General features: G+C 40.7%; 1 protein-coding gene across 1 annotated transcript; it reads left to right on the top strand.

Moving 5' to 3' along the window:
* The first annotated feature begins 7,683 nt into the window (after window positions 1-7,683).
* LOC129704063 (rab11 family-interacting protein 2) lies at window positions 7,684-82,907 on the top strand. The gene is made up of 5 exons (XM_055646933.1): window positions 7,684-8,236; window positions 38,736-39,175; window positions 49,354-49,804; window positions 64,099-64,228; window positions 77,070-82,907. Exons 1-5 carry the CDS (start codon window positions 7,884-7,886, stop codon window positions 77,292-77,294), a joined length of 1,599 nt encoding a protein of 532 aa, XP_055502908.1. The 5' UTR covers window positions 7,684-7,883; the 3' UTR covers window positions 77,295-82,907.
* The last annotated feature ends 43,719 nt before the right edge of the window (window positions 82,908-126,626 follow it).

Genomic DNA, 126,626 nt, shown 5'->3' with positions numbered 1-126,626 from the left:
TGCCATGCTATCAACAATTAAGTCAACCTGGAATATAATAATTTTGTAAATATTTTCAGCCATCTATTTCACAACATTTTTTTCCTGGCATAGGACTCCCCTAAATGATACCAGTAGGACAGTTACTCATGGAGAATTCAGTGCTCTGATAAATGACAGTTCTTATTTACTCACAGAACAACTATGCTTCACTAACCCATTTTCCCCTGAAACAGTGGCAACAGAAAAACTGCATTTCTTCTCATTGAGATTTCTACAAGCTCACATGTATGCCTTGACTGCTTTGTCCGTGGAGGTCAGAGCCACAGTCATTCACAGTTTCCTAGCTCGAGACCATTCCAGGTTGCTGTTTCTGATATCAGCTACATTTCACTGCTCGTGGCTCTGTTTATTTAGAAGGCCCCCCAAATTCCATTAATCTCATATCCTTTTCATTCACCACACAGAAGCAGGCAAAGTGGATATGGACATTTGCCAACATTACAATCTTTCCTAAAAAGGCATTCGGAAATTGTACTCAGTCTTGCAGATCTCCCTGACAACATTCTGCCAGTACTTGACTGCAATATCCTGAAGGGTCTCTAAGATCCCACATTATGCCTTCTGTAGAAGCTGATCCTCAATGGCAAGGTCTCTCTGAGCTTGCAGGAGTCCCCTCCCATCACTACAGCAACCACTCATTCAGCAACAACATTCTGGATGGGGCAGAAGTCAGCTGCTTTTCCACCATTCTGACCCAACATAAACCGCAATTCTTCTTCCCCCAAGTTTCTTGTGACATAGGAAGAAACCGTTCGACCCATCAAGTGCTGGACAGAATAATCCAATCAATCCCATTCTCCAACTTATTTCCCTGTAACTTTTAGGGGGGGGGGGGCAAAGCCTGGCAGGTGATACAGAGGGGGGGGGTTGTGTGAGAAGGAACTACAGACCTCTCCCTGGACAAGTCCGTGGTCCCTGCCTGCTTCAAAAAATCCATCATTGTACCGGTACCAAAAAATGCCTCCCCAGCCTGCCTGAATGACTACCGTCCAGTGGCCCTTACCTCGGTAGTCATGAAATGCTTTGAGAGGCTGGTGAAGAATCACATCTGCGCCTTCCTCCCTCGGAACATGGACCCGTTGCAGTTCGCATACCGTCCGAACAGGTCCACGGACGATGCGGTCTCCCAGGTCTTGCACACCGCTCTCTCCCATCTGGACAGCCAGAAGGGGGGCTACGTGAGGATGCTGTTCATAGACTACAGTTCAGCCTTCAACACGATAGTCCCCACCAGACTGGCCGGGAAGCTACTGAAATTGGGGCTCAACACCTCCCTGTGTGCCTGGGTCCTGGACTTTCTCACCGCCAGGCCCCAGGTAGTCAAGATGGGAGGGCATACATCGAAGTCCCTCACCCTGAGCACAGGGTTGCGTCCTCAGCCCCCTATTGTACTCCCTGTACACACATGACTGTGTGGCTAGGTTCAGCTCCAATTCAATAATTAAGTTTGCTGATGACACTGTGGTGGTGGGCCTGATCTCAGACAATGATGAGAAGGCCTACCGGGAGGAGGTGGCTGATCTAGCACTCTGGTGCCAGGAGAACAGCCTCCTCTTGAACATCAAAAAAACGAAGGAGCTGATCATGGACTTTAGGAGGGCACATCATCCGAGGACGTACACTCCATTGAGTATAAATGGGGATCCTGTGGATAGGGTGAACAGTTTTAAATATCTGGGAGTCCACATCTCTGAGGATATGACATGGTCATCACACGCCTCAGCACTGGTGAGTAAGGCAAGGCAGCGCCTTTACCACCTCAGGCAATTGAGGAAATTCAGAGTGTCTCCGAGGATCCTACAGTGCTTCTACGCAGCGGCGGTGGAAAGCATCTTGTCCGGGAACATTACCATCTGGTTTGGGAATTGCTCTGCCAAGGACAAGAAGGCTCTGCAGAGAGTAGTGCGTTCGGCCGAACGCACTATGGGAACTTCACTCACCCCCCTGCAGGAACTATACAACAGGAGGTGCAACTCCAGAGCAAACAAAATCATGAGAGACCTCTTCCACCCCTGCAACGGACTGTTCCAGCCGCTACGGTCAGGCAAACGTCTCCGTTGCCATGCAGTGAGAACGGAGAGGTTGAGAAGGAGTTTCTTCCCAGAGGCAATTCGGACTGTAAACGCCTATCTCACCAGGGACTAACTCTACAGAACGTTTTTCCTTCTATTATTTATTATGTAAAAGAATATGTGTGTTATGATTGTGTTTATAATTTGTTTGGTTGTTTTGTTGTCTTTTGCACAAAAGTCCGCGAGCATTGCCACTTTCATTTCACTGCACATCTCGTATGTGTATGTGACAAATAAACTTGACTTGACTTGACTTGACTTGAGATGCTGGTTTAAACCAAAGATGTACACAAAAAGCTGGAGTAACTCAGCCGGACAGGCAGCATCTCTGGAGAGAAGGAATGGGTGACATTTCAGGTCGAGACTTTTCAGTCTGAAGAAGGGTCTCGACCCGCTGAGTTACTCCAGCTTTTTGTGTCTATCTTCAGGTGAGGAGGTTAATTGCCACATGGGTGTAGAAGAGTCTTGACCCAAAATGTTGCCTGTCCATCTCCTCTATAGATGCTGCCTGACCCATTGAGTTCACCTCAGCACACTTTTATTCATGAAAATTAACAAAGGTGGTTAGCAGTGAGAGGCCCACATGCCACATGGTTGTTAGTTAAATGCGCCCCAGGGTGCACCAGGGTTCTAAGCATCATCTAAAGTAACGTCAGGTTAAAAACATCGAGGTGCACATTTTTTGCGGCACTAGCTTGCCAAAGGTTTATGTTTGCCAAAGCAAAATATTGCACTTCAAACTAATGTTTTGCCAATGAGGTTGCTTGGGTCCTTTGGTAAATTTCTAAGAAATGTCATTACGCACTGTGTGAGGCAGATTACATTATCTTCAACGATCATATCATATTGCACATTACACTCCACAAGTTTATGTGAACAAAATAACTCCTTGCTTACTCAATGCACAACGCACAATAACATAATGCAAATGCATCCAAAGTGTTGTGGGGCTGTGGAAGACCCATTAGATCCCCAATTTTAATACAACTGAGAAGGTACCATGTAAGATGAGGTATCTTGAAGGGTTGTGGCAGAGGAGGAGACTGCAACAATAATATAGGAACACAAGGGGGAGGATTTTGAAATCGTGATTTTGCTTAACTGATTGTCAATATGGGCCAGCAAGTACAGTATTGATGGGTGAAAGAATTTAATAAAAGATGCAGATTTTGGTTGACCACATTTGTACTCAAATAATCAAGACTGTAATCAAGATTGAGGCAATTTATCCAAGAATGCTTGGGGGAGGATCAAGACAATCAAGACAAAAAGGAATAAAAATTGTGGTTGATGGTTTCAGCTGTAATTGACTTCAGACAGAGAAGATTACAAGCAGAAGTGGGTGTAGGCGGCCCAAAACTCCATTCTGAGTCACAAATATGTCCCAGAGTTTCCAATGAAATAATGATGTTTAATTTCTGGAGGTTCCATTACGTTCATTTGGCCAGGATACTAGATTCTGCAATCGTGGAATTGCAGGTCTCCATAAACAGCCTCTCCCAGAGGGAGTAATCTTCCTATTGCGCTGGCCTGCACATTCACCCGCGCCTGTGTGGCGATAACTTCAAGGAGCCCAGCGGTGCGCGCAGCACGCACGACCTGAGCAGCAGTTTAAAAACGTTAAGTGACAAATTTAAAGAAGTGAAAGTTAAGAAGCCAAGAAGTACAGAAGACATAACAGTGGTGACGTCACTCGCAGCGCAAGCAGAGGCAGGCAGTCAGATCCATTGTGAAGTAATCAGCGAGACCATCTTGTTTATTTTCTAAGTTATTTGATATTTGTGAACATTTTCATAAGCACCTCGAGAAATAATGTATGAAATTTTCAGATAAGGCGATTTTTGACATCATGCCATAAACATCTGTCGGAATATGTAAAAATTTCACCGTTAGCGCGTCGTGTTTTCAAGGAGATGTGAAACTCATATGAACATCACACAAATAAATACACATCCAAGATCAGAGTTTTATAAGTATAGAGATATTGCGCCACTGCAAAATCTCTTCAAAGTATGCCTACTTTGAAGAAGTTGTCCTCCAGCCCTATCCATGGTCTCCCAAATTGATGCCTGATCTGTTGAGTTACTTCAGCACTATCTTAAAATATGAAAAGTTTACAGTGAAAAGGACATGGGTACTAAAGTGTAAGTCAATGCAGCACCAGAAAAAAATTCAATATTACACTGAAAATAAGTACTAATAGCTTTAACAGTAGTAGTGAAGTTGGAGATGGTATCAAACAGGAAATTAGAAATGCGTGCGACAAAGGCAAAACGGTTATAATGGGTGACTTCAATCTACATATAGATTGGGTGAATCAAATTGGCAGGGGTGCTGAGGAAGAGGATTTCTTGGAATGTATGCGGGATAGTTATCTAAATCAACATGTAGAGGAACCAACGAGAGAGCAGGCTATTTTAGACTGGGTATTGAGTAATGAGGAAGGGTTAGTTAGCAATCTTGTTGCACGTGCCCCCTTGGGCAAGAGTGACCATAATATGGTTGAGTTCTTCATTAGGATGGAGAGTGACATTGTTAATTCAGAAACAATGGTTCTGAACTTAAAGAAAGGTAACTTTGAGGGTATGAGACGTGAATTGGCCAAGATTGACTGGCAATTAATTCTAAAAGGGTTGACGGTGGATATGCAATGGAAGACATTTAAAGACTGCATGGATGAACTACAAAAATTGTTCATCCCAGTTTGGCAAAAGAATAAATCAGGGAAGGTAGTACATCCATGGATAACAAGGGAAAACAGGGATAGTATCAAAGCGAAGGATGATGCGTACAAATTAGCCAGAAAAAGCAGCATACCGGAGGACTGGGAGAAATTCAAAGACCAGCAGAGGAGGACAAAGGGCTTAATTAGGAAAGGAAAAATAGATTATGAAAGAAAACTGGCAGGGAACATAAAAACTGACTGCAAATGTTTTTATAGATATGTGAAAAGAAAGAGATTAGTTAAAACAAATGTAGGTCCCTTGCAGTCAGAAACAGGTGAGTTGATCATGGGGAACAAGGATATGGCGGACCAATTGAATAACTACTTTGGTTCCGTCTTCACTAAGGAAGACATACATAATTTGCCGGAAATAGCAGGGGACCGCGGGTCAAAGGAGTTGGAGGGATTGAGTGAAATCCAGGTTAGCCGGGAAGTGGTGTTGGGTAAACTGAATGGATTAAAGGCCGATAAATCCCCAGGGCCAGATAGGCTGCATCCCAGAGTACTTAAGGAAGTAGCTCCTGAAATAGTGGATGCATTAGTAATAATCTTTCAAAACTCTTTAGATTCTGGAGTAGTTCCTGAAGATTGGCGGGTAGCAAACGTAACCCCGCTTTTTAAGAAGGGAGGGAGAGAGAAAAAATGGGGAATTACAGACCAGTTAGTCTAACATCGGTAGTGGGGAAACTGCTAGAGTCAGTTATTAAAGATGGGATAGCAGCACATTTGGAAAGTGGTGAAATCATTGGACAAAGTCAGCATGGATTTACAAAAGGTAAATCATGTCTGACGAATCTTATAGAATTTTTCGAGGATGTAACTAGTAGCGTTGATAGGGGAGAACCAGTGGATGTGGTGTATCTGGACTTCCAGAAGGCTTTCGACAAGGTCCCACATAAGAGAGTAGTATACAAACTTAAAGCACAAGGCATTGGGGTTTCAGTATTGATGTGGATAGAGAACTGGCTGGCAAACAGGAAGCAAAGAGTAGGAGTAAACGGGTCCTTTTCACAATGGCAGGCAGTGACTAGTGGGGTACCCCAAGGCTCAGTACTGGGACCCCAGCTATTTACAATATATATTAATGATCTGGATGAGGGAATTGAAGGCAATATCTCCAAGTTTGCGGATGACACTAAGCTGGGGGGCAGTGTTAGCTGTGAGGAGGATGCTAGGAGACTGCAGGGTGACTTGGATAGGCTGGGTGAGTGGGCAAATGTTTGGCAGATGCAGTATAATGTGGATAAATGTGAGGTTATCCATTTTGGTGGCAAAAACAGGAAAGCAGACTATTATCTAAATGGTGGCCGATTGGGAAAGGGGGAGATGCAGCGAGACCTGGGTGTCATGGTACACCAGTCCTTGAAGGTAGGCATGCAGGTGCAGCAGGCAGTAAAGAAAGCGAATGGTATGTTAGCTTTCATTGCAAAAGGATTTGAGTATAGGAGCAGAGAGGTTCTACTGCAGTTGTACAGGGTCTTGGTGAGACCACACCTGGAGTATTGCGTACAGTTTTGGTCTCCAAATCTGAGGAAGGACATTATTGCCATAGAGGGAGTGCAGAGATGGTTCACCAGACTGATTCCTGGGATGTCAGGACTGTCTTATGAAGAAAGACTGGATAGACTTGGTTTATACTCTCTAGAATTTAGAAGATTGAGAGGGGATCTTATAGAAACTTACAAAATTCGTAAGGGGTTGGACAGGCTAGATGCAGGAAGATTGTTCCCGATGTTAGGGAAGTCCAGGACAAGGGGTCACAGCTTAAGGATAAGGGGGAAATCCTTTAAAACCGAGATGAGAAGAACTTTTTTCACACAGAGAGTGGTGAATCTCTGGAACTCTCTGCCACAGAGGTAGTAGTTGAGGCCAGTTCATTGGCTATATTTAAGAGGGAGTTAGATGTGGCCTTGTGGCTAAGGGGATCAGGGGGTATGGAGAGAAGGCAGGTACGGGATACTGAGTTGGATGATCAGCCATGATCATATTGAATGGCGGTGCAGGCTCGAAGGGCCGAATGGCCTACTCCTGCACCTAATTTCTATGTTTCTATGTTTCTATGTTAAGCAGGCAGAAAGCAGTACAAATTGAATTAAGAAAATCTGTAAATCTCTTAAGGTCTTTAAGGTAAATCTTCGAAGGAAAGAACAATCAGGAAATTATAGCAACAGGAAACCTGAATGAAATACGGCAATTAAACAAAACATGTAAAGAGGGTAGTTAATGACCGATTTCCATCCGCGGGATCAGAAATTTGTAATAAATAAGAATTGGAAAAGCACGAAGAGAATAACATCATGTTAATTTGGTTTCCCTTATATATGAATACGTTTGACAGGAAAGAGCAGCTGGCCTATCTGATTCAGCTGCGATGCATGAAGAGATTTATTTTCATCTATCTGAGTCTGAAGAAGGGTCTGACTCTGTACCCGAAACGTCACCCATTCCTTCTCTCCAGAGATGCTGCCTGTCCCGCTGAGTTAACTACAGCATTTTGAGTCTATCTTCGGCGTGAACCATCAGCATCTGCAGTTCCTTCCTACCCAAATTTTCTTTTCACCTAAATGATTTTAAAGTAAAACTCTGTGGCAGCCCCGATGTTTTCTGACTACTGAGGTATAAATCTTCCTAACACTCAGTATTTTCTGCACACATTTTCTGCCGATAATCAGTCGGTGGTGGAAGAATATCTTGCTCACCTCCTCGGCGAACGGTGATGGAAACGCGGGCCTTGGACTGAGGCAGCGACACACGGAGCGGGTCCAGCGCGTTGCCAACGCCGAGCGCGTTGCTAAAACCAAGCGCGTTGCCATTGGAAACGGGACGTTTCAACTCTGACCTTTGGCCCTTCCGCCCGGCAGGACGCGGAGAAGATGGGAGATTGGGAAGGGCCCTGGGCTTTCGGCCTGCTGTGTCCGGTAGCAGTCAGAGATTATGATGCCGGTTCAGTCAGGACGTGGTAGAGGCTGAGCATTTGCCCGGCGTATGCATTTTTCTTCCCCCCCCGTAAGAAAAGAGAGGTTGCGTTGAGCGAAGCGAAAGAGATGATGCTGGCGGAGCAGTCGCAGACGTGGTTTCCCACCCACGTCCAAGTTACTGTCCTACAAGCCCGGGATTTGAACTCCAAAGGTAAAAACGGCACCAATGATAGCTTCACTATTATCCAGCTGGGTAAAGAGAAATATTCGACTTCGGTGGCGGAGAAAACCTTGTCCCCGGTATGGAAGGAGGAAGTGTCCTTTGAGTTCCCTGGTCTATTGCTACAAGGAACGCCGGAGAAATACACCCTACACCTGTTTGTCATGCACCGTTCACTGGTCGGGCTGGATAAATTCCTCGGACAAGTGGCCATTTGCCTCAACGAACTTTTTGAAAATAAATCGAGGAGGCAAAAAGAGTAAGTGTTCTTTTTTTTGTATGGGGTATGGTGGCAGGACGCATGTCTTTTGTAAATAGTTATCTATTTAAGACGAACTGTACACCAGCCATAAATTTAAACTAATCAAACGTTATTTACTACCTATACATGGTTTATGGTGTGTATTTTGAATAACGTATATAGTGCATATAATTAAAACATTCCACTCTTAATAAAATATTGGATTAGCTTAATAAGGTGGCAATCTAAAACTTGGATTTCATTTGTCAATTGCTTCACAGTACGTTTTGTAAATTGACTTTTTTGTACAATACAGAAAATATTATAATAAAAGGGCACTGAACATAGATATAGGATGATATCCTGTAGGAAGTAATCGTTTTTTGTCTGCATCACTAGAATATACAAAGTTTCATTGTATTATTTAGGTTAATATCTTTTTATGTTGAACTAATTATGCAAAATGTGAGTATCTTTGACAGTGATAAATGTGACTTTCATGTTATCCCCACTAATTAATTACTTATATTCCATGGTATTTGTGGAAAGATAGTGACTGGTTTGGCCTAAATCAGTTTGACAAGATGTTGGGATGGAAGAAACTGACATACTATTGGGCAGGAATGAAAAGAAAAACAAACTAGTCCTGAAATCACGGTCTGGCACAGCACTCGAGTATTTTATAACATATATAATCGAACAGAGATTCTCATTCCTATTGGACTGAGAATTTGAACGTTTATTTTTCATTGTCGTTTACGAAAAGATGGTAAACGAAGAGTGAATTTAACATTACTTTTATATTGGTGTTGCCTTTGATTCTGAATGAACCAGATAAAAAAATATAATTGGAATAGAATCTGTTTCATTGTCAGCCGAAAAAAGGATGGAACCTAATTCCCACAGTTATGTTCACTTGTCCCACAATTTTTGCTTAAAAACAAAAGCATTCAGATCCCTTCTATGCCATTTCTGAGATTTGAAGCTGAACCTTTCTGAAGTGGTTGTTCCTTACAGAAGTTTCATAAGCCTAAGTCCTATGCTTTAATGATCTGACAAAATTTATCCAAGAATATAAAAGTGATTGTAGTTAGGAAGAAGGCTGATGGACTGGATGAGAATGTTTGAGGGATGGGTAACGGAGATCTGCATGAAAAGGAGCCAACCTATTTTATATCCAATCCCTTGGGATTGTTTCAGCACCATCTTCATTCCATTCCCTCCTCCATCCCATTTTCCTTAGCTCATATATTTTGGGAAACCCTCTCTCCAAATATTAAAAGAATATGGGACACAGTTCAGTGTTGGCTGATCCTAGAGTTTAACAAAATCTCAATAAATTAGTGTCACTACTACTAATAGTAAAAAAACATGTGTTTATATATATAAAGAATATTAACCATAAGTAAAGACTGAGAAATCAGATTAACTGTAAAAAGAATATTTATGAAAATTGCAGGTAGACAAAAATGCTGGAGAAACTCAATGGGTGAGGCAGCATCTATGGAGCAAAGGAAATAGGCAACATTTCGGGTCGAGACCTTTCTTCAGGCTGAAGAAGTTTCGACCCGAAACGTTGCCTATTTCCTTCGCTCCATAGATGCTGCCTCACCCGCTGAGTTTCTCCAGCATTTTTGTCTACCTTTGATTTTCCAGCACCTGCAGTTCCTTCTTAAAAACGTAATGAAAATTGCATGTACTTGTCTGCACAATACGTAATTTTTATCTTTATGGAAAGAAAAAATATTTTCAGTTTGGTTTTACCTACTAGTAATTTCTTCGTTACTTGAATAAAACTGTGATTGCTTGTGATAGAATATCCGAATCTATGAATGCAATGCCGATCATAATTTGTGGGAGGAAACAACTTTAGAAGATATGCATGGCCTTTGTCAAGTTTCACATAATTGAAAAGTCTGAATTAACTTCCATGGAACTACTGCAAAAATGATGCTAAGAGTTTGTAATTATTTTGGTTGGCTGGAGCAGTTTTCTTAAAAAAGCCAGAAAATACTGAAATTACTCAAATCACCCCTTTAGCCACAAGGGCCACATCTAACTCCCTCTTTAAATATGGCCAATGAACTGGCCTCAACTACCTTCTGTGGCAGAGAATTCCACAGATTCACCACTCTCTGTGTAAAAAATGATTTTCTCATCTCGGTCCTAAAAGACTTCCCCCTTATCCTTAAACTGTGACCCCTTGTTCTGGACTTCCCCAACATCGGGAATAATCTTCCTGTATCTAACCTGTCCAACCCCTAAAGAATTTTGTAAGTTTCTATAAGGTCCCCCTCAATCTTCTAAATTCTAGCGAGTACAAGCCGAGTCTATCCAGTCTTTCTTCATATGAAAATCCCGCCATCCCAGGAATCAGTCTGGTGAACCTTCTCTGTCCTCCCTCTATGGCAAGAATGTCTTTCCTCAGATTAGGAGACCAAAACTGTATGCAATACTCCAGGTGTGGTCTCACCAAGACCCTGTACAACTGCAGTAGAACCTCCCTGCTCTTATACTCAAATCCTTTTGCTATGAATGCTAACATACCATTCACTTTCTTCACTGCCTGCTGCACCTGCATGCCTACTTTCAATGACTGGTGTACCATGACGCCCATGTCTCGTTGCATCTCCCTTTTTCCTAATCGGCCACCATTCAGATAATAGTCGACTTTCCTGTTTTTGCCACCAAAGTGGATAACCTCACATTTATCCACATTATATTGCATCTGCCATGCATTTGCCCACTCACCCAACCTATCTAAGTCACCTTGCATCCTCCTCACAGCTAACACTGCCCCCCCAGCTTTGTGTCATCTGCAAACTTGGAGATGTTGCATTCAATTCCCTCATCCAGAGCATTAATATATATTGTAAATAGCTGGGGTCCCAGCACTGAGCCTTGCGGTACCCCACTAGTCACTGCCTGCCATGCGGAAAAGGACCCGTTTACTCCTACTCTTTGCTTCCTGTCTGCCAGCCAGTTCTCTATTCACATCCATACTGAACCCCCAATACCGTGTGCTTTAAGTTTGCATACTAATCTCTTATGTGGGACCTTGTCGAAAGCCTTCTGAAAGTCCAGATATACCACATCCACTGGTTCTCCCTTATCCACTCTACTAGTTACATCCTCGAAAAATTCTATAAAATTTGTCAGACATGATTTACCTTTCATAAATCCATGCTGACTTTTTCCAATGATTTCACCACTTTCCAAATGTGCTGCTATCCCATCTTTAATAACTGACTAGCATTTTTCCCATTGCAAACGAGACAGTTAACATCCCTTTCCATGGCTGCTACATGATCTGCCAAATATTTTCAGCATGTTATTTATACTTGTTTCTTGGCATCTGAATTTACGATTTTCATTTGTTGTAGCTTTTTTTTAAATGGACTTAAATGCGAGAGGGGTAGCATTTATGACTGTTCTCAACATTTTTTTTGTGGAATCATGGCTTGAATACTATCACCAAGGACTCATTTGTGACTTCCTGACATACTCAATGCCCCAACCTATGAATGCAAGCAAACCACATGCCTTCTCTACCACTTCATCTAGATTTGTTGCCACTTTCAGGGAGATATGGATATTGACCCCAAGATCCATTTGTACATCAATGCTGTTAGGGGTCAACCATTAATTGTATATTTTATCATTGGATTTGATTTTCCAACACCTCACTTGCTCGGATTAAACTCCATCTGCCATTTTTCACACAGAGAGTGGTGAATCTCTGGAACTCTCTGCCACAGAGGGTAGTTGAGGCCAGTTCATTGGCTATATCTAAGAGGGAGTTAGATGTGGCCCTTGTGGCTAAGGGGATCAGGGGGTATGGAGAGAAGGCAGGTACGGGATACTGAGTTGGATGATCAGCCATGATCATATTGAATGGCGGTGCAGGCTCAAAGGGCCGAATGGCCTACTCCTGCACCTAATTTCTATGTTTCTATTTCTCTGCCCATTTGTAAATTTTTCCACCACGGTTGTAAATTTGGTCAAAAAGAAAAAGGAAGCACATACAGGTACAAGATTTAAGAGGATGGAGTCGGACAGGGCCAGAGGAATACAAAAAAGGAGGAAAGGACTTAAGCGGGCATTTAGATGGGCCAAAAAGGTTTATAAAATCCCAAATCTTTTTATACCTACATTAAAAAAAAAACAAGAGGATACGAGGGAGAAGGTAGGACCGCTCACGAATAAAGGAGGGAATTGATGCTTGGGGTCTGGGGATGTGGGGGTGAGGTACTAAATGGGTGCTTTACATCTGGTTTCATCAAGAAGGAGGGCAAGGAGAACAGTGAGATCGGGAGTAATGGCGAGTAACCATTATTACTTCTTTATTTAAGAAGGAAGGGAAGACAATCCAGGGAATTATAGGCCGGTAAACCTCATCAGTGTAAGGAAAGTATGGGAGAGAATTCTTTGGTATAGGGTTTACTTCCATTTGGAAGAGAATGAGTAAATTGCACTGACTCAGTATGGTTTTGTACACAACAGGTCATGTCTTACTAACTTGATTATGTTTTTTGAGGAGGTGACGAAGATGATCGATGAGGATAGGATGGTGGACATTGTCTACATGAATTTTAATATGGCATTTGCTCACCCCCCATGTTGAGCTAATCCAGAATATTAAAAAAAACAAAAAACACAGTCCTTGAAATTCATGGTCCAGGATCACCTAAAGTGGAGGAATGTTATTTGGAATGGTATTTCAATATATACAGTCCTTGGCGACACCTGTAGTGGAAAATTACTTCTGCAAACAACTGTTTACATTTGAAACGCCATCTTCATTATTTTGGAAGAGTGCTTCTCCCTGGTTTGCCTCAGGATTAATAAAGCAAAGTAGAAGCAAGCCATTTTGGATCCTATGGGATTGAAAAGGCAGATGGCTGTATAGGAGGTACAGGATTTTTGAGGGAGGGTGAGTGGCAGAAGGCATTTAAAGTTGTAGGAAGGAATGAGACTACAAAAACTTTCAGTAGCGATGAGTGATTTGATGTTCGAGAGGAGTGACTAAGTTATGGGTGACATAGATCATGGTGCAAGGGGAAAATGAGCAACAGGATTTTGAATAGGCTGAAGTTCACAGACCATGGACCAGAGAACATTGGAATGACTGGGTCTGGAGGTGGAGATCACATCTTTGTGCAAGTTCAAATAAAATGCTGAGTTTGAGAACAGTCTTGTTCAATTTTAGACTATATGAAGGGCATTTTATTATTGGCAGGAGCTGAAAATGATCTCTTTAGGTTTCTCAGTGTTTTACTATGGGGAGATTGACGCTCATCCATCACAGGATGTCAAACAAGCAGTCTGTCAGCATTGAACCATTAAGAGAGCTTCTGATCTTTGTGAAAGATTATCAAAAGGCATTGTGACGGTGATGTACACGAAGTAGCTAAGTATGGATATTTGAAGGTTTCAAGATAATATTAAGAGAATCAAAGTGACCATTTTGGTAAAAATATTTTAGCTGTGGACAATTCAATTTGTGCAGTCACATTGGCAGACTAGCAGTGAATTGCTGGAAGAAGATGGTGCTAAACAGAATTATAGTGCCCTCTATAATATTTGGGACAGACCAATCATTCATTTATTTGCCTTTGTACTCCACAATTTGAGATTTGTAATAGAAAAAAATCATATGTGGTTAAAGTGCACATTGTCTGATTTTAATAAAGGCCATTTTTATTCATTTTGGTTTCACGGTGTTAAAATTACAGCAGTGTTTATACATAGTTCCCCCCCATTTCAGGGCACCATAATGATTGGGACACAGCAATGTCATGTAAATCAAAGTAATCATGTTTAGTATTTTGTTGCATATCCTTTGCATGCAATGACTGCTTGAAGTCTGGTCATGAACATCACCAGTTGCTGGGTGTCTTCTCTGGTGATGCTCTGCCAGGCCTGTATTGCAGCCATCTTTAGCTTATGCTTGTTTCGGGGGCTAGTCCCCTTCAGTTTTCTCTTCAGCATATAAAAGGCATGCTCAATTGGGTTCAGATCGGGTGATTGACTTGGCCACTCAAAAAAATTTATAATTTTTTAGCTTTGAAATACTCCTTTGTTACTTTAGCAGTATGTTTGGGATCATTGTCTTGCTGTAAAGGTGTGCTGCAACTCAAATTTCACTACACCAATTGGTGCATGTGACAATAAATGTCCTTTGTCCTTTGTCTTTTGCTACTACCATCAGCAGTTGTATCAATGAAGATAAGTGAGTCAGTACCTTCAGCAGCCATACATGCCCACGCCATAACCCCACCACCGTGTATCACAGATGATACGGTATGCTTTGGATCTTGGGCAGTTCCGTCTCTGCTCCATACTTGTATAAACACAGCTGTAATTTCTACATCATGAAACCAAAATGTATAAAAATGGCCTTTAATGAAATCTGACAGTATGCACTTTAAGCACATGTGGTTTTTTTTATTACAGAACACAAATTGTGGAGTACAGAGGCAAATAAATAAATGATGGGTCTTTGTCTCAATCATTATGGAGGGCACTGTAGGGAGGTGTAAAGGGAAAAAATGTACCATTTTCATCGTCTTTTATTTAGCATGTCTCAGTGTTTTAAAGTTTAATCTCTGATGTAAGGCAGAAAAAACAATGGTTCATTTCTGCACAGCAAGGTGATAACTTGGTACCACAGCATTAAATGTAAGTCTGGCTAGAAGCAGGGAGAACTCTTATTCAATAAAATAATTATATTTTACATGAGAGACTAAATGATTAATACATCAACAACACGATTATATCTCCCAACATCACTGGCTCTGCATAACATGGAGCTGAAGCCTTAGTAGTGGAAATTGAATCCATTATCTACAGACTTTGGGGGGGAAGTGGTTGTTTAGTGCTACCCATTGGACACATTTGGTACAGATAAGAAGTTGGGTGTGAATTATAATTAAACTCTGATAACCTGCTGTCGAACAATTCGAAAATCCTGATGATGAAGCATTTGGCTCACGAGATAATGTTGCCACGCTCCCTCTGTGACCAAAACTTGGGTTCCCAGGCACTTTTTACTTGCTGCAGTTCCTCGGCTCTGTTGTCACTGGCTGTGGGCTCCATTTACCACACCCTTACCCCTTCAATTGGTTCACTGCAAAATTTAGTATCAATCTTTTTAAAAACATTTTTTTTTAAGATTGTGGATGTATAAATCAAAATATCTCAAAAAACAGCAAATTCTCCTCCAATCTGGATTATACATTTTATTGTACTTTGTTGGTAATAGGATTATCATTTCAAGAATGATGTGGTAATAAACTGGAAGAGGTTGGAATTTTGTTTAGTTTAGAGATACAGCGCGGAAACAGGCCCTTCGGCCCACCGAGTCCGCACCAACCAGCGATCCCCGCACATTACCACTATCCTACACACACTGGGACAGTTTACAATTATACTAAACCAATTAACCTACAAACCTGTATGTCTTTGGAATGTGGGAGGAAGCCGACGATCTCGGAGAAAACCCACGCACATGCTGTAAGGCAGCAACTCTACCGCTGCGCCACCGTGCCGCCCCCGAATTGTGACTGTATCCAAGGCCGTTGGAGCAGAGGGGTATTTATAGATTGTAAGGATTCTAATCTTCTGCAGAGGTGGAATTTTCCAATTGAAAGCTATTGGGCTAACCAGCTTTGAGTGGTAGATTTATTATGGTGGTTGTACAGCAAACCCTCAATATAACAGATCAAAGTGAGGAGGGGGGGAAAGGTGTTCGCTAGAACTGAGAAAGGGATTCTCGATGTATAGGTAGTAGAAACAAACAAAGGTACAAAACGCTGGAGTAACTCAGCAGGTCAGGCAGCATCTTTGGGGAACATGGATAGGTGACGTTTCGGGTTGAGACTCTTCTTCAGACTTTCGGTCTGGGACTGGAAACTAAGTGAGTTGATGGCCCGACCTACTGGGGTAGGGGGAGAGGTAAGGATGGTTGGAGTCATTGGTGCTAGCCCGCGGGCGACCAGAATGCAGGTATGGGTCATCAGTGGCAAGCGCGGCCAGGGAAGCTGTGTGGACCAGCGGTGGTGGCAGCAGGACGTGCCTGAAAGCAGCCGGGGAAGCAACGAGGGCAGGGAGTGAGTGGTGTCAGCAGCCTGGCATGTTAGGAGCCGGGGGGACGGTGCAGACCAGAGGTAGCGTCGCAGTCTGGCCCAGCAGTGAAGTTCTGTAGGATCATCCACTATAACTAAAATCCATTATAAAGAGGTCCGTAACAATGAAGGTTCACTGTAGTTGCTATCTTTTGGAAAGATCATTGAATTTTATTTACCTAATGTAATTTTCCACCACTTACTCTTCAGATGTAAATGTTGGTTATTCATTTTAAGAGTGTCCCCTTGTTCCAGAAACATGGCATCTGCTCTCTCAATCTTTCTTAGAATCTTGCAGTTCAGTGAGATCCCCTCATTATTTTAAGGTCCTGTGAATTTAGGCATATCTCAAGAGATGTTTAATTGCTTTTGTACTGAAAATGGAACAATTAATTTTTTCCTTGCAGCCACCCAACAGGACTGTAAACACAGTACTCAGATAACATAAACAAAAAAAATCAGTAAATTAAAAAACCCCAATAGTAGTGCAAAAAAGCCTGAAGTTCTTGGTACAACCAAGACAGTTTGTAAGACATCTATTCCATATGTGCTCCTAGGACAAATCTGTCATCCCAAGATAAACCTGCACTGTCTCCTTTCTTTGATATAAACACTTAACCCATTCCACCAAAAGCAGCTTGATGCTTTTTTTTGTGTTTTTCACCAAAAACACTTAATCCATTCCAACAAAACCCGATACACGTGCAACTATACTTGGTTAATTTGCAATTACAGTATCTTTGGAATAAAGGAGTGTTTTAGGCCAGGATAAAGGAAGTATGGCTCCTTGAATTAATTTGGGAATGGTGGTACAGAGTGGGAAAAAAACAGAAAAAGTTCCGTTCCTTGTTACGTTTGGCTGCCATATTGTCAACCCAAGTTATTAATACTTTCGTTGGACACAAAATGCTGGAGTAACTCAGCATCTCTGGAGGGAAGGAATGGGTGACGTTTCGGGTCAAGACCCTTCTTCAGACTGATGTCAGGGGAGAGGGAGATACTTAATAAGGAAGTGTAAGGTGTGAAACCAGGACAAAGGGGATGAGGATCAAGTAAAATGTAGAATAGATCATTGTTAGCTGGGAGAAGTTAACCACAAAGCAAACAGATAAAATGTACTTGGAGACAATCAGACTGGTCGGAGAACTGGGAAGTGGGAGTGATGGATAGAGGGGGGGAAAGCTAGGGTTACTTGAAGTTAGAAGTCAATGTTCATACCACTGGGGTGTAAGCTGCCCAAGCAAAATATGAGGTGTTGTTCCTCCAATTTGTGCTGGGCCTCACTCTGACAACGTAGGAGGCCCAGGACAGAAAGGTCGGTGTGGGAATGGGAGGGGGAGTTAGTGTTTAGCAACCGGGAGATCAGGCAAGTTTAGGTAGACTGAGAGGAGTTGTTCAGCAAAACGATCTCTGAGCCTGCGCTTGGCCTCGCAGATATATAGGAGTCCACACCTAGAATAGCGGATACAGTAGATGAGGTTGGAGGAGGTTCAAGTGCACCCCTGCCTCACCTGAAAAGACTGTCAGGTTCCTTGGAGTCAGGGGGAGGTATAGGGACGAGGCTTGCTTCTCCTGCAGTTGCAGTGGAAAGCACCTGGGGAGGGACTGATTTGGGTGGGAAGAGAAGAGTTGACAAGGGAGTTACGGAGGGAATGGTCTCAGCGGAAAGGGATGGAGATGGGAAGATGTGGCTAGTGGTGGGACCCCGTTGGAGCTGGCGAATATGTCGGAGGATTAGGTGCTGTATGCGACTGTTGATGGGCTGGAAGGTGATGATTAGGGGGACTGTCTGTGTTGCGACTGGCGGGACCAAGAGCAGAGTTGTGGGATATCAAGGAGACCCAATAAGGGCCTCATCTATGATGGAAGAGGGGAATCCCCGTTCTCTAAAGAATGAGGACATCTCCAATGTCCTCGTATGGAACACCTCATCTTGGGCGCAGATGCGGCGTAGACAGAGGAATTGGGAGTAGGGGATAAAATCTTTATAAGAAGCAGGGTGGGAAGAAGTGTAGTCGAGATAGCTGTGGGTGTCGGTGGGTTTATGATAGGTGTCAGTCGATAGTTTGTCACCTGAAATGGAGACGGTGAGATCAGGAAACGGTAGGGAGATGTTGGAGATAGTCCAAGTGAATTTGAATGCAGGCTAGAAATTAGTAGTGAAGTTAATGAAGTCAGTGAGTTCTGCATGGGTGCAGAAGTTAGCAACGATGCAGTCATCATTGTAGCGGAGGTAGAGTTCGGGGATAGGGTCAGTGTACGCCTAGAACAGGGATTGTTCGACATCCCTTACAAAGAGGGAAGCACAGCTGGGGCTTATACGAGTGCCCAAGTGGGAGGGGTTGAAGGAGAAGCTGTTAAGAGTAAGGACCAGCTCAGCTAGGCGGAGGAGAGTGTTGGTAGAGGGAAATTGGCTGGTTTAAGGGCCTGTCCCACTGTACGAGGTAATTCAAGAGTTCTCCCGAGTTTCCCCTGATTCGAACTCGGAGAATTATGGTAATAGCCGCTGGTAGGTACTCGGGGCTCTCGTGGACATTTTTCAACATGTTGAAAAAACTTAACGAGCTTACTGCGTTTCCCGAGCACCTGCCGTTAGTATTACGAGCTGCTAAGAGACGTCCCGAGCTCCAACGTACCCGCTACGTACATTCTACGTACTTACCACGAGTTTGTTTTTTTTTTAAACTCGGGAGAGCTCTTGGGTAAACTCGTATAGTGGGACAGGCCCTTAAATATACTGACAATACTTTAAGTCGGCGTATAAAATTTTGATTTGGCTGTGTCATACGTAGATCTAAAAATTGGAAATAAAGCATGAGGTCTTCACTTATTCCAGGAAAGTTTGGCAGAATGAGATCCCATTTTCATTGTCACATCATTTGAATCTGAGAAATTCTGCAACTCGGGCAGCATTTGCAGAAGAAAATGAGCAGATGACTTATTGGGTCAGAGCCTTTCAGTCTCCATTTTAAAATCTGTCTGAAGAAGGATGCTCATTGAAATGGTGGCTGTCCATTTTCCTCCACAGATACTGCCTGACCTGTTGAGTTCTTCGAGCACTTTGTTTCTCTCCCAAGATTCCAGCATCTGCAGTTCCTTGTGCCTTCATGATCTACCCATGTTGTGGAAAGAAACTAATCAAAAATATTGATTAGATTAATATTCTGTCTTGTATAGTTATTGTGCAAGGATTAAAATTAGCTATTTATATCAACTGCTTGTCTTGCCTAATCATGGATAAGATTAAATGGATGGTCATTTGCACTAGTGCAAGTTAACTTAAAAATTGAGAGTATAGCACGTGCCTTTTTTTATACTGGGGATGGAACATGATGGTTGCCCAAATTATGAAATAAAACTAAATGAACAACTAAAAAGGTATGGTCGATCTATGGTTGATTGATACTTGCATGTTGCGTTCCCATTTGAGTACTTATTTGGGTGTTCTTCCTTTTCTCCTACATTCCTCCAGCCAGACATTCATGATGGTTTTAAAATAAAATCTATTTTAACCAGATTGATGTTTCTCTTCTGATCATTAATAATTTTCACTTTGCTGCAATTCTGCCTGTTGTTCCAGCTGCAGGTAGCATATGCTTTACTTAAAATAAGGATACTGAAAGCAGATAAGACATAGGACATAGAAAAATTACAGCACAGGAACAGGCCACAGACAATGTCTGTGCTGAATATGATGCCAAAAATACAAAAGAGTGATTTTAAAAACACAATTATGCAAGTGATCGAGTTGGCAGAGCTGTTCGGTTTTGAAATTTATAGCAGAAACAATGTGCTTTCTTCTTCTAATAGTCATTTACACAAATGCAAGAAGAATTAGTATTTGTGTAGCAACTTTAATATGGTTTATTACAAAAAATCCTGAATTATGCATTCAAATTATTGTCAAACCGAACTTGACATAGCCGCATAAGCAAATATTGGGGGAAATAACCAAACTGATGGTCAAAATAATGTTTTGAATGGAGGAAAGCCAAAATAAAATGTGGAGGGTGGGAATTTCTAGCCAGAAAAAACTTGGAAAAATACATTTATTTTAAAAGTTCGCATTTTTTTCAAAGCAACAGATGTGTCGGGGTAAAGGCTTAGTTATTTGAAAATCAGCCTGGGGTTTTTTTTTAATGGAACCCATTGCTTAATTGGAAGCCAATATAGGTCAGTGAATACAGAGGCGTTGAATGAATAGATCTTGGTTCAAGTTTGGAAAAGACAACAGAATCTTGGGTGAATGTTGTTAAAAGGGGAGCCTAAATTAAAGTGAGTTGAAATGAAACAAACTGGTAGTGTCAAAAGCATGGATTAGGCAGTTGAATTATGTTATTATGCAATTGGTTGATATTATGGATTGGAAATAAGCAGTCATTGCGCGTGTGTTTTTTAACATTAAGGTTGTGAATAACCTGGATTAGATTTGTATAAATTACATGGCAGTCAAGAGTGTTTTATTGTCATATGTCCCAGATAGAACAAAGAAATTCTTACTTGCAGCAGCACAACAGAATATGTAAACATAGTACACTGTAAACAATATGCTGCTGCTCCTCGACCTACGATGGGGTTACGCTCCGATACACCCATCGTAAATGGAAAACGCATTTAATACAATGTGATCACGTGACTGGAAATGAAGTGTGGCTTGTTGCCGAGCGTTTGCACCATCGTAAAGTCAAATTATCGTAAATCGAAGCATTGTAAATATTGGAGCATCTGTAATAAATGAGAAAAAAAACTGGTGACTGGATTGTGTCTTTTTAAGGGGGTTAAAGATCTTCCCAATATTTGGAGGAAACTGCACTAGTTGTGGATCATACACGTGGCCTAATAGTTTAATGATGATGGAGACTGCTAGTTCAGTGCTAGTAGAGAAATTCAGAATTGGTGGTCAGAAAGAATGTTATTGTCATTGTACAGTTGGAAACTGATGCTGTGTTTCACTAATGTTTAAGAAGCAACTGCAGATGCTGGAAAATTGAAGGTAGACAAGAATGCTGGAGAAACTCAGCGGGTGAGGCAGCATCTATGGAGCGAAGGAAATAGGCAATGTTTCGGGCCGAAACCGTTCTTCAGACTGATGTGAGGATGGGGAGGTAGGCGGGAAGAAGAAAGGAAGTGGTGGAGCCAGTGGCCAGAGTGAGGACCACCGTAAATTGGAGGAGCTGCACCTCATATTTAGCTTGGGCAGTTTGTACCCCAGCGGTATGAACATTGACTTCTCCAATTTTAGGTAGTCCTTCCTTTCTCCTCCCCTTCTCAGCTCTCCCTCAGCCTACTGCAGAATTTTTCATTACTTCCTCTAACATTGTATTTGGCCTCAACCTTTTTTAACTTGGCACCTCTTCTGTGCTTTATGTGAACTTGGATGGTTCTCGGTTTAAAAATGTTCACCCCAAAGTAAAATCCTAATTGAATCTGTTGCACATTTCTTAAAGTTGCTAATTGTACTATTGTACCTTAATTCTGTTTGATTATAAGTACCGGCCATTTTTCTGAGGGAGAAATTAATAAAAGCATCTTAATGTGATTTTAAAAGTGGTGTTATATGCAGGCAGAGATTTTGGCTAATACTTGGCAAATTTTACGCACGGATGCTGCACTAATTTAAGTAAATGCAACGATTTTAAACATTGAATATTTCTTTTAAATCTGTTATATTCTTTAGCAACTGAAGTTTGGAACACCAGGCTAAAAATGGAAATCATTTATACAAGTTCTCTTGAACCTCAAACAGTGCATCAAAATATAGTTTTAAATTATCTACTGTTACACTTTTGGATTGAAGTTCGGAGGTTTCCAAGGTATTGACTGTCGGTAACTATACCCTTTTAATTGTATTTCTCCCAAAACATCTTGAACTACACCATTAATGAAAAACAGGGGAATACGGTAGGCTAAGATTATGGGGCCTCTTTCTATTTGGCTATTTGCCAGGTAACCTCATCGTAAAATTAACATGTTGAACCTGAAGTAACCCTTGAGTATGTGATTGCATTTACTTCAGGCAGGTTCAAAATCACTCTAAACAAATTGGAATGCTGAAATGGTCAGTAATTGTAAAAACTTAAATTTAGAAATATGACTCTTGCACAATGATGAAGCTTGTTCTAAATGAAAATTTTCAGGGCATTATTATTTTTAGAGATAGTTGAATATTTTCCAAAGACGTAGACGATCACAATATACTTGATAGTTTATAGTAATTTAATATTGTAGTTTAGTTGGCCTGCTATATACTGCAACGTCACTGATATATTGAAAAGACAATTGAATGCTAATCGATTGTTTGGCAAGTTTGGGCCAGAGCTGTTAATTGACCTGCTTGGAATAATGCAATCAGATCCAATTGGATTGTCTTGTCTTTTTGCCTTGTTTTAAACACCCTTACTCTGTTTTTAAAGGAAAATAATATGTTCATTAAAAGTATAATTCACTATTTATTTTGGATGTTATGCTGATCTTGTGAATTTCCAAAAAGTAACAGTCACATTGTTAATGTTAGATCATTATCTAGGCAGTCTTGTTGGGAAGTTTTATGCTTTGTTTCTTAACTGCTTTCTGCAAGCGGTTGATTTGTGTTTACTTCTTCCTCCCCCCCCCCCTGTGTGATCTAGCGGAGATTTTGTTACACTACAACTAAAATATCCCGATGGAAATGTGCCCAGTACATCTCTGTAAGCCTACCCTATCCTGTGTGCCTGGAATTTATCAGAGTTCCCACCACAGAGTTCCTGGAGCATTGTACATTTAGCTGGGCTTCTCTGTTGGTGTTGCTCGTGGTGGGAGGGAGTAATGTACTTTCATGATCTCAATGTAGATTTGACATCACTGTTAGCTTTTAAATTTGATAATGTTTTATTTTATTGCTAAAATGAAACAAAATTATGCAATTAAGACTTTTAAACTGCATCCCTCATTTAATCTTATTTGCTGAAATGTTACTTTTTTGCATTAGATAGTTTACTGTTACATGTATAGAGGTAGAGTGAAAAGCTTTTTAATGCATACTAACCAATCAGCAGAAAGACTATGCATGATTACAACTGGGCTATCCACAGTGTACAGATGCAGGATGAATGGTATAACGTTTAGAGTTTGAAGAAGGGTCTCGACCCAAAACATCACCTATTCCTTCTCTCCAGAGATGCTGCCTGGCCCGCTGAGTTACTCCAGCTTTTTGTGTCTAACGTTTAGTACGATAAATTCCAGTAAAGTCCTGTTATAGATCATCCAAGGGTCTTCAATGAGGTGGACAGTAGCTCAGCAGTGCGCTCTAGTTATTGGTAGGATGATTCAGTTGCCTGATAACAGCTGGGAAGAAACTGTCTCTGAATCTGGAGGTATGCATTTTCACACTTCTGTGCCTCTTGCCTGATGGGGGAAAGGAGAAGAGGGAGAAGACTCGTCCTTGATTATGCTGATGGCCTTGCTGAGGAAGTGTGGAGAATAGATGGAGGCAATGGAAAGGAGATTGGTTTGTGTAATGGTCCAGGCTGCGTCCACAATTCTCTGCAACTTCTTGCAGTCTTGGATGCAGCTGTTCCCAAACCATGCAGTGATGCATTCTAATAAAATGCTTTCTATGGCACTCCTGTAGAAATTGTTGAGAGTGGTTGAGGACATTCCTAAGCCTTCTAAGGAAGTAGAGACGTGAGTGTGCTTTCTTGGCCATTGCTTGGATATGGATCGCTCAGGACAAGTTGTTGTTATTTACTCCTAGAAACTTGAACCTTTCAACCATCTCTACTTTGGCACCATCAATATATACTGGGATAGGTGATGCTTCCTGAAGTCAATCACTATCTCCTTTGGCTTGCTGGCATTGAGAGAAAGGTTGTTATGTAATGTAGACCACAATAGACGTAAAATTGTATTAATTCCAAATTTAATTGCCCAGAAATGTAATTTAAGCTTGCAACCCATGCTGTATACATATTAGCAAAGAATGCTTGATATTTCACAATGAACTGTTTACCAATATGATGAGGTAGATTAGAACAGCAAACCCAAATGATTAATAGCAAATGATAAATATGTATGTGAGTTTTAAAATTAATACTGCCTAATGGCAACACTCCTGATATTTGATATTGTTTTTATTTCCTTGCAATGCTTGCTTGCCGCATAAATTTTCATGAACAATCTCTTGCACATTTAAAAGTTTAAAAAGCTACCTAATCCTTCAGTAGGTATGGATTATTGCAAGCAAAATAAAAATTTAAACTGCAGGTGCTTGAAATTTGGAATATAAACAGAAAATGCTGGAAAAGCTCAGTAGGTTACAAAGCATCTGTAAGAGAAGAAATTGTTCACTTTCAGGTTGAAGAGCCTTCATCCAAACTCGGCGATTTGCAAAAAAAAAAAAGGTCATATTTAAATAGCAATGCAGATGGTGGGAGATGAATAGGGCAAAGAGAATATCAGTGGCAGGATGTGACCAGGTCTGAAGAAGAGTCAGATGACCAGAAACATCATCTATCCATGGTCTCTAGAGATCCTGCATGACCCACTGAGTTATACCAGTGCTTTAGAGACCAGGTCAATTGAGTTAATTAGGACGGTAGAGGGTGATTATGCAGCTGTGGGTGTTGCATGTGTGATTAATAGCAGAATTACGATAGCTGGTTTGTACTAATGGGGTGGGTGAAAGCGAGGGAGACCGTGCAAAAATCAGTGGATGACATGCCAGAATTGGCCTGTTCTGATACAGGTAAAACAAGTAACCTAATATGGGAGAATTCGACATGAAGTCCAAAAGCCTGCAACATTCTAAAACAGAGGATATGTATATCTAACTTGCCTTGGACTTCATTGTAACAGTGAAGGAGTTAACAGGCATAGTGATAAAAATTAAAGTAGCAGGAAACAGAAAGTTCAGTTACTATTCAGTTTTATATAAGATGTTCTCTACAATTCTTCTCAACTCTTTTCATGCAGCCAGGAAAACCCAACTTTATTTCAAATCGTGAACATTCTCTTTCAGACTGGTCAATAACTTGCAAATTAATTTATTACCCTTGCTTGTGTTCTCTCTTTGTCCCTTGCCCCAAAGAAAACACTTAATTTCTCCTGCACATTCCCTGCAGCTTCATGATTTAAAATGAAAAGCTTGTGGAATCTAATGTACTTATCTTTACTCTGTCACTTCATATGTCATACTAAACTCTGTGAGGTAATTATGAGATAATAGCCTAATAGTTAACTCACCAGGTGAAACACCACAAGGTCATACAAGTCAGGAGTTCCAGGTTTGACATCTAATTTACGATTTAACAGATCTCAACTAAAGCAAGAGAGAGAGGTTCCTTGCTCCTGTCTAGAAAAGTGCAGAACCAATCATGGTTGCTGCTCCTAATTACTCTCAAGAGTATGGATAAAAGTTACCAAAATTATTCTTTCTCTCCCTCCTCTTCCTTGCCCCCCCCCCCCCCCCCCACTTGACATTTTCTTTGCTTCATTGAAAATTAAGAATTTTTAAATCAAGAGAAAGTACTGTACAAACGAAAGTTAGTGGGGGTTTTTTTTTTACTGAACCTCCCATAATCAACACTTTAAAAGCTTCAATGAGAGGAACAGTTGTAAACTCTTGTGTTTTTAATCACATTTGCACCTTGTATTGCAGTGGAATTTTGTGTATTTTATAAATGTGGTCAAAGTACAAGCTTATGATTACATCTCTATAATATGGGGCCAACTTTTCATATTTTAAAAAAATGCTGAGCGATTCATCATCCTACTGTATTGAATTAATTATTGTCCTGTTTTTCTTGGATTCCTTATTATCCATATTAACTGAGCAATTAGTGTATATGTAGTTTTAAAATGAGTGGTGCATATGGTTTAACTTTGAGAGCATGGTTCATACGATAAAACCATAAGAATAATGGATGTTTAGTTGGCAGTGAGTGGTCTGATGATACACAAATATGTATGCCTAAAGGCGTTGCTGCATGATTGTATGTTGCAATTTTTGCAACAAGTTAAATGGCGTTTTGAACTGCAAAATAGATATTTTGTATTGTCTTGAAAATCCCGATTGTAATTTCACTTAATCTCAGCATGATTGTCATTGCCATTAATTCCTGTGTATCTCTATAAATTTGACAACAAGCCACAAAAATCTCCTTTTGTATTGCTTAGAAATATACAAAATTTGAGTGTCTTTAAATGTGTTACTGATTAATTTCTAAAATAAACCTACTGTAATTAAAATCTTTATCCTTTTCAACAGTATTTAGGATATTGAACTTTTATTTATTACTTCCAGCCTTTGACCCATGTAGTCCATGCCAACCATCAAGCATTCCCACCTATCCCAATTTATTCTTGACATATTCGAACCAATCCTCCAGATTCTACCACTTATCTACAAACAAGACAGTGGGCCAAAGGCTTGTCTCCATTTTATACAATTGAGATGTGGATGCCCAGGATGCATTTCTGCCTTTTCCAATCCATCGCTATTCAGATAATTTGTATTTCTGCTTAAAATTGATCCACTGCTTCTCTGCTTCAATCTATATTGAGTTATCAATATTATGAGCTACTATAATTCCACGGATGAGGCGTTCCACACCAGGACATCTGAAATGTCCTCACTATTCAGGGAACGGGGGTTCCCCTCCTCCACCATAAATGAGGCTCGCACCAGGGTCTCTTCCATACCCCGCAACACTGCTCTCTCTCCCCATCCCCGCACTCGCAACAAGGGCCGAGTCCCCCTAGTCCTCACCTTTCACCCCACCAGCCGTCACATACAAAAAGTAATCCTCCGTCAGTTTCGCCACCTCCAACGTGACCCCACTACTCGCCACATCTTCCCATCCCCCCCATATCTGCCTTCCGCAAAGACCGCTCCCTCCATAACTCCCTTGTCAATTCTTCCCTTCCCTCTAGGTCCACCCCCTCCCCGGGCACTTTCCCTTGCAACCGCAAGAGATGCAACACTTGTCCCTTTACCCCCCCTCGACTCCGTTCAAGGACCCAAGCAATCGTCAGGTGCGACAGAGGTTTACCTGCATCTCTTCCAACCTCATCTATTGCGTCCGCTGCTCTAGATGTCAGCAGATCTATATCGGTGAGACCAAGCGGAGGTTGGGCGATCGTTTCGCCGAACACCTCCGCTCGGTCCGCAATAACCAAGCTGACCTCCCAGTGGCTCAGCACTTCAACTCCCCCTCCCACTCCGCCTCCGACCTCTCTGTCCTGGGTCTCCTCCATGGCCACAGCGAGCAGCACCGGAAATTGGAGGAACAGCACCTCATATTCCGTTTGGGGAGTCTGCACCCCGGGGGCATGAACATCGAATTCTCCCAATTTTGTTAGTCCTTGCTGTCTCCTCCCCTTCCTCAGCCCCCCTGCTGTTTCCTCCCATCCCCCAGCCTTCTGGCTACTCCTCCTTTTCCCTTTCTTGTCCCCACCCACCCCCCCCCCCGATCAGTCTGAAGAAGGGTTTTGGCCCGAAACGTTGCCTATTTCCTTCGCTCCATGGATGCTGCTGCACCCGCTGAGTTTCTCCAGCTTTTTTGTGTAACCTTATCAGCTACTATAGTTTGGGTAGAATGGTTGAAATTCAGAAAGCTGCAGATGCTGGATAGAAACATAGAAATTAGGTGAAAACGTTTTTCCTCATCTCAGTTTTAAATGGCCTACCCATTATTCTTAAATTGTGACTTCTGGTTCTGGACTCCCCTAACATCAGGACCAATTTTCCTGCACCTAACCTGTCCAATCCCTTAATAATTTTATGTTTCTATAAAAGCCCTCTCATCCTTCTAAATTCCAGTGAATATAAGCCCAGCAGATCCATTCTTTCTTCATATGTCAGTCCAGCCATCCTGTGAATTAACCTGGTGAATCTTTGCTGCACTCCCTCAATAGCAAGAATGTCCTTCCTCAAACTAGGAGACCAAAACTGCACACAATACTCCAGGTGCAGCCTCACCATGGCCCTGTACAACTGCAGTAGGACCTCCTTGCTCCTGTACTCAAATCCTCTTGCTATAAAGGCCAACATGCAATTTGTTTTCTTCACTGCCTGCTGTACCTGCATGCTTACTTTCAGTGACTGATGTACAAGGGCACCCAGGTCTCATTGCACCTTCCCTTTTCCTAATCTGACACAATTCTGATAATAATCTGTCTTCATGTTCTTGCCTTCAAATTTATACTGCATCTGCCATGCATCTGCCCACTCACTCAAACTATCCCAGTCACCCTGCCTGAAATAAAAATGGGAAATGCCTGGTGAGTCAGGCAGCATGTGTGGAAAGAGAAAGGTATTCAATGTGAAATGTTGACTCTGTTTATCTTTCCACCATTCCTCCTGACTTGTTGAGTGTTTCCAGCATGCTTTGTTTAGTTAAGGTGGAATGACTTCCTGCGCACGGGTTTTAAATAATGAGGAAATTGTTGGATATATAGCAAATTTTGAGCATGTGTTGTTTTAAACCTGCTTGTACTATACAATTCAAAAGGTACAATGTGAATACATTATTCTGCACAATCTGGTAGTTGTTAACTGTAACAAAGTCAAGTCCGCATTTGTTACTTGATATGCACAAGATGTCTATCCAAATTTTAAGCAGCGTAAGATTCTGTAAGTCATTTGGCACACGACTTTGGTTCATTTATGGATTGTAATCTGCATAGTATTTTTTAAATTTGCTTGAATAAAATGGTATGAATTGCTTTACAATTTCTATGATAAAAGCCTTTTAATATATATTTTTATTATTTTCAAGCATGATTTTCAAAAGAGCAATCTATCCATATTGCCACTAGTAACAATGTGACTAATGATGCCTTTTCTAAATGCTTCTCACCTACTGCATACCATTATTCTCTTTTTGGTGGATCTAGAACTTTGTTCTCTATCGTTCCCATTGTTTTGTAAGGAGATGATTCCTGTTTGAACGTTTTTGAACTGGAGGCTTGAATTTCAGTAAATCTGTAATGTGGTCAATGAACAAATGAAACAAAAGTTTATGGATGGACTGCTGTATGAAGTTCCCTGTAGTGCACATGTTTGCTCTACTTGTAACATAAGATAGTGGCCCTTCATTAGGAGAAGTAGATCAGCAATATTGAAACTAATTTAAAAAATTGAATTCCGAATAGATTCAGCGGTGTAACTTTTAATGCCTTATCCTAGCTCATCAGTTTTCCAGGTTGAATGTCAAAATCTTGCTGAGAGTCATGCCAAATGTGCACTGCTTCCAAAACATCACTTATCCATGTTCTCCAGAGATGCTGACTGACCTGCTGAGTTACTCCAGCACTAGCTTTTTTTGTGAACCAGCATCAGCAGTTCCTTGTATTTCTTTTGACAAAATGTTGATTTTAGTTAATTTAAGGATATTGGTTAATATAAGACCTCTCGTTGTGGTGATTTGAGATGTATTGGTAAAAATTGTAGTATTTAGGAAGTGTGATCTCTTTTCATAACAGCGTTATTGCAAGTCTCTAGGTTTGCATGCAATCTTGGCTCCATCTACTCAATTCCATAATGTGAATATCTAGTACATGAATTGTCTTGTTGATATATTGAAATGCCAATACCATTTTTGGATCATAGAAATGAATGGGACGAATGTAGTGTTTCTTGTCGCATTCACTGCTTGCTTATTTGGATTTCTTACTTGGCAGCAAAGTTTGGCTTTTTAAAAATAAGAGTATTACTGAATGGTTCATTGGAATGTGCCAAAACATTTTGCATGGTTTTGCACTAATCACAGTTGTATTTAATTCAGTGTAAAGTCATATTGGTGATCTTGTAAAGCCATAAATGCTGATATGTACACTTATTCAAGGTCTGCATCATATCAGCCCTTCTGGGACCATACTTAGTCTTGCAGATTATCCAATAATAGTTTCTCAGCCATTTGGGATGTAGAACATCACTATTCCTGTTCTTAACATGCAGTGGCAATAAACTTCATCATACAATTGTGCCAATTAGTGGTGTTTATTCTCTGTAATGGCAACAGTCTGAAGAAAGTACCTGACATGTGAGGTTAATAGCCCTGTCCCACTGTACGAGTTCATTCAAGAGTTCTCCAGAGTTTGCCCTGATTCGAACTCGGAGATTTACGGTAATGGCTTCTCGTAGGTACTCGGGGCACTCGTGGATATTTTTCAACATGTTGAAAAATCTTCGAGTCTTCCTGAGCTTACTGCGTTTCCCAAGTACCTGCCGTTAGCGTTACGAGCCGCTAAGAGACGTCCCCGAGCTCCGATGTACCAGCTACGTTCATTCTACATGCGTACCAGGAGTTTGATTTTTTTTTTTTAACTATAACAATTTCTTCATCTATCATTTCTAATACCATTTCCCTCAGGAGAACAACTGACCCTCTGAAATGCATGCTGAAAAGCCTAAATCCTTGCTGATGCGAGAGTTGCCTCCAATTCCAGTTCAGTTTGGAGTCAATGAGCTGAGAAATTGAATCTCCGTAATAAATACTTCCCACAAAACTGTAAATGAAAGTTAATTCTGCCCAAGAGCTTGTGTGTTCTTTAAAATCTGCCCCAATTTATCATTTGACCCTATCTGTGTTGGCATTTTAACATGACTGATAAATCTGCTTAATTTGCAATTAAACTATCCTTTCTCTGCTCTACATTCTACTTTGCAAAACAAAATTAATTTACTTTCCTCCATAATATTTTATTTCATGTTGATTGATCTTTGTGGACTAAAAAATCCAATCAACGTGAATATATCTTAATTTTGTTGTTAGATATTTGTGGTTAGAGCAACAATGTTCTTCCAGACAAATTTAACGGCAAATTAAGTCTCAACGTGTCGTTTATGTGCTGCTAAATATTTGCTTGTCCAAACTTTGTCCCTCCATGCAGTATAGTTTATAGGTAGGAGGCGGAAGCGTTAACCTGGTGCTATTATAGTTATTATTATTATTATTATACAAATGACTATGCCATCACCAACACAAACTATGGGGAAAGGCTCATTGCTCATCGTAGTATGAGACTGGGAGTAGCTGTGCAGGTTATAAAATAAACTTCAAATTAGTTAAGTTTAATATCATGATTATTACATGCAACTATGAATTAAATGATCATAAATCACCCATAAAAGTTTCTCCATGACTATGCTCCATGTTTTGTAAACATAATGAAAATTACATAGGTTCAAGGTGAAGGAGAAAAGATTTAATAGGAATTTGAGGGGTAACTTTTTCATAGTTTCATAGGTGGTGGGTGTGTGGAACAACCTGCCAGATGAGGTAGTTGAGGCTTATCCCAACGTTTAAGAAACTGTTAGACAAGTACACGGATAGGAGAGGTTTGGAGGGATATTGGCCAAACGTAGGCAGGTAGGACTAATGTAGCTGGGACATGTTGGCCGGTGAAGGCAAGTTGGGCCGAAGGGCCTGTTTCCACACTGTATCACTCTATGACTGACAGCTTTTAAGATTTGTATTGAGTTTTGCAATTTATTTATTCAAATGGTTTATCCTATTGAGCTGCTAATGCTCCATCAGTTATTTGAAAACTAACTAATTGAAGACTATACCTTCACCTGAAAATTACATCATTGATGACTATGTAACTTTCTTCACAGATTGATAGTAGTATAGCAAGATTTTTTGGGGGTCAGGTTTAAAAGGAATAGAACTTTTCAATACTATATCTTAAATGTACAAGTCAAATGGTCATTTGAATTTAAGATGTCTCATTTTGAAATTTTACAATTGTATTCTAAATATTCAGGAATGTCACTTATTCAGAATAGAATAGAATTACCTTTATTGTCATTCAGACCTTACGGTCTGAACGAAATTTCGTGCCTGCAGTCATACATACAATAATACAATAATAAACAACAATAAACACAAATTAACATCCACCACAGTGAGTCCCCCAAGCACCTCCTCACTGTGGTGAAGGCAAAAATCTTAGGGCTGCAGTCTCTGCCCTCCTCTTCTCCCTCTGCGCTGAGGCGATACCCCACCGGGCGATGGTACAAACAGTCCCTCGGCTCATGAACACCGCAAACGGGCCGGCTCAAACACCGCGGCCCGGGGTGGTTGAAGCTGCTGCCCTCCAGTCCAGCGGACGCAGCCACTAGCCCGCGGCTGAACCCCGGACTCAGGTCACCGCCGCCAGAACGCCGTCCCAGCCACCGGAGCACTGTTCCAGCCCCGAGCAGGATCGCCCTCACGTGAGTGTCGTTCCTCCCTCGAGCTGGGCCGCTCCGACGGGAGCACCGTACCTCCCTCGAGCTGGGTCGCTCCGACGGGAGCGCCGTACCTCCCTCGAGCTGGGCCGCTCTGACGGGAGCGCCACAGCCCCTCACGGGAGAGTCTCAGCCCGCCCTCGCGGGAGCGTCACAGCCCCTCACGAGAGTGCCGTTCCAGCCCCGAGCTTGGGCCGCCCTCACGGGAGCGAGCCCAGGGCAAGTCCTGACTGGCTCTGCCCCCGGAGTCTCGAGGTCTCCAGCTCCGCCATTAGGCCTCAGCGTAGACGGAGGCAGAGAAGGGGGATACGACAAAAAAGTCGCATTCCCCCGAAAGGAGAGACAGCAAGCCCCGTTTCAACCCCCCCCCCCCCCCCCATAAACACAACCTAAAAAACAAAAACTTAACTAGACAAAACGAAAAAAAAACAACACAAAAAAAGTAAAAACAAACGGACTGCAGGCGAGCCACTGCTGCCAGGGCAGCGCCGCCACTTCCGACAACTTTGTTTGCAAAATATTTTAGCATTTTGAATTTTTAATGTTTAATAATAGCCCGATTGCCAGCATCTCAGTTGGTCGATACATTAGCAAATGTTTAGCCACTCAGCTAGAAGTTTTGATAAAACTTTATCAATAATCAATAGATCAGAATGTTCATTAATATGACATTTAGCATAATGGAAAACTCGTATTTTTGTTCATACTTTATTGTAATGCAGAATTTAATATATTGTTTTTAATTGGGTAATCTAATCATTGCTTGACGGTTTGATTTGCTTATTAGCCAATCATTTGAGCATTGAAGCACATGGCTGGAAGAATGCACTTGAGGGAACTCAGTGGGTTAGGCAACATCTGTGGGAGAAAATGTAATCTGTCCATTTCGTTCTATTGTGTGACTCACTCTGTTCCTCTAGTTTTTTTGTTTGTGTTGCTAAAGATTTTAGCATCTGCAATCTTGAAATTCTTCACATGTTAAGCAGCATCTGTGAAGGAAAGGGATGGTTGATACTTTGGGTCCAGACCCCCGTATCAGGACTGGTTATCCGAAATATCAACCATTCCTTCATCTCCACAGATGCTGCTGACCTACTGTGTTTAGTTTATTGTCACATGTACCGAGGTACAGTGAAAAACGTTTTTGTTGTGTGCTATCCAGTCAGCGGAAAGACTATACATGATTACAATCCAGCCATCCACAATGTACAGACACAGGATAAATGGAATAATGTTCGGTGCAACACTGTTTTGGTGTTTTTGTCAATAAATGCTGAAGGGAAAAGATCACATTTGTACAAATGGTACTTAATAAGTTTGCTAAATCTGTTAAGAATATTTTAACAAATTCATTTATCAGCTTGTGAATAGTTATTTATTGGAAAATGTAGTGCTTACAAGCAATATATTTGTCCTTTGTACAGGTGTGGCATTTTCATAGTCTTTAAGTTGCATAACATGAAATTTCCATCATCTTAAGTGAAATTATATGCCAAAATAAATTATCCATTTTAAATATTGAAAAGTAACTTTGGAAAAGTTGTTTTGCGTCCTTATGCAGCTGACCCTAATGTTTCCTGTTCAAGAGAACCAGGCATATTCCTGTGCAGCACGAAATGGGCTGTTTGCCCCAGCAAGTCCATGAATCTGTGAATTTGTGGAATTCATTATCACTGACGGCTGTGGAGGCCAAGTCTTTGGGTATTTTTAAAATAAAGATAGACAGTTACTTGAGTAGTAAGGGTGTCAAAGGTTACAGGGAGAAGGCAGGAGAAGGAGAGATTGATCAGTCATGATTGAATGGCGAAGTGGAATTGATGAGCCAAATGCCATAATTCTGCTCCTATGACTTCTGAATTTATGTTGATCATTGTGCACCTATTTACAGGAAATCTCTATTAGTCTCCCTCTCCCTTCTCCTCGCCCCCCCCCCCCCCACCCCCATTCCCAATAACACTCTACACATTCTGCCATTCATCTTTACCTCAAGTGCAATTGCCAATTTGCATGTCTTTGGGGTTTGGAGGATGCCAGAGAAACTAATGGAGCTTCAGGAAGATCATGTAAACTTCACACAAACAGCACACCTTTATTGTTTACTGAAGAAGGGTCTTGACCCGTGACGTCCACATTCCTTTGCTCCAGAGATACTGCCTGTCCCGCTGAGTTACTCCAGCATTTTGTGTCTATCTTTCATTTTTTTAGTTATGCTTCAAATAGTTACGCTTGTTTGGTTTCTAGTACATAGTATTTCTAAACCAAATAAATTGCAATAGGTAATACCCAAATGTCAAGCATATTGCATTGATTGTAAATATGTGGGTGTTATACAAAAATGCATGTTCTTTCAATATAATCCTAACTTTTAAACTTGTTTTATACTATTACAGGATTGTAATTTCCATCGGTAGTTAGTCATTCTTAATTTCCCTGGTAACTACCAATTAAATACTGCATCACCTAACTTGCATAGTTTTGTTTTTCTCACATTCCCGAGCATTAATATCATTGCTGATTTTCAGAAGACTGGTGTTGCATCAAATGATCCTGTCAAGTTTGCTGAGGAATCTTGTCTACAAAATCGATAGATTGTAGGCTTAGGAACCACTACAGAAATTGAAACGCATTAAGGAGTGTGTTCAAACTTGCAATTAATTAAGTGCCTCACTTGGAGCTGATGCCTTCAGAATGAAAATATTAAATCAAGCTCAAAAAATGGTCTTAATCTGATTGCATTGTTTGTGGGAACAAATTTGCGCAAATTAGCTGCACCTTTTTTGTATATCGCAACGATGACTAAGCTTAAATATCATTAATTGCAAAACAGTTTGGAATGGTTTAAGATTGTGAAATGTGCTACTTTGTATATTCTGCATTGCTCACTCTTATTAGTCACTGGCATGCAGTGACTAACACGAGGTTAAACATCAGCTCGAAAGATGACTGCATTGAACACCGGATATGTTCAGCTGGCCGCAGGTTTATTGCCTTAAGTTGGCTTAACCAGAATACAGCTGAAAGTATGTTAACCATTTCCCCATGATGCACTATTGTATTTGGTTTGAAATAGTCTTTTTTAACTATAAATGTGTCAAATGGTATGGTGGCCAGGCGGTCTGCAGCTGGTAGGAGGTATAATCTGTGTCCAGCCGGGTTTTGTGGATTCATACCCAAGGGGATAACTTTGATTATTTCTTCTGGATGTCATTAAATTGGATACCACTATCATAATGACTCCATAAAACGCGGAACAGTGTAATAGTTATAAACTGTAATGGATGTGAATGCACCAAATGAGAAAACTAAAATGTTTCTTGAAAATAAGGAAGTGAGATTTTGCCTTCAGTTGCTTGTTCCAGACAAATAATAATTTGAATCTGGAGAATTCATTGCCAAAGATGGGCTGTGGAGGCAGTCTTTGTGTATTTTTAAAACTAAGATTGAATGGTTCATGATTAGTAACTGTGTCAAAGGTTACGGGGATAATGCAGGAGAATGGGCTTGAAAGGGGAAGATGGATCAGTCACAATGAAATGGCAGAGTGGACTTGATGGGCTGAATGTCCTAATTCTACTCTTATGACCTGTGAACATATGAACTCCCATTTTAGCATTGTTTAAGAAATGCCTGTAGTTGACAATACCATCCTTCCAATACTCAATATTCTGCCTGCCATAGGACTTCATGCAAGTATAAGAACACCATCTGGGGAACCATCTTTTCTTGAAAAAGGAAACCAAAGTCTCGCCCCTCTCTCAGGAAGACCTAAAGGTTCTCTGGCACCATTTCAAAAGGCAGAGGTTTTATCTCCAGGCTAATGTTAATTCCCAAATTGGTGTTTCTGGAAAGGATTATCGAACAATTGGTATCTACATTTCAACTTTCTGTGCAAAAATTAGTTGCTGTTTTCTACTCTGTCAATGATAACTTTTTTAAATGTTCCCTCTTGATATTCTGAAAGAGCTCTAAAAGGTGCTGGTCATTTTAGACTCCTTGTGACCTTCAGGGTAGCACATCTAGTTTCCCTATTTTAGATCATAACCACATTTTTGAACAAATACTTTTGTTGCAATTTGAAGCTCTTTTAGACTTTGTTTATTGCTCTGCATCAGAATCCCCTCTATCATTTAATTTCTTCTTCCAAACTTTGCACTCCTTTTCTTGATTGTCTATACATGAGCAAAAACCTACTGCATGTAATATTTTCTGAATATGACAAGTTTAATGCTTATTTTATGACTGGATGCTTTCTGACTGAGCACTTCAAGCATTTTTTAATTTCAAATTTAATAACGCTCACCCCTCTGGGTTATATAAAATATAATCGGAATTGTGCTCAAAACTACCAAACTAATTTGCTACTGGTGTCATAATTCTTGATGTTTGCAAGGCAATTTTTTCCAGGCATATAAACCTGATTTCTGCTCTGATGTATAGCTAAATAGTACCTAACTTCTAAATTAACTTCAAAAAGAAAGCGGTTGGGGAATATGGGGAGAAGGCAGGAACGAGGTACTGATTGGGGATGATCAGCCATGATCATATTGAATGGCGTTGCTGGCTCAAAGGGCCAAATGGCCTACTCCTGCAACTATTGTCTATTGTCTGCTGCTGGGTGTCTTCTCTGGTGATGCTCTGCCAGACCTGTATTGCAGCCATCTTTAGCTTATGCTTGTTTTGGGGGCTAGTCCCCTTCAGTTTTCCATTCAACATATAAAAGGCATGCTCAATTGGGTTCAGATCGGGTGATTGACTTGGCCATTCAAGAATTGAACATTTTTTTAGCTTTGAAAAACTCCTTTGTTGCTTTAGCAGTATGTTTGGTATCATTGTCTTGCTGTAGAGTGAACCGCCGGCCAATGTTTTGAAGCATTTGTTTGAACTTGAGCAGCTAGGATGTGTCTATACACCCCAGAAGTCATTATGCTACTACCATCAGCAGTTGTACCATTAATGAAGAGAAGTGAGTCAGTACAGTACGTTCAGCAGCCATACATGCCTACGCCATAACACCCCACCACCATGTATGACAGATGATGTGGTATGCTTTGGATCTTGGGCAGTTCCGTCTCGCCTCCATTCTTTGTTCATGCCATCAATCTGCTATAAGTTAATCTTTGTATCATCTGTCCACAAGACTTTTTCCCAGAACTGTGGTTGCTCTTTTAAGTACTTCATGGCAAACTGTAACCTGGCCACCCTATTTTTGTGGCTAACCAGTGGTTTGCATCTTGCAGTGTAGCCTCTGTATTTCTGTTCATGAAGTCTTCTGCGGACAGTGGTCATTGACAAATCCACACCTGACTCCTGAAGAGTGTTCCTGATTTGTCGGGTAGGAGTTTGGGGATTTTTCTTTATTATAGAGAGAATCCGTCTGTCATCAACTGTGGAGGTCTTCCTTGGCCTGCCAGTCCCTTTGTGATTAGTAAGCTCACCAGTGCTCTCTTTCTTCTTAATGATGTTCCAAACAGTTGATTTTGGTAAGCCTAAGGTTTAGCTGATGTCTCTAACAGTTTTAGTCTTGTTTCACAGTCTCATAATGGCTTCTTTGATTTTCATCAGCACAACTTTGGTCCTCGTGTTGATAATAAACAGCAATAAACGTTTCCAAAGACTGGAGGAAAGACTAGGTGCTGAGAGCTCTCTTATACCTGCATTAGGGAGGCAATTAGACACACCTAAACAATTACAAAAGTCTGCAAAGCCATGTGTCCCAAACATTATGGTGTCCTGACATGGGGGGACGATGTATAAACACAGCTGTAATTTCTACATGGTGAAACAAAAATGTATAAAAATGCCCTTTAACAAAATTTGGCAATGTGCACTTTAACCACATGTGATTTTTTGTTTTCTATTACAAATAACAAATTGTGGAGTACAGAGGCAAATAAATAAATGATCGGTCTTTGTCCCAAACATTATGGAGGGCACTGTATATGAACGGAAAGTGCATGTTATATTGCAAACTAGAGGAATTTTAATTAAATGCTTTGTTGAATATATGCTACATAATCCATCATGTTGATCTGCCCACTGTCATTGAATTTACAGAGATTGTTTGCACCTTTAAAATTACAACAATAAAATAATTTTACATTGCTTTGCAAGGTTGAATTGATATTTTCCATATGTAACATATCTTATCCATGGTAACAGACTTGTGTTCTGTATTTAGATGGTTCAAGTTAGAATCCAAACCAGGAAAGAAAAAAAAAGAAAGAGGAGCAATCCAAGTTTGCATCCAGTTTATACGAAACAACATGACTGCGAGTATGTTTGATCTTTCCATGAAAGACAAAACAAGATCCCCTTTTGCCAAACTAAAGGACAAAATGAAAGGAAGGAAAAATGATGGCATGTTCTCTGATCATTCATCTGCAATCATTCCAAGTACAACTTCTGCCAATCCTGATCAAGAAGCCATGGAAAGTGATAAACAGCGAAAGTCAAAGCCAAAAAAAAATTTCCTATTGGGATCTCAGAAACTATCCTCTGCCCAGTCAATGTCAGATTTACCTGATCCCCATCCGCCACTGGAAAAACATAAATCCAATACCATAGGCCATATGGTTTATAAGCCTCCTTCGGATTCCACTCATTCAAGAGAAAAAATGGGTAAGTTTGGTCACAAAATGCTAAGATTTTGTTAAAGTATAAACTTAAATCTTTTTACAAAAAGGTTTTAAATATTGCTTCCTGAAATAGCCAGATTTTGTTCCATTCTTAACCTTTATTAACATATACTGTGCAACAATAAGTAAAATGCATTTTACTTTTAGGACCCATTTACAAAGTAAATGGGTCTTAAAAATATTCTGAAGATTATTTTGAATTGGATGTTATGAATTGGTCAGATGCTCAGTTGGTAATGGTCCAAAGGTCTGAAATGGGTTCAATTCAGCCACCAGAACCACCTTTCTTTATCTGGAAGTAAATTGTCTAAATAAGGCATGGGCAAGAAACTGCCATTTGATACCCTACCTGATACCCTACCAATATCCCTCCCAACATCTGAGTGCTAATTAATCTGTATTGCATTTTTGTTTGAGAGCAGGCCAGACCTGGATAGTTTTCCATCTTGTAGCTTATTTACCAGTGTTTCTACACTATTGGAACAGCTTGGCTGGAGGTGTGGCGATTTGTGATGCAAGGATCTTCAGTGCATCTGAGGTGTTTTCTGGTCTCATGGCCTTTGATAAATCTGGTGCTCTGGATTTTCTTGATTTAACATTAATTGAATTGGTAGAAGACTGGCTTCTATTATGTTGGAGATCTCTGGATGAAGTCAGCATGGGTCACCCATTCATCAGTTTGACTGGTATTTGTGAATGTAGCAGGGAAGGCTCATTGGATTTTGTATTCACAATTCATGTTGGGTAGTGGTAGCTTTCCGTTCTTACTCTTTCCAGTGGTTGAAGTAGATAATAAGTAGGTGCAGATAGAGGTGATTGGTAATGAAATGGAACCGAGATTAGAGATTTGTTCAATGCTATCTTGGACTAATTGTATTCTTTTTTTTTTTTTTGAAAGCCCCAGCACAGACTTGAGTGTCAAAATGGAAGCTATTTTTTTACACAATGATATTGTGGACATGAATGCAGTTTGAATAAGGAAGGGACTGAAATTTGGCCAAAATTGTTTCAATGAGGATCTTGCGGAAAGGGGACTGGCTGTTTTTGAAGGGTAGGATGCAGTTTGGCATTCCAAAACTAACTGGTACTGTTGTTAATCCTGATATAATGATACAATTTATTTGTTGTCATTTGAACCTCATTGAGGTTCAAACGAAATTTGGTTTCTGCAGTCATACAAACCAGTAGAAGAACCAAGACAGGGAAACGATTCTAAAAGATAATACCCAGTTTAAAAAAAACACTATAAACTACACTCAAACGAGACAAGAAAATAAAAAAAGACAGACGGACTGTAGAGGCCGCTGCGACGCGGGTCGCGCCGCCCACCCAAATCCTGGCCAAATTGGAGCAGCTAGGACCTAAAATTGAGTAAAGGCTTCTGGATTGCTAGGCCATTTGGTAAATTTAAAAGTACTTTCTGTAGAAATGGGATGAGCTGCAGAATGGTGCCAGTTTGTCTAGAGCCTAGGTCAGAGCAGCAGGAAGAAAATGGGGACATCTGCAGACCCTGACAATTAGATGCAAAATGCATAGAATGGATCGGATGAATGTAAATCAGACATACACATTGTAAATAATCTTGCAAAGCTTTACTTTGCTGGATGTTGATTGGATTAAGTATTAAGTCTTGCCTGGTTTTCTTGAATATCAGGGCAGATGTTGCGATGTTTGTTTCCTCTGAGAAACATTGTTTGAATACAATGTATTACCCACTGTATTATTGGGTTAGGGAAATGTCTGTCATGTATGAGGTTAATTGATATCTGTAATTGGATTGTAAAGAGACCACCCCCATGTGGTTCGGCCTCTCGAGGTCCGGGGACCTACAAAAGTCCGCTGCCACAAGGTCCTGTGTCGGTCATCTGGGAGAGCGCTTAGGACTGCGTGATCTTCTGGAATGTCTCTGTTTGAGCAGGCAGATACGAGGATCTAACCTGCGGTGGTTAGGTACAATAGTTGGAACTGAAATTGTGTTTTGTTAAAATAAAGTTTAGATGCGCAAGTGCTTGATTCAGTGATTTTTGACTATAACTAGACTGGGGGGAAGCTTAGAATGAGCTATTTGCATTGGGGGCTCATCCGGGATCTCAATGGATCCCCAAACACAAGTTTGCGATCAAGGGTGTTAAGCTGTTTCGATCGCGAGTGCCGAAATTGGGCTCACTGTGCAGTTTTCGCATTGAATTTCGGCACTTCGCTAGTCGGGGTGGATCGATCATTCACGGGCTTGGGAAAGGTCCAATCAAGATCATTAGAATAGCATCTAGTAAGATCGGGGGGGGGAGGGGTGGGTGTTTAGCACTCCTTTGGGTTGGGGGGCCCATAAAACAGGGCGTGGAGTGGCCCAAAACTTGGTCGTAGTTGGCAGACTGCAGCTGCTTTAACGAGAGCCTGACGCGCTTCATTGGGCGAAGGGTGGCCCACTGTCCAGATTTGGTATCCAATTGGAGGGGTATTGAAACACAGGTCTGGTCTACGTATTGATCTATCTTTGCCGGGAGCGCTGATTGGAAAGTGCTTTCTGAAAATCGGCATTGACTGCCAGTGCGAAGAGGCTAGGCGCTGAACCCTCAGTGCCCAGCAGAGGGGTGTCTGCGTGAAGGCATCTGGGTCCCTCCCTGGAGTGACGGACGAGGAACCTCATAAAAGTACTGGGCTCGATGGATAGAGTATAGATTGGCCGAGAGTACTCTAGTCCATTCGAGATTTTTTCATTGGGCAATTTAGTTTGATTAGCGAGCCCGCGTATGTGGAGTGGTACGCACCACAACTAGGAGTTCGAGAACGTGTCTAGATTTGCAGAATCAAATTTCCAAATACAGAATTTCACATTGAAGTTCTGCCCGTACGGTAGAATTCAAATTCTGCGTAGATAGAACTTCGGAGTTTGTGCATGTCCATGATCGATTCCGAATAGCGGCTGATCAATAGTGAATAGTAACCCTCTGGTCGATTAGTATCTGATAGCGAAAAGTACCTGAGAGATGGGAACCTGATTTACTTGGTGAAAAGTAACCCGAATGCGAAGGGTACCCCTAATTCTGTAAAACTTAGGAGGTCCCCCTATAGAGGTCCAGTCTTAGCGTGAGTATAGTAACATTTGGGACAAAAAGTAGTCATTTAAGGAGTAGTACCCCTCAGCAAAGAGTAACCTAGGAAGGGAATAATCTTCGGTATCGGAGGGAGAGGTTCACTGATTGATAACAGCGTGACGCGGCATTGAGATCAAGTGTTTGTAAACTGTGCGCTAGTGCTTTAAATCATTTTTGTAAATTGTAAAAATCTAGCTTTTTGTATTGTTATCAGATCCGAATTGTGTAAATATTTTGTGCATGTAAATAAATTTAGATTGTATTAACATTTAGAAAGTTAAGATTTAGAGTGTGCTCAGTTCGCGGACCGCCATTTGTATTGCTGCTTGTGTGAGTGTTCAAGGATTTAAGGATTAGATAATTGAAGTAAAAGTGTGTTTGAATTATTTGAAATTGTTTAGATTGTAGTATTGTGAGAATCTGAGTCGTGGTGGTTCGATCAGGGTTTGTACTCTGTCGATTGCTGTGTCGGGGGAGGAGTCATTCCGCTGACCTTATACTTTAAATACTTTAATTTCTGATTATAGGTTTATTAGCGTGGTTCGGATTTGTCTGTCTGTGCGCGAACTTAAAGTGGATTGAGTGGGAGAGATTGCTGCTTGGAAGAGACTGTGATTGAGAGTTGGAGTCTTGGGTTGTGATCCTTTGTTTGAAAGTTTAGAGTTGAATGAAGTGTTTGTGATCTAACTGATAAGAGAGTTGGGAGAGCGATTGAATACGAGCGAGTGGTTTGAATAATTGAATAGGAGTGATTGAGTAACGGTTGGAAGTATTGAGGAACGATTGAGTAACGAATTGTGCGAATAGGTGTGAATCTGAGAGACGATTAGCCATAGTGTGGGAGAGATTCCATTGACCTTGGAGTCTGAAAGGAAGGAGTGAGTTTGAATAGGTGTTAGAGTCTGGAATTTTATTATGTATTATAACTATAATGGGGAATATAAAACTATATATACAGAAAAATGGGGAATGTCTCAGAGAAGGACTTCTCGATTGACCCGGAAGACCAATAAGAATATTTTGCGAGATCTTCCACATGAAGCAGATAGATTAAGAGGATTATCAGGAGAATTAAACGGAGTTTTGAGAAGTGAACTTTGGCCGCTGGGTGGACTCAAATCTGTAATAGGAATAAACTACGTAGAAACAATTGTTAAACAATATGGAAACAGTGAAGAAAGGAATGAGCTAATTGGAATATGGAGAATGTTCTTCACTAGAAGGAAAATAAATAAAGAGATCGTTTTGCTGTCCACTCTAAGAATGGCCGCTTGTAAATTAGGGATTAGAGGGGAACACGCGAGAACTGGTCCTTCTCGAGACATTCCAGAACAGGGAAAGGAAGATAGTGGAAGCCAACAGCAGGAGCAGGAGTGAATACCATCTTCTACAAGGGAAACTACTGAGATGGCTCTTAAAGGGGAGGTGCCGACTAAAATGAAAATTATTAAATTTGGTAAAAGTGCAGCAGTATCTGTTGACCTCGAAGGGAGAGAGGCTCAAATATATACAGGGTGGGTAAAATTTTTCGGAATGGAGCCACAGCATTCCTCACAGCACTCTCATGTTTTCAGTTCAGAGACACCATGTGCAGCTCGCGAGCAGGGCATTCGGGAGGTGTCAACGGTATCTTCGGCTCCTCTCACTAAATTCAAATCTGAAGTGGAAAAATCGGGGAAGGATCCTGTAGATGCTATGATTGGTCCACCAGTGGGGGATAGTATAGGAGATCAAGGGGCTAGAAGGAAGGTTCTGTCGAATTGGGCCCCAAAGTTAATTAGAAAATCCAGCAGTGGGAAAATGAAGGAATCCTTCCTGAAGTACATATACAGGCCCCTTGAGCTTTGCTGAGGGTGAGACAGCAGGAGGATACGGAGGAATTGATCCTGACATTGATAATATTATATCTAAGCAATTCCCTGACGATGGGGGTATAGAATGGATTTCCCGTAGGCAGTTCGTTTGTAGAAAGCTGCCTACTCCACCTTTGGTATTAAGTTCCGCAGTAGGTGTAAATGACTCCCGGGCCGCAGACGTTCGCACTTTAATGCAGCCTGATCCAGCGGCAGCTCAGAGACCTATACTAAAATTTTTTTTAAAGAGAAATAACTACGGAGGAAGACGAGGAGGAAGATCTCAAAGCTTGGATAGATCTGCCATTCCGATAGCCAACGTTTCCTCGGTTTGGCTGGAGGGGATATAGGGTTGTCCGACCAGACCAGTGCTGCAACTGTGGGAAATTGGGACTTTGGACTGTGAGGGAGTACAACCGAGAAAGAAGGGGGCAAAGAAGAGGGCCACGGGGTTTCAGAAACCAGTTGATTCCAAGAGGGCACCAGGACACTTGAGACCCCGAGCGTAGAGGACGAGGACACTGGCAAGGAGATCAGGGGGCAGGAACATTTGACAATCAAACCCATTTCTTAAGCCTTAACCTGCCAGTTAAATACCATCTATTAAATCTGAAGGCGTCCTCACATGGCCCAAAAATGGCAATAAAAACCAGAAAGAACATCACCCCCTTCCAAATCCTGGGAGAAGACACAAAGAATCCAATTATCAAGAACCCACAGTGAAGAAGGACTATAGGTAAGGGAAACATTGTAGCTGGTGTGAGAAAGAAATGGCACTAGGGAGAGAAGAAACAAACTTGTACAGGAGTAGGGAAAGGAACTGTTATACTAACGTGTTACTGAGTTTGTGCCTACAGGACAGTATAATCGATAACATACTATCTGGGGAGTGAGGTAAAGAATATACAGGCCCCTTGAGAATGGGCGGAAGACAGCAAAGGTAATGTAGCTCCCCAGAAACAGGAATCAAAAAACAGGAGGAAAAGATACTGTCCTGTCCCTTTAAGACAAATCTGGGAAGGCCAGCCGATAGAGAAAGCTGCTCCTCAGAATCCCCACTCCCTCGAAACGGACATCAGGAAAAGAAGAAGAAGAAAACCTACCCTAGTACCCAACTTTAACATCATCAAGTTTTGACACCAGTGAAAGAAGGAAAGTAACAATATCTAATCTTCCCTAAAGAAACAACACCGACAACCTACGACGACTATTGTAGCAAGCTCCACTTTGAAGAACTGAATCTGAATAAGACATTCATTCCTCTGTGGTTTGGGGTAGAACACTTACTTTGTGTCTAAATTATGATTATTAGAAATAAGTTTATAACATTTTGAATTCGGTCTCTAAATTATATGGAAATGAATTGGAGGGACTTAAAAGTTTCGGATTTGGAACAGACTTGTGAGATTTGGCTTAGGAATATTTGGAGTTTGATTATTAATTGATATTGTTATTGTCTCATCCCCAGACAGGCAGCCAAAGATGGGAAGGATTATTCAGAGAACATCAGGAAGGATGGAACTTGGGAAGATCTGGTAACATGGAAATTATTCAGGGAACATGAGAGGTGGAATTGGAAATGGTCAAAAGAGGAACTGGGAACAACAGAACTTCCCTTTAAGAGACCACCTAGAAATTACTCAGTGGTTAAGAAACTGGTATAAGCAAGAACCCCTAGACTGAGACCTGAGCCAACATACTAAGCAAGAAGTACTGGAGGAGAAGTCTGTTGAATTAGAAGGAGAAATTAGAATGGGTGTGGAGATATCAGTCGATGTATTTAACCGATGGATCTAAATTGTCTAACCCTTGATGGTAAAGTGGCTTCTATTATCAAGGTGGAAAGAAATTGTCCCTAGATTTAAAATTGGCTTTCTTAATTGGATTTATGATGAAATTGACCACATATGGAAATTGATTGTTTAAATTTGAACAGCTGGGAATTCCACAGGAATTGGAATGGAATTGTGTTATCATCCACAATGCTGTGGAATGAGATGGACACTGAAATTTAAAAGAGTAAATTTGAAGGCTGAGGCTGAATTTGGTTAAATTGGAACATTTATCATGGTCTGCTTTAAATAAGAGTCACGTCTGTAGGGAAATCTGGATTGAACCCAGCTGAAATTTATATGAGAAACCATCATCAGATAGACATATTATAACATCGTGTGACTATAGAGAGAGCTGAATAGTGTTGATCCTAGGATAGTAAAGAGTATATTATAGAACTGAATAGAAATAGTAATACAGTGATAGAGCAGAATATAGGCTAGGGATAGTGAAATGGAAAAGGGATAGTATAGCAGAATTACAATGAATGTATGGGGACGTATTTGGACATGAGTGGTAACTTGCTTTATCCCAAGTTTTTCAGGAATTATAGGTTATAGGTTCAACTATGGAAAGGGATAGAAGAATGGGCAACAACACAGATGGAGGGAATTTGCGCCCACGAAAACTCGGGAGGTGAAGAGTCATCAGATGGAAATTGTGAAAAATCGGGAAGCTTGATAAGATTCTGGGAATAGGCATCATCTTGTGTTGTTGATAGATGGAAAATGTAATGGACATACATATGTATATCTGATTATCTGACTACTTAGTTATCATAAATGATGGTTTATCATATATGATAAAAGAAAGGAATGTTAATCCTGGCCAAATTGGAGAGGCTAGGACCCTAAAATTGAGTAAAGGCTTCTGGGCTGCCAGGTCATTTGGTCAATTTAAAAGTGCTTTCTGTAGAAATGGGCAAGCTGCAGAATGGTGCCAGTTTGTCTAGAGCCTAGATCAGAGCTGCAGGAAGAAAATGGGAACATCTGCGGACCCTGACAATGAGGTGCAAAATGCATAGAATGGATTGGATGAATGCAAACCAGACATATACGTTGTAAACAATGTTGCGAAACTTTACTTTGCTGGACGTTGATTGGATTAAGTATTGAGCCCTGTCTGGTTTTCTTGCATATCAGGGCACATGTTGCAATGTTCGCTTCCTCTGAGAAACACTGTTTGAATATAATGCATCAGCCACTGTATTATTGGGTTAGGGAAATGTCTGTCATGTATGGAGTTAATCGATATCTGTAATTGGATTGTAAAGAGACTACCCACCTGTGATTCGGCCCCTCGAGGTCCGGGTTCCTGTAAATATCCGCTGCCACGAGGTCCTGTGTCGGTCATCTGGGAGAGCGCTTAGGACTGCTTGACCTTCTGGAATGTTTCTGTTTGAGCGAGGCCAAGAGGGCTTGACCAGGCAGATACAAGGATTGAACCCGCGGTGGTTAGGTACAGTAGTTGGAACTGTAATTGTGTTTTGTCAAAATAAAGTTTAGATGCGCAAGTGCATGATTCAGTGATTTTTGACTGAAACTAGACTGAGGGGAAGCTTAGAACAAGCTATTTACACTGTTACAAATAATGTATGGAAACGTGCTGATCTTCCATTTCAAGGAGCTGTCCATAATTGACTATTTCAGGCTGGCACTTTCCAATGTACAAATTTACTTAAGAAATACACTGGCGATATGAGCAGCTGCTGCAAAGCCAAAGTATTGAACAACCACACTTTTAAGACCATCTTGCCATTGGGCAGAGGGCCTGAAACCTTTGCAAATGTCTCTCAGTCTTGAAGTTCATGAATTGTTGGTGAAAAAAAAAATGTCATGCTAGTCATTCCATTTGCTTATAGGATTTACATATATACTGTAATTAGCAACATGACTGTTGCAGTATATTGGATAATTTTCATGTTTTGAGGGACAATTTCTTGAAATTAAAAAAAATAAATAAACATTCATTCTTCCCAACTTTTAATCTTATGAGCTTTCCAAATGTCATGAATGGTCTTGTAGATATTGGCTACCAAACCTACATAGTGCTCTGTCCACCAAGGCTTGTTGGACCTCATAGTTGGTAACCGTTTTAGCTAACCTTTTTAACTCCCCTTCCCATATTGACTTTTCTGTACTAGGTGACCTCCCTTGCCAGAGTGAGGTCACATGCAAACTGAAACAACAGCACCTATATATTCTGCCTGAGTAACCTACAACCCAACTGTATTAACATTGAATTCTCCAATTTTAAACAATACCCTCCGTAGTATCCACTGCATTGGCATGCACAAATTTCTCTCACCACCTCAGTCATTCTGCTCTTATTCCTGCCATGCACTCATCTGCCACTCCTCTCTTCCCAAAGTTCCCCATTTTCCTTTTATTTCCCCTGGCCTGTATCTTCCACCCATATCCCTCCCTCCAGCTTACATTTTACTCCACCTCTTTCCTTATCTGATATCCTGTAGTTTCCTTTTCATCTCTCGTCTGTTCCTTAACTCATCTAATAATTGCCCCAACCCTCTCACTCTTGCTTGTATTCACTTATCACTTGACAGGTAGCAACGAGGAACTGCAGATGCTGGTTTACTAAAAAAGAGATACAAAGTGCTGTCATTACTCAGCAGATCAGACAGCATCTCTGGAGCCAATGGATAAAGGCTTTGCCCCACCCCATGTCTCTTTTCCAGTTTTCTCCACCCCTTTCCATCAGTCTGATAAAAGGTTCCAACCATAAATGTTGTCTGTCCATTCCCTCCACAGGTGCTACCTGACCCGCTGAATTCCTCCAGCACTTTGTTTGTTGTGCAAGATTCCAGCATCTGCAGTTTCTTGTGTCTACATAGCATCAACGAGGGAGTACAGAGATGATCATCCATCTATGCTCAAATATGCATGCTGCCTCCATTATGCAGAGGAACCAGTAATCTTTATTTCACAGTCAACTGCATGTTTTTAACAACATCTGCATCAACTCGGTGAGCAGAGCAACTGCAGCATTGCACCGTGTCATGCAGGTATTAAACCTCCAATACATTTGTGCGCAAGGTTTTGCTTTGAGTTTGCCTTGTGTTCTTTGTTGCTCATAGGAGCTGGTTCATAAATACCTCCCAGAAATAAAAACAACTTCTATACTTAAAAGTGTTGAAACGAACCTTGTTCTCATTTGATGGAATGAGAATAAATAAAATCTTAAGATTTTTGTTTTAATGTTTAAAGTCAGGCACTGTATTAAAAAACCTGCTCAGTTAAATGTCTTTGTGTTAAGTTTTTTGGGTTTTCTCATTTTTCAAGCTACTCTTGTTTTACTTGGTATGCATTTTTAATCAAATATAAAGTTAATATATATATATTTTTTAATTCAAATCATTGCAGGGAGTGACTGCCTTCCAAAATCACCCCATAGACGATCACAAAGCATGGACACCTCCAAGATTGATCAATTTGACCTAATTTCTGCCTCAAAGGATGGGGATGATCCAACAAAGTCCTCACAAAAGGCTGCAACATTGCCAAGAAGTAGAAATCCTTTTGATAATACCAGTGACTCGTGGGAGATCAGAGACACAAGTTTAGATATCAAACATGCAGCAAATCACAAGCCATTGGATGTTAAGAAAGAGGCCAAGAAAGAGAAAATTAGTCTTTTTGCTCGTGTAACTGGCAAGAAAGATGTCAAAAAGTCTGAAAAGATTAGCAACATGAAGTCGGAAAGTTTTAGTGATGCAAAACTGCTAAATCCCTTTTCTGGAAATTTTCTCAGCGGTTTTGAAATTGATTCCAGAAACCCATTTTTCACAGACTTAAAAGCAGACGGTATGTCCAGGTAAGTAAAACCAAAAACCAAATCTGTAGCCTCCCTTTGCTCTGGTATTTTATTTAATTTGCATGTTTAATGCATAATGTTTTATTATTAATGTTTTATGTGTCATTCCTAACTATCACTGTATGTCATGTTGTCACTTACGGACGGAGCACCAAGGTAAATTCCTTGTGTGTGAATACTTGGCCAATTAACATTAATTCATTCTATCTTTAAAAAAAAATCTTTCCAGAGTTATACATTTATTTATATACATAATTATAACTATTTTGCTATAATACTTCAATTTGTGGCAGTTCTAATACTATGAAATTCAGTAATCAAGACCCATTTAGCTTCCTGCTAGATTGGAGTTAAGTAACAGGACACATTAAATTTAATGACTTGTATTTTTATTGGCCAGTAATGTCAGAGATCTGTGATTGCATGTCTCTAATTGTGAACTGGATGGAATAGGAAAAAAAATAAGTTTAAAGTTGTTTGTGTTTTTGATCAATATAGACACTCTGATATCATGGCTGGAAAAAATTTGTCTTAATAATGATTTGTCATTTTTGAAGAAGAATATTATGCTATCTATATTACTAAAAGTAAGATCTTGACCGCTTTTGACTCGCTGCAATGTGATTTCCGAGAGAACGCCGCTACTTACGGGCGTCATTTTTGGCCACCTCGCTCAGAGCCCCCCTCCGCCGGACTGGACCGGACTAAAAAGGCACTGCAAATGGTTGCTTGGGGGGTTTGGGTTGAAGTGAAAAGGCACTGCAAATGGTTGCTTGGGGGGTTTTGGGTTGAAGTGAAAAGGCACTGCAAATCGTTGCTTGGGGGTTTTGGCTGGAAGTGAAAAGGCAATGCAAATGGTTGTTTGGAGGTTTTGGGTTGAAGTAAAAGGCACTGCAAATGGTTGTTTGTCTAAACTTAACAACTTCCTGTTTGCACTATATTCATTTTAGATAGAACGCTACCACTTACGGCTGTGATTTTTGGCCATCTTACTCGGTCCCCCTCCGCTCATCAGGTGCAGAGGATTCTTCCCATCAATGAAAAATAAAAGTGTTATTAGTGTTTAAAAAATGTTGAGAATCCCTCTCCTGTCAATCACGCCATGAAGGCCACATCTTTTCTGGTAGGAGGGGGAGGGATTATAAAATCCGGAAGTGTGGGTGTGGCTCAGTCTCTGCATGATGGGGGAGGGAGAGGTCACGACTCTGAGCTGTGAATCAACTGAACACACTGAATGTCTACTGAACTGTGAGTGTGGTGTTTTGTGTGGTTTTATGGTGGTTTCATGGTGGTTTCACCCTGCTTGAAATGGTATGAAACTGCATTTGAATGTGGTGGCCTTGCACCCTGCATGAAATGGTATGAAACTGCATTTGAATTTGGTGGCCTTGCACCCTCCTTGAAATGGTATGAAACTGCACTTGAATTTGGTGGCCTTGCACCCTGCTTGAAGTGGTATGAAACTGCACTTGAATTTAGTGGCCTTGCATCCTGCTTGAAGTGGTAGGAAACTGAACCTGAATTTGGTGGCCTTGCACCCAGCTTGAAGTGGTATGAAACTGCACTTGAATTTAGTGGCCTTGCACCCTGCTTGAAGTGGTAGGAAACTGAACTTGAATTTGGTGGCCTTGCACCCTGCTTGAAGTGGTATGAAACTGCACTTGCATTTTATGGCCTTGCACCCCGCTCGAAGAGGTAAAAAACTGCACTTGAATTTGGTGGCCTTGCATCCTGCTTGAAATGGTACAAAAATGGATTTGAATTTGGTGGCCTTGCACTCTGCTTGAAATGGAGTTTCAAGGAATAGCCGTAAGTCAACTGCCAGCCCACTAGCCGTGAGTGAGCTGCCAGCACATCAGGCTTGGGGGACTGAGCTGCCACCACTAGAATCCATTTGGCCCACAATGTCCATACTAGACCTCTGAAGATCAGCAGTCCCTGCAGCCAACACACCTATACCAGCGCTCCAGAAAGCCGCCCCCCCCCCCCCCCCCCCCCCCAACTGGCCACCAATATTGGAATTGGTGGAGAGGTGGAATATTGCATCGGGGGACCAGCCCTCCCGTGTGAACATGGGACCCAATGGGTCCCACTTAGTCTAGTCTTCTCTACCAATGATGACATCAACCTTGCCCACTAGCTAACTAGGCTAGGAAATGCTAATTTTATATTTTGCAAAACTGCTCATTTAAAATCTAATTTACTGTGTTAATTTCTCAAACTAACCATTTTACAGATAGCCTTGTGCTGTAGGCTGTAGAATAAATACTAAAATATTTGATTCAAATTGCAGCTGCTACGTGAACAAAGAGGTGATCTTATAGAGGTATATAAAATAATGCGAGGAATAGATTGGGTAATCTCACAGTCGCTTGCCCAGAGTAGGTGAATTGAGGACCAGACAAAGGTTTAAGGTGAAGGGGAAAAGATTTAATAGGAATTTGTGAAATAACTTTTTCACACAATGGGCGGTCGGTGTATGGATCAAGCTGCCAGTGGAGGTAATTGAGGCAAGGTACATGCCAACATTTAAGGAAATAGTTAGACAGGTACAGGGATAGGACGGGTTTGGAGGAATATTTGGAAGAATGGGCTGAAAGATGGCAGATGGAGTTTAATGCTGATAAATATGAGGTGCTACACCTTGGCAGGACAAATCAAAATAGGACGTACATGGTAAATGGTAGGGAATTGAAGAATACAGTTGAACAGAGGGATCTGGGTATAACCATGCATAGTTCCTTGAAGGTGGAATCTCATATAGATAGGGTGGTAAAGAAAGCTTTTGGTATGCTAGCCTTTATAAATCAGAGCATTGAGTATAGAAGCTGGGATGTAATGTTAAAATTGTACAAGGCATTGGTGAGACCAAATCTGGAGTATGGTGTACAATTTTGGTCGCCCAATTATAGGAAGGATGTCAACAAAATAGAGAGAGTACAGAGGAGATTTACTAGAATGTTGCCTGGGTTTCAACAATTAAGCTACAGAGAAAGGTTGAATAAGTTAGGTCTTTATTCTCTGGAGCGCAGAAGGTTAAGGGGGGACTTGATAGAGGCCGTTAAAATGATGAGAGGGATAGACAGAGTTGATGTGGATCAGCTTTTCCCTTTGAGAATAGGGAAGATTCAAACAAGAGGACATGACTTCAGAATTAAGGGACATAAGTTTAGGGGTAACTTGAGGGGGAACTTCTTTACTCGGAGAGTGGTAGCGGTGTGGAATGAGCTTCCAGTGGAAGTGGTGGAGGCAGGTTCGTTGGTATCATTTAAAAATAAATTGGATAGGCATATGGATGAGAAGGGAATGGAGGGTTATGGTATGAGTGCAGGCAGGTGGGACTAGGGGGAAATAATTGTTTGGCACGGACTTGTAGGGCCGAGATGGCCTGTTTCCATGCTGTAATTGTTATATGGTTATATGGATGAAACACAGGCAGGTAGGACTGGTGTAGCTGGGAAATGTTGGCTGGTGTGGGCAAGATGGGCCGAAGGACCTGTTTCCACACTATCACTCTGTGACTCGAAGTTCAAATCCCAGTTCAGTCAATTTTCAAAGTGTAAAAAAATATATAACTTTTAGTGGGGAGAAATGGGGGCAAGTCCAGGTAGGCCATGGGTAGGTTAGGGAAAGAGGGAGAGGGTTATGTAGTTAAATTACAATTAAAACACAAAGAGCTTGTGCTATAACTCCAGGATAAGTGCTCAACTAAGAAAACAAAGCACAAAATCAAATTATTATCTAATTATCTAACTAAATATACCAACTTAAAAATGAGAATTCAGTGTTCATACTGTGTTCAGTTGGGATGAACTTTGTTGGGATGTAACATTGGGACAAATATAAAACCTATAAAAATAACATGTTTTCATCTATTGCATGTAATCAATCTGGTTGGAATTCAAAAATAGAATGAACAAAAATTAGGATGGACTCCTCTATTTTGTACTTTCACATGCATTTTTTTTTCTTTGTTTGTCAAAAGGTGGTATGTATTTCCAGTCTCAGCATCCCTAATGGCAGAACCGCACAGTGTGTGAATTCACCCAGTCTATTCTAATCGACTTGAGCAATGAGCAGTCAGGATTTAGTTTGTTCTGCTTTCAATATCTTCTTCTTCTGGTGAACCAGAAAGATTTATTTTTATGTAGGAATCCTTGAGAGTTTACTATCTACTTAGTTTACTCTGAGGTGTGTTGGCCAGAATTTTGATTGGGTAACAAGAAGAGTCATGTTAGCACTCTCAACATTACCTTTTTTCTTTTCATTTGTGCAGAAGGCTCAGTTGTCTTTGATCATTTTTTTTTCTTCAAATGGTCTGTTATTAAATGTTCAAGCATTTATATTTTAAATCTATGTTATTGAACTTTTTTTATTCATAGAAAATCACTGTCTGATATCAAAAACATTGGGTGGTAAATTGAAAGTAATGTTGAGATGATTTTGTTCATTCAAAGGTCCAGATAACCAACATACTATTACCCCTCAACATGAGATTAAGTGGCACTAGACATTGATACTTGACGTATAGCAAATTCTCCAGCAAAGTTCAAGAACCATTGCAAGGAGGCCACATCTTGACCTAATTTTAAGAAATATCGTAACAAACAGCATTTTCTTTCTCTTGCACAACCCTTTCAATTTTCAACCAAGATGGTTTGTAATTTTCAATTTTGTTTTGACTACAAGCGCGTTCCTTCCAGTTTAGATGAAACAGTTTTTCGCTTAATCGGTGCTAGGTTAGAACTCTGGTATGTGAAGACCCCCGAATGCAGAGGAAGTAAGATTTCTTATCACATGGGGGTCTTCCTTATTTTCCTAACAAAATAATTCTTTGCATACCAAAGTTAGTGCCATTGGAATTTCTTTTTTATCGTTAATGTTTTGTTTAGATATTATATTTCCATTTAACATTTTGTACAATCCATCTCTGAGCTGACCAGTCACTCTGCAGGAGAGGTACATTTTGTGGGAAGAATTTCTGCAGGCTACAGTTTGATACTTTTAATGGAAAATTCTAGAATTCCTGACCTAACAAAGCAAGTAACTTTGCCAAAAGCATTTTGCGGAATTGATTCCTCCACTTTCTAATCTAAGGCAATTGGAGATTGGCTACAAATTCTAGCCTTTCCAGTGATTCGTACATCCAACAAATGAATAGTTTGAAAGAAAATCAATAGATGATGCAAATTAATTGAAGATGGACCATGTAAGATGGCTAGCAAAGCATCCAAATCCAAAAGCAACAAATGAGAAGACACATGGACAATGCTGTGGATGTAGAACTCTAATGCCTAGGTATGAAGAAGAGTGGTGAACACTGCCCAGTCCATCACAGGTACTGACCTTCCCATCATCTAAGAGATCTACAAGAATCACTGCCTCAAAAAAAAACAGCCAACGTCATCAGAGACCCACGCCACACTCTGCACTCCCTCTATTGGGACGAAGCCTGAAAACTGTAATGTCCATCATGAGCAGCTTCTTCCTTACAACTACCAGGCTATTATACTCTGCAATCTCCAAATGTTCCCAACTACATAGATTTAGGGGCATTATTTTTGGCATTGTGTGTGTGTATTTATGTAACTTACCTATGGTTCTAGTCGAGAGAGAGAGAGTCAAGAGTGTTTTATTGTTATTGTCAGATAAACACTCTTGACTAAAATCATAGGTACAGAGCATTTTGGCCCAACTCATCCAAGCCGACTGTAATGCCAATTAAAGCTAATTTTTCTCTCTCAACCCCATTCATCCTGTAACATTTGACGCCCTAACTATTCAAGAAGGGCATTCCTACACTGTAAATAATTCTCTGACTATCTATCCTATCCATGCCCCTTCCTAATTTTATACAGTCATCCTTCATTTTTCTACCTTCCAGTGAGAAGAAATCCAGCCCATCCACTCTCCGTATAAACCACAGCCCTCAATTCCACACAACATCCTGGTCAATCTCTTCTGCGCTCTTTCAAATGCTACCATACATACCATAGTGTGGGAGCCAGAACTATGCACAATAGTCTGTCTAACCTATGTTTCGTACAGCTGCAACATAATTTACCAACTCTTATACTCAATCGGAATCTTGATTACCTTGGGTAGAACACTAAAATTGGGAATGCTTTGATTCTGTCTCGGATCATTCTATCTAATACAGACATAACCGTAATAAAGACATTTAAACATAAAAACATCCCCCCACAATGGTTCCCATTATGAGGGAAGGCACAATGTCCAGTCCCCATCCCATGTCCACCCATAGTCGGGCCTATTGAGGCCTCCACAGTTGCCTTTACAGAGGCCCGATGTTCCAAGCCGTTCTCGCCGGGTGATGGTGCTCCAGGGTCGGGAGAATCCTCTCAGCGGCATGGGAACCCTGGAACGGCCGCTTCCCTTACCGGAGACTGCGGCTTCCGAAGCCAACAGTGGGCCTGTCCCACTGGTAGGCGACTTTTTAGGTGACTGCAGGAGACTATGCAGTTGCTACATGTTGCCCGGTGGTTGCCGGGGAGTCACCATCATGATCGTGAGGAGTTCCCACATTCTGGGAACATTATGGTCGCCGCAACTAGAATGAAGCCGCCGTGGAGAATTCTCGTGCCGTAGGTGGGTCGCCAGGAGGTCATAGTGGGTTGCCAAGAGGCCACGGTTCTCGTAGGCTGTAGCCAGTGCTGACCGGTGAATATCATTGGCTCATTGGAGGAAAAAAACATAAGCAGTAGTTTTCAGAACCAAGGATAACCGACCGGTAATGTTAATGTCTGCCGAGCTTCACAGCCGTGTATCTCTGGCTTCTTAAAAGTGCCCCCCTCCCCTCTCCCCCCCCCCGTCCCTCTCCCCCCCCCCCCGTCCCTCTCCCCCCCCCCTCCCTCTCCCCCCCCTCCTCGTCCCTCTCCCCCCCCCCCCCCGTCCCTCTCCCCCCCCCGTCCCTCTCTCCCCCCCCCCCCCCTCCCTCTCCCCCCCTCCCGCTCCCTACCCCTCCCTCTCCCCCCCCCCCCCCCCCTCTCTCCCTCTCCCCCCCCCCCCCTCCCTCTCCCCCTCCCCCCCCTCTCCCCCTCCCCTCCCTCTCTCCCCCCCCTCCCTCTCCCCCCTCCCTCTCCCCCTCCCTCTCCCCCCCCCCTCTCCCTCTCCCCCTCCCCCCCCCCCCCCCCCCCCCCCCCCCCCCTCCCCCCCTCCCCCCCCCCCTCTCCCCCCCCTCCCTCCCTCTCCCTCCCCCCCCCCCCCTCCCCCCCCCCTCTCTCCCCCCCCCCCCTCTCCCCCCCCCCCCCCCTCTCCCCCCCTCCCTCTCCCCCCCCCCCCCCCCCCCCCCCCCCCCCCTCCCCCCCCCTCCCTCCCCCCCCCCCCCCTCTCCCCCTCCTCCCCCCCCCCCCCTCCCCCCCCTCCCCCCCCCACCCCTCCCCCCCCCCCCCCCTCCCCCCCCTCCCTCTCCCCCCCCCTCCCCTCCCCCCCCCCCCTCCCCCCCCTCCCCCTCCCCCCCCCCCCCCCCCCCCCCCCCCCCCCCCCCCCCCCCCCCCCCCCCCCCCCCCCCCCCCCCCACCCCCCCCTCCCCCCCCCCCCCCCCCCCCCCCCCCCCTCCCCTCCCCCCCCTCCCTCCCCCCCCCCCCCCCCTCCCCTCCCCTCCCCCCCCTCCCCCCCCCCCTCCCTCTCCCCCCCCTTTCGCACTGTGTGAATTTCACTCAGACAGTGCTTCACCCGCTTGCCCTGTCCTCCGCCTGCATAACGGGCTGATGAAAGAAGCGGTGTGTGTGTGTGTGTGTTCCACTCTGACAATCGCCATTCCAGTTGCCGGTTTTTCAGGCCACTGCCGGCAACTTGACAGTCACTGGCAATCCCCATGAAAAATCGCATAAGTGGGACAGGCTCATAAGTATAAAATTGATACCATAAAATGCACTAATTGCTGATCAAATTTATGGAAGGCTACTTTAACTTGTATTGTGAAATAAAGATTCAAATGGTTTCATTTAAGTTAAAGCACCTTTTAAGTTCCGTTTCAGTAACTTGATTGTTGTACACTTTTTCAATAATTTTGATGAATTTTGTTAACCTTTCTTCTTCACGACTAAGACCAAGAAGTATGTGTCATTGAAACTGCAAACTAGAATTCAATTCCACTCTTACTATATTTACAATCGATGATTGTTTTGTGATTGCTAATTGCTAAATTGTGAAGAGATATATTGCAGGAGAAAATGTTTTGGCTGTACAATTTGGCTGCATAATGATTGTGTAAGTTCTTCTGACAATCTATTAGACTTTACTAATGTGAAAAAACTTTGAGATAGAATTACCTAAAAGATAATACAAATAGTGAAAAAATCTCAATTTGCAGTTCTGGATGGTAAAAGTAAGCTTGATATAAGCTTATAATGTGTTATAAAAGACTCTGAAGAGATACTGGACAGGTTATTAACAAGCATCGTTGCGATATGACAGTTAATTAACTTGCTCTATAGAGAAACATCATAGGTAATTAACAAGCTCTAGGGAGTAACTGGACAGTCTGACAGTAAGCCCAACAGTTTAACTGGACAGGTTATTACCAATTATTTTCAACAGATCCTTGGAGATAACCTGAAGATGATTTCTGTACTACTTAAAAACCTTTTATGAGTGTTTGTTGAAAACACAAATTAAAGGCATAAAGATTACTGAACAATGGGTTATTGGGTAGACAAAAAAGCTGGAGAAACTCAGCGGGTGAGGCAGCATCTATGGAGCGAAGGAATAGGCGTTGTTTCGGGTCGCGACCCTTCTTCAGACTGATGTCGGGGGCGGAAAAAAGAAAAGAAGAGGTGGAGACAGTAGACTGTGGGAGAGCTGGGAAGGGGAGGGGAAGGAAGGAGAAAGCAAGGATGACCTGAAATTGGAGGTCAATGTTCATACCGCTGGGTTATTGGGTGTGTTTTGGGCTAACTGAACTCTACTGTGACAGCAGTGGTGATGAAGAAAACATCTGTATCAACGCAAGCCAGTGAAAATAAAAGGATTTCACTCCTGACCTAGCACCTACCAGTGGCTTTGAATATTACTCTGTAATATGCTGTATTATTGACTTCCCTATCTGTATGTAACTCCAGCTAGAATTAAAACAAATTGATTGTAGAATTGTGTATATTTTGGAGTTGTAAAAAGTGTCCACCCGAAAGATGAGACCACCACCTTCGGTAGTCATTGACTCATTGAGCAATTCTTCCTGTCCTTCAGGCCAGCAATGTAATTTTCAGTCATTTAGCCGATACCCATGTTACTAAGTCACTGAATAAAATTGAATAGTACCCATTCCTGTCACAGGTTTGGAGTATTATTGTCATGGCACATAAACTCTGCAAAATACAGTGTTTTATTTTTGCTATCCAAACAAGTTCTTGTGTGAGATAAACTTATGATTGGCCAAATTGTTGGACCGAGTTAGTATAACATACAAACATTGGAGCAAAAGTACAAATCTTTAGCTCTGGGAAACTGATAGACCTGCTGCCTCATAGCGCCAGAGCCATGTGGTTCGATCCTGACCCCGGGTACTATCTATGTAGAGTTGCATGTTCTCCCTGTGACTCCATGGGCTCCCTCCGAGTGCTCCGATTTCCTCCCATTGCCTCTGAAAATTGCCTTGAACATGTATGGAGTGGATGTGAAAGTGAAAACTAGTGTGAACGGGTGATCGGTGGTTGACGTGGACTCGGTTGGCCAAAGGGTCTGTTTCAAAGCTGTATCTATATTACTAAAAGTCTCATCATGACCAATTCCTGTTGCACTGTGTATTGATTTTAGAAAAATTTTGGCCATCTTACTCAGAGTCCCCCTCTGCTGCACAGCTGCAAAAGTGTGCTTTGGTTTGAAAGTACTAAAACTATGTTGCCTTTGGTTAGAAAGTGCTAAAGGTGTGTTGCCTTTGGTTTGAAAGTGCTAAAGCTACCTTGCCTTTGTTTTGAAAGTGCTAAAGCTGCCTTGCCTTTGGTGTGGAAAAAACACTGCCACTTACGGCTGTGATTTTTGGCCATCTTACAGAGTCCTCCCCCTCTGCGCAGGACAAGAGAATTTTTCCAATTGATGAAAAATAAGAGTTATTAGTGTTTAAAAAAATGTTGAGATTCTCTCTCCTGAAGGCCACGCCACTTCCGGAGGGAGTATAGAACCCAGAGGTTTGAAGTGCTTCAGTCAGTCTCTGCAAGATGGAGGACCGAGAGGGTCCCGTCTCAGTCTGAGCTGTGAATAACACTGAACACATGTCTACTAAACTGTGAGTGGTTTTACTGACCCGTCAGTGCCCTTAATGTGGTTTGAAAATATAGTTTGGAAATGCTAAAGCTGTGTTGCCTTTGGTTTGGAAATACTAAAGCTGTGTTGCCTTTGGTTTGGAAATGCTAATGTGTTGCCTTTGGTTTGGAAATACTAAAGCTGTGTTGCCTAATTTAATTAAAGTCGCCTTGCCTAATTAAAGTCGCCTTGCCTAATTAAAGTTGCCTTGCCTTCTATATATAATTAAAAGTCTAATCTTGACCACTTCCTGTTTGTGCTTTATATGGATTTTAGAAAAAAACACTACAACATACGGCTGTGATTTTTGGCCATCTTACTTCAAGAGTCCCCTCTGCTCATCAGGTGCCGAGGATTTTACCCATCGATGAAAAATAAAAGAGTTATTAGTGTTTAAATAATGTTGAGATTCTCTCTCCTGTCAATCACACCATGAAGGCCATGCCCCTTCTGGTGGGAGTGGGGGAGGGACTATAAAACCCAGAAGTGTGGGCGTGGCTCAGTCTCTGCAACATGGAGGAGGAAGAGGTGACGACTCGCTGTCTTTACTGGCCTTGCACCGTGCTTGAAGTGGTATGAAGCTGCACTTGAATTTGGTGGCCTTGCACCCTGCTTGAAGTGGTATGAACCTGCACTTGAATTTGGTGGCCTTGCACCCTGCTTGAAATGGAATATCAAGGAATAGCCTTGAGTCAACTGCGAGCCCACCAGCCGTGAGTGAGCTGCCAGCACAACAGGCTTGAGTGACAGAGCCACCAGCCCAAGAATCCATTCGGCCCACGGTCCATATTAGCCCTCTAGAAACCAGTCCCTCCAGCACACAACACCCATACTAGCGCTCCAGAAACCCCCCCAATATTGGAATTGGTGGAGAAGTAGAATATTGCATTGGGGGACCAGCCCTCCCGTGTGATATGCCACAACGGTCCCACTTAGTCTAGTCATTTATATATAGAAATGACCACTGTAACAAAAAATGTTCTTTCCTCGATGCACATGGAGGAAATTTCCATCATCACCGTTCAGCGTGTAACTCCTCCAACTTTGTTTACAGTAAAGTGAGTGATTGGGAATTTGTTTCTTCTATGTCAGTGTACAATAATTTAGTTTTGGTCTCTTGCAGTTTACGAACATCAACAAAACCAGAGACGGAATTGATTAAAAGTGTTCATGCTATTTATTCTTCTTGCAAGATATTTAGTCTTTTGAATACCATTCTAATTGTAATCACAGTACACCGACACAGTGGAAGCACAGCTTATTGCTCAGAGTTTATTTTACTAAATAACATGTTTTAAATTGTTGTATTTATCTCACTGAACTATTACCACTAACTTTAACTTTCATTCTTAACAAATGCTCATCTACTTGGAAATTTGCAGATATATATTTTGGTATTATTGCCTTGAAGTGGTTTACAATCAGTTCCCTCTACAAATAAATCAGCTTCAGTTTGTCATGTGTGGTAATTAGGACCTGCCTCTTTAACCTTTGGCCACCGATCATCTGAGCAATTGACCACGATATCCTCCAGCTTGTTTGACGTGAGAATAACATTACATGAATAAAAGGCACTACAAATTACAGCCACACTTCTATAAATGGAGCTGTTCCTAGGTTTCACCACAGCTAATTCGATCCAGTTCACTTCATTCATTTTTCTGGGTAAGATCAAAAACAGAGCGATGAATGAACAAGTCCATCATGTCCTTGACACATCAATATGAGAATGAAAAGCAGGCCATGAAGGAAGCTTCATGTCTTTAGAGTTCAGACAATACCTGATGAAGAAGTGCCTCATTTAGATCAATCCTATAGTGAGCAGGGCAGAATGCCTCGGATCACTATTACAAACCACTATAATAGGAATTAGCAAAGACTTATTCACCAGTCACTTTTTTCCTTACAGCTGTGACCTTTTTTTTGTAATGTCACCTTTCTTGCTCTTCCGTACCCAAATCCTCACTGTAGCTGAAGGCTATTTATGTTCCGATGGTCTTAATTTTGGTCAGGGATTCCAAGAGTGGTGGCAAGGTAGTGTCTTGAAATTGATCTAAGCAATCTGGTTATCATTTTCAAAACTGTATCTATATATCAGGAAGAAAACAGGGCTTCAAGTAATGTTTGACATTTCATGCCGAGATAAAACTCTGCTTCCCAGGAAATATCTTGTTCACAGCAAGATGCTATTTTAATAAAAACACAATTTAGGTCAGAGCAAATTGTTGTATTTAATTTATAGTTAAAGCAGATTTTTTTTAACTGAACTGTAACAATTAAAGCATGTAACAATTGAATCCAGATTTAAACTTAATGTATTAACACAGTTGCAATGGGAGATTGGAATTTTATATTGGTAAAGCAAATCCCAAAATCTTTCTTTTCTCCTGCAAAACATTAGCATATAATACATATAATATATTTTTGGTGGCCAAATGAATTTAAGAAATACAATACCTAGAAATGAATAAGAAGAAAGATAGAAACATGTGGAAAGCAAAGTAGCTGAAAGGCAAAGAAAATGGTATTGAGAATCATAGCAATCCTCTTTAGGGGTAATGGTATGTTGATTGAAGCTGTGGGTTAATTTGCTATATTCTGCAAACCATTTAATTAGTGATGTTCAAAAATAATTTTTGTAATTAAATTGAATAGAATGCACTGTGAGGTGATTAGTATGAAATAACTGAATTTTTTGAAAGCATACATTATTGATATAGTACATGGCTTCATTGCAATTAAAGTATGACAATGTTGAATAGGGAGATTGAAGCCAGCTGAGTTTGAATATTCCATTTGGGGATATAAATCTGAGCTTTACTAAGACAGTGTGCAGTGCCAGCTGAGTGCAGTGTATGCACTATAGACTTTAAGGGACTTCAGAAAAATGAGAGCAATGGTGTAGTACTAGATTTAAAACAAAATCTGCATGACGGGGCAGATGATCTATTGCAGGAATAGTATGGGGGCTGATGGAAACAATGTGCTACATCAGCAACAAATTCATATGAACATATGTGCCTCTTTTTGTTGTGATTCATATTTCCTTGACCCTGCTCCATCATTCAATAAGATCAATAAGCTGATCTGACTAACCCTTGCTCTGCATACCCACTTGTAACCTTTCACGAATTTGCTCATTGAGAATATAATCTACCTCTGCCTTAAAAGAAGTCAAAGACTAGTCCTGTCACCACCCTTGTGCAGTGGTTAGTGCTGCTGCTTTGTCTCCAAAAACCTGTGTTGCTCTCTGGTGCTTAGATTATCTCCCAAAGACATGCTGATTGATATTAAGAGCAAAGAAATACTGCTGGAGGAACTTAGCGGGTCAGACAACATCTGTGGAGGAAAATAGACAGACAACATTTTGCGAATGTGGGGTAGAGGGGAGATAGCTACTGGAAAGAAATGAGGGGAAGTGGTCGGTTACTAGGCTACAGTAACTTATCTCCATTGTAAGAAAACTGGAGCTGGCCTTATTTTGCTTAATGCATTGCAAGGGAAATGTAATTATAGAAAATAGATTGGTACATTGTTCAAAATTACACTTGACAAATTTTAAACCAGTTTCCATGTTGGAATCCATAACTTGCCTACCCTTTTGGTAAGGACGCTTATACTGTGATGTGATCAGTGGGGCAGGGAAGAGTTTTGTAATGACTACCACTTGACACTTATCAACATTTGTTTCCATTAGCTTTGATTTGTATATAGTACTATAATCTTCTTTGAACACTAAAAAAATGCCACAGGTGCTAAAAAATCTGATATAAAAACACAAAATTCCGAGAATACTTAGCAGATCAGTCAACATCTGTGGACAGGAAAAAAATCTGCTTTAATTGGAACAGATTCCTTCTTATTCAAGTTGATTTGTAATACACCAAAGGGGCTGAATATTGAAAATTTCAAATATGACAAGATTGTCATACAAAGAATGGATTTGACTACATGAGGTGTCAGTGAAATTTGCAATAAACAACATTGTGCTTACTAATGCATTGACATTGGAAATTTCTGTACTTATCTAGTGCAAGAAAGCCTTCAAATTATGAAAATGTGAAGAGCAAAGCATCCACTGACCAAAATAATTGTAACAGTCAACATGCTAGAAAAGCCTTCAAGCAGCAGCATTCTGAATACTATGGGGACAAAATCACAGTGAGTATAAGGACATGTGACTTTATGCCTTATATGTAAAATGTGCAGTGCATCCCATGTCAAAAAAGTTCTCTGTAGTGAAGCTTCACTATTTTTAGTGCATTTTTTAAGACATTGCTTAGACTGACTACCCCTGTTGTAGTAGTACTTCAATTCATATTAAACAACCATAATTGTATTTAAGTTTCACATTGCGTGATGACATATAATATTTTTGAAAAGCTCCAATGCACTTCACTGTCTAGCTATCATAAAAAAATTAAACTACAGAAGGAGATTTAAAGAACAGATAATGAAAGTCTCTTCAAAAAGAAAGGTCTGAGGAAGCACCTCAGGAAAGAAAATTATGGAAGTTCAGGGGGTGAATTCCAGAGCTTTTTTTCCTCAAGGCTACAAGTAAATACATAGTTCTGTAGTAATCAATTCCACACTGCACAATCATACGATGATTGTTTTGAATTTAATTGTATGATTTTAAATCATCATCCATTTTATATTTTATCTTATTAGGCGTATACCAAATGCATTCAAGATAGAATTTTTAGATGCTGGTACCACCATTTGACTCGCCTTTATTTTTTATCTATTAGATTATATCTGACTCTCACCTTCGTTCCTTGCTTAATTTTGTTTTGAGATAGTAGTTGAATTATATTTAATAAACTTGCATCATGTCATCCCAAATAAATAGAAAATGTCTAGGTAATAAACTGGTGTATCACAAACACCAGCTATTACAAATTGAATGAGTTCCTTCGAAAGTTAACTGATGCTCCAAAATTAAACTTCTCATGCAAATTGATCATGGCTCCTATCCATACCCAACAAAATGAGAGCATGAGAATAAGTCTGAAACTAAAATAATTGCATTATTTTCTTTTTTTCCCCAAAAAATTGCTATTTCTCAAATTCCTCTTCCTTCAATAATTTGTACTAATCTTGTATTTTGTAGGACGCTTTAAAAAAAATGATGATAATAATTGTTCTAGAATTCACTGAATACTGATTCTTAATTTACAATTAGGATCTATTTAAATCCCAGGAGTCCCTTGTTTGTTACTTGGATTATTTCTGAAGAATACACTCTGCCACAAATTAATATTATTTCTCATTTTGGTTCATCATCTGTCCTACTGGAGTAATTATGCACAAAACCAACAATTGAAACTGCCCAACATTACTTTATTTGTTAGCTGTCCAAATAAGTATGTAATACTTATGATACATTAACTATCTTGAATACATTCAAATGTAGGTATTTGGGTGAATTTTTACCCAGTGGGCATGTCAGTTTTTTATTATTGAAAGTTTTTCACTTTGAATTATTCAGCAAAATTACAATGATTCCCTTTGGTATTTCATTAAAGTAGTCAATTTGTTTAAAATTAATGCCCGGCTCCTTTTAAATCTGCCGACGTTTGAGAATTTGGGTCATTGTCACTCAATTGATTATAGAAGCATAAGATTTATGCAGTAGTTGGATAAGGCTATAATCAAGCCGAACCTGTATTTGCACATATTTCAAACAATAATGATGGAAAACCGTCATCCACCACTTCATATTTCTTCCACAAAAGGGGGAGTAAAATGCATTTATTATGTAGTGAGCACAAGTTCTTCTCTGCATCAATATATTAAAAAAAAAACAAATTGCAAGCAAATTTTGTATCCGATTGGAAAGGAAAGATGTCTCTGGCATCCCTTCTCTTCTTCCATTTCCCTAAATTCTCCTCGCCCCCTGCAATCAAACAGTGCATAGAGTTATTAGACTTATCGCATGAATTTGGACCACCCATTCTACTGTATTAGTGGCTTGTTCCAATTTTATGTTGCTGATCAGTTCAAGATAGTCCCCCGTCTTGCCTTTTCCCTGCTCTTGAATACGTGTCTTTCTCCATCTCCTGTCTTTTTCCCTCATTCCCTCATCTTGTCAAGACTCTTCATATGTTGCAAATGCCACTTCACAAAATCTAGCCCATCGTTTGTTTGCCTCCTGAATTTGCAAACTACAGCCCAATATCCCATTAATCTCATCATGAAAAGCTCATTGTCAATGTATTGTTGCATTATTCATCCATTCCCATCTTTAAATTTTTTTTTTTTCAAATAACACTCACTGTTTATTATATAAGTTACAAGGAAATATGGAAATAAAACTATTTTTCCATCAACTCTCCATGATTCTCCTGCCAACCATCTACATTGGAACCAATCTACTGCACCCATTTGACTTGCCAATACTACTTTGGAATATAGAATAATGCAGTCTAGAGGAGGAAGCTTACGGTCATGGGAAATGCGCAATCTCCAGAGACAGCAAGCGAGGTCTGGTGTGAACCCAGGTGACCAGACCTGTGTGGTAGCAGTGCTAACTGCTGTGTCAGTATGCCGCACCCCTGCATTATTCTTCATTCTTTACTATCTTTGACTCAACCAACCATGCTATTCCCACCCTGCTTCCATCATCCAGCTTGCTGGGATTGTATTCATTTTATTCTACTTGTACTTGTCCTTAAGACAACCAAGAGTCCACAATCTAGAATTCCCTGCTGTCCTCTGTCTTTCTATACGTTTTGAGGCCCCACACTCTTGAATCGCATCTCTGACTAACATAGCCAGTAAACTTACATTAATTTTATTTTTCTTGGTTTATACTTTTCTCTGGCATTGAGAGAATATCCCCGCACACAATTTGAAAACACAATGTAGTTGTTACCATAGATGGGTAGTCAGCTGAATGGCCTCCTTCCAATTCGTTAAAAGAGTTTAACTAGGCAGTTCCTTAGACACCAAGTCAGTTGCAGATTCTACCATCAATAGTGCAGTTGAAAGGAGGGGAGATAAATCAGTTTTAGAGCTTGAATATATAATCTTGACTTGTGTACATCAGAGCCTTCCAATATCTACAATGCAACGCTAAAGCTTTGACTTGGCTCATCATGCCCAATGTATGGTTTGTTAAGTGGTCAGTGATTTATACACTTGCACACCACAATGTGTGATAATGGTGCACTCTGATATCTGGCTTCACTACTGAAACCCATGCACTTTATATCTGCCGCTTCAACTTCCTATCAGCTTTGTTGATGCAATCGAGTACTGCTCTACTCATTTGAATGAAGTTACTGATCTTGATAGAAAACCTGATTTTGTATTTTTTCTCTTGTTTTAGTTGGTTCTAATTTGCATTAGTTTCAGTCGAGTTTATTGCCATATGCACACGTACAGCAGCAGCAAGATAGACATGTAGACTCAAACACAAACATACATTGGACATAAATGATACATCATTTCTGAGTCTACGATAGTGTTCTGTGATCAAGGTAGGATTTGGTGCATGCTGGTCTGATTCAAGAACTTGATAGCTGTAGGTAAGTAGCTGTTCAACTTTGGACTCCTGTACCTCCTGCCAGATGGTAACCATGACAAGTGGGCATGGCCCGGATGGTAGGGATCCTTGATAATGGGTGCTGTCTTGAAGCAGTGCCTCATGTAGACACTGTGATGGCAGGGAGGGCTGTGGCCATGATGGACTGGGCTGAGTCCACCACTCTCTGCAACCGCTTGCATACCTCTGCATTCAAATTGTCATACCAGGCCATGATGCAATCAGTCAGCATACTTTCTAGACTACAATTAAATGTGTGCTTGTCATTTTTTTTAAAACATTGAATTACTCTGAGTAATTACTACTTTTATCTATTCCAACTACTTTTAAATATCCAGTGATAAGAAACTAAGGCTGACAGGTTTTAATAATGTGTTGTTATTAATAATAATAATAATAATAGGTAGCAGTACCATCACTAACAGGCTTCATCATCTAGTTATCTCTTATATAGCACTCCACATTGCAGGATGGCCATGGTTCTTAGGCCTCTGGATTGATTAGGCTTGCAAGACCATAGTAGTTGGTGAGGATTGTACAGGTGATGGGGTGACAGACAGCATGCGGCATGGGCTGGGTCAAACATGATCTGCTCCAAGTGAAGTATGTATGGGTATGTCAACAAGCAATAGAGGGCACAGATGTTAGTCCACAATCATATCATAGTAATTGGAAATTTTGTTTATGCAATTAATTTGCAACTGATTAAAATGATGCAAACTGGACTTCTTGTAAGATCGCAATTTTGCTGTGATTTTTGAAATATTTGGGAATTTGGCCTGTAATTGTCCCATTCATTGAAGATTCCTTTATGTATATAATTGTTGAAAGGCTCTAATTTATCCTGTTTTCTCCTATTTTCTCATTACAAATCTTGGATTAATCCATCAATGATTTATCATGAACTGGTTACGAATTTTCGACTTCCATTCCAATCTACTCTTTTATATAGAATTCATGATCCAAGCATAATTTCTTTATTAATAAAAAAAAAAAAGCTGTTGGTGCAACTCATCGGGTCAGGCAGCAACTTTGGATCAAGGAGCATCTTTGGAGGGTGTAAAAGGGTGACATTTTGGATCAGAACCATTCTTCAGATTGTGTCTTAAAGATCCCAATCTGAAACCTCTCCATGTCCTCCAGAGATGCTTCCTGCCTTTCAAAGTTATTCCAGCACTTTGTCTTTTTTGTGATCTTTGCACTCTAATTACACTTGAATCAAAATTCTGTTGTAACATCTTGCATTAATGATTGCCCTGCAGCCAGTATGTTTATACCACAGACAGCATTCACAAAGTAGTTCCTTGATTGACATTTAGATTGTACTCTCTATTTTTGTATCTTGATTTTATTATAATAATACTGTATTTTAGTCACATTAGTAGAAAAATTAAGCTGGGAAAAAGTGCAGAAAAGATTTACGAGGATGTTGCCAGGACTTGAGGGTATGAGCTATAGGGAGAGGTTGGTCAGGCCAGGACTACATACCATGGAGCGCAGGAGGATGAGGGATGGTCTTATAGAGGTGTCTAAGATCATGAGATATGGTGAATGCCAAAAAATGCCCAAGGAAAGGTTTAGAGGGGTTTAGAGAGTGTAATAGGTCATCTTGGTCGGCAAGGGCCATATATATTCTTTGAACTTTTGGGGAAGAAACCATTGACAATTCAAGAGTAATTTTGAATGAGTGCTGCCAACTATAAAGAAATGGCAATGGGTGTTAATTTCTTTTTGGAAGAATCAAGTTATTGCCTGGAAAAGGGCTGGTGGAAATGAAAGTCAATTTTAAATTGTATTTGGTAATGAGATTCAAATGAATGAACTGCCTATCAAAGGATCTGTAAACATAGCTATTTTGAGGATCTCAAACAAGCTGCTCACCAAAAGAGTAGGCATTAATTAATTAGAAATGTTGTTCTAAACTATAATCTAGTCACATTAAATGTAATTTCCTCATAAGATAATGACAAAATGTTCTGACTATGGAAATCCAGATTTGAACTGTTTCAAGTTTATTTTAATGACTTTTAAGTTCTATTTTTGTTATTAAATATAAAATGATTTGACTGATTAGTTCAAATATAGTGTATTTAATTAATTTTTAATGAAGATGTTATTTTAAAGGCAAGAGGATACTAGAAAATTGTCTGCACGGAAGTGTGCCAAGTTGGCTCCACACCATTCTTTCATTTAAGAATCTTCATTGATTCAATCTATACATAATTTATGTGGTGTCCATACAGGTTTCAGGATAGATTTGTCTTCTGTTCCCCATCATTAGGTACTGAAGAGGCTTTGTGCTAGGTGTGTGAATAATAATTGGATCAGCTGCCATCTCTGTACAAGCTTCAGTATCTGTCTCCAAAATGCAGTCTTTAAACAGGAGGGACAGCCAGTTGAGAGCAGTGAGAACTCCTTAATACCTAATTAAATATGAAAAGTCAGGCGAGGGAGTAAAAAGAAAGATGTGAAAGTAACTATACGAATATTCCCAGAGCAAAGTTGCTCATTAGAACGATAATGAGAAGATCACTGGATGCCATATCTTCCTTATCTGACTGGTTCAAACCCCTTCAGATACCATGTTCTGTTGTTTGACATACCTTACAAATGAAATAATTTAATTTTTTCCAAAGAGGTTTTCTCATAATTGAGAAATTTATGTTGGGTTTTTCGATATAAATTAGCTTGTAACAGTTGCAAGCAGAGCCGTATTTTCTAATTTTATTTTTAATAATCACAATACATTTGTAATTATTAAATGGTATTCATTATGTTGAGATGTATTGAAAGAATAACATTTTGGTTGCAAATAGCATTCTTTTGCATCAATTTATCTCAATCTGCAGTTTCTAGAAACTTCTAGCTGTGTATGCTGAGCCCTCTAGTATTTGATTTTTTTGCAACCTGGGAAAAGGATTCTGACTGTCCAGCCTATATATGCCTCTCATAATTTTTTATATTTCTATTGCGTTTCCCCGCAACCTCTGGCGATCCAGAGAAAGCAATCCAAGTCTGTCCAGCCTCTCCCTGAGGCTAAACCCCCCTAATCCAGGCATCATTCTGGTAAGCCTCCACCATACCCTTTCCAAAACTTCCACATCCTTCCTATAATGGGTTACCAGAACTGCACACAATACTCCCATTGCGGCCTAACCAAGGTCCTATAAAGCTGCATCATGACTTCCTAACTCACTGCCCCAACCCATGAAAGCAAGCATACCGTATACCTTAATTACCACACAATCTACTTATGTTATGACTTCCAGAGTCATGGTCGTAGACCCCAAGATCTCTCTGTACATCATCAATGTTGTTAAAAGTCATGCCGTTATTTGACATTAACTCAGCAATCTTCCTCACTGTCCATGATCCCAGCAGTCTTGGTGTTATCTGCAAACTTACTAACAGGCGATGTCATCCATATCCACATTTTCTATCCGTAAACAAGTTCTGAATCCAATGACCAGGTCATTGTTAATCCCATGCATCTTAATCTTCTGGATCGGCCTACCATGGGAGACTTTATCAAATGCTTTAATAAAATTTATATAGATAACATTCACTGCTCTAGCCTCATCATTCACCTTCATCACCTCCTGTAAAACCTCAATCAACTTAGTAAGACATGACTTGGCGTTTACAAAGTTGTCCTTTATTTAACCCATTGGCTTCCAAATGGGAGTAAATCCTATCCTGAAGAATCCTCACCCGTAGCTTTCCTACCACTGGTATGAAGCTTGCCGCCTATAATTCCGTGGAAGCAAAGATCTGCATCAAGCCTCCCACAATCTACTCTTTTGCTTCTCTCAATAAAGTGGGATAATTCCCTTCAGGTCCTGGGGGTTTTTCAACCTTAATGTTCTTCAAAAGCCCTAACATCACTCCTTAATCTCAAACTGCCCTAGTATTCTCCACACTGATCTCGCTGTCCTCCATGTCCTTGGTGAAGACAGATGCCTGTACTTGTTTAGTACCTTGCCTATATCCGCAGACTCCAGGCACAAATTTGCTCCTTTATCCTTGAGTGGTCCTACCTTCTCCCTGGTTATCCTCTTGTTTTTAATATAGGTATAAAAAACTTCTAATCGCCCGCTTGAGTTCTTTCCTCCTTTATATTCCTCAGACACTATTAGCACCATCCATACCGCCTCAGCAAATAAACCCTCCAGTTTGTCCTCCAAGGGCCGTAGCAGTGTCCCTGATCAGCAGTGCAACACCTCCACCTCTTTTTGCCTCGCTCTAGATCGACTCTGAAACATTGCAATCCCAGAACTGCTAGTCATGTCTCTTCCACAACCACGTTTACACGATGGCCATAACATCATAGTCCCAATCACTGAACCAGGTTTTAAGTTCATCTGCGTTCTCCACAATACTCCTTGCATTGAAATAAACGCACTTCAGCCCATCAGTGTCACAATATTCCTTCACCTCTCCATGCCTGGCTTTTGTTTGAGATTTACTGGTCATAACCTCTGCTTTCCCATCATCCCTTCCAATTGCTGGCCTACTACTTTGGTTCCCACCCCTCTGCCTCTCTAGTTTAAACCCTCCAGAGTAGCACTGGCGTGCCTCCCTGTAGGAATACAGGTCCTCCTCCAGTTCAGATACAACCTGTTCCTCTTGTACATGACCACAAGAGATAAGATGAGATCCCAATGGCTGAATCCCTGTACCAAATCCTGAGCCTCTCATTTATCTGTCCTATCTTCCTGTTTCCAGGCTCACTAGCACATGGCACCAGGAGTAATCAGAGATTGCTACCCTCAGGGTCCAGTTTTTTAATCTTATGTGTAACTCCCTATATTTACTTTGCAGGACCTTATCCATTTTCCTACCTATGTCATTTGTGTCAACGTGCATAATTTCCTGCTGCTTGCCTTCCTTGAGAATGTTCTGCAACTGCTCGAAGACATCCTGGGCCCTGGCACCAGGGAGGCAACACCATCCTGGAGTCTTGTTGCTGCCATAGAATCTTCTGTATGTGCCCCTAACTAATGAGTCTCCTTTCACTATATAGCTCTGCCTGACTTTTCCCTTTTCCACTACACCTCAAAGCCAGGCTCGATCCTCAGGCTGAACCACTGCCACTACTGCTGCTCTCCCCTGACTGGTCCTCCGCAACAACAGCACTCGAAGGAGCGTACCTGGTGTCAAAGGGAAAGGACCCAGGAATTCCTGCACTTTCTGCTACTCCCTTTCCTGGTGCTCACCCATTTACTTCCTGCCTGTATCATAGCAAGACCACCTCACTGTAACTCTTCTCTGTGGCGATACTATACCTGTGTTAATGACTGTTTATATGTGGTTGTTAGAATTCTGAAGTTAAAGAATTGGACAGCACAAAGGAATGTACCCATTCCTGGTTCTTCATGAAACAACACAATCAATTTCAACTTAATTTATATTAAAGAAAGAGTTTCATTAGACTGAAGCTTGCTAACTTTACTGACTGTTGCAATTGAAACTACCAGCATTCAGGCAATTGAAATACCTCTTGAAGTTGGCTGCATTTACTTATTTCCCAGATATACATTCAGCTCTTTAATTGTATTACTCAGTTTACTCCATCACTAGATTTTGCATTGAATTTGGTGATGAATCTGGCTTACTGGAAATCCCCAGTATTACCTGGGAGTGTCACTTGAATTCCACCCCTGGCCAGACCTGGTGAAATGTATAAAACCCCATTGACTTGAAAGGCAATTATATGACAATACGATGACTATGTCAAAAGATTAGGAATCCAACAGGAAAGTGGATTACTTGTTATTTAAATTATTTATTTAAATTGTTTTAATTATGGTTTTGGGAAACTTTGTTAAAGCATCTAAAGTTTAGTGGTTCTTAAATATTAATGTCTGATACATTTAATGTAAATGGCAACTATTTCAACTGCTAATGGACATTCCCTGGGTTGAGAATATGAATTATAGGAAAAGGTTAGGGAGACGGGGCTGATTTTTCTTGGAGCACAGGAAACTGAGGGGTAATCAGAGAGAGGTATATAAAATGATGGTGCACATAGTAAAATCGTGTTCGCATTGTGGGGGTGTTAGAAACAAGAAGGCATAGGCATAGAGTGACAGGAATGAGGTATGTAGATATTGAGGCTAGATTGTTTTTGCACAGATTTGTTGATATCTGGAACTTGCTGCCAAAAGATGTGGTGGAGTGAATAAAATTACTGCTTTTAAGAGGCAAAAAATATCCAACCAGTTGAATGGGTAAGGTGTAGAAGGATATGGTCCTAATACAAGCAGATGGAATTTGTTAGATGGTCAAAAAGATCAGCATGGACCTGGTGAGTTAAAGGACCTGTTTCTTTGCTGCACAACTCTAGGACAAAGCCAAGTCTCAACTTTGCCATCAGGACGATATTGCTAGACTCCACTATGCAAAAGGCCAGCCAGATGGGACCTCTGCATCCAATCCAATTGAGTACCAGAGATGGACTGTTGAACGATTTCATCAGGCCATGATTCGGATCAGCACAGACCATTTTACTTCCTGACGCACTCTTTGCCTTTGTGGTCCTAATCTAAGATATTATGTTATTGTTTTGGAATCTGAGTCCCATTAAGATTGTAGCCTAATACTTGGGAGAGGCATATAATGTTCATCGTAAGCGAATTATCATCCAAATTTGGAACAGATCAATGCTTCAGAATCACGTCAATGAAAGTTGGGGATGCAAAATCAGCTAAAACAGGAGAAATACGAGACTGAGGGGATTTATAGAGCTGGGAGGATAGGGGTTGGAGGTTACAAAGATGGGAGGGGTTGAGGCCAGGGTGGTTTTGAAGTACTAAGATATGCCACAACATAATATAAGGCAGAATAACTATTTCAGAACGCAACCCAGGTAACAGTGTGGGCATTAAGTCATTGGTAGGCATTATGCATTGTTTTTAAATAAAGTTCATTTCCCTTTAACTTTTAAGTTAACTAATTTATCTTAACCAGCAGTCAGTAAAAGTTTGGATTGATCTGGCTACTAACTGTGGGAGGCCAGTTATGACAGCTGGTGGCCAAAGATCAATATAAATTAGGTTAAAGGAACAAGAAATGCTTTGAGCAAGGATAATCTATTTAGGATGCTGATAAATTTAATTAAATATATACCTTGAGTTGAACTTGCATTTAATTTTTTTTTTTAATATTGTTTTCCCTTTGATAATTGAATTAGCTATATTTCTTTGTGAAAAGATTTAAAGCTATTGGAGATTATTCGTAAAAATATAATGGGTGCCATTTCATTTTTTGCTTATTAAATAGCATAATTGAAAGCAGTGGTCAAGTGGACCTTGTGATATAGAGCGACATCTTCTCATTCTGCAGAGTTAGTGATTTGATGGTAACGAATGTAACAAAGCAATTCCATTGTTTATTTTTTAATTAAACTAGAACACTTTTAAAAAACTATGTCTTAATACATTTAGATCTAAAATTGCTGCTGAGCTCAAGATTCTAACATTATGCAGTCAAGAAATTGTTTGCAGACCACAGCCCGCACCTTCAAAACCTCCTCACTCATGCACGATAATCCCAAACTAGCCCTGATGCTGGCCTGACCCTATGATATTTAGTCTGCAAAGAAAATTTACTTTTTCAAGGTGACTTGGATAGGGCTGGGTGAGTGGGAAAATACATGGCAGATGCAGTATAATGTGGATAAATGTGAGGTTATCCACTTTGGTGGCAAAAACAGGGAAGTAGACAATTATCTGAATGGTGGCCGATTAGGAAAAGGGGAGATGCAACGAGACCTGGGTGTCATGGTACACCAGTCATTGAAAGTAGGCATGCAGGTGCAGCAGGCAGTGAAAAAAACGAATGGTATGTTAGCATTCATAGCAAAAGGATTTGAGTATAGGAACAGGGAGGTTCTACTGCAGTTGTACAGGGTCTTGGTGAGACCACACCTGTAGTATTGCGTACAGTTTTGGTCTCCTAATCTGAGGAAAGACATTCTTACCATAGAGGGAGTACAGAGAAGGTTCACCAGACTGATTCCTGGGATGTCAGGACTTTCACATGAAGAAAGACTGGATAGACTCGGCTTGTACTTGCTAGAATTTAGAAGATTGAGGGGGGATCTTATAGAAACTTACAAAATTCTTAAGGAGTTGGACAGGCTAGATGCAGTAAGATTGTTCCCGGTGTTCCGGAAGTCCAGAACAAGGGGTCACAGTTTAAGGATAAGGGGGAAATCTTTTAGGACCGAGATGAAAAAAACATTTTTCACACAGAGAGTGGTGAATCTCTGGAATTCTCTGCCACAGAAGGTAGTTGTGGTGGCCCTACAGAGAGTGGTGAGGACAGAGGAGAAGATCACCAGATCACCCCAACCAGCAATCCAGGACCTATACCCTTCTCGCTGTCGCAAGAGAGCAAGCAATATCATCAAAGACACCACCCACCCAGCACACAAACTGTTCACCCTACTACCTTCCGGTAAGCGCTACCGCAGCATGCAGAGCAAAACCACCAGATTCAAAAACAGCTTTTTTTCTCAGGCCATCAGACTACTCAACACACTTAAGAAAATTCCATGAACAGTACCCAAACAAAGCCAAACAAACTGTGAAAATAACTGGCTCAATGTCTCCAGTACGAAATTTGCACTTTTTCTATATTGCATCTTTCACTGTTGCACCCTTTTTAAAATACCTCAAAGTTTTTGCTACATTTTGGCATACTGTGCTATTTTAATATTTTAAATAATGTATGTCTATTGTCTATTTTTATTGGTATGTTGTCTGTCTGTGTTTTTAATATTACTTGCACATTTGGAGTATTGGGAAACGTAATTTCGATCCTCTGTGTAACTACTGTTGCATAATTGAATTGACAATAAAGTTTACTTTGAACTTTGAACTTGAGGCCAGTTCATTGGCTATATTTAAGAGGGAATTAGATGTGGCCCTTGTGGCTAAAGGGATCAGGGGGTATGGAGAGAAGGCAGGTACAGGATACTGTGTTGGATGATCAGCCATGATCATATTGAATGGTGGTGCAGGCTCGAAGGGCCGAATGACCTACTCCTGCACCTATTTTCTATGTTTCTGTTTCATGTGCCTTTTAAGATTTATACTCTGCTGCTGATATCTTGGTATTTGTGGAAAAAATAGACAGATCGCATAAGTGCACTTGGGCTTGTCCTTTAATGAGAATATTGAAGATGTTTGGCAAGATTTAATTTTGGCCAGAATCATTACAGATAAATGAAAAGTAATGGAAAGGAAAGAAATGAGGTTTTTGGCTGCTGAGAAAACAGGCCTCTCATATGTTGCAGCAACTTTTGGGTAAATTACCTTTTCACGTGTTTCAAGAGTGACTCCACCACATGTTTTAAATTATGTATACATTTTATTTTTAGGTTTAAACCAAAAGCCTTAATCAGGAAAGTGAAAATGTATGCAACCTAATGTTAGTTTCTGGTTTCAGGATCCCAGACTCATCACCACAACATATCGTAACTTATCCTACGATGAACTGATCTATGAATTGATGAAACACAAAGAACTTGTCAAAAGGAAGGACAGCCAGATCCGAGAACTTGAGGACTACATCGATAACCTCCTTGTACGAGTAATGGAGGAAACTCCCAGCATTCTTCGAGTACCATATGAACCATCTAGAAAAGCTGGAAAGCTTTCAAAAAACAATTGAACCAATTAATATTTTGGGATTCACAAAATATATTTGGTGTCTGTCAAATCAACTCTGAAGGTACTTCCATAATCTGTAAACTGGTAAAGAATTTGTAGAGCAGCGATGCTGTGAAATGTTCTATCGTGAGTGTTGAATGTTTGCTGCCAAGCAGAATAGAATCACTTAGGAATTAGGCTAAATTAAACATGAACTTTCTTTGTTTTTAAATTAGTTCACTTCATGTATCGGTGAGGAGATACTAATAGGACGTTATATGAATTTGCTCAGATCGATCATGGCAGTCCTTGTTTTGCCTATCTCTCATGCTGATCTCAGATTTATTTTTTTATTTAACTGTAGAATGTAGTGACAATGGAATGAACTAGTAATCTAAAATGAAGTTGGTCTCATTGTAAATGGTTAGGCAATTAAATAGTTACAGTGCTGTTTGCATAACTCTGAGAAGGGTCTTGCATTCATTTTGGGGAATGTTAGTATTTGCACAACAAATTCTATTGCATTATGAAAGCCATTCACTTGAATCTTTTGAAGCAAAATGTCAATACATCATTTGATGCCAAAAGCTATCCCTTCATACTGATTATCTGTTGTGTGTGCGTGTTTAGGAGAAGGGTCTGATGCATTTAGTTGTGAAAGGAAGGTGCGTTTAGTGGTGTGAGTTATATTGCCTTTAAAATGAAGTTACGTTTTAATGTATTTGAGCTCATGTTAGTAGATTGGACAGTGTCAATACCAGTCACTTTTTAATAGTTGATTATTGATTGCATTTGAAATCTTCCTGTTCTTCCAGAGAAAAACTGGGCTCATTTTCACTTGCACGTCCACCTGATTTGCTTAATACTGCATTGCAAATCCAGTATTTTCTACTATCATTTTGAGCTTCATTTTGTCCTGAAAAATGCATTGAAGAAATACAATGACATTAATTTTCCAAAACATGTTAATATAAATGCAACAATTAAAACATTGGCTTCTGTGATAAGATTCCAATTAAAATGCCATCTGTGTATTGGTGAAAAGTTTGGGCAAATATCAATGTAAAAATGACAGTACAACGCTGAAGAAAGAAAGCTATAAACCGCCAGTTGTCCTTCCATCCCCATACTCAAACATTTTACTGCCATCTTGCATTGAATTGCATTCATAGTTCAGTCAATTCTATTCTGACATATTGCTTCATTTTTATACAATGGTACCTGAGATGTTGCACGGAAAGCAGGTCCTTCAATGGTGCAATTGATTACTTTGTCTTTAATAAAGAATGCCAAACCTTAGGATTGATAGTTGATAGTATGGAACAAAAGTTGTGCAGTTCATACCAAATTATACATGGTTTTCAGGTGCATTTTAAGTAGAACCATAAGCCATAATCCAAAAAATACTTATTTGTCTACATATTCTTAAATCTCGAGTTATTCAAGAGACTATTGAAAGCTATATATTTTGAAGTTTTGCTTAGGAATTACTGTCTTGTGGCCCAATGAACATCTTCAGATGCATGGTCCGTGTTACATATGAAAAATACCAATTTGAGTGTTTCTCCATAATCATTCATTTAGAACAACATCGAAAGGTTTTGGGGTATGGGTGCAATCTAACAGCCAGATTATTTGTTCAGCTACTTGAGAAAGGACCCCCAATGACTCAGTTGCGTAACGCTGCTTGCTTTGGATAATTACATCTACCATTATTTTTTTATATATATATATATATCTGTAAAAGCTGTGTGCCATATTGCTTTTGCACTTTTGTAAATGAAATATTGCAACAAAAAAAACGTTAAATGGTGCACCTGCAATTTTTTAATGTTTCACAAAAATATCACCTATGTATTTTACTTTGTTCTTTAACTCTTAAAGGTACTTGTTCGATAACTGTAATTTAGATGCAAACCAGTACAAATATTTAGCACAAACTTTTTTATTAACTGTTTATAAATACAAAATACAATGAAAATTAACAAAAGTTGCAAAAGGTACAGAAAGCACTGCATGATAATAATATGCACATTTGAGGAGAATGCTTGCATTGAACTCTAGGATACCTGCCTATTAGGGAGTTGAAGTAATCGGCATGCCATTTGTAGTAGGAGTTTCCAGTGTAGTACAATCCCTACTTCATTTTACACAATGGTATTTGAAACTGCACAGAAAAGGGCCCCTCAGTGGTGCAATTGTTTGCTTAGTCTTTAATAATGCCAAATCTTATGGATAGTGTAACATTCACAAGCACTGAATTATCTACATTTATATAAAAAACACTTACTGAGTCGACCACATTATGTACTTGTATATTACATTCTGACTAGTAGACATGTCACCATGCAGTTTTTACAATTGAGAAGTTAATATACTCAATATATTGTTTTGTAATCTTGTGCCATTATATTTTACTTTGCACATTTTCGCTCTATCGCGACCAGTTTATTATCTACTTCAAATGTGATTTTGCATTCCAGTCGAATCATTTTATGATGGAAAGTATTCTTGCCCTTATAACTGCCTATTCCTCTTTTTTATTAGTTTGGGAAATAGTAGCAAAAGAATTGTATTGTGCGACTGGAAAAGGTTTATGCACTGGTGCTAGAATGTTTTGCATATTTATGCTTTGCAATGAATAAATATAAGCTTTACCACTACAATATTGTATTCTAACTCCAAGGCAGTTTATTTGTCTCATTGATTAACCGTTGTGGGAGATTTTAACTTTTTTTAATAGCCTGGCACAGAAATACAGATGAGGATTTGGGTGAAATTAAAAATTTTAGGTTACCAAGTTTTTAATAATACAGCCTACATTTTGTCTACTGTAGAGTTAAGGCCTTGATAACTAAAATTACCGACTCATCCAAGAACTCTTCATTAGCAATAAATTATATAGTTGGACAAAAATCAGATTTTTAAAAAATCTGTGAGAGGTTTACAAAATGTTGCCAAATCTTTCAGTTTCATTTTAAGTTAGTATTCAATCTGCAGTAATACTTGGGCATCACTGGGTTTCCTCCTGGCATTCTGTTGATTATTCTAAATTGTTAGCATCTAACCATATACTCCAGTATTGTGCTTGGTACTGTGCATTGAAGATGATGCAACTGCCTTAGTGTCTGGAGATTAGATCATTCTTTGTGAACTTCAGAAGTTTCCTTTCTTTTTCTAGTTTCTTTTTTTTTTTTTTTTTTTAAACACTTACTCTCCAATGAACATTCATTACAATTTCTTTCTTTGGTAAGACAGTTTCTTTAAAAGTATGTAAATTGGTGCAGCTGAAGTATCGGCCTACTATAGATGAAAACCAGAAAACCAACTTACCTGTAAGATTCTAACACTTTTTTGTAATTTATCTCTTCTTGTCTGATTTTAAAAATCTATCTATTCGAGTACTGACTTTGCCCAATGGCCTAGTATATTATACAGATATTTTTTTCCCCGCATTTTCATTTCCAGGTCATGGTACAGATTTGTGCAAGTCATGCACAGGTTTTTGTAAAATTTTGCTTATTCGTGAATCTGGGTTTTTAATGCTTGGTGATACAAAAACAATAAATCATACAAGTATGTCAAAGTTGCTTCCAATTTGTTTTACGATTCATTCTAATCCATTTGACACAACTATAATATACTGCATGTAAAATATGGGCATCTATGCAGCTTCAAATTACAATGCTACGCAGTAATATCAAATATAATATGATAAACAATTTCTGAAGTGACGATTACATTTTGAACATTAATACTAAGTTTATACACATAACTCAGAATGTATTATACCAGGTATTCTTTTTAATGCTTTTACATGCACTTAGGCATGACATGCAAGAGATTTTTTTTTAGTGAAAATATCTTCAAGTTATAAATTGTATGAATCCATTTTAAGTGAAAAAAGTTGGTAGTCATAGAGAATCTCATGTATTTGTGGCAAATAAAAAGGAGATGGCAATCGGCATGTTGTTTGCAATCAGCAGTATTTTTTACAATTAATATTTCATATTTGTTGTTGTAAATAAACTACAGATGGCTGCACGTGGCTTGGTGTAGCATGTACTTTATTATTATAATATGTTTATGAATGGCTTTCAAATTGATTGTATGTTTAGAAATATTAGTGGGTTGAAAAAAGTACTGAATGTATTAATGGTTTAATGAAACAGAGTATAATTACATTTACATTGCAAGTTGTGACAAAGCATATCTTTCATAACATCATATTTCTGTACCTACTTGTAAATTATCATTGCTAGAAACCAAATGCTGCATGTTTCATATGTTCAATAAAGTTTATTAAATATAACATGGACTGTTTTCCCTGTTTTATCAGGAGAGTAAAATCTGGAAAGTGTTGATTATATTTATTTGCTCTTCACATTAAGAATCCCTTGAGGCCTTCTAAGAAATATAGCATATCAATAAGATGTACAACGTTGTGTTTTTTTTTGGTTGATGCACTTCAAACCTAGAAAGAGATTGCAGATTTTTAAGTGCATCAAAATGATCTGTACATTTGCATTAATTGCAACTTTAACCATTTAGGCTAACTCATACAAGAAATATGTATGATTGTTTCCTTTAAAATCTTTGTTGCACTGTTGTGTGCAATTACTTTAGATATCTTAGAGTTTGTCTTCAGCTTATGAAATGGCTTTAAATATAGATTTGAAATATTATTAAGCACTTGGATTTAAAGTTTAGAATAAAGCACAAGAAGACTAAATTTATAGTCCTCAAACTTTGCAAAGTTTCACAATAAATGCAATAAAAATGTAGAATTTAAAAATCTGCAAGCATGCTCCATGATAAGCCTGTGCATTTAATTGATGGTGTTAGATTATTTTATGTTAGTGTTAACTTTCTGATTTAAGGAATAACTAATTGATTTTTTTAAATAGATATCTCCTAGGTACACCTAAGAAAGGTTTAACACACAATTCCATTGTGACCACCTTGGAGATCTTTTTTAATGATCATAAAGTCTTTATAGAGCAGATATTTTCAATTTTAGGTAAAATTTAAGTCCATCAATTATGGTCGCCTACAAGAAATCAAGAATTGATCATGTAAATATGAAAGTACTCAATTTTGATAAACAATTTATCTTCATTCACAAAGTCCAATTATGTGACCCACTGAAATAAAAGGAGCCTTGCATATACAAAATGTCCATTTATTTACATGCCATTCTGTGCCAGTACTGACAAAACTTAGTCTATTTCGGTTTGCTAGAGAGTTCAGTAAGTAATATACAATATTTCTATATTATGGATACATCATCATGTAATTTTCCAGCATTTTATATTAGTTGATTACGATTCATCTTTTGCAACAGTAGTAAGATTAATTTAGAGTGAAGGTAGTGACCATCCAATTTAAAATTAAAGGCCATATAACGAGTTGGTTGTGATTGAGCTGAAGATTCACCACCATGAGCACTACATATTTCAAGTTTGCACTTTAGATGTACGTTATTAAATCTATTGCCCTATTTCAATGTTATAGAAAGAGTCAGTGAGAGTGTGGAAACAGGCCCTTCATCCCAACTTGCCCACACTGGCCAACATGTCCCAGCTACACTAGTCCCACTGACTCGCATTTGGTCCATATCCCTCCAAACCTGTCCTATCCACGTGCCTGTCTAATTGTTTCTTAAATGTTGGGATAGTCCCTGCTTCAACTACCTCCTCTGGCAGCTTGTTTCATACACCCACCACCCATTGTGTGAAAAGTTACCCCTCGGATTCCTATTAAATCTTTTCCCCTTCACCTTATGTCCTGGATTAATTTACTCTGGGCAAGAGACCGTGCATCTATTATCTGTGGTTTAATAATTTTGCTTGAGAAAATAGTTTGTAAATTGGCCAGACCAATATTTAGATGTCAATAAATGAACGACAAAGTGCACATTGCCATAAATCTGAAACATAATTGCTTTCTAACTACCCAATTACCCACTTTGACTAGCTCTCGCCCTATCGCAGATATTCACAGATATTCTCCTTTGTTCTACCCAAGTAGTTAATTGTCATATTACCAACAATGAAATGTTTTCTGGCAACAGCATAACAGACCTGTAAAGATAAACAAATAATATAAACCAAAAAAAATCAATAAATTAATTATCCCAATACTAGTGCAAAAAAAAAAAGAGTCCTTAATGCAGCCAAAGGCAGTCCATTGTTCATAAGAGGTTAGTGCTGTGTAATCTTCAAGAGCCTGTTGGTTGTTGGAAAGGCCTTTCCCTGAAATCTAAAATTATTTTTATCTTCACAGATCAGACAAGGGATCTCTCACTTGAAATGTTCTGAGTGTTTCCAGTGTTTCCTATTTTTATTGTAGCTCTCAGGTTTGCTCGGGTATAAGGTGATTATATTTTACATGTAGTATTTGATATAAAAGCGTTGTGCTTTCTGAACATCCAAAAACAGTAAGGTGCCAGTAGCAAAAAATATATACCTTTAATTAGTGAAATAAAGAACTGCAGATACTGGTTAATATACAAAATGCTGGAGTAAATAAGCAGGTCAGACAGCATCCCCGGAGAACATGGATAGGTGACATTTTAGGTTGAAACCTTCTTCAGACTAAGTTTTGCTTTTCTCAAACTCTGAGCTTGCTGAGATTATATATCTGACAGTCTGAAGAAGGGTCTTGACTGAAAACACTACGTGTCTGTGTTCTGTAGGGATGCTCACTGACCTGCTGAGTTACTCCAGCACTTAGTCCTTTTTTCACTTTTAACTGTTTTCCATTAAACTTCTGCTTTAAGCATGCTAACTCATCCCGTTTTAACCAAATTACTGCAAACATTTGCAAATACCAGTATAGCTTTCCATGATATTATGTGCTAACCTTTACTGTGCAAGAACCAGTCCGGATAAATTGATATTGTCATTCCTTCTTTCAACTACACCCCCCAGAATGGAACAAAGACACCAAATGGAGTTATAAAAAGATTAGATTTTTGACCTGTGATTACTGAAACTATCTATTGTACAACCATAATCTCGCCCCTGGCTGTGTATTTTATCATTATTTTCAATTAAAAATGAGGCTACTCTCATTTAAAAGAAATGCTTATGAGATATTAAAATGTGGTTTCTTTGCCAAATTTGCATATTAAACTACACTTCAACTACTCAGATTGGATACATTCTACCTTTAAAATGCAACTTGGAAAATCAGCTTTGAATCTGCTGGTACGTGTTCTATCTTTTCTATCTTCAGCACGGAGGGGGGACAGAGAATGACCAGGATATGAAACATAGAAAATAGGTGCAGGAGAAGGTCATTCGGCCCTTCGAGCCAGTACCGCCATTCATTGTGATCATGGCTGATCGTCCCCTATCAATAACCCGTGCCTACCTTCTCCCCATATCCCTTGACTCCACTAGCCCCTGGAGCTCTATCTAACTCTCTCTTAAATGAGTGGTCCTTGATGATGCTGGTTGTTTCATAATGCAGCCTCAGTCAAGTTTTTTTAGGGGGTGGGGGTTGTTGGTGGTGGATTTATGTGATAGACTTGTATTCATAAATCTCTGTAGTTTTGAGAGGTCTTGGACATAACGGTCTCCAGAGCAAGCTATGCTGCAGCCATATAAAATGCTTTCTATGTATCTGTAGAAATTGATGTATTTAAAGACCTGCTGAATTTCCTTTGTCCTCCAGAGGATGGAGAGACATTGTGTGTTTTCTTGGCAATTAAGTGAATAAAAAGTATTTAATTACCTACTGTTTGGTCTCTTATGCTCCAAGATGCCACAGATCCCCCTGCCCCAACCACTATTCAGGCAACTAGACGCTCTGCTCGCACTAGCAATCTGCTCCTCGGGTACTGAGATTGTTAATAGTCCCATTCTGCCAAGGTTGGGTGCTGGATCTGCTATCACCCATTAGTTATTGCAATTGGTGTTGTGAAAAAAATAATTTTTCAATGGCCCTACACTTTCCTCAGTTGGAAATTGACGAACTCTGAATTTCGTCACGCTTCATTAACCCAGTGGTATGTCTGCAGGAAATAAACCGCGTTGCTACTTTAGGATCTAATTTAAGTTTACATTCATTATTTGATATTAACGTTCAATTTAAATCAGAAGGCTCAAACACTCAATGATACTGAGCAATTTGTTTTGCAATTTTAGGAAATTACCTCGAATTGATGCGAAGTAGTTTGTTCTGTGCGCGGGTCTTTTGGAGTTATCTAGTTCATAGTAATGTCGCGTTCATTACAGAAAGGAAAGCTATACAGCTATGCGAATTTAACGCAAATTTTGCAAATAAACCACATTTTAAGGGTTTTTTTTCAGTCTTAATTTCCTGATAAGTGTTCTGTGGAATTACGGGATGTGATCTCATTATTTGTAAGCTATATCAATATCATAAACCGCGGATAAAGCTTTTCCTGTCGTAGAAACAATGAACGGCAGTCACTAGTTTACACAAATGGATACCGAGTATTTGAGTAATCAGTGGGTCTGGCAGCATCTCTGGAGAGACATAGAGAGGTGACGTTTCGGGTCGAGACCACAACGGGAGTTTTCCTATTGCTGGTATTTAAAAGTGCCTTATAATCTTCAACGATGGAATACCCTATCTCTCCCAGTGCAAGTGGATGGAAATTTGTATGTTTTTCTGTCACACACGAATCCACCAGACTTTAAATAATGCACTGATCATACTGGTATGTTGTAGCTATTTAAAAGTAATTATGGGTGTTACTTCATTATCAAATTGCCAGCTTCCTAACCCAGTTTACGTGTTATTTTTTTAAATATATACATACATACACACACACACAAATCCCATTTTAAGTCGGTTAACACTCCCTGTACTTCCACGGCCTTTCTCACCTGCAACAGTTCTCGGTGGCTCCGCACGTTACCAGCTGGCTTACTACTGGTTGCGCCGAGTCGAATTAGTTTTATAAACAAAATTCTATGAATAGGAAAATGTTTAATAAATTAATGATAATCCACTCACCTTTAGGGGGATATCTTGCATTCTTCTTTATCTATCCATTTACCTACTGCTAGAACATATGGCCCCTTGGAGACCAAAAAAAAACTGCATGCAATTTGTAACATCATCATCAAAGTGGTGTCATTGAAAGAAAAATAGTGCAACTTAATCCCAGTCTCAACAAAGAGGATATTTCAGCGACACCTGAAATTTCTATAAACATGCACTTGTTTAATGGTCGGGTGGCAAACGCGTGTCAGTTTAAACAGAAGCGTGCAGTCTGTAATCAAATGAAATTAGGCTAATCTGAAGCTAATAAAAGCGGATCGATATCCGCGGCCACTTGCAGGTGGGGGATCATTTGAAACTCTTGAAGGGGAGGAAGTTTAGCAGATGGAATAAAGGTGTTTCATGTAGGAAAGCGAGCAGAAGCAGATGCCCAGGAGTCCCGAGCAGCAGCCAGCTGCTCCCTCTATTCGAGTCCTCGCGTTGGACACAGGTTTCCCTCTTTTGCAAAAAACACTTTGTTTAAAAAAAAAAGTAAACTAATCTTGATCGCCGTGGAAATTGAAAATGCCCAAAGAAATCAGATGTCAGACGTGGCACGCGTGAGGCTCGTGTCTCTCCCATTGTCTCCTTTCTTACCTGACACGCGTCTGAAAAGGATCCGACAAAGAGCAGGTGACAGGGCAACAACAGAGGCGACAAACCTTGGCTCACCAAATGTTTGCTTCGGTGATCGCTCTCGCCGCTTGTCTTCTAGATTTGCACAGGAGTGTGCTGCTTTCAAATGTATTGTTTTCTCAAACCACTATTATGAAATAATCTCTTGCTCAATAGAATGCTTTCCACCTGAACTAAAAGACATTATAAATACGCCCATGTGTTAGGTGTACTTTATTCGTATAACACCAGGGACCCATTCTTCGTCCCTCCCCTGAGCAGAAGCTCAATGAACCACTTTTAGAAAGAGTTATTTACCTGCCGCAAGATTTCGAGAAAAAAAAGAACAGATATTGGTTTCTCTGATGCTTGCATGAACAATCAGTGCAGCGAACTGGCGGCGGTTGTTGGGATTAGCCGGAGGCTCCGAAGTGGCTAATGGTTCTCTGTATCCCTCTTAAACTGCGGCTAGTGTCTGCTTGCAACAGATGCGCCCATTTTAATGTAAACCCACTCTGGGAGCATAACAATAAAAAAGTGATCTCTTTTCACTGGAAGCGTGCTTGTTCTTGCTCGTCTTTTGTCTGCTGGATACAACAGCAGGTTGAACTCGATATATTTTAAAGTAACGGGTGGTGACACCGTCCTGAAATGAAAGAGCTTCTCTGACCCAAACTGCAAAAATCACCACCAGAGATGCAATGTGTTCAAACAATAATAAGCAGGCCAGGGGAGAATATTGCCACAAGGGTGTTTGGAACAAGCTGTCAGAGATGGTAGTTGAGGCTGGGACTATCCCAACGTTCAAGAAGCAGTTGGACGGGTACATGGATAGGAGAGGTTTGGAGGGACATGGCCCAAACGAAGGCAGGTGGGACTTAGTGTAGCTGGGACATGTTGGCCGGTGTGGGCAAGTTGGGCTGAAGGGCCTGTTTCCACACTGTATCACTCTAGGTCTCTAAGAACTATAAGAGCACCAGAATCAACCTGAATGTTGTGTGTAGGAAGGAACTGCAGATGCTGGGTTACACTGAAACACAAAATGCTGGAATAACTTAATGAGTCAGGCAGCATCTCTGGTTTAAAGGGATAGGTGAAACTTAGGGTCGATATCAAAATGTCCCAAAATGTCACCTGTTCCTTTTCTCCAGATATGCTACCAAACCCACTGATTAACTCCAGCATTTTGTGTCTATCTCCCGTTCTGGATATTGTTTTAATTGATCATTTGATCTGAGTACAATGATGTTTCACATTGCAATGTTGAAGCTGGGACAATTGTTTCCTTTTCATCGAATGATACCGTTCAGAAATGCCTGTTGGCCTCATGTGCCTCTGGTGATTCTTTAGTGGGGCTATCCAATTGTTCCACTTTCCTGCCTCACTCCTTATCCCCGACAAAAATGAATTCCAGATCACACCTCGCTATGAAAAATGGTGTTTCTCTGGCATGTTCATGATGTGTCTCTGGTATCATAATTGTCTTAAGTCCCCGTGTTCTTTCTGTCTCATTTGCTAATCATTTTCTGGCTCCTCCAGCTAACGGCACTTCCACACAATAAGTATTTTCTCCTTGCACTATCAAAACTGTTTGTGATGCTGAACACCTCTATCAACTTTTACCGTAACCTTAGCTCCAAGGAGAAAAAACTATTTTTTTCAATGCATTTCCAGTAAATCCCTTCTCTTCCCTCTCACATCCTGAAACCCCAACTTGTGGTCTTGACATTCTACCTTCAGTGTTACGCGATAGTTTTTTGTTTGATTGAAAGATACAGCAGGGAACTTGGTTCTCCATTGATCACCCATTCACACTAGGTCTATGTTACACAACTTTGGCGTCCATTCCCTACACACTTGGGACAATTTACAGAGGGCCAATTAACCTACAAATCCGCACGTCGTTGGGATGTGGGCAAAAACCAGAGCGCCCGGAGGAAACCCATGCGGTCACAGGAAGAACTTGCAAACTCCACACAAATAACATGCACGGTCAGTAACAAACCAGGATCTCCGACCTGGGAGGTAGCAGCTCCACCAGCTGCGCCACTGTGCTCAATTTATAGTGGGTGTTAGAGTGAATCTTGCTTTTATATCGTCCAATCTATGTGCTTTTTATTTGTTCCTGTGGTCATGAACATGTACGGAAATTGTGAAAAAGTTACATTATATTTCACAACTTATTATTCACCCACAATGCAGTTTGGAGCATTCCTTGAACTCCCATGTTTTTCCTTTTATTAACCAGTTGGCAGTTCTTTGTAATTTTTGGCACTGCTTTGGTTCTGGCAGCTGACTTTTAAAATAGTTTCAGTGTATTTATACTGTCATTTTTGTTTTGAAGTGAAGTGGTTTCAGCTGTGCTTCAAAGGAACAGTATCAATGTGTGGATAGAGTGATGGGGGTAAAAACCTCTGAAACAGTTTCACAAACAATTGAATGTTATATCAAGAGTTGGAAATGGTGATATTAGAATATCTGTCAATATGGAGGGTGAGCCAAATGGCCTTCCTCATCTGTAATTATTTCAACACATAGGAAGTGATAGTAAATTATAGTCTAACACACACACATGACTCCAGATGGCAAACTCAATGGTTCAACGGTTCTTTGATATCACATGTACAGTGAAATACTTATTTTGCACACAGTTCAGCTAAGTATTGCCATACCTAAGTGCAATCCTTGATTAGTACAAAGTGCATAAAAATAAACCACTGAGACTGCATGCAAGAGTTGCAAGCAGTGGCGGACTGGGTCTAAAAATATTGGTTGCCTGGAGACAAAGGGGGCCCACTTCATCAGGGGCCCACTTGATATAGGGGACCCACTTCATCAGGGGCCCACTTGCCTTAGGGGACCCACTTCATCAGGGGCCCACTTGCCATTGGGCAAGCTGCCACCCTGGCCAGTCCGCCACTGGTTGCAAGTTTTGGCACCATTTTCAAAACCCCGCGTGCTCGATCTTCTGAAGCAGCTCCCTATCCAGGCGAGCCTCAGGCTGCTCCATGGCCTCCAACCTTTGTCCATAGAGAGAACTGTTGTCCCTCTCCTCACCAGGCCACCTTCAGCCTTTGTGCCCTGCGGGCGCCTCCTGCTGCCAACCTTGACCGCGCAGAAGGTACGACTCGGGTTTAATCTCTTATGCCCCTGTCCCACTTAGGAAACCTGAACGGAAACCTCTGGGGACTTTGCGCCCCACCCAAGGTTTCCGTGCGGTTCCCGGAGGTTCCCGGAGGGTTTTGTCAGTCTCCCCACCTACTTCCACTGCCTGCAACCTCCGGCAACCACGTGCAACCTCCTGCAACCTCCGGGAACTGCACGGAAACCTTGGGTGGAGCGCAAAGTCTCCAGAGGTTTCCGTTCAGGTTTCCTAAGTGGGACAGGGTCATTACTGACCTTTGTTTTTGCATCCGCCATTGCCAGCACACTCCATCCTCTTCACTGGTTCTCTAGTCCTCAGGGGATGAGCAGAGTCCGTCTCGGTGTCATCCCTTTACAGGCCGTGGTGGACACAATGGACAAACTCTCTGAGTGTGCATGAAGTACAAGTCATGTGCATTATATATTTTGTAAAATTTGATCCCAAATAATGTATTGTGTCTCTTTCAGTATTGTGCAGAAATGGACCGTTTAGTCCCAGGCAACATATGAAACACCATGTATGTCCATAGAGAATGAAGGATTTTAATTTGTATAGTGTTTTTTAATATTGGCCTGAAGCATTTCACAATATCTTCAAAAATAAAGAATAATCTTCCATTTCTACTAAGACTGCCTCTTTGGATTAAGGGTGCCTAATTGCTATGACCTTGCCTAATTGCTAAATTTATTAACATCTAATATGGGAACCTCCAGACACTTCCAAAGATGGGCAGGCTTTGTTGGGCAGCATAGGTGTGGGAAGTTCGTGAGATGGTTGTTGTATATCTGATATGGCCTTGGTGTTTTCAGTACCAACCCAAATGCTCCCTCTAAACTTTGAGTAGTGATGAGCTAGCGATTTCATGAATCAATGATCAGGCTCCCATCAACAGCAATGTGGTAATGACCAGAAGGTCTGTCTTGGTGTAAGTAAAGGACCAAGACACAGAAGCAATTTCTGTTCTGTCACAAGACTGCATCTGAAGCTACGCTACAATATACTTCAGATGATGTTGGCTCTACTTTGCAGTCCGTCACCCTTGGGTCAGTACCACTATTCCACCAAGAGACTGCAATCACCATACCCAGAAGAAATGTTTAACACACTTTTGTAAAATGTAATCTTCATATCTCAGAAATTAAAAGGTCACAAGTATTTTTGTAATTGACTTTGAAGCGATATTAAGCCTAAAATTAAATTAACATCTGGTAACGTCCTGAAAGCTAAGTATGGAGAATCATATGACAATCATTTTCTCTAGACACTGTATTATAACAGATATTCAAAGTATCAAACCAATGGAATTTCTGTAATACTTTGAACTAGTTATAATTTTCCCATGGTGCTTGGAAAGTAAATTGCCAAGGCTTTAATCTCACACAGGGTAGGAATTGCTGCACTAAATATTAGCAGAAAGAAATGTTTTAACATATAAGAGTCTTTGTTCGGTGTGTTTCCGTGTCTGTCACACCTCTGGTATTGTGTTTGATAAGTAAAGTGTGCAACTGATTTGGCTCGGATTTCATACATATGAAAAAATGTGATAAATGACAACTGGGGAGACAAAGGGAATCCACTAACCATGACGCGGCACCTAGATTTCCAGTGAAAAACTGATCAAACACAGCTGTAGCACTCTTTTAATTGTGTACATCTGAGATGGAGGGTAGGATTTCCTAATTTTTCAAGTTTCACCAATCTGAATCCTGAAATCTTAAAAATTTATGAAAGTTTGCATGGCTAAAAAAAAACAAGTGTCATGCCCCCATGGTGAGAATAATTTTGGTTCACTGGAGCCAAGACATTTGCATGGCTTAAATCAAATAACCGACACAGTAATCAAGAGTCAGTGGTGTGGAATGAGCTTCCAGTGGAAGTGGAGGAGGCAGGTTCATTGGTATCATTTAAAAATAAATTGGATAGGCATATGGATAAGAAGGGAATGGAGGGTTATGGTATGAGTGCAGGCAGGTGGGACTAAGGGGAAAAAAATTTGTTCGGTACGGACTTGTAGGGCCGAGATGGCCTGTTTCCGTGCTGTAATTGTTATATGGTTATATGGTGTCACAGAAGTCTGAAGAAGGATTCCGACATGAGACATCACCAATCCAGATTAGTACATAGTTTGTTCAATCTCCACCTCGCATGGACACTATTTCAGGCTTCACATCCACATGAACACATTGGCAGCTACTTAACCATGAGAGGCACCTTTGTTTGACTGTCTCTAGTACTTTTATCACATGTAGGAAAAGGCAACACTTGTCACAAACTAGTGTCATCAACAGCAAACCAGCAAAGGGCAGCCAACTCTCCTCCTTGCAACACACTTCCCTTTCAAACCCATTGTTCTGATTTACAAATTGCATAAAGCATAAGCCAGTATCTCATGTTTAAGAAGGAACTGCAGATGCTGGAGAATCGAAGGTACACAAAAAAGCTGGAGAAACTCAGTGGGTGCAGCAGCATCTATGGAGCGAAGGAAATAGGCAACGTTTTGGGCCGAAACCCTTGGTTATAGCTGATCTATCTCTCCCTCCTAACCCCATCCTCCTGCCTTCCCCCCATAACTGACACCTGACTAATCAAGAATCTATCTATCTCTGCCTTAAAAATATCCACTGCCGTCCTCCACAGCCTTCTGTGGCAAAGAATTCCACAGATTCACCACTCTCTGACTGAAGACATTTCTCCTAATCTCCTTCCTAAAAGAATATTTTTGAATGTTGAGGCTATGACCTCTCGTCCTGGACCCTCCCACTAGTGGAAACATCCTCTCCACATCCACTCTATCCAAGTCTTTCACTATTCTGTATGTTTCAATGAGGTCCCCCCTCATTCTTCTAAACTCCAGCCAATACAGGCCAGTGTTGACAAATGTTCATCAGGTCTACGATCCTGGGATCATTCAATCATAGCTGTGGATCCTCTCTCCCTCCTAACCCCATCCTCCTGCCTTCTCCCCATAACTGACACCTGACTAATCAAGAATCTATCTATCTCTGCCTTAAAAATATCCACTGCCGTCCTCCACAGCCTTCTGTGGCAAAGAATTCCACAGATTCACCACTCTCTGAATTGAAGACATTTCTCCTAATCTCCTTCCTAAAAGAATATTTTTGAATGTTGAGGCTATGACCTCTCCAGCTCAAATGCAGACACTGAGGTCAACTTTAAGCCTGAATCTGCACAAGGTGAGGCAACAAACTACATAGGCCCACCTACTTTCCCACAGCATCTTTGTGTGCAATGGCAGAAGCTGTAACAACTGTCTTTACACATTTTCCCTGCCCATCATCTAAGGGAAGATGACCCTATTGTTCATACTTGTTACAACTTAGTATACCTCACAGAAAATGAAACTGCAGATTCTGGAATCTGAAACACAAACAGAAATGTTGGAAGATCTCAGCCATTCAAGTGGGAATGGCGGCGCGGCTCTGGCCACGCATCTGCAGCCTGCGGTTATTTTTTGTCATTGTTTCTGTGTAATTTTACCTTGGGGTGTGTGTGTCCTCTGGGGGTGGGGTGGGAGCCAGCACATCCTTCCTCAGATGTGCTGCCCAAAATTGCTCACAATTGCTTTTATACCTAATTAACTTTTCATACGTAAATCCTTTCTCCTTCCAAATAATTGGTAGGTGGGAGCAGGAAAAGAGTGCAACATCATGTGCAGGAAGAATCTGCAGATGCTGGTTTACACCAAAGATAGACACAGAATGCAAGAGTAACTCAGCTGGTCAGGCAGCATCACTGGAGACAAATAAATAATAGAACAAAAAAACGTTCTGTACAGTTTGGTGGATAGGAACAGTCCGAAATGCCCAAAAGATCACCTGTTCCTTTCCGTTCTCCACAACGATGCTTTGCCTAGCGGTGGAACCTATCCGTTGCAACTCAAGAGGTCATTTTGTTTGTCTGGAGTTGCACTTCGGTTGCATAGTTCATGGGGGGTGAGTGAAGTTCCCATACTCCAGAACGCAAATGCAGACCTTCTGTCCTTGTCAACAATTCCCGAACCAGATGGTAAGCCTGAATCAAGATGCTTTCACTGGCTGAGTAGAAGCAAATCCTACAGTCAGGAATTTCCCACCTGACTTTTGCCTTACACCAATGCTGAGGTGTGTGATGCCATGGCAGATCCTCAGAGATGTAACAACTGTATTTAAACAGTTCACCCTTCCACAGGCCCATCATCTCAAGGGAGTGTACGTCCTCGGATGACGTGCCCTCCTAAAGTCCATGATCACTTGTTTTTTTGACAAGAGGAGGCTTAGTATGCTAGATCCCACCTCCTCACGGTAGAAAATGAAACTGCAGATTCTGGAATCTGAAACACAAACAGAAATGTTGGAAGATCTCAGCCATTCAAGTGACATCTGTGGAAAGATAAATAGGGTGAGGGACTCATGTATATCTTGACAGGGGCAAAAAAGTTCCATCAAAACTCAGTATATGGCTACGGCATTCTGTGCCTAATTTAAATGACTCTGCTTTACTCTTGACATCTGTGGAAACCAAATAGTCAATATTTCAGGGCAAAAGCCTTCCATCAAAACTCAGTATATTGCATTCTGTGCCTAATTTGTGGTCTGCTTTACTCTTGTAGAAACCAAAGAGTGATTGTTTGACCACTTTGTAGAATACCTCAATCTGTCCTCAAGAATTATCTTGAATTTCCAGTTCTCATAAGCCCACCATTTCTAACTTTTCCTACTCTGATAAGTCAGGACTGAAACATGAACTCTGGTTCTCTCTCCAATTATGTATTTTTCTTGCATTTTCTGTTCTTTCCAACATCTGCATTTTTTTCGTTTTTTTATTCCTTATTACAGAAAATACAGAATGCTGTGTTAATTGTGTTGTTACACTCCAACTTGACACCACTAGCTTTAAATCAATGTTACCCGATGTATATACAAAATGCAGGAGCAATATGAGTGCACACCCATTGAAAGCCAAACAATGGGCAGAATGGAGATAAACTTTGCAAGTGTTGTACTTTGTGAAATAGTGAGCCATTTTGACAGACAACATTGTCATTGTGGAATTTTGCCAAACACACATGGGGTTGTGCAATGATCCCTGTAATATTTTCATGCTCTTTGCCCAAGAAACAAATTTTACAATATATTAGCTACTGCTTCTCACAGAATGAATGTTGAAATATGTTTGTAATGCTGACTGGAGGTTTTTTAGCTTTCTATTTAGTTGTTCACAATGGCTTGACTGCTTAAGAAAAACATTTTGTTGCCAACATGAACATATTCTATTCTGCATTACTGCAATCTTCTCATCTTGATAAGTATTCATTGGAAACATTACTCAGAAGAAAAGGCAACAAAAATATTAATTGGATGAAGCCTTTACCGGTTTCTTCCTTTTTATCCCACAGTAATGAGGAACCGTGATCACCACACCATTAAGCAATTGGCTCATTACATCGTTCAGAAAAAACAAAATATAACTACATTATTCAATAATTATTTTATATGTACTGTAGATCAACTCATTTATATACTTAATTGTGCTATATACTGTGTTAATATACTTAATAAACTAAACAAATTATGGAAAATGCTGCATGAAGCATCAAAACTCAATTTCAAGTGAGGTGTCCAATCAATGTTTTATTCATCACATCTTAGTCCAGCTCAGTCAAAATGAGAAAAACATTTGGGAACAAAAATGCATGTGCACTGATTGATAATTCATTGACATACAGATACTATTATGGTGCTAACATGCCCATGAGGTTGTAGGTGTTTATCAGCTTTCAAACCGTTACTTACCCCAACTTTTTGCTAATGCCTTTGAGTTCATTATTCACTCTGGATGTGAATTTAACATTGGTTATTTGCCCGTTTTTCCAGAACGAGCAAAATTGATGAAAGGTCACCAATCTGTATCTGTAACCTTAAGTCTGCTTTATCTCTCTCCACTGATGCTGCCTGACATGATGAGTATTTCTACCATTTCCTGTATTTTTTCAGATTTTCATATATTATTGTTGTGCCACAATGGAAAAGGTGCCTCGGTAATAAACGATAACCTAATCTACACTTTTGTCAAGAGCATGTCTTTTTTCAATCCATAGCTCATGATTATAGATTTCTTCTTCCTGTCCTTTGACTATTGGAACATTTAATAGTTTATTCATTTAGTTTAGTTGAGAGATACAGTGCGGAAATAGGCCTTTCGATCTACCGGGTCCGCGACGACCAGCGATTCCTGCACATTAACACCACCCTACACATACTAGGGGGCAATTTTTACATTTACTAAGTCAATTAACCTACAAATCTGTACGACTTTGGAGTGTGGGAGGAAACTGAAGATTTCAGAGAAACCCTATGTAGGTCACGGGGAGAACGTAAAAACTCCGTACAAACAGCACCTGTAGTCGGGATTGAGCCTGGGTCTCCAGCGTTGCACGCGCTATAAAACAGCAACTCTACTGCTGCGCCACCGTGCCAGCATGCACCGTGCCCCCCCTGACCCTGGCATTAATTTGCCCATCCCTAGTTGTCCTTGAACCAAAGCCTTGCTTGGCCAACCTAGGTCAAAAACGTTGGTGGGACTTAAGTCACATTTGGACCGTTCTGGCCCTCGAATGCAGATTTCCTCCCAAGGGATATTAATGAACTAGATCTTTATTTAAAACAGTCTGGCCATTTGCGGTCATTGTTATTAATGATTGGATTTGTTATATAAAATTCCACATTATAACCTGAATTTAAATTCCACTTATAGCAGTGATGGGTGTTATGATTATAAATTTGTCATTTACATCCTGCCATCAGTGCATTCACTAAATCTTTTATGATCTAGAAATGTATTGAACAACAGTAGCATACCACTGAATATGTGCTCCCTTCCAATGTTAAGCAATTAACACAAAGTATTTTTGCTGATTTGCTCTTCTTCGATCATAAGAGGCATTGAACCTGAGTGAACAGTTTAACACAAATATAACCATTTTAACCTTTCTTTAGATCCCTTGTGGATCTTAAGCCTCTTCACTTGTTTAACCCAGCAATTAGTTTTCCTTTGGTCTGGTACTGAAAGACTTCATTCACAGATAAAATATGAGAATAAATTAACAAGTAATAAAAAAAGGCAACAAGAGATTCTAAAGCTATTCCAAAAGAGAGTAGCTAAAGAAAACATTTTTGCCCTATGCAGCTAAGCTTGCTGGATTAAAATGATGGACAGAGAGGTGATTTAATTAGAAGAAACTTTAAAAACATCTGATTGATAGCAAATAATAAAGGCATTATAAAGAGGGAGGAACTTAAAAACAAAATTCTGGGAAAACCTAACCATCAAAGGTCACGGGTTCCCTGCATCTGAATGAATCTTAAAAGTAAGTAATTTTTTATTTATATAGCACTTTTAAATCAAATTGCGTTGAAGCCAGTGTTTTACAGAGAAGAAATCAGATTACCATACATCCATATAAAATAAAAAACATTAAAAAGACACAACACACTATAGAATTTAGCATGAACATTCCCCCACAGCAGAATCAACACTTTCCACTGTGAGGGGGCACTAAAAAATCCAGTCCTCCACCTCTTAGTTCACCCGAGGTCGGTAAAGGGATACATTGGTTGTAACAAAGCCCCTGGATTCTAAAGAGACAATAGACAATAGGTGCAGGAGTAGGCCATTCGGCCCTGTGAGCCAGCACCGCCATTCAATGTGATCATAGCTGATCATCCCCAATCAGTACCCCGTTCCTGCCTTCACCCCATATCCCCTGAGTCCGCTATCTTTAAGAGCCCTATCTAGCTCTCTCTTGAAAGTATCCAGATAACCGGCCTCCACCGCCCTCTGAGGCAGAGAGATCCACACTTACAACTCTCTATGAGAACAAGTGTTTCCTTGTCTCCGTTCTAAATGGCTTACTCCTTATTCTTAAACTGTGGCCCCTGGTTCTGGACTCCCCCAACATCGGGAACATGTTAGAGCCTGAAGAATACAGTTGAACAGAGGGATCTGGGAACAACCGTGTATGTTTCAATAAGGTGGACCCCCTATAGATAGGGTGGTAAATTTTGGTATGCTAGCCTTTATAAATCAGAGCATTGAGTATAGAAGCTGGGATGTATGTTAAAATGTACGAGGCATTGGTGAGAAAATCTGGAGTATGGTGAACCTTTTCTGTACGCCCAATATAGGAAGGACGAACAAAATGAGAGAGTACAGAGGAGATTAGGAATGTTGCCAACAACTAAGTTACGAGAATACTCCAGTTGTGGTCTCATTCTCTGGACCATAGAAGGTTAAGGGGGCACTAGATAGAGGTCTTTAAAATGATGAGAGGGATAGACAGAGTGGATCAGCTTTTCCCTTTGAGAATACGGAAGATTCAAACAAGAGGACATGACTTCAGAATTAAGGGACAGAAGTTCAGGGGTAACATGAGGGGGAACTTCTTTACTCAGAGAGTGGTAGCGGTGTGGAATGAGCTCCCAGTGGAAGTGGTGGAGGCAGGTTCGTTGGTATAATTTAAAAATAAATTGGATAGGCATATGGATGAGAAGGGACTGGAGGGTTATGTTTTGAGTGCAGGCAGGTGGGAAAGTGGATAACCTCACATTTATCCACATTATACTGCCGATCCTGTTTCCATGCATTAATTGCCCATGGTCACCCATGGTTCCTGCCCCTAGCTTGCCAGCCTCCTAGCATCCTCCTCAATAAGATTCCCTCTCATCCTTCTAAACTCCAGAGTGGTACAAGCCCAACCGCCCATCCTCAGCATACGACAGTCGTCCCGTCAAATCCTTGCAAACCTACGCTGCATCCCTGCATAGCAAGATGTCCCCTCAAATTAGGGGACCAAAACTGCACACAATTCTCCATATGTGGTAAACTAGGGCTCTGTCCCAGAACTGACCTCTTTGCTCCTACCCTCAACTCCTCTTTTTATAGAAAAGGAAAATCGCAAATGTACTCCTACTGTTTGGGAAAGGTCTGCCAGCCAGCCAGTAGTCCAATTTCAATACTGAAAATGTCAAAACTGTTATGCTCATAGAACAGTTTGTAACATGAATCTCTTATTAGTCTGTATGTCTGTGCCAAACATGATGCCAAATTAAACTAATCTCCTCCATCTGCACATGATGTATATCTCTCCATTCCCTGCATAACCACGTGCCTATCTAAAAGGCTCAAATGTCACTATTGTATCTACTTACACCACCACCATGGCAGCACATTCCAGGCACCTACCACCTTCTGTGCAAAAAAACGTTGCTCATACATCTCCATTAAATGTTGCTACTCTTACCTCCAATGTATGCCCACTAGTCATTGACACTCAACCTTGGGGAAAAAGGATATGACTGTCTGTCCTGTCTCTGCCTCTCATAAACGTATGTACTTCTGTCAGGTCTCCCTCATCCTCTGATGCTCCAGAGAAAACAATCCAAGTTTGTCCAACCTCCCCTTATAGCTGATATCCTCTAATGCAGGCAGAATTCTGTTAAAGCTCTTTGTCACTGTCCCCAAAGCATATTATGTCCCACATCCAGGGAACGTAAGTACAGGTTGCTAACAGCCAAGACCTTGGTTTGCCTTGAATTGTTTCAGAATACTTTATTTTAATCAGCTAAATCTATGAAATTCACCAGCACAGGTTGGTGTTTTAAATATATAAATATATATCTGCTTGACCCAAGATGAATACGGGGAGAATGGTTAAAGGAAATTAATGCCTTGAGCATACAATCATCATAAAGGATCATAGGGTTGTATGCAAAACAAAGCATTTCACTATACCACAGTACATGTATATCATTCATTCACCAGAAAGATGAAACTGAAGTTTGGGATTTCCATCTTCAATAATGTTTGAGAATAGCATCAGCTGTTTCTGTATGGCTAGTATTCTGTTGCTTCGGATGGTGGCTGAATGGGTGAAAACAAAACTTTCAAAACTGCTACATTAAGCATTGCGCACCAGTTGGCCAACATGTTATTGTGATAATAGGAGAGATTATGGCCTGGTAACCTTTTCCCAATTGCTGTACAACTACTGCCTTCAGGAAAGATGTCTGGTGCTAAAGTGAAATTGTTCCTTCAGGACCGCAATCTAATTACTGTAAAATCAGTACATCCTGTGATCAATTGCAGGCTAATTATTGTTGCTGAGAAGTTTGTCTTCAGATTGGCAGCTGTGTGTAATCTCTTCCCCTGAGGTCAAAGTCCAGATTATCAAGGTTAGAAAGAGCCAGCTAGAAATGGCTGACTTCCTTACTTTTCCCAAACTATTGCACATTTTTTAAGACCCCCCCCCTATTTGTTTGGATGGGATTTAATGCCCAATTAATAGTGATCACTTGAGCCAATAACGTTTAAAAATTACTAACTGTTTTATGTTACTTTCAAAATTAACAGAAAATTAACCCAAGACATATCTAGATTGTTACTTTTGTGCATGTTACTAAATTTAATCATTCCACACTGGTGCATAGGTCTACACTTTAATGTTTTGTTTCTAAATCTTATGACTTTTCAGATGTTCCTTAAAGCTTAATGCCCCTGTCCCACTTAGGAAACCTGAACGGAAACCACTGGAGACTTGGCGCCCCACCCACGGTTTCCGTGCGGTTCCTGGAGGTTGCCGGAGGTTGCAGGTAGTGGAAGCAGGTAGGGAGACTGACAAAAACCTCCGGGAACCTCCGGGAACCGCACGGAAACCTTGGGTGGGGCACAAAGTCTCCAGAGGTTTCCGTTCAGGTTTCCTAAGTGGGACAGGGGCATAAGCAGTTATTTCACGGTCTAAAGCAAGAAAAAAAAAAAGAGCAACAGGAGGAACATATGATATGATACGATACGATAAAACTTTATTCATCCCCGGAGGGAAATTGGTCTGCTAGCCTCCGTTCAAGGGAAATGGACCAGTCAACATTTTGGGTCCAGACCCTTCATCTATATCACAAAGAAGGGAAGTAGCCAGTATAAAGAGGAGCAGAGGAGGAGGAGGAGGCAGGAACTGGCATTTAAGAAGCTTTTCAGAGAGACGTGCAGGGAATGGAGAGAGATGTGCAGGAAGATGAGATTAGTTAATCTAGGCATCATGTTCAGCACAGACATTGAGGGTCACAAGGCCTGTTCCTGTGCTGTACTGGTCTATGATAGCAGAATCCAGATGAGGAGAGTTTGACTGGCAGATAGAGAATAGATGGGTAGGGATAGTAACAGAGGCTGGGAGTTGATAGGTGGAGAACAGATAGTTGCAGATTCTGCAATCTGTTAAGAAATTAAGGTGAGAAATTAAACTAAATGAGAACTGGTGGCAGATGGGACCCACAGACAGAAGGGAGGGGTGACCAGTAGGGCATAGAGGAGGTAACTATGAGGTCCTGGAACTAAGGGAACAGCATCTTACATTCTGCCTGAATAATCTACAACCAAATGGCATAAAAATGGAATTCTCCATTTGCAAGTCACCTGCTCCCCCTTTATCCTTTTCAATCTCCACCTGTCTACCTGGTCAACTCTCCCATCTGCATCTTCCCCTCTTACTCCCCAGCCCCCTACCTCTCTAATTGTTTCCTCCCTCACATTGGATCCCCTTAAGCTCCCGATCCCTGCTTAGTCAACTCATCTCCTTCTTGTTCCCATCTGCCACCATTCCTTATTGATTTCCATTCTTCACCTTCCTTTCCAAACCGGTTTCTCACAGATACTGTGTAGGAAGGAACTGCAGATGTTGGTTTAAACCAAAGATAGACACAAAATGCTGGAGTAACACAGCGGGACAAGCGGCATCTCTGGAGAGAAGGAATGGATGGTGTTTCGGGTCGCGACCCTTCTTCAGACTGAAAGTCGCGGGATAGGGGAACGAGAGATATAGATGATGATGTAGAGAGATGGAGAGCAAATGAATGGAAGATGTGCAAAAAAGTAACGATAAAGGAAACAGGTCATTGTTAGCTGTAGCTGGGTGAGAACAAAAGATTTGGGTGGGGGGGGGGGGGGGGGGGTGAGAGGGAATGGGAATGCAGGGGTTACTTGAAGAAATCAATATTCATACATATTCAAACATCATCCATTCCTTCTCTCCAGAGATGCTGCCAGTCCCGTTGATTTACTCCAGCATTTTGTGACTATCTCACAGATACTGCCTGACTTGCTGAGTATATTAATTATATTTTCTTCTCTGGCAAGGGAAGTTAAAATTTGAAAGGAAATATGTTGATTGTCGACTTTTAACTCCAAAACATAACATTTGAACATTAACAAACTTTATAAATAAAAACTAAATGTCTAACACGTTATGCTGTAGGTCTGTACTGCTACTGATCAAAGCAATAATATGACATTCCATGAACACTCACAAGACTGCAGATGCTAGATATCTTGAGCAAAAAACAAACTACAAAATAACTCAGCAGGTTAGGCATCACTATGAAGAGCAGTTTGTTTTTAAGCATATTAAAATCCATCTCTAGATAAAGCAGATATTTATTACAAAATTGCAAACAAATGTCAAACATGACATCGGATCATTGGATAATACGGAAACACTTCCATGGCCACAGTACGTTTTTTACATAAATGACTAACTTTTTGTATGCTCCCACAACCCAATAACATGCGGGTTAGTGGGATAATTGGCCTATGTAAATTGCCCGTAACGTCGGGAGTAGATAGGAAAGTGGGATAACATAGAACTAGTGTGGCTGGGTGATCGATGGTCAGCCTGGACTTGAACGTGGAAAGGCCTGTTTCCGTGCTGTATCTGTCAATCAATCAAAACCATTTAAAAAACCCCATTTACCTACAGTTAAAATCATCACTTGATTCCGCATACTAGGGTGACCAAAGTTTTTTTTAAGACTCTCCTGGACTCTTGCACACAATCTGTTAAAAACATGAACATCTGATCATTTATGGCTTGCTGCCAATGAACCTATCCCTCTCATTATACACTGACTTTATGAAGATTGGAGATTCACACTGCATCTAACTCAAACCACATGTAATCTGGGAATCCTTAGAACTCTGAGTATGTATGACAGACCTTTTCATTGCAGGGAAAGGATGTTGAAAAACACTAAAATTGATACCAATTAACTATTTTTCTTTGTAAATTCCCAATTGCCATGTTTATTTTTTGCAACAACCTGACCTCATTTATTTTTGCCAAAAATGCAAACAAAAGCTCTTTGCTATTTAGGGGTGACACAATAACGCATACGGACAGTACAGTGGCACTGGAGCTGCCACCTCACAGTGCCAGAGACCCGGGTTTGATCCTCACCGAGGGTACTATCTGTGTGGAGTTTGCACGATCCCCCTGTGACCACGTGAGTTTCCTCTGGCTGCTTCAGTTTCCTCTCCCATCACAAAGATGTGTAGTTTGTAGGTTGATTGGTCTCTGGAAATTGCCACAAGAGAATAAGGAGTGGGTAAATGGGATAACATAAAACTCGTGTGAACAGGTCATAGATGGTCAGCGTGGACTTGATGGGCCAAAGGGCCTGTTTCTATGTTGTGTCTTTCAATTTAGATAATTGCCACAAGGTTAATTCCATGAAGTCCAGTACAAAGCCACATTTGCCAGAAACACGGTTGGAGAAAAAGCAATTACGTTCTAGCCCTCTCTCTGACCGATGCTCATGTCAACATGAATTCCATTGCTGCATCTGATTATTGGCTTACCCATTACATCATGATTGATTGAATAACAAAGCATGGAAACAGACCCTTCAGCCCACCATGTCCATGCCGACCATTGATCACCCGTACACACTATTTCTATGTTTTTCCACTTTCTCATCCACTCCTACACATTATAAACAGTTTTACAGAGGCCAATTAACCCACAATCCTGCACGTCTTTGAGATGTGGGAGGAAACAGGAGCACCCTGAAAAAAATCCCCACACACACACAGACAGCACTCGAGGTCAGTTTTGAAACTGGGTCTCTTGTGCTATGAGGCAGCAATCGAAAATGTGATTTTACTTTATTAATAATAACAGTGAAAGTAGAGGAGAATTGTGTCATTATTTCAGGACTACATCAAGAAAATCTCATTGAAGTGACTGTGGTTTGGTGCATCTATGTTAACCAAACAGATCAAACTCAATTGACGCAAGGAACTACAGATGCTGGAATCTTGAACAAAACACTAAGTGGAATAACGTAATGGGTCAGGCTGCACATGTGGAGGGAATGGATCTGAAGAAGAGTCCCAACCCTTCACAGTTGCAGGCTGACCCGCTGAGTTCCTCCAGCATTTTGTGTTTCGATCAAATTCAGATGTGTCTAGCTTATTTTGGCTTGTTCTACATATGATAAAATTTGTTTTCCTGTTTCATATTACAGATTTTGATTTGCATTAACAGTAGCAGCACGGCAGATTTTCTCAGTAAAGTTCCTGCAACAAATGACAACCCGTAAATAAATTAGAAATAGACGAACAAAATAATTTACACCTCATGAGCAGTTTCTGTCATTTCAGTGAAATCATTGTAGATCGGTGATCTAAATTCTCATATCCGCCTTTGCCCCATATCCTTTACTGTTTTTAGCATCATATTCATTGAGTCAGTCATGAGTCGTCCATGCTGACCAAAATGGTTCAATGATGCTCTAATTATATCTTGTGCAAACACATAGTGAAATTATTTTCTTACATTGTCCAGTAACATAAGCACAATCCCCAATTAACTAAATGTACAGAAATAGTCCACTGAGCCGGCATGCTAAAGATGTTCTGTTTTGGTGCCATTTTCAAAGTCCAGTCCACGCTCTAGATCTTATGGCAATGAGAAGTGTAGACAAGGGCAGATCTTATGAGCAGTGTAGGCAAGCCCCAGGCTGCTGTGGGCCTCCAGCCATCATCTTCTTTGGATATGTGGATTAACCAGTGATCCTTCTCCTCCCCATCCATCTTTACTGCCCTGGGAGATGCCTCCCACAGGTGACTTTGAGGGCACAATAGACCAGACCCCGGTCCCTCTCCTACCGGCCTTGCTCCTTGCTCCTCGCTCATCATGTCCGTCGTCATCTGCGGCTATATCTTCCCAGTCTCTGGTCTTTGGAGGGAGGACAAGCAGGGGCCGGGTTCAGCAGTCGTCGTCCCCCTGCCAGGTCGTGCGTTTGCCATCTAAGCTAGTCGCATTTGCTCACGTTTGGCCCAAATCACTCTAAACCTTTCCTATCCATGTATAGGTCCAAGTGTCTTTTAAATGCGATTATAATATCTGCCTCAACTACCTCCTGTGGAAGCTCGTTCCGTATATCCACCACCCTCTGAGGGCAAAGTTTGCCTGTCAGGTTTGTATCATGTTATCATAATTGTATCAATCTCAGAATTTATGTTAACAATTGACCAAGTATCACTTGCTGTGGTTCAAAATAGATTTCAAACAGGGTATCAATGAATGTTGTGTGTTAATAAATCTGCCAATAAGATGATTTCAATATACACATTATTACTTGAATACACATACATTCGTTTTTATCGGATTTATTGCATATCTGAAATATAGTAGCATACTTTATTTTGAATCAGTAGTTAATGTGTTCAAATCCCATAGCAGGGACCTGAATATAAAATATAGGGTGACATTTCACTGCATTACTGTCAGATGTGCCCTGCCTATTTTTATTCTACAACCAATATTACAAAGAACAGATAATTTGATCATTAATCATAAAAATGAAAAAGCTGGAACACATAGCAGGTTCGGCAGTCTCTGCGGGAAGAGAAATGGAATTATCATTTCAGGTTGAAGACTAATTGCTTTGAAGAGGTTAATAGCCACACTTTTTAACATTGCGTTAGTGAATAAACATTTTAAAAAAAAAACTTAACTATAGTTAAGTGTTTTGGGATGTTCTGTGATTATCAAAGGTACTGTGAAAATCCCAGTCTATTTTTTCTTGAAAGCTGAAGTATCAGATTCCAGCTGGTACATATATGCAACAGAAGAATAACTAACCATTGAGTGCAGGTAAGGGGATTTCTGTTTTACATTGGCTTTGTTTCAGTACATCTTGAATAGATTTGAAATGACACAATTGCAGCTAAATTTGCATCAGAAAACAGTCCATTTGAAACCAAGACTGGATTAAGTGATGGCTGTTAGGCTGTGTTTAACCACCTAGCTTGTGAACAGCTGTTTTCAAAGCTCATCGATGTTGAAGGATAATTTGGGAAGAAGAACCTTTATTGGTTTTGAAATAGTGTTGACAATTCCAAAAATAAATGCAAATAACTGCAATTGCATTTTGTAGCATTAAATATAATTTATTCACCTCCTCCATGTTTAAACCAAAATGGTTTGTAGTCTGAGCTTCAGGCAGAGTGTGGATTCAATTATCCAACTCAAAATGACAAGATTCACTTGGCAGCACATGGTATAGTCTGGGAGACTGGAATCCGATGGTAAGGATTACTTCTCCAGATCTCATTATTATTTACCGATATGGTTAGCATTGAGGATTTTGTTAGTGTGAATGGTCAATTATACTGACCTCACGATAGAATAAGCAAATTTAAAAAAAAACTGCAAAGTTACTGTGGAGAATCTGAGCTTTGTTAGTTTGCATATTTTGGGTATGATTTCTTTTTATGCCCAGCCAAACATATTGAAAGAACTCATTCATCATCTTGATATGTACAACATTTGCCAGTAGGTGTGGGAATTGGGAGTAACAAGCATTGCTTTTAAAAATACTAAATCCTGAAGACCTTATTTTTAAAACAGACTTATGGGACTGAGCAAAGTACACCAAAGCATAGCAACACTACGGTTAAGTGACTTACTCATAAAGAAGGGTTCCGACCTAAAATGTCACCCATCCTTTTTCTCCAGAGATGCTGTCTGACCCGCTGTTACTCCAGCACTTTGTATCTATCTTTGGTAAGGACCAACTTCTGCAGTTCCATCTTACTCATACATGTTCTCTGATAATGCCATGCATCCTTCATCCTTCCATTGTGAATGGTTAAAGTGACCGGAATATGCAGTGCAATGTCTATCGAATGAATATTTCCTAGTTTCCTATAGTTGACAGACACAAAGGCCATATTGACCGATAAACAGGATCCACTTTAACCCAATGGAAAAAATGTCCATTAGATTGTAAGACATAGGAACAGAATTAGGCCATTCAGCCCATGGAGTCTACTTCACCATTCAATCATTTTTTTCCTCTCAACCCCATTCTCCTGCCTTCTCATCATAACCTTTAATGCCCCCTACTAATCAAGCACCTATCAATGTCCAACGTCAAAATACATAACATTTTGGCCTCCGCAATCAACTGTGGCAATGAATTCCACAGATTCACCACCCACTGGCTTAAGAAATTCCTCCTCAACTCCATTCTAAAGCTACATAATGTTATTCTGAAGGCTGTGCCTTCTGGGTTTGGGCTCTCCCATTACTAGAAACATTCTTCCCATGTCTATTTTATCTAAGCCATTCATAATGCCGTAGGCTTCAATTAGATCCCCACCACCCTTCTAAACTTTAGCAAGTACAGGCCCAGAGTCTTTAAACACCTCTCGTACATTATCCCAATCCATCACCTCTAGACCCTCTCCGAAGCCACCACATCCTTCCTTAGATTTGATGCCCAAAAATACTCACAATATTCCAAATGTGGCCTCACCAGTACCTGAAAAAGCTTCAGCACTCCATCCTTGTGTTTATATTCCAGTATAATTATAATATAAAAACATGGATGTGATGCTCATGTTCATATGAACTTTTCAACTCATCAGCATCACATTCTTCCTTTTATATTCTAGTCCCATTGAAATGAATGACAGCATTTCCATTCCTTACCACCGACTCAACCTGCAAATTAACCTTTTAGGCATCTTGCCCCAAGTCACTTTGCACCTCCAGTTTCTGAATCCTCTCCCCATTTAGAAAGTAGTTAATGCCTTTATGCCTTCTGCTGAGGTGCATGACTGTACACTTTGCTACACTGTATTCCACCAGCCACTTCTATAGTTTAGCTTAGCTTAGCTGGAAACAGGCAATTTTACAACTTATCGAAGCCAATTAACCTACAAACCCGCGCGTCTTTGGAGTGTGGGAGGAAACCAGAGCACCTGGAGAAAATCCACAGTCACAGCCCTGGTGGATCAAGTGCTCATATGGATGGTTCCTAAATGTGACAAGTGTACCTGCCTCTCTTAGGCAGTGTGTTTCAGAGCCAAGCAGCCTCTGGGTAAAAACTTTATTCCTCAGATTCCCTCTAAATGTCTTACGCCTCACTGTAGGCAGGGAACACTTCAGCAAGAGTTGTAAAGTAGAATTCTCTAGTCTTTGGTCAACTGTGTCAGTGCCAACCATGATGTTAACAGCCTGCTCGTGATCTCATAGTCATACAATGTGGAAACAGGCCCTTTATCCCAACTTGCTCACACCCACCAACATGTCCCAGTCCCACCTACACTAGTCCCACCTGACTGCGTTTGGCCAGTATCCCTCCAAACCTGTCCTATCCATGTACTTTTCTAATTGTTTCTTAAACATTACAATAGCCTTTGCCTCAACTCCCTCTTCTGGCAACTCATTCCACCACCCTTTGTGTGAAAAAGTTACCCCTCAGATTTCCATTTAATCTTTCCCCTTCACCTTAAACCTCCGAGACTCTTTGCATCTACCCAATGTATTCATTTCCTGATTTTATACACTCTGCATCCCTCCATGCCCTGCCTGTTTATGTTTCTGCCTAAATTTCTCTTAAGCATTACTTTTGTATCTGCTTCTACCACCTACCACTCTTTGTGTAAAATAAAAATGTCCTTGTAGATTTCCTTTAAACTTTCTTCCTCTCACCTCAAAGATATGCCCTCTGGTATTTGATATTTCCACCCTGGAAAAAAATCCATTCTGTCTCTCTATTTGTGCCTCTTGCCAATTTGTATACTTATGACTACGAGAATATCTGTCTGAGAGAGTGTTCAAAGGTTTATACATATTGAAGCTATTTAACATATATCATACAGATTTTTAGATGTTTATAACAAATTATGTAATTTTAATCACGTATTACCCATATTCTCATTCTGACCTCACCCATTGCAAATTACACTACTGTGGTTGAATTCAAATGTTAAATTAAATAGTAAACACAAAATGATTTAGCCCTGGCCTCAAATATACAAAATGTACTTTTATGGTGGTGTGGTAGAATTATTGCATATCTGTGATATTCTGCTGTGTTTCATCATGTTTCCACCCCCCTCCCTCACTCCATATCCAAAGGATAGTAAATCATCACCGCTTAAGGATAAAATGTGAGAACAGATTTATGATTTCCATGGACACCTTGAATCAAAAGTACATCTGCCTCCATTTCATGTAAAGGCTGCTTAAGGATAGGCTCTGAGTGTTTGACTAATCATTTTAATGTTTTACAATGTTGGAGTCAATAAAGATCTTAAAAGATGGCAAAGGAGTTCCTGAAGCGAAAGTTGGCTTATGAGGAAACTTTGCTTCCTCATCATCTAATTCGTACTTGTATGAGCATTTCTTTCAACAAGTCAAGTGATCCACAATGCAGTGTTTGATCGTAATTGGCTGCATTTTAAAAATAAGAACAAAAATAAAGCAAACGGCTAATGCTGAGGTGAAATAATGAACTTTGTCATTGTTGCTATTTTGAAATAAAAAGAGAACACACTGGTATGCATTTCAAGCCACCTTCTTGTAATGACTGGAACATGCAGTAGCATTTGCTTTAGACACATCTGTCTAAAACACTAGACATCATCAATGAATCCTACACTGGTGACATTCACAGAGAAACAAAAAAAATTACAGCACTCAAGGCGGCAATTTTAGGTCCATTAAACTCATGAAGTGCTGCATTCTGAGTGGATATCATTACACATTCCTGCATTTTAAATTTATGCCACTGAAAATGTTTTTCACTCAATGTACCCTGGCAGCTAGCCTGGGTAATGCAAGTATTATTCCTTTGTAAATACAGTACCTTATTGTTTGCAAATTGATGGCAATTTCAATGACAGAAGAATGTGTAACGAAGAGATCACCCCTAAATTTCAAATAGGATAAAGTAGGCAGCAGGTGAGGATTGTGAGACAATTGACTGGAAATGAGATATGTAATTAAGTTCAGGAGCTAACCAGATACTACGTTGTGTGTCATTGGACTTGGCATGTGGGATGTTGGTTAGAACTAGGTGCAGATATTCTGACACTGGCTGAACATAATAGCTTTGATGTTGCAAATGTAGAGCAGCAGAACATTTTGATTCATTCATTACATTAAGTTAAAGAGTCAACTGGTCATCTTTGCCAGCATACAGAAAACTCAATGCCTCACACCACACAGCGGACAATATGTTGGATTCTCATAGATGACCAAAACACAAGTGCTGCAATGAACCCAGAAAAATAACTTGAAAAAATGATGCAGGTGCATTAAAGCCACAGACATAAAGAAAAATAAAGTTTGCATTTATCCACTACCTTACATGATCATTTCAAATTACAAAAGACAATGTGAATTATAATGACATTATCTAAAGATCCTGAAATGTTGGGATAACAGTAAATCTGCACATATGTATAGAAATGAAAGAGCAAAATCTCCCCAGCAGATTTGAGTTACACTGCTAACTGCACTTCCTTTTCAGCTTGTGAATAAAGCTGGTAATGTGTGCATTAATGTGCAAGCTGCAGATCCTTTCTCCAGTGTTATGAGAATGCAAGTAGCAGCAGGAGTTTACTGATGACAAATGGGGGTTCCATAATGAGTGTATGACATGCTTAGAAGTTTCAATAAGACACTTTCAAAATGTGCCTTTGCAAAGGACTCGGTTTATATTAAATACAGAGTTATTGTGTCATTCACAGCTTTAGTCAATTTGGGAGTTGAAGATGTGAAACCACTTTCATTGATGCAAAAAGCAGCAACTTCATATTAAAGTAAGTGTTATCAGAATCTCTCCGATGTCATTTGCCCAGATGGTCACTCGGGACCTTTCTTTCTTCTTGGGCCTCTCCTGAACATAATTGTACTTCTCCCGAGTACAGTTCAAACAAATGCCTCTTTCCCTCTGGTATTTTCCACAATTTCTTTCTGTGGACCATAACCATATGTCCAAGAGTATTCATGGTCTTGGGGACTCTGCAGCTGAATCCACTTCTGCCATCACCCAGCAACCATGCCGTGTATTTCTAGGACAGGCTGCGGAATAGGAATTGAGAACAGATCATTGGCAGAATTTTACTTTCATTTCCTTGGATAACTGAGACCAATTACCATAGGTTTATTGTCTTGGATCAGCTAACGCAGAACACAAAGTGCTGGAGGCGCTCAGCGCGTTAGACAGTGTCATGGATAGGCGACATGGACCTTCATAATCCGCAGAAGGTCAATGCTACAGATTTGACTTGAAATGCTTTGAAAACATAGGTAGCATCATCCACAATTCTCTAAATATTTAAGTGAAATGTAAAAGCACATATTAATTAGACCTTCAAAGTCGTTTGAGAGTGAGAAATTATGCATTGAGGTATCCACCTCAATTGGCGTGAAATTACTTTCCCTAGCCTCTGAAGTTTATTGTGTTACAACTCCATTTTGTGCTGCATTGTAAATGTTCTGTTGCATCAAAGATTAGATTACTTCAATTACAATTGAATTGCAGTATATATAGTGGGATTTGTACAACACAGGTGGTGGTGGTGACAGGATGCTTTTCTGATTGGAAGTGTGTGCATCACAGAGATCACTGCTGGGACTTTTATTGTTTGTCATGCATATTAACGACAATCATGTGAATGCAAATGGTGCGATTAGTAAGTTTGTGGATGGCACAAGAATTGGTGGCAAAAAAAAAGCAAACTGCTAGTGGTAGTCAGCAGGTTAAGCAGCATCTCTAGGGGCAAAGGGGTCATCGATATTTCAGGCTGAGAACCTGTATCAGGACGGTTTTGCGGATAGCAAAGAAGGTCGTCTAAGACTGCAGCAAGATGCAGGTCAGATGGAAAATTGGGGAGAGCAATGGCAAATGGAATTTTAATTCTGACAAGTGCGAGGTGATGATTTTGGCAAGTCAAATAGCGATCAAGTCAGTGATTGTCACATGCACTGGGGCAGAACAATTAAATTCTTATTTGCTGCATCTTGGCAGTCGCATTAACACATATCACAACAAGTATATAATAAGTAATACCACAATAAATTATCAGTTGCACTTGGTAACCAGATCATTATAGTGCAAGCCAAAATATATAGTGCCACCTTATACAAAGTTTATTGTATTTAGGGGTTGTGTTTAGGGTTGTTCAGGGTGGTTCAAGAGTTTGATGGCAGATAGGAAGAAACTATACTTGAACATGGAAGTAATGGTTCTCAGGCCCCTGTACCTTCTTCCTGTTAGTAGCAAGATGAGAACATGCCAGAATGTTGTGTGTCTTTGATGTGAGGAGGTCAATATCCATGATCGACAAGGCAATGCCCACAGTTTTCTGAAGCCTCCTCCGTTCTTGAGCATTGGAGTTACAAAGCCAGGGCGTGATGCAATCAGTCAATATGCTCCATGCCATATACATGAAGAGGTTCGATAGAATATTGAACAACATGCCAAATCTCCTCAAACTGAAGAAGTAGAGGTGTTGATGAGGCTTCGTTGTTGCATCAATGTGCTGGGCCAAAGGCCAGGGTACCAGGGTAGAACACACAAAGTAAATTGTAGGGCACTAGGCAATGTCGATGATCAGAGGGACTTTGAAGTTCAAGTCTAGCATTCCCAGAAAATGGTTACAGTTTGTTAGAATGACGAAGGCAAATGGCACGCATATCTTCATGGGACAGGGCATAAAGTATAGAACATAAAAGTCAGAACGTTATGTTACAACGTTACATCACACTGGTTAGACCACACATGGAGTATTACTTGCAGTTCTGGTCACCACACAAGAAGGACATGGTTTCCCTGGAAAAAATGCAGAGGAAATTCACCAGTAAATTGCCAGAATTAGAATATTTAGTCTGGGGAGAGACTGGATAGATGGTGTTTGGTTTTTTTTGGAGCAAAGGAAGCTGAGGGGTAATCTGATGGAAGTGCATAACGTTACAAGGGGCAGAGATAGATGGTTAGAATCAATTTTTGATGGTAGAGATATCGAAAATAAGAATGCATGGGTTTAATAAGAAAGGAAGGAATTTTAAGGGATTTTAGGAGATGTTTTTTCACTAAAAGTAATTGGCATCTGGAACTCACTGCCATCAGAGGAGATAGAAACATAGTTGCAGGAGTAGGCCATTCGGTCCTTCGAGCCTGCACCGCCATTCAATATGATCATGGCTGATCATCCAACTCAGTAACCCGTACCTGCCTTCTCTCCATACCCCCTGATCCCTTTAGCCACAAGGGCCACATCTAACTCCCTCTCAAATATAGCCAATGAACTGGCCTCAACTACCTTCTGTGGCATAGAATTCCACAGATTCACCACTCTCTGTGTGAAAAATGTTTTTCTCATCTCGGTCCTAAAAGACTTCCCCCTTATACTTAAACTGTGACCCTTTGTTCTGGACTTCCCCAACATCAGGAACAATCTTCCTGCATCTAGCCTATCCAACCCCTTAAGAATTTTGTAAGTTTCTATAAGATCCCCCCTCAATCTTCAAAATTCTAATGAGTACAAGCCGAGTCTATCCAGTCTAAAGTCCTGCCATCCCAGGAATCAGTCTGGTGAACCTTCTCTGTACTCCCTCTATGGCAAGAATGTCTTGACAGAGATGGTGGAATCAGATAAAATGACAGTGATTCTGAAACATTTAGACAGGCACTTAATTGGGAAATGATGCAAGCCTAATGCAGGCAAATGGGATTAGTGAAGATTGACAAGGAGGTCAGTGTGGATGTGGCAGTGCAAAGGGCTCGTTTCTGCCTGTACAACTCTTTGACTCTATAGTAGACAAGAATCCAGAGACCTGGAGTAATGAACTGGAAGTATTTCAAATTCCATCATGGCAGCTGGAAAAATGTTAAGTTAATTAACAAAATAAATCTGCAACAGCAATCTCACGTAAAGACTATACAGCTCACCAATATCCCTCTGGGGATATCTGCTATTCTTATACCCAGTCTGGCCTATACTGGGGATCTAATGGCACGTAATAGGCTTCACTTATCTGTCTTCCGAAATATCTCCACAAGCCACTTACATCTGGGCCTGGAGGGAAGGGGATAAAAATTTGCTTCACCCACATACTATGAAATATTTTTAAAAATACATTTGGCTCTCTGAAAAATACTCCAACTTTACACAACTACAAGAATTCTGATTTTGTGGTATTTTGTAAAGTGTCTTGACTGGCAAGAGCGGACATCGCCAAAATTATGTTACTGTCACATAATTCTTCAACCTTATGGACAAGTGCTCCTATACAGTAAACCGAGATTTGTTATCCGACCTACCTCCGGCATGGTGAATTAAAACAATCTGATCTTGTGGGGCTCGGTGACAGCGATTTATCAAGCCAACTACTGATCCTCACCTTTTGTTGCCTTTGTCAGCAGGTGGGATCCCAGTATTATCTTTTCCAGAGTTTGGTGTTGGGGAAGTTAGAGACCTAACCCTATCTCTTTTGAGATCTCAGCTCAGCTTTGTTAGCATTGGATGAGCCAAAACTAGAATGCTCAGACTGAGACAGCCTTGGGAGTATCTCGGGTCTCTCTACCACAACATAGTCCACGATCCATTGAGAGACAGAGCTATTGTTTCAGGCTGACGACTTTTCATCAGACCAACCTTAACAGTGAATTCTGATATTCATTCAGGGGCAGGAAGAGTGCAATGAGGGAAGATTTGTGAATGGAAAATCCAGAGACAACAACTTCCTGCCAGAATTAATGACAGGGCATATTTAAAATTGCTTTCAACAGAAACCTCACACTGTCCATTTGGCTTGGTCTGCAGGGGAGTAAATATGAAATAACATGCAAGGAGTCGTGAATTGGATACTGTGGGAAGAGTAAGGAAACGCATGTACCGAGAGTGAGGGATTGGTTTACTTTCCTGTGCTCCATGAACGCAGCTGTAATGCAGACAGGAAGTTTGCACGGATGCCTGTTGAAGGATGTCTGCAACAAGCAGGTAAAACCTTGCCTGATCTGGACTTATATGCTTACTTATTTTCATGAATCTCCAAGATGCATCCAGTGCTATTTTATATGAATCAGTCAGAATTAGTGTGGGTAGAAAGGAACTACAGATGCTGGTGTATGCCGAAGATAGACACAAAGTGCTGGAGTAACTCAGTGGGTCAGCCAGCATCCCTGGAGAGGATGGGTGACATTTTGGGTCAGGATCCTTCTTCAGAGATGCTGCCTAACCTGCTGAGTTACTCCAACACTTTGTGTCTATCTTCAGAATTAGTATGATATTCATTGATCGGCCTTGTAAATGAACAATCATACTATATATATTCAGCCAGAAGGTCTTGCTTACACATTTTATTTTATCACATGACCTTATGTTCTCTGCCCTCTATGCTTCCATTGCAGCCACCCAATGTGGCAACAGTCAGGCCACCATGGACCATTCAAGGTCAAATGGAAAGCCAATAGATTTCTTATCAATTGAATGATTCTTGGCTGCCAATCAAAAAGCTTCTTCCAATTTTCCATTTCTTCTTCGAAATAAAAATAAATTGTTGGGCATTACTTTCTGGCTAAGCTGGTGATTACAACCTTTTCCTCCAAGCCAATCCCATGTTTGAATCTGTTGGACTGCAATTTTATTTCTTAAAGGAGGCGACATTAAACAGAACATCCACTATTCGGGGTTTAAGAGGGAACTGCAGATGCTGGAGAATCGAAGGTTACACAAAAAAGCTGGAGAAACTCAGCGGGAAGTCTGAAGAAGGGTTTCGGCCCGAAACGTTGCCTATTTCCTTCGCTCCATAGATGCTGCTGCACCCGCTGAGTTTCTCCAGCTTTTTTGTGTAACCATCCACTATTCGGGAATTGGAATTGAATGATCCGCTCGGTCTATCTAACAATACACCTAACAATAATGAAGTAATATCAAATGCGGATGGTAATTTCAAGGAAGGAAACACAGGGATGCGGGGAAATAACCAGTACAACGTCGATCAAGTGAATGGCCTCCTCTCGACATTATTCCGTGGGTTGACGAGTAAAGAGAAAATAGACACAAAGAGTTGGAGTAACACAGCGGGTCAAGCAGCATATCTGGAGAAAAGGGACGGGTGACGTTTCGGGTCGGGTCCCTTCTTCAGACTGAGTAAAGGGAATATTGACCATTCGAAAGTAGACAAATATGCTAGCGGCAGTATCGCTATTTGAGAAGATTGCAGTACAGGTAATAAGAAAACAAACATTTCGTCTCCTCTTAACCGTTGCAAGACACAGAAAGACCGCCACCAGCTTGATCATACTAGCTTTAACAGATTAAAGGAGGATTGAGTTTATAGGAAATCCAAGCGGTCATTCATTGGCTCCATCTGTTTCCCTGTTACCGGCTAATTAACAAAGAACAATTGACCAATTAGTTGCAATCCTGTAATCTACTGTCAATAGGGTTTTCATGGCATCATTATCATTTCTCACCAACACAAAGCAGCAAGGTACTTAAACCAGGTTCCGTAGACCCATGCAAGTGATCTGATTTTCTCCAGTTTAAAATCTAATTAGGTGAAGATAAATAATACCACCCCCACCCAACCTCTGTTTTGTGAGAAATCACTTGCACTAAGGGCTGTTAAGATAAACGATGCATTCCAATAATGTCTGTAAATGAGTGGAACACTAACAACAGAAAGCAAATCTAGTATTAAATGTATGGGAAAGAACTGCAGATACTGGTTTAAACCAAAGATAGACACAAATTGCTGGAGTAACTCAACGGGACTGGCAGCAATCTGGATAGAAGGAATGGGTGACGTTTCGAGTCGAGACCCTTCTTCTGACATGGGTACCGGCTGCGAGTTTTACTTATTGCGGTCAAATGAAGAATGGAAATCAGTGGTATGTTACCTGACTATATAACATTGCCCTCCCCTCTCCCTCCTCTTTTGATCAAGAACTTCAGTAAAGAGAACTCGCTGGCGGCACAAGGGTTGCCTCGCTATTATCATTAATCTGCCAGGATTAATTTGCAGGTCGAACACTGCCATTATGGCACGTCTTTGACTATTATTTTCTAACATCCTCTTTAATTTTAATATCAGGTAAATGTCCTGCCCAGGGGAATGATTGAGGATTTGTTAGGTAGAAGGTTATGCAGCTGGTCCGGCCGAACCATTAGTCATCAAGATAATTGGAAAAATGGCCATAGAACGTACTAGCTCTGCCTTCTACGGTGCCTTCCATACCAGGCAATTAATAACGCCGCCTCCATTCCACAGACATATCATTACGGGAAACTTGACGTTGATATCTTATTCAGAGGGTAATTGTAGGGTTCTAAATTGGTACGTACACACACCAATTCCCCATGACCTCACCTTTGAAAATTAAAAGCCACAAATTCTCTCCTTTTAAACTAATGGAAGCACTATGCAAGGACAAATTATTTTCCTCCAGCTAATGATATGAATATTCCCCTATTAGTTAAGGCTCTTCGCAGGGGGATTAGACGCAACGGTTTGATAGGCGTTAAACAAAAGCAGGCACTTGAAAGAAATATTAAGTCGTTTCTCCTAATAAATGTGGGCTATTATCAGACAAAGGTTTTGAACAGAATCAGTGGGAGTGGTGTTAAAGTGATGCTAACTGTACAAGTCAGTTCGCTGAATGAAGTAGTTTCAGATTTTGAGGGTCACTTTAATTAAAATTGATGGGCTATTCAAATCTTGAACCTTGGTAAACTAGTTGTTTTCTCATTTAATTAAACCTCGTTTTGATCCAGGTGAGTGGCCTTGAACTGGATTTCTCCTGTCCTCCGCATTTTTCTGTTGATTATCAAATTTAGCCAGATGGGTTGTTTGTCAGCTTTGTGGTAATATTAGCTTCTAAGAAAGCCAATGCCCCAGCTAATCTCGGCACAGGAGAACAGTAACGTGCGGGAAGGATTATCGACTACGTATGGTTTCCAGAGACGGAAAAATATGTTGTCCCGAAGTTTTCCACATCCCCTGAATTGCTTTTACCAATCCCCCCCTGCTCCGCTCTCAACCCCATATTAAATGTCTATCTTATCACTTCTAAAAACAAGGGAACACCTCTAAAGCGTTATCGCCAATAAGAAGTTATGTTGGGAATTAATATTGGATGCTTCATTTACGATTCGGGATTATAAATGGAATCCCCCTCCTAATCGTCAACGGCACGTCCGAAATCTTATGTGACCAATTCATCTCAACTGAAGAAGTTGTACTGTGCGGTCGTTCCTTGATTTTGTTTAAATATACAAAGAACATGACATCAAGCAAAGGATCTGGATAATTCTCTTTTCATCATCACGCCTTTAAATTATCACTGCACTGATATGATCAATAGTAAGGGTCCAATACTAAATGGCAGGTACTAAGAAAACTTTATTCAAAGCATCTATCCTCTCGCCCAACCTACTGAGCTGGAACAAAGTGATTGTTTGCGGCCGAGACAAGAGGTCTATTGTTCACTGTATTAATAAAAATCAGCGAGGCAGCTCAATCCTTTACCAGATGAATGTGGGCCTTTACTGCTTTCAAATGATTTACCTCCGATTGCTTAAGAAATTGTGTATTATTTCATTAATCTGATGAGTTCAAACTTTCCAGACATTACCTATGTACTTAACAGCATCGATGCTCACCAATGACTAGACTGATCGGGAGGCAGGTGGAACTGCCTGAAAGAGACTCTTTATTGGGGAACTTTGCACAGATGAAAAGAATGATTACCGCAGTGATACTTCTAATTATCCGGTAATTGTGATCCTGCACTGCTCCGCCGTGAAGCGTGAAGCAGCAATCCCAGTACACATGATCCAAAAACATAAGTCTGTGATGGGACTTGTTTCACGGGCTCATAGAAATTACTTTGAACTTGTAACCCTTTATCTGTCAATGAAACAGCAAAAAAAAACACCGCTTTATTGTATTGTTCAGCATTAAATTGCTTTACACTAAATAACATTAATACACTAATTTGACCGTCATCTGAAGCAAGTGCAAGAAAACGAAGAGATTAAAATCATCTATGTTTATGTCATAGTAGAACCTGGGCCTTTTGAAGATGTCTTAACAAACCAACTATTATCTTAAAAGGCAGCGTGCGAATTTCCCTGACGTTTAATACTATATAAAAGTTCCCATTATTTGATACACGTTTTCTTTTGTAATTCTGTTTTTTCTTACAGTGTGACGTGCTTTGACCGTGCGTTTTAAACCAACGAAAACAACAGCAACTATCTATCGTATCAGCTCTTTAAAATTACACTCGAAAGGCAGCGAACAGTTGACAAATTTCTGCTCCCCTCCGTTCTCTGAATGTCAAAGGTTTTTGAGGGTGATCTAGATGCTCGAGTCTGCAGAAAGTTTAAAATGCAAATCCGTGCTAGTTCAGTGAGCCTTCAATGCCATGCCGTTCAGTGCATTCTACGCCAGGCACTTTGACCTTGCAAACCGCACAAGTTGAAGTGGCGAAGTCGAACAAAGTTAAAATGTGCATTATTTTCTAAAGTAAATTAAACCAAGATCGTTACATGCACATGTAATTTGCAAGTGTTGTCTAGTAGATTGTGGCCATTGGGTTGTACATTCTAACTGTGCTTTGATTGTCCTATGCTGAACTAAAGGAAAAACACGAGTTCGTCTAATATGGTGTGCTGAATATTTTGCCAGGTCTGAGATGGAGTGTGGTTTCAACTGGTAACGTACAATGCTGAGAGTACTATTCCAGAGTTGAACACTTCACAAGTTCATAACGATTTGGAGCCGACTTCTCAGAGAAAGGTGAACTGTTATTACAATTTTTTTTTAAATCTCCATCCAGTCCTCTAGTAGATGCGAGGTTTCTGTGCAACAGCAGGTATTGAGTGAGAGAACATCACTTCAATCATTTCCAACAGAAACCTGCAGGTTTTGGTTCACTCGGAAAGGAAGGCTGGAAAGTCAGCGTTCAGGTTGCATTAATCGCCAAACAAGTATACTTTTGTGTCCCTTTAAGTACTTTATTTCATTAGCATCAGTTTGGGACACGGCTATGATTCTAGCTCGGCGATCGGGTTACTTGCGACCCCTGTCCTGCACAATTCTACCGCAGAAAGGTTGCTTAATTTAAACTTTCTTCCAATATCGGTTTTTATCGACATGAGAGAGGGGGGGAGGGGGGGGGGGGGGCTTTTAAATGCGAATGCGAGCGCATTTAAACTATATGTGCCTCCATCTATCTTCTCTGTACTGGAGGCACTCTCGTTTTTTTCTCTCCATTCTCAAAATGACAAGTATTCGTATCTCAAATGCAAACCGTTTGACCTCCAGAGGTAATGTAGACTGTGGTTGGTATGTTTTTTTTTAGAATGTCTCTTGTTAACAGAATTGCTACTATTCCGGCCGACTTTAGGCTTTACTTTAAACATACACGTGGAAACAGCCCTTTCGGCCCACAGAATTCTCGTCCACCAGCGATCACCCCATAAATTAGCACTATCCTGCACACTAGGTACAATTTACGTTTATATAGGCACACGTCGTAAAAGACACACGTCATTTTGAGTGTGGGAGGAAACTGGAGTAACCGGAGAAAACCCACGCGATCACAGGCAGAATGTACAAACTCCGTACAAATAGCACCCGTAGTCAGGATCGAAATGGGGTCTCCATCGATGTAAGTCAGTCAGCAGCTCTGCCATTGCGTCGCCCCAACACTTTGACACCAGATTGTGCTGATCAATTTCCCTCTCCACCGTTGAATGTAACCGGAACACATCAACGAATTACCGCCGAATGTAACCTCTATTATTAACGACCCATTCCGTGTAGAGAACTTCCGTTATGTGAAAGTGAATGATGTTCTATGAGGCCAAAAGCATTATTCCACGTAAAGAACTAAAAGGGTTAAGATGCTAGAAATCCGAAGCTCTCAGTCCTATCCCTCTTGAGGAAGTGTCTTGCAACTCAAATGTTAACTTTTTTTCCTCTTTCCACAGATGCTGCCTGGCCTGCTGATTATTCCAGTATGTTATGTATTTGCTGCAAGTTTATTGTAAGGCGTTCGCGTTTACTTTTTGAAATAAAGTACGCATGGGTAAACGCAACAACGAGCAAAATAGTCAAGCGCTTGGTTGCGGAGTACATTCACATTTTGAAGGTCACAAAGTGCTGGAGTAACTGTAGATCCCTGGGATGGCGGGACTGTTATATGCGGAAAGATTGAAAAGACTAGGCTTGTATTCACTGGAGTTTAGAAGGATGAGGGGGTTCTTATAGAAACATATAAAATTATAAAAGGACTGGACAAGCTAGATGCAGGAAAAAAAATCCCCAATGTTGGGCGCGTCCAGAACCAGGGTCCACAGTCTTAGAATAAAGGGGAGGCCATTTAAGACTGAGGTGAGAAAAAACTTTTTTACCCAGAGAGTTGTGAATTTGTGGAATTCCCTGCCACAGAGGGCAGTGGAGGCCAAATCACTGGATGGATTTAAGAGCGAGTTAGATAGAGGTCTAGGGGCTAGTGGAATCAAGGTATATGGGGAGAAAGCAGGCACGGGTTATTGATTGGGGACGATCAGCCATGATCACAATGAATGGCGATGCTGGCTCGAAGGGCAGAATGGTCTCCTCCTGCACCTATTTTTTATGTTTCCATGTAACTGGGCAGGGCAGGACAGGTAGCATCTCCGTGGGGAAAGGAATAGGTAACGTTTCGGGTCACGTTGGCACCCTTCTTCATACAGGGGTCCGTCTGACCTGCTGAGTTACTCTAGCTTTTCGAGTCTATCTTCGTTTTAAACCAACATCTGCCGTTCCTTCCTACACCTTTCAGACACGGTCGCCTAACCGTGTTTTCTTCAGATGCTTCCCGGCCCACTGAATTATTCCAACATTCCAACATTTTGTGTATGTTTTTGGTAAACCAGCACCTGGAAGTTCATTGTGTCTATGTGATTCATCTTTTGACAAGTTTAAAAAAAAAATGAAAACCATAAGATGCTTCTAAATGAAAGCCGGGCTCGCAAACAGTGATGAGCCAAGGTTTCGGAAAACGCGAGTATTTGGGCCGAATAATTAAGACTGCTGAAGTGTGCACTGTTGTGAACTGTAATTGGCGATTTTGCGTTCCAGGGAGTTTAAAGTTTATTTCACAGTGCGTAGGGAAAAAAGCATCTAATTTTTTTGGCGGAATGAGGAGTTGTCATTTTATCTGCACGGGGCAGATGGTTTCGAAACTGGGCTGAGCTCCGCGTGTTATCGCTTTGTAAGGACTCCATCTGACCTGGCTTCCTGGAGCAGGATAATTATACTTCTATTAACGAGATGAGATTAAGCCTGCAATGGTCGAACACCAGCTTTAATCAGGACACGGCTTTCCTGAAAAACTGGGGGGGGGGGGGGGGGTGAAGAGAGAGGGAGGGATGGGTGAGTGTGAGAGAGAGGGGCGGTGAGAGAGGGGGGGGGGGTGAGAGAGAGGGGAGATAGAGAGGGTGTAGGGAGAGAGGGTTTGAGGGAGAGATTGTGAGGAAGGGGAGAGATTGTGTGGGGGGGGGGGAGAAAGAGTGGGAGGGGGATGGGGAGAGGGAGATAGAGTGTAAGAAAGGGGGAGGGTTCATAGATTTGTCATCGTTTTTTTTCCCCTTGAAGTTTTGGCAGTCAAACCGCATGGTCCCCTTTTAATTGACGCGTTGATTTGACACTTCCTGTGTCTGCCTCTCCCCCTCAGTTGAACGTCAAATCGTTTTCGATTGCACTAAACATCAAATATTTACGTAAACGTCTAAGAATATGACTTGGAATGATTAAACTATTTGTTTTATGCCCAGTCTCTGCAAATTACATGTCGAGCTGTTTATCCCGAATGCACTGAATGCTACATGCTGGCGATTGTAACGTGATTATCATAGAGCCGCCACTCCAATCCACAAATGTAAGATTTATTAAGCACGGGTGGTTAGGTTGAAGCCCGGGCAATTTGGGGGGAGGGAGGAGGGGAGGGTGGGAAGGGGAAATGCTCACTTCTATTGGAAATAGATTTCAAAGTTAAAGGCGTGGGCCATACTGCGAGGAACTCTGATTGCGCTCAAACGTTAGCGTTTTGTTTTGTCAGTCGGGATTCCCGGATCATTGCTTCAGAAATCTCCACTCTGAATTGACAGGTCAAACTCACACTTTGTTTCAAAGGGTTTTACACTCCAGTTAAGCATTAACTGCGGGGAGGGAAAAAAAATACAAAAGAGTTTGCATTGTTCTTGTACCGTGCGGGGGAGAGGAGGTCGGGCAGCGAGCCTATAATTAGATGGAAGTTTATTATATCGCCGGTATTAGCCTTCAATTCATCGGTTGTTGTCGATAATCGCCCTTCATAACATGAAATGATTTTTTTGTCTTTGTTAAAGCCGAATGTTGTTGCATTTTTAACTTTATTCATTAAAACTACGTTTCCTTAACTCAAAACACTTACCGGACCATGTTTATAAAGTCAAAACAGTGTTGATCGGTGCTGAATTCAACGGGCATTTTTTTTGCTCATAACACTAATGTGTTAACACTTCAGAAATGTTTGATCTTAATTGTATAGAGCGGTTGTACAATCAACACAATGGCATCAAAGGTTACGGGGAGAAGGCAGGAGAATGGGGTTGAGAGGGACAAATAGATCAGCCATGATCGAATGGCAGAGCAGATTCGATGGGCCGAATGACCTAATTCTGCTCCTATGTCTTCTGATCATCTTCATTTAAAAAAAAAAGAAATGCTGGAATAACTGCATGGGTTTTGAGTTACTTCAGCAATTTTTGTTTTTGTAAACCGGTGTGTGCAGTTTCTTGTGTCAATACCTTAATTAGACGTGTATCGTACAGATCGATCTCCGATTGGCAATGGAATATGTATCTTTATTTCCTCTGCTTTATCTTATCCCCCACGTAAATATTCCGGCGTTGGTTCCTTTTCAGAATTAAAGCCATTAACTAACTTTTGTTTTACTGATCGGAGCGAGGTGCCGTGGGTGAAAGGTCTGTTCAAATATGTCTGAAAGTTGTTTTATGTTTGTGATGTGGTTTTCTGCAGTTACATCAACCGTCGGGTAACATTATTAAACGCCTTTGATTTCAAATTGCGAGGTCTATACAAACAAATGTTCTTGCATCTAGAGCAGGGGCCCGCAAATAACAAGATATCTTCAATTTTATAATGGTAATAAAAGTGCCAGGACGCATAACCATCAATTAATAAATATACAACTCCAGGTGTATACGTCAAGAACAATGGAAGGGTTTTAGTGAGGATGGGTTTGGAGCGCCGGATTTCACATTGTAGCAACTATTTAGCCACTAGCGTTATTAGAAAGCATTATCTTACCTTAGATCCCGTCAGTTATACACCCATGTTCACCATCAGATGTTGCATTTGATAAATGTAATGTACGCTGTCTGTCAAAACCCAGATGACAAGAAATTGAATATTGTGTAGGTTATCAAAACCAACTGTACATGCACACATCAAATTAATTCTAATAAATACCGGCTAGTCATTTCCTGAACATAATATGCAATTGATACTCCGGGCAAAATGCGATTCGCAGGTGAAATTGGTCACATTAACCCAGACCCGATGGGAAATCATGTTTATTCTGCAATCCTTTAACTTGCGGGTCATTTTCTAAACACAACTTTTGCCTCGTTCTCCTCTGACATTTTTTTTTTAAATTATTAAGCTGCTCAGTTAAATTCAGCGGGTACCTGAGCAGAACACAGGCCACTCGGTTTCATGCACACTTCAAACCCGATGGATGGATGTTTGCCTCAGAGCCACATTGTAAAGGGAACTGTACACCTAACAGCTGTGCACTACATCATGGAGAAAGGTAGAAGACCTTGAGTGGGCAGCCGTGGAATAAAGGGACTGCAACAGTCCCCCGCCTCACCGATTCTCCGGTCAGAGGCTGAAATTCGTGCAATAATCATATAAACTAAAGCAGTTAAAGCAATGCAAGGCGAACTACAGTTCCCGCGGTCCTCTGCTCCAATTCCGCCGGCAGTTTCGGTCGGGACTTGGGCGATTACTTCCTCCAGCGTTATCAATGCAGCAGGGTGCGGTTCCGTGTTTTTCCCTCGGACACTATGTTAGGAGTGTTTGGGCGCGGGTTAATATCGTGTACAACAATCCCAACTGCAGCCCATCAGATTTACTGGAGTACAGACATCATCTGCACGAGAAATGATTTGTCAATTAGGTCATTTCACTGCTGGTGAAACAAAGTAGAGTATTTTCTCCTCCCAACGACCGCCACCGCACCCCCCTAATATCAATGCGAAAGGCCCGTCTGGCCAATCCCTCCATAGATGCTGCTTGATATGTTCCTCCAGATTCCAGCATCAGCAGTCCCTTGTGTCTCTAAGCTGATCTTATTGATAAAGATACTGCCAATAAAGATCCACTTCCTCAGGTTTAATAATTATTACTGCCTTTGATTTTGGTGTTTGCATTACCCACCTGTGTTCATGCCCAGTCCCCCACCCCCATCCAAAGAAGGGTCGTTTACGCCTTCTCTTGACTCGGGTCCTTTCTTTGCATTCATCTCCAAAGATCCAACTGCAAATACCACCATTTCTGTCAACTTTCCTTCTTGCTCTCAGGCTAACACACCACCACTTGGCCAACTGGACAACATGCAAAAGGGGTTAAGTATATTTGTTCAAAAGTTGAGAATTTTCTTCACAAGTATTTACTTTTCAATTGCAATTATGGAATATAACATCTGCTTTTAAACCCAGGTTGTTTCTACGCTGGTAATGTCATGGTAGAACAATGCAGAGTGGCACAGAGCTGTTGCCTGTGGTTCTACCATCTTACAGCTCCAGGGACTCATGTTTGACTCTGACATCTGGTGGTGTCTGTGCAACCATGGGGATTTTCCTTTGGGTGCTTCTGTCTCACTCTGTGGCCCAATGATATGCTGATTGCAGTTTAAGTAGGCGGGCAGCGGGGGAATCTGGTAGGTGTTTGATAGCTGAAGGGGAGAGTGGGTTGCAGGAAATAAGTGGAGGGATGAGACTGGTCTGAAATCTCACAAGATCTCGATGGACTGAACATTCTCATGGACTATAACTGTTCAATGGTTCTTTATTGTCACATATGCACCGCACAATGAAATTCTTTTGCACGACCCATAATGCCCACTCGCCATATTTAGGCACCATTTACAAAGAAAAAGTCCAAAGTCCGAGTCCGGCCTACATGTTGGAAGTACTGGAGCGCCCCCGATCCAGATAAGCCCAGGTAAGCTCCAGACTACTGCAGGCCTGCGACCTAATGTCCCTATCCTCGTCCAACCACCTGTGGCCCATGGGGGGGAGAGGGAGAACATCCTACAGCCAACCCTCTCCTACCGGCCCACTCCATGCATCTGTCATCACCAGAATCTCCCATCTCAG

Source organism: Leucoraja erinacea, chromosome 15 (assembly GCF_028641065.1).
Source record: "Leucoraja erinacea ecotype New England chromosome 15, Leri_hhj_1, whole genome shotgun sequence".
Taxonomy (NCBI): Eukaryota; Metazoa; Chordata; class Chondrichthyes; order Rajiformes; family Rajidae; genus Leucoraja; species Leucoraja erinaceus.
This window is presented reverse-complemented; position numbering and strand designations above follow the sequence as displayed.

What these genes read in the sequence shown, in the direction of transcription:
- LOC129704063 (XM_055646933.1), top strand. Translation starts at nt 7,884, where the DNA reads ATGATGCTGGCGGAGCAGTCGCAGACGTGGTTTCCCACCCACGTCCAA. An exon ending in AAATCGAGGAGGCAAAAAGA is followed by an intron (nt 8,237 to 38,735) that starts GTAAGTGTTCTT and finishes TTCTGTATTTAG; the next exon opens with ATGGTTCAAGTTAGAATCCA. An exon ending in AAAGCAGACGGTATGTCCAG is followed by an intron (nt 49,805 to 64,098) that starts GTAAGTAAAACC and finishes GTACTTATCTAG; the next exon opens with TGCAAGAAAGCCTTCAAATT.